At 43.3% G+C, this 120,450-nt stretch overlaps 1 protein-coding gene across 2 annotated transcripts; it reads right to left on the reverse strand.

Annotated features, from left to right (window-relative positions):
* Positions 1-21,909: 21,909 nt before the first annotated feature.
* MUSK (muscle associated receptor tyrosine kinase) lies at positions 21,910-74,627 on the reverse strand. Of its 2 annotated transcripts, XM_026866613.1 has the most exons (17): positions 74,549-74,627; positions 70,175-70,301; positions 67,645-67,796; positions 66,080-66,207; positions 65,416-65,557; positions 49,579-49,703; positions 45,586-45,745; positions 44,077-44,083; positions 41,027-41,293; positions 36,291-36,466; positions 35,847-35,870; positions 32,649-32,737; positions 32,159-32,318; positions 30,710-30,899; positions 30,176-30,367; positions 24,579-24,727; positions 21,910-22,586 (listed from the first exon to the last, which is right to left on the reverse strand). In XM_026866613.1, exons 1-17 carry the CDS (start codon positions 74,625-74,627, stop codon positions 21,910-21,912), a joined length of 2,844 nt encoding a protein of 947 aa, XP_026722414.1. The 2 variants fall into 2 exon arrangements, with proteins under 2 accessions (XP_026722414.1, XP_026722415.1); XM_026866614.1 differs by lacking the exons at positions 32,159-32,318; positions 32,649-32,737; positions 35,847-35,870; positions 41,027-41,293.
* Between the last annotated feature and the right edge of the window lie 45,823 nt (positions 74,628-120,450).

Genomic DNA, 120,450 nt, shown 5'->3' on the forward strand with positions numbered 1-120,450 from the left:
CAGTTGGCAGGGGCCACTGATCTACCCACACAGGGTCAGTTGTTAACCAGGTTAATTCCAGTGTAGGCCGTTTAATGCCCTGCAGAACAGTGACCCCTGTTAAAAATCTGTAGTAATCTTTACCCCCCATTGTGACAAGCAATTCCTCCCCCATAAATTGAGGGGGGCAGCTGTCACATATGGTTTAACAGTTGCCTGTTGGCCCTCAGGATTGGTAACAAGAATTGGTGTAGTTGCCGTTCTCGCTCGTGTGGGCCCTCCCAGCCCTAGTACCCCCGCTCCCGCATCTTCCATTGGCCAGGTCGGTGGCCATAGGTAATCGGCAATGATAGTCACATCAGCTCCAGTATCCAGGAGCCCAGTAAGCCTTACTGTGGTTGGCGATCAGTCACAATTTGATAATGTACACACCATGTGCGGTCGGGATGATGACAAAGTCTGTAACCAGCAGATCTGCGGAGGTCCTGTAGATCCAAAGCTGCTGTCTCCACGAAGGCACTGTTCTGCTTTTGAAACACAACTCAAAAATGGAACAAGTTGAGCAATGCGAGTACCTTTTGGTACTGTTATTGGTGGAAAAGGAGTCGAAACCATTGCACAAATCTGTCCTGTAAAATCTGCATCAATAACTCCAACATGTACTATGAGCCCATTTAACGTGCTACTGGATCTTCCAATTAACAATGCACTTAGTCCTTGCCCTATGGGCCCCCGACAGCCTCAAGTGGCACTTTAACAACCTCTTTAGTAGTTATTGTTACTGTGTCGGTGGTGGATACATCCAGCCCTGCGGAGCCTGCTGTGGCTGCTGACAGGCATTCACAGAGAGGGGCTGCGGTGTCTCCTGGTTCAGCCAGGATAGAGTGAAGTTTTCCCCAGCAGAGAGAGAGGGGGAAGGGATCTCCAGCCGGGTTATTCATACCATGCTGATGTCAGGTCCAGTGGCGGAACCCTCTTCCTTGCTCCTTGGCGGGTTTGGGAGGGAATTTTGCTTTCTGTAGACCAGCTAGTGGTATTTCTCTGTATATCGTTTGTCTTGCTCACTGTTATTGCTGTTTATTGTTGTTACCATTGATACTGTTGTTATTCAGATTGTTCTATCACTCTGCTGTATTAAATTTCTTGTTATTTTAGCCCGGGTCTGTGTCTAACTTCCGACCTGACCGGTGTGGGTAGGGGAGGGGCAACGGCCACGTGGTCCCTGATCCCGGCAACGATTAAAACTTGCACATTATTAATTGGCGCCCAACGTGGGGCATTGGAATAAGAATAAAAGGGACAGACCCTGACCAGAGTGTGATAGAGCAATCTGTTGGGTGTAATTTTTTTTTTGTATTTGTTTGATAAGAAAATGTTTGCGATGCTGGTCCACATGTTTGCATGGTGTGGCTGGAGTACTCCTTATATCCAGTTTATGATCCATGTGGTGGTGTTTGTTATGGGTGGAAAATGTGTAAAGGTTCTTATGTTGTTATACGGGCTATTGAACGCGTATGCTGCCTTTGTATCGCTGTGCATGGGGGCGGGCCGGTACCTGTTTGCTGTTTGTTTGCTGTTAGGGGTCTCACCCCCTCTGTGGGTGAGCCAGGGGAAGGGATCCTCTCGGCTTTGGGGAGTTTCAGTTATCCTTGGAGCCTGCAGGCCAGTGTGTTTGTGGCACAATGCCTTCTGAATGCCTGCCTGATTTCGGTTTTGGCCATGGGGCACTTCTCTAACAATAGCAGTGCCCGGAAACCTGCCCCGAGGTGAAATAATAGTGAATGGCAAGGGGTGTGGGAAAAGATGGGCAAAGGCCTGAGTCGGTGGGCACCTCCAATGCTTTGGAACTTCACTCCCAAACAAATGCAGAGCCCCTGAAAAGCTGATGGAGTGCTTAGAAAGGGTGTGTTACCAAGCTGGCAAAACCCAGGAGAACAACTCGCTGCAGTGTGTTGGGGACTTGCCCATGCCTACCGTGTCCTCTTTAATAACACCCACTGCCCTCAAAGGGGAGAAAAGGCTACAGAATCTGGAGTGAATTTACTGGTACAGCAGCTGGGCCGGGGGCACAGGCAGAGCCAGTCTCAGTCGCCTCCACCAGCACAGCAACTGAGCCAGAGAGCCAGGCAGTGCCGGTGTCAGTCGCCCCGATACAGAAAACAAAATATACCAGAAAGTCAGTTCGTGAAGTGGGGGATGGGGATGAGCCAGGCCCAGCATGGGAACAGGAGGAAGGGCCAGTGGTGATCATCTGATCTCTATCCCTGACTGAGCTGTGAGATATGTGGAGAGATTTCGGCCACCTGGAAGGCGAGCAGATTTGCACCTGGCTGCTCCGATGCTGGGACAATGGAGCCAGTGCTGTTGAGATGGAGGGGAGAGAGGCCAGGCAGCTGGGATCTTTGGCCAAGGATGCTGGCATTGATAGGGAAATAGGGAAACAGACTCAAACCCTCAGCCTTTGGAAGCGACTCCTGCTCAGTGTAAGGGAGAGGCACCCCTACAAGGATGATATCCTGTCAGCTGAGCAAATGGACCAGCATTGAGAAAGGCATCCAGAACCTCAGGGAACTGGCTGTGTTTGAGATGATCTATGGTGATCTGAATGATGAGCAGTCACCCATGGACCCAGATCAGGCCCCTTGCACACACCTGATGTGGCGAAAGTTCCTGCAGAGCGCACCAGAAGCACACTCGAAAGCATTGGCAATAGTGTCCTGGTGGACAGACACCCACACTCTAACAGTGGATGGAGTGGTTGGCAAGCTCCGGCAATATGAGGGAAATCTCCCTTCATCTCAGCATTCCTGGGTCTCAGCTGTGGAGGAACTGTCTCAGAGGGTCCAGAAAGTGGAAGAGGACATGTCCCACGTTCCACCTGCACGGGCTGATGTCTCAGCCATTAGAAGTAAAAGTTTCCCCACCCAAGAGAAAGGCAGCAGAAGTTACACACCACGAGGCACCCTGTGGTTTTTCCTCCGTGACCATGGAGAAAACATGAGGAGGTGGGATGGACAGCCCACTGCTGCCCTGGCTGCACGAGTAGAGCAGCTGAAAGGGAAGACCACCACAAAAGGGGAATCCTCCAAGAAGAGGCAGCTCCAGTGTCCAGTCAGAAATCCCCCAGGCAGAATAGAATGGCCAACGTTATGTCTGACCCTCTTGAGGGGAGCAGTAAATCGTTCTTGCAAGAAGTGAGTGATGCTGAGCAGGATTAGAGGGGCCCTGCCTCCAGCCAGGTGGAGGAAAGGGACAATCAGATTTCCTGGACAGTGTGGATCCAATGGCCTGGCACGTCAGACCCACAAGAGTATAAGGCTTTGGTGGACACTGGCGCACAGTGCACCCTGATGCCATCGAGCTCCAGTGGGGTTGAATCCATCTGCATCTCTGGAGTGACAGGAGGATCCCAGCAGCTGACCCTACTGGAAGCTGAAGTGAGCCTGACTGGGAAGGACTGGCATAAGCACCCCATTGTGACTGGCCCAGATGCCCCGTGCATCCTGGGCACAGACTATCTCAGGAGAGGGCACTTCAAAGACCCAAAAGGGGACCAGTGGGCTTTTGGTGTAGCTGCCCTGGAGGGGGTTGAACAGTTGTCCACCTTACCCGGCCTCTCAGAGGATCCCTCAGGGGTGAGGCGGCTTAAGGTTGAGGAGCAGCGAGTGCCGATTGCTACCAGGACGGTGCAGCAGCGGCAGTACCACACCAACCGAGATTCCCTGGTCCTCATCCATCAGCTGATCCATCAACTAGAAAGCCAGAAGGTGATCAGCAAAACTCACTCACCCTTCAACAGCCCTATATGGCCAGTGAGAAATGGCGAATAGAGGCTAACTGTGGACTTACCATGTCCTGAATGAAGTTTTGCCAGCAATGAGTGCTGCAGTGCCGGACATGCTGGAGCTCCAGTATGAACTGGAGTCAAAGGCAGCCAAGTGGTACGCCACGATTGACATTGCTAATGCGTTCTTCTCCATCCCGATAGCACCAGGGTGCAGGCCACAGTTTGCGTTCACTTAGAGAGGCATCCAGTACACCTGGAATCGATTGCCCCAGGGGTGGAACCACAGCTCCACCATTTGCCGTGGACTGGTCCATACTGCACTGGAGAAAGGTGGGGCTCCAGAACACCTGCAGTACATTGATGACATCATTGTATGGGGCAACACAGCCGAGGAAGTCTTTGAGAAAGGGAAGAAGATAATTGAAATCCTCCTGAAGGCCAGCTTTGCCATTAAGCAAAGGAAAGTCAAGGGGCCTGCAAGGGAAATTCAATTCCTAGGGATAAAAAGGCAAGATGGGCATTGCCACATCCCAATGGAGGTGATAAACAAGATCACAGCCATGGCCCCACCAACCTCTAGAAAGGAGACTCAGTCTTTCCTGGGCGATGTGGGGTTCTGGAGGATGCACATCCCCAACTACAGCCTGATTGTGAGCCCTCTCTACCACGTAACCCGTAAGAAGAACGATTTTGAATGGGGCCCTGAGCAACAACAATCCTTTGAACAGATTAAACGAGAGATTGCCCAAGCAGTAGCCCTCGGGCCAGTCCGGGAAGGGCAGGAGGTTAAGAACATGCTCTACACCGCAGCCGGGTGGAACGGCCCTACCTGGAGCTTCTGGCAGAGAGCACCTGGGGAAACCCGAGGCCAACCTCTGGGCTTTTGGAGCCGGGGATACAAAGGCTCTGAAGCTAATTGCACACCAACTGAGAAGGAGATACTGGCAGCATACGAAGGAGTTCGGGCTGCCTCAGAAGTGGTCGGCACTGCAACACAGCTCCTCTTGGCACCCTGACTGCCGGTGCTGGGGTGGATGTTCAAAGGAAAGGCATCCTCCATGCATCATGCAACCGATGCCACGTGGAGTAAATGGGTTGCATTGATAACACAACGGGCTCGAATAGGGAACCCCAGCAGCCCAGGGATACTAGAGGTGATCACAACCTGGCCAGAGAGCAAAGATTCCGGGATGTCACCAGAACAGGAGGTGACACGTGCTAAGGAGGCCCCACCATATAACGAGCTGCCGGATGAGGAGAAGCGATATGCCCTGTTCACTGATGGGTCTTGTCACATTGTGGGAAAACATGGATGGTGGAAGGCTGCTGTATGGAGTCCCACACGACGGGTCACTGAAGCTGCTGAGGGACAGGGTGAATCGAGCCAGTTTGCAGAGGTGAAAGCTATCCAGCTTGCTTTGGATATTGCTGAGCAGGGAAAAGTGGCCGAGGCTCTACCTCTACACCAACTCGTGGGCAGTGGAGAATACCCTGTGGAAATGGTTGCAGCAATGGAAGCAGAACAACTGGCAACATAAGGGTAAAACCGTCTGGGCTGCTGAAGTATGGCAGGACATTCAGCCCATGTGGAAAACCTCGTTGTGGGGTTTTGCGCCATGTGGATGCCCATGTACCCAAGAGTCGGGCCAGGGATGAACATCGACACAACCAGCAGGCAGACCAAGCTGCTAAGATCAGAGTGGCTCAGGTGGACTTGGACTGGCAGCGCAATGTGAACTGTTCATAGCCCAGTGGGCCCATGAGACCTCAGGCCACAGAGATAGAGATGCAACATACAGGTGGGCTTGAGATTGAGGGGTGGACCTCACCATTGACACCACTGCAGAGATCATCCACGGATGTGAGACGTGTGCTGCAATCAAACATGCCAAGCGGGTGAAGCCCCAGCGAAATGGAGAGCGATGGCTGAAATATAGATATGGAGAGGCCTGGCAGATCGACGACATTACACTGCCACAGATCCACCACAGGAAGCGCCACGTGCTCACAATCGTGGAAGTAACCACTGGGTGGCTGGAAGCTTACCCAGCGCCCCACACCACCGCCTGGAACACCATCCTTGGCCTTGAGACCCAAGTCCTCTGGCGACACGGCACCCCAGAGAGAATTGAGTCAGACAATGGGACCCACTTCCGAAACAACCTCATAAATGCCTGGGCAGAAGAACACGGCATCGAGTGGGTCTACCATATCCCCTACCACGCACCAGCCTCTGGGAAGATCGAGCGCTACAATGGACTGTTAAAAACCACATTGAAAGCACTGGGAGGTGGGACCTTCAAAGACTGGGACACGCATCTAGCAAAGGCCACCTGGCTAGTCAACACAAGAGGATCTGCCCGTCGAGCTGGCCCGGCTCAGTCGAGACCTCCACGTGCTGTAGATGGGGATAAAGTCCCTGTGGTGCGCATGAGGAATATGTTGGGAAAAATGGTCTGGTTTAGTCCTGCACCAGGCAAAGGTAAAGGCAAACCCATCCACGGGATTGCTTCTGCCCAAGGACCTGGGCGCACCTGGTGGGTGATGCAGGACAATGGAGAGGTCCGATGCGTACCACGGGGGACTTGATTCTGGGTGAGAACATGCCGTGAATTATGCTGTGCCTTTGTAAATTGTTATTTTGTTATTGTTAACTGCTAAATGGCAGCTGGACATGACGCAGATGGCATAGAATAAAGGGGTGGATTATGTCCTGGTTCAGCTGGGATAGGGTTAAGTTTCCCCAGGAGAGAGGGGGAAGGGATCTCCAGGAGGGTTATTCATACCATGCTGACCTCAGGTCCGGCACGGCAGCATGGGAAGCTTCTTCCTTTGTGGCTTTGGTCGTGGGGAGCACGGGGCTGTCTGTAACCATTCCGGTATTTCTCTGTCTATCTTTTGTCTTGTTTACTGTTATTGCTGTTTATTGGTGTTATCATTGCTACTGTTGTTGTTCAGATTGTTTATCACACTGTTGTATTAAATTTCTTCTTATTTTAACCCGGGGTTTGTGCCCTACTTGTGTCCGAGGGTGGGGGAGGGACAACAGCAATGTGGTCTCCAGTCCCGGCAGGGCTTAAACCATCACACTCACCTAAACACTGTGCCTCATATTTTCCTTTCTAGCTTTTGTATTACTGATGTGCTCAAAACACTGTGCCAAGCCTTGAGATCTTGTACCACATGGTCATTAAAAAAAAAACAAAACCAAAAAAACCCAAAAAAACCAACTTCCTAATATTTTCAACTAAACTTCTAAAAACCCCATGACCTCTTAAAAGAAAAAAATCCATTTATATTTTGAGGCAGGCATTACTTATTTCAAGGTCCTGTCCTCCAAGTGTGCAAGCTGGCTCCTTCAGACAAGGACAGCATACAGCTTGCAGCAGCAAATTTCTGGTTCTGTGAAGGCCAGCGTAGTCTTTAGAGGCTTAATTTAGTGCCTGCAGATATCACCCAGCTGCAGAGAACTCCAAAGGAGATTAGGAGCAAGTCCTCACCGAGAGACATAAATACCTTGCTGTTAATTCCTGGACTGCCCCACCAAGAAGAAGGCGAGAGCATCATTTGCCCCTGCAGAAGATGCTTGGCATGGCCACGTCTCCTTGTTTGGAAGCAGTACAGTGAGCCAGGACACCAGGGTGACCTTTGGGCCTCTCCCACTGGCACTGGTCTGAGTGGAGCTGGGGCTGTGTGGCCTAGGGCTCCGGGTGAAGATTAAGTTGATGTATTCAGGCTTGATTTCCTACAACACATGAGGGTGTGGGGAGAAGTTATTTGGCCTCTCTAAAATAGAGTCGTGCTTAAATATGGGTTGAAAAATGCAGTCTCAAGGGTCATGTTTTGAGCAGTGCTGGATTTTGCAGCCCTCCTCCAATGTACGCTATTGCTTTATTTGTGAAGCACAAGGAGGGAAACTGCTTTCCTTGTGCTCATAAATGATTTTGCTGGGCAATTACCAGACCAGATCAGTCAGGCATGCTGAAGCTCCATCTCCCATATTTTGATCAGAACTGTCTTGCTAAGAGCTCTGTGTCCCAGTAACTGACAGTCTTGTAAATATTTATGAGCTAATTCCCTGCCCCAAAAAGCAACGGCTGTTATTTCTAAGAGCCTACAGATGCTGCATGTGGCCTGAGCCTGCTCAAGTTGGCAGACTCAAGTTGCTTCAAGCTTGCAAGCACACACAGAGATACACAAAATGTGCTGGCAACAAAAACTGTGGTCCAGAAACAAAGCATGAAATGAAAGCTGTAAACCTTTACATTTCCCCTCCTGGAAGCAGTATCAGTTAGCCCAGAGTCAGTTTTGTCTCCCTCACAGGGTGTGCAAGGAGAACTAAACTGAAAGAACTGGTAAATGACCTTCAGTCAGCTCCTATCTCATGACTTTTGCTTTCTGGCTCTTCTGATTTCATTATCCTCCCAGAAAAATACACTGTGCTGTCTTTTCCCTTGTGGCAGCACAGTCTGTGGCTGCAATTTGAGTATGCATCATATTTTGGCAGACCAGCATCCTCTAAAGAATAAACACATGCCCCTGCCAAGACATCTAACCTCCACAAACCTGTTGTCACTTTCCCAGCCCTTTACTCTTTACACCTGCGTAGCACTCCACTGTGTGACCCCCTTGCTCACTCCACTGCACAAGCCATGGAGCTCAGTAGTTATAGCTCCTCTTGTTTGGATTTTTTTTCTCTTTTTTTTTGCAGGAAGAAACTTATTTCTTCCTGGAATTTCTTAATCCCATGTGGAGGGCCACAGGGGATTTCTGTTTCAATTTTTTTCCCCCCTCTCTGAGTTTCTAACTTTCTGTGCTTCTAGATGATAAAAAAAGCAACCCGTAGTTTTATATGCATCCAAGAGCTGGTGACTACTCATGTCTCAGCCTCCACAAATCTCAGTGCTATGAAGTGCAATTCTTAGCTTATCTTGTCCTCAATCTGCTGTTGCAGTGAGAGGAGGGAGGAGAGCAAAGCAGCCTGAGTCATGTGAGTTATTGCCTTGTTTTCTCAGGATCTGAAGGGAGGAGAGGGGAGGTCTCCGTTAGTCAGGACTGTGAACATTTTGGGCAATCAGTGTGAGAGTTGATGAGTTGATTCCCCCCACCCCTGTTCTCTTGCTTTTGAACAAATAACACTGAATCAGAGATAGCACGAAGGTACCCAGCCAGGAGCGCTGTCTGTTAGTGATGATGCAATCTGTGTGGTCCAAACTGCTTCCAAGTCTGCATCAGTATTAATTTTGTCTACTATTAATCAAACAGTAATTCTATGTGCCCTAGGACACCTGCAGTAATTTGTCACTGCTTTGTCAGAGGAAGCCAAATGATAGCCAGTTCCAACAGTCAGTAAAGTAATATACATAGGAATGAAAGAAAGCAACAGAGATCTTCACCCTCTGCCTCCAAGACAGTTTCCCAAATACTCTTGTAGCACACATTAGTCTAAATGATTTAGATCAGTACCTCTGTGGAAGAAGTTGATTAATTTCTGGGAAAAGGAGCCCATGAACGGGCCTGTTTCTTTGTGAAATAACTTCTCCCAGAAAGGTTCAGATGTGTTTATTGTCTTGCATCCCCAAGGATGCCAACACCAGGGGAAAACAGCCATCATGGCACTCCTCATTGCTTTCTGAATGCTCGTGTTTGTGTTTAACTTAACTACAGTTTGCTGTGGATTGTAGCCATCTCCCAAGTGAGGTCAGTCAGAATTGTTCAGCTGATTTGAATGAAAGATGAATCAGAGCCCATTACGCTAGATATAATAGATACTTTTAATGACACGTACTGTATTTTTGTTTGTATTCTACACAAGATTGTTGGGGGACACACGCACACAGACAAAAAACAGGAGCAGGGTGAAGAACATGGCTGAGCATGTTTCAGAGAGCTATCCTGTTTGTGTTTGGTAATAGGGTTTTGGTTCCTAGTCAGATAGTTATGGACAAGTCTCTGTGTCAAACACTGAACTTTTGTGCTCAGAAAGGGATAAATTGCACAACACCCCTATGGCAAGCTCTGTTAAGTATTCTCACCTATTGTCTCCACAGGAGTAGCTCTCAGCAGCTCATACAAAGTACACAACAGGGATTAATTACTAGCTTTATTCCGACCCATTCACAATAGCAGGAGAGAGTTTCTCTTTGCTCACCAGCAGACAGACTAGCCCATTTTGTATGAGCCACAATTAATGAGTTGGCTGTGGTGGGTCTCGCAAAATTTCCATTATGCTACTGTGGGTGTATGTTTGATGCCTCTGTTTGGATAGAATTAGGAAAATGTTTTTTAGACAAATTCATGCTTCACTGAACTTTTCTAGGAAACTCACCATGGCCTTAAGGCCACCCATTTGCTTGTTCAGACTGGAGCTGTGCTAGGTAAAACGAAGGGTAAAGTATCTCAATGGCCCCAGCACCCTTTGTCTGCTGGGTCTCCCATGGGGCCAGCAACCCAGTTGTCCTAGCTAGTTGTCCTAGCACTGGCATTCAGTTAAGTCCTACAGCTCATGGTTGGCCTGGTTATAGCCAAGGACTACAGCTTCCTATTCCCACCACTGCAAGTTTAGGTGACAACTACCTGACACTGCAAGATGTTTCATATCTCCTTGTTTTTCCCACTTGCTCTCCTTCTGCTGCAAGGATGAATACTGTGTCACAAGAATTAGGGATGAAGGGGACACCCAATGCCCTTCTGTCATTTTGACTTGGGAGCTTCAGAGCATGAACTTGCTCTGGTGTAGGTGGCAGATGGCAGTGGTTTGACCACATCAAAACATACATTTGATTTTAGAAGAAGACAAACCTCATAGGAAGGGCACTTCCCTAGATCCCACTGTAACCTATTAACAGCCAGGCAGTGGATGCCAGGAGGCTATTCCTTATGAAAGTATCTCTGAGGCAAGGGGAAAGAGGAAATTTTCCTTGTCCATCTGCCACCAAAAGTGTGCATCCCGTGAGAAAAAGGGGCAGCATCAGGCTATTTGGATTCCTAGCTTGCCAGAAATTACTATTATCTGGAACTTGCCAAACTGTTTGGATCCGAGCATAAATTTGTCACCAGGAGATCTCTAATTACATGTGGGAAGCTGCAAGAAGAGGTCAGGTACAGGTCACTCTTACATAAATCCAGCATGAATATGCAGCAACTCAAAAATCTGTGTTATGTGATCAAAACTGTCCAGCTTCACATCAGCATAGATGTTATAAATCTTTGCCTTGCATAACTACTGACATTACAAAAAACTTGCTGTCAACAGTGAAGGTGGCATTTTCAAACACTGCTCTGAGCCAGCCAAATTCTCCTGCTGGCGCTAAAATCAAGGGAAGTTCAGCTTCAAGGGCAAGCAAGCAGCACCAGTCTTATACTTATGCCCCACTTTTCCTTCCCCAGGAAACGGAGCAGATCAGGAAGTGATCCCTGCGATATCCCACTATGCCTGTCACTTGGTAGCAGCATTAACAAGTGTCGTGGTTTGACTTTGGCTAAATGTCAGGTACCCACCAAGTTGCTCTATCACTTCCCCCCCGGCCTTTCCCCTTGTTTTCTCAACAGTGCAAAGAGAGGGGGAAAAAAAAAAAGAGAGAGGGGAAAAAAAAAACCCTTGTGGGTCAAACAAAAGCAGTTTTAATATAAGCAAAGCAAAGCAAAGGTCCACGTGCAGAAACAAAAAAAGCAAACAGATTTAGTCTCTCCTTCCCATGAAGAGGCGCTGTGGGGCCTTCTCAGGATCAGGGCTCCCATAGGCGGAGTGGTTGCCTGGGAGGACCGAGGGTGACCCCAGCCCCTTCCTCCTTTCTCCCAGATTTATCCTGAGCAGACGTCACATGGTCTGGAATGTCCCCTGGGTCAGTTGGAGTCAGCTGCCCTGGCTGTGTCCCCTCCCAGGATCTTGCCCACCCCGTCCCACCGTGGGGGGGGAGTTGGAAAGATCCTTGGTGCTGTGTAAGCCCTGCTCAGCAGCAGCCCAGCACCAGGGTGCTGCCAACACCCTGACAGCTCCCAGCACAAAACACAGCACCGTCAGGGCTGATATACGGGAAATCCAATTCCAGTTCAGCCAGACCCAGTACAACAAGGTAACTGCTCTTCAGCCAGGCCAAACTGCATTCGTTGGGAAGACAGAAAAGCCATCCCAAAAGTAGTCACACCTGTCCTGAGGTGCCTCTTGGATGTTGTCCTCCAGTATCACCGTGTCTCTGTAAGGCAGATTTGCAGCAGAATGATTTCACCACAAAAATACTGTGCCCACAATCCATTCTCCTTTCTATTGCTCCCAAGCATTGAGCACAGAATGAATGGGAAGAAGCTTCTGGAAATGCGGGGACATCTGTGTTGGCATTGGGGTTCATGTCCTTGCCGAGACAGTGAGCACTGGGATTGCCGCTTTCCTTGTCTGTGGGTGGGGCTGCCTACTGATCCAGAGAGCCATCTGCAGATGAATCATGGATTTCCTTGGAAAAAGGTTGGCCCAGGGGAGACGAGGCAGCCAGCTGCTTAGGTTGACAGTTTCAGAGTTTGGAACTGAAAGAACCATATCTGACCACAGTCATTTGAAGCCAAGGGACTGATAGCTGGTAGCAACGAAATGGAAAGAGCACTTCCTAAGAAATGCCACTGCTGATGCCGTGTTGGTGTTTTACAAGTAACAGCATTGCCAGATCTGTGGGAAGAACATTATTTGATCCTGAAATGTTAGCTCACCTAATCAGTTTAGCGCACGGGTAGCTTTAGGGACATGACCAGACTCCAGAAACAAGTGGGGTGTGTGTTCACCTTTCAGCATGTTTCCCTATGGCTGGGTAGGAGGTGAGGGCTCCAAACGCATGTTTTCTTTATTTTAACTTGGAAAATGTCTGTGAGCAGTCCCAGCCATCACAGTGGGATCACACCATTGGAGTGTCCTGTTTCAGTGCAAGTACTACGTGGGCAGCTGTAGGGCTTCAGACGTGCCCTCTAGCAGTTGCCTCTGCAGATGAGCTTGACTCCTTGCTCTGTATCCTCTAGTTTATTTTTCACTATGCCTCCCAGTTATTTCCCTTCAAATTTTAGTAGTGTTGCATCTTTGTCAGCTGGAAACAGGGTGAAGGCTTCAAAAGTCAGTGGGTAGCAACACTTGGCATTACACCAGGAAGAGTTTGTCTGATCCTGTTGGCCTTGCAGATGCACACAAAGTGTTTGCCCATTGAAGGGTGCTCAGATGTTGTTTGGTTCCAGGTATTATAGCATTACCCAAGAGACACTAAAACACTACACAGGAAAACAGAAAGTTAACATGTTTTTGTCCTATTATGTGCCTTATGTCAAGCTCAGACCAACTAAATATCCTTCAGTTAGGAGACATCTGTGATCTGAGCCCAGATTTTACAACCTGGGCCCTTTTGCAAATGAATCTTACAATAGAAGTAGTAAACCAGGCATCAGAAAGTCAGACATTAGTATCCTGCCTCCAACTTTTGCCAGCAGATATTTTAAGAAAAGCACCAGATCAGATCACACCTACATTTATAAAGTAAGGTTTTTTGCCCTGTGTTCTGGTAACAGCTTCTAGAAACTGTGCTATAAGTTACTGAAGCCATCAATTTTAATGAAAATTCAAATGCGTCCTCTGTGTGAATTTGTACAATTCTTATCTGTAGCCTCCTGTGCATGTAATTGAGTTCTGCATAAGATTTTTTGTTTCCATTTTGTTAAGTTCACTGGAAACCCCTTCATTCCTGTGTTGGGAAAAGCAATGAAAAATTATCAGCCCCACTAAACTCTGAGTAAAGTTAGATGGATTGCCAGTGAAGTCAAAGAGGATCTCAGAGTCCCAAAAGGATGAACAGTGCATATTTTTTATTGTAGACAGAGATACTTTATCTCATGTGTAAGATTTTAATCTAAAATTTTATCTCAAGTTATTTTTAAAATCTTCTTGCTAACAGATAATCCTTTGTCTGGAGTGGCATAAAAGGGCAAATGTGTAGTAGCAGCTACTTGACTGTGTGGTAACTGTCCAAGAAAAATATTTGTGCAAGTCTTGCTGAGTCAGAGTATGTTTCCAAACAGGCAGCGTGTCCCTTTCATTGACAGAATTTACCTCATGCGAGCCAAATCCAATACTCAGCTGTCCTGCACACTCAGGGAAATAGTGCACCTTGTTTGCAAAAGAGACAGCAACCCTGTTCAACACAGTATGTAAATATCATAGTGTCATGTCTGCATGTTGTGAGTTACACAGTAAAACAGATTGGCCAAAAACTTCATTGTTTTGTCTAGATAAATGCCACCTGGTGCCCAGACAGTATTTCACAACTTTTCACATCCTAGATTAATGAGAAGACAGATCATTAACATGCTTTGCTATTGACTTGAAGATCTCGCATGCAAGACATACCAGTACCAGTTCATCTTGTCCATTCCCCTGCCAGTCCACGACTGTTGGACTGTGATGTGCTACCAATGCCAAGCTATAAATCAGGCCAGTTTCTCTTGAAATGGAGCCGAGCAGCAGCCTAGCGGCTCGCAGATCCTCTTAGCAAACCTCATCAGGGCAAAAAATGACACCTAAACGCAAGTGGCTTCACATTGCTGGAGGTTTTGATATGAACATTTTGTACAATCCTCGCCAGGAGTTCTTTCTAAACAAGGCACAGCCTTCCAGCTCCACGGAGACTTGCAGCCATATCACATGTTGGGTACCCACCTGGGGTGGGGACAGCACTAATCTAAACCAGGGCCATGCAGCCAACATCCCTTCACCGCCAGGGAAGTCGTGGAAGCACACGCCCTGTTTGGTGGAGCTGCTCCGCTCCGCAGACATGCACCTCCCCGGACCCTGCAGTCAGATGAAAACGGTGCAGTGTTGGGAGGAAGGGAAGGGGAGATGGGAGCAGTGCTGTCCTGCTGCTTTCCTTGAGAAAAGCACAAGGCTCAGGGTCTTGGAGCACCAAGACAGCTCACTGTGTTCCAGAACAGGAGGAATAATAGCAAAGTTACTGGGAGTAAATCTTAGTCAAATCCAAGTGAATCCAGCATGGGAGCGAGCACACTGGGTATTGCATCCCTGGTGAAAATGGCGTGCTCCTTCGGTGAGGAACACTCTGTTCCCTGCTGCCCTTTCCACGCAGAGATCCTGTGTCATCCCGCCTGCTCCTACTCAGCCACGGGAAGTTCCCTGTCTTCACTGTAACCAAAGCCCGCCTGTTCTCCAGCATCGCTGCCGTGAAGTTAGCACCACTTTAAATAAGAAGTTAAATTTAGCACAGCATGAGCTCACCATCCAGGAGACTGAATAACCCCCATTCATTCATCCGGCACTCCTCATTTCTGCACAAGATCCCCTCTTCCATGAAGCTGTTTGTTTACATAAAAAGTTTGCTAGCCTATATAAACTCCTGAGCTGTAACATCTCTTTTACGTAAGAGCCATGGGGGAGAGCAGATAAACATACAAGTGCCTTGACATGTTCACTCATGCCCAGTAGAAGTGTAGTGTGGTTATCTCAGAGTGAAAGTAAACACACCAGCCTATAAATGGCATGAGATTTAAAGCATCCCAGCAGACAGAAAATATATTTATTTAATAACCATAATTAATTAATTAATTAATTAGTCAAAATCTGTCATAAAACATCCTATCAGTTGTTGATGTAACACTTACTTAATCCTATATTCGTGGGACACTAGACAATGCTGTGTTAGCTCAGAAATACATCAGTGGTATAAGGTACAACCTTCACTTTAGACTACCACCTCCTGCACTGAAGAAAACTGTACGTACTGGCTTTAAGGGCAGCTCTGATCTCCACAGATCCCTTTACACAGTTACAGCTGGCCGCTGTACCACCAGCATGGGGAACTACCTCTAGGGAATGCTTTTGGCTACACACAGTAAGACTGTATTAAAAAGTGAGCTTCTAAAGATTTTCCAAGGAATGAGTGTATATTTTCTCTCCTAAGGTTGAAAAAACTGAAAAACATCCATGACATTACTACAGCAGGTTCTATGTCTTTGGTGGACTTGGTAAATTGACCGGATTTTTCTTTTTTCTCCCATTTTTTTCCTTCTTGCTAATAAGAAAAAGGTCCTAGTCCTGCATTTGAGAACCACTGGCAGCCTCTTAATTTCTTTATGAAGCATGAAAAGCAGTTTCACATTTAGTTCAGAGCTCCACACCAGCAGTAGAGAGGGGCAGTAGCTCCCACATCACTGTGATGTCAGAGACTTTGCAAAGACCCCTTAGGACCTCGTTGCCTTTGAGGAAGCGAGATGTCATTACATCCAGCTGAAGATGAGAAGTCTTAAACAGAATGGAAATGGGTGAAGGTTTTGAAAGAAGTTTGCGGAGAGGACTGACTGAAACCTCTTTCTTCCCCCGCACAAAGCATGCTTCCTCACCCTGCCTGTTCCCATACACATTCACACAAACACAGGCATATGCATTCATGAGAACACAAAAAAAGCGCCAAGGAATATTAAATTATCTGTTACATGCTTCTTCTCTCCCCAGCCACGTGTTACTCTCATTGCTTCAGGCAGGATGGCCAACAATACTGCTGTAGTACCCAAACTACTCATGGTGACTAATGACACTGGGGACATCTGCTTGTGCCGGCCAGTTCCAGTGATCTCAGAAGGGATCTGGAGGGAGGGGAGCCTGGCAGTGATCACACTGCTGAAGATGATGGGTTCTGTCATAGGGTCAACCTTTCAGCCCAAGCTAAAAAAAATGTGTCTTTAAAGATTCAAAACCCACTTGGTTTTGTGATGGGAGATTAGGGTCCTGTTTCTCCTTGTGCCTTGAAAATACTTGGCATGTAAGAGCCAACCCCTTTAATATGATTCACCCTGACTGAAAGGACAAAAGAGTAACTCTTTTCCTAGTTCATCACTGACTTTCTCAGTGAGGACTATATTTTAAAACACTTTTATTTTTTTCTAAGATTTCAAGCAAGACTATTTGCAGAGAATATTTTACATCATATTTTGAAAAGGGAGGGGCAAAAAAAAAGAATGTACATCATGGTTTGCCTGGATAATTGTAGTTAGGCAGTCTGGCTTTACTCCCCAGTTCTGATTGTCAAATATTTTCAATTAATTTTAAAATAGTTAAAATTCCTATAGCATTACTGAATGAGTTCATGTTTAAGAATTATGTGCAGAAAAAAAGGTGTTATGACTCTTTAGATAAATCCATCAGTGACAAACTTTTCTCGGCTGTGTTCTACAGACAGCAAATTCAATTCCCTTTTGATTTTATACTGCACTTTAATTCCCAGCATATCTAGATGTGATATCAAAATCCAGGCACAAATACAAGCAGAAATCAGGAGGGAGACAGATGTCATTCCCACCTACATGAGACATCTTTCACATTGGGAAAATGGTCAATGGACTCCAACTCATGCCACTGTAAAAACATACTCCTTTCTCTCCTCATTGCATCTTTAGTGTCAGGACAAGCCCAGCCCTCTCCCGCTCTGACCTAGATGCCATCCTGCAAAACAGCCTCCTCCAGAGCAACCTCACCATCTTCTTTGTTTGAAGCAACTCGTTCAATCTACAGTCTCTTAATGTGTCACTATAGCACTCAGTTTAACCCATCAAAATAAGAAGCCTGTGAGCATACATAATAAGCTAACTTGTATCTGCAACTGCCCATGGTAAACCACAGTGATATCAAAGCTGTAATAAAGCTGGTTTAGTAAAATTAAATGCATCCATTTTCAGAAACAAATCTAGGGCTGGAGGAGGAAGAGAACAGAGATCAGAATTAGTATTATCATTTTCTGATATCTCTTTATTTTATAAAATATTGCACACATGAGTTGTGATATAATGAGAAATGTACATCTCTACTTGGGATGTCTTTCAGGGCTGTCATTCGTGAAATGCATAACAATCACAGAATAATAATTATTATACACCCTTGAAGAAATTAGACCAGAGAGTAGAGTCTAGTCCACAATGTGCTTGAGAGGCAGTTCCTATAAATCAAATTTGATCATGTTGCAGGCAGTGTCCAATCAATTATGGAATTTATGCTATTAACATGCATTTTAAATGCAGCTGCTGAATAGAGTCGCAAGAAGATGACAGGATTTCCATTTGGTTGATCAGATTGTAGCAATATTGACGTCATCCAGGATAAAGTTGTCTATGTGTGCAAGTGCTCTAGGCAGGGCACTTGCAGAGGGAATGGATATATCAAATGTGCTGAAAATCCCCTTATTCTCCTCAGAGTTCTCATCCAGTGCCACTGACTGCAATGGTCCCTCTGCCATCAGTGGTAATGGGAACAGAATCACCAAAAATGTTCATTTTTGATTAATCCTTTTTCTCTGCATGAATTATAAATCCAAACTAGAGACTGCAAAATATTTTTGCTTCCAAACAAATTTTTGACTATGAATTTTTCTTTTTCTTTTACTCTCTCACAATCCCTCTCTTTACTCCCATTCAAAATAATCTGAGTTATCTGCTAGTTATACAGAAAAGTCTGGAAGTCTCTGGAGTAGCACACTATATAACATACATTAAAGAAAGCAGAAGTCTAAAACAAAGGAGGAGAAATGAAAGCTGTGAAAGAAGGCAGATCATGAAAGCAATTCAGCCTCCAGCTTTTAGCAAGCTGAGAAGTATACAACAGGAGGAAACAACCAGGGTAAAATCCAGCTACACGCCAAGGCAGCAGAAGGTCTGTCTACCATTTAATCCTCAAAGGACATCACCATTTAGGTGCTAAGCCCTCCTGCTGGATCATGATGCAGAAGTGATTATCATCCTTGGAGAGCATGTTACAGGGAGCTTCTCTGTGAGTCGATCTTGAAATTATCTCTTTTCTCTTACAGTGCAGGAAGCATTTTTCATTCTGACCTGTAGTCACTCACTACCAAACATTTCAGTGCAAGCTTACAATGCAAAGGTTGGAATGCTGGACAAGGAAAACCAAATTTTCCACTTCTACAACTGCAGGCCCACTCTGACCTGAACACGCCATCAGTGAGAGAAGGATTTGGGCTAGAAAAGTGCAAGGAAAAGGGCTAATCTTCCAAATTTGCATGAATCTCTCACAAAAAGAGTGAGGGAAACTTCATAGCACACAACATTACAGGCATCTAATTTCATCCCACATGAAAACAAGAAGGTAACTGTGATGGTGGTTTCAAAGCAGTCTAGCTGAGGGAAATGGAGAGAGAGCGTCTGAAGCCAGCGCTGTGATCCTAGAAGGCAGAAAGGCAAAACTTTCCTTTGGACTGTAAATGGGTGTGTTTGTTCACATTAGCACATGGTGCAGGTTTTACAGCCTGTTCTTGAACCCTCTGCTTGGCATAAGATACCTTCCAGGTTCTGTGGAAGTTCTGGGTACCTGGACCTACACAACTACCCACATATAAGGGCTGACCCTCCTTCTCTAAAGAGAGTGACAAAGTCCCTGCTGCCACAAGCACTGCAAGACTCTGTACAGAGGTGGACCAGCTGCTGGGCTGTGCACTGGGGCTCATCTCAGCAGAGGCTGCAGACGCCACTGCTTAGCTGGAGTTGCAGCTCACCACCCATCCCTCTAGACTCGTCTCCTCAACCCTGCCACTTCAGAGCAGGGAGGACAGAAAACCTAACAGAATTTAATGCAGAGGACTGTGAGGTGGTCATAATGTGGTAACAGGAGCTATGTATGGATCTCCAATAATTATTTTATTTAAATTGAGGGGTTTAGGGTTCTTGAGGGGGGTTTTAGCATCCAAACCTCAGTAAACTGTTGTATCATAGTAGCAGATGGCAGGACTGCTGAATGAGTAAGACAGCACTGGGGGTTTTGTGCTCATTGTGCAGATATCCAAGCACTTTTAGTGTTACAATGTTTTGCAGCCCAAGTAGAGCTTCCTCTTTCTTCCTGCTGTCTTGGGTAGTTGCAAGCTCTTTAATTCAAGTTAAACTGACACCAGTGGTCTGAAAACAGTAAACTATGCTCTTGTAGCCACAACCAGAATAAACTATAGGGTTTTTTTTAAAAAAACAAAAACAAAAACAAAAACAACCCAGAAAGATAAGGAAATGATGGAGAAGAGATTAGTTCACATTACAGGAAAACAGCAGAGGAAGGTATGTGCTTTCCAGTTTTGTTTTCGTAATGGTTGGCAGAGCTTTTCAAGCTTACCTTTCAGAAAGCAAGGCTACTCCTGGCAGCCCTACAGACAGCTGCTCTCCACTGCTGTTTCTTGGATAGACTCAACCAGTGTGTCCCAGTTATGGAAGCCACATAACGCTGACTCACTGGTTCTCCTGATCTGTGAGAATAATGCACATCCCTGCCTCCAGCTATACTTCATATCAGTGACGATGGTCTGGATCAGCAATGAGGGTCTGGGACAACTGCTTCTCACTGCCCAAGGAACTAAAAGGTAAAATCTACCCTCAGAGGAACACAAGTTTCTCTAGCTCTGAAGTTTCTGGTACAGCTTGGAGAACTTCTAGCAGAGAAACAACATTTGGTGTTTGGAGGTGGGCTGTGGACCATGTGTAACTGAGGAAGTCTCAGCTTTGCCCTGCAGATGGACAGTCTGCAACACTTTTCTGTGGAGTGAGAACTCCCCTTTTTTCCACCTTCTCCTAACTGGCAGGTTGTCTCTGAAGGCCACTGATGGAGTGTCCTGGTTCAGCTAGGATAAGACTAAGTTTCCCGTGTTGGGGGAAGGGATCTCCAGCCCGGTTATTCATACCGTGCTGAGGTCAGGTCCGGTGGCAGCGCAGGAAGCTTTCCTTTGTGGCTTTGGTCGTGGGGAGCACGCGCGGCGGGCTGGCTGTGTTCACCGTGGGATTTCTCTGTATATCTTTTGTCTTGTTTACTGTTATTACTGTTTATTGCTGCTATTATTGCTATTGTTGTTGTTCAGATAGTTTATTACACTGTTCTACTAAATCTTTCCTTATTTCAACCCCGGGGTTTGTGCCTCACTTCCAATTCTGACCAGCTGAGGGTGGGGGAGGGACAACGGCCACATGGTCTCCAGTCCCGGCAGGGCCTAAACCACTACAGGCAGGCATCCACCTTCCTTATTTCTGTGCCTGTAAACTACAGCACAAAGGAAGGTGGCCAGCAAATGTTGCAGAGGAGCTTACAGGGGTTAGGAGCTGCTGTCAGGAAAGGAAAACCAGAAACAGAAGGCAAAGACTGGAAGGGAAAAGGAGAGAAATAAGCAACATAACCTGCCACATTTGCATGAGAGGGGCTTAATCTCTCCCTTATTTCAGCACAGTGAGGACATACTGCAGGCAGAGGCAAATAAATATACCTCAGAGACCTCAGGTGTAGGACCTGGCTTTTAGGCTGAATTTCTCCCTTACCACCAAATGGCTTTGTTGCAGGGGAAGGCAGGAAAGATGGTCTGCAATGCTTGAGTCAAGCTTTTGGATGAGGTCTTAACAAACATCAGATGAACCCTACTGTGGATTTCCCACTTTTGAAAATGAAAGGCTCCGTGCTTGACAGAAGTTTGCCCGTCCATGTAACACGAGATGTGGGCAGCTACTGGTGGTCCTGCAGGCTCCTGTTTTGACTATGTCAGTGTTAACATTCATGAGTGTGAAAGAGGATGTGGAAGTTAAAAGGAAAAAGAAAGTGGCCTATGGCTTCAAAAACATCCTTTTTCTACAAAAGGAAATGAGTATGCAAAAATAAAATAGTAAAGAGTATCCCCAAAAAAGATTGAATTTTGCAATCTTTTTTTTTTTTTTTTAAATAATACTTAAAAATATATGAGGAAGGGAAGAAAAAGGCAAAAGCCAAGAGCTAAGTACAGAGGGACATGAAGAGACCTGTTAGGAAGGGAAGTGCCTCCAGCAAAACACTGGTTTTCTTTCCCTGGGAAACTCTGTGCTCCTGGAAATGCATAGTATAGGTACTGAGTTAGCATGGCCAGCACCCTCACCAGTCCAGGGAGTCCAGTCTTGGTGGCCAGGGGTCAGCCCTATTTGGGAGGTATAGTCCCACTTCGGGAAGTGTACCCGCCATACAGAGATGCAGTCCACACTTCTTGCTTGGCAGAACAGGCTGTTTCTCCTTCTCCTAAAGTGGGGCTTTGCAGGGTGCTGCCACTCGGGAGCCATGGGCCAGTCCAAGTCAGTATGGATGGTTGGACATGGGGGACCCCCACGCTCATACCTCAGACTGATGGGGTGACCACAGCCCTCTCATACATGCGCTCCAAGATGCGGTGGATGCTGGCAAAGCCCGGCCGGTCAGCAGGCAGCTTGCTCCAGCAGAGGCGCATCAGGTTGTAGAGCTCCAGGGGGCAATTGTCCGGGCAGGAGAGGACATTCCCATCCCTCACATAGTAGATGACCTCCTCGTGAGCCATCCCGTAGTAAGGCTGCATGCCATAAGAGAAGATCTCCCACAGCACCACCCCGTAGGCCCACACGTCAGACTCTGTGGTGTAGCGGTTGTAGAAAATGGACTCAGGGGGCATCCAGCGGATGGGGATGGCATCATTCTCATTCGCTTTGTAATAGTCAGCTGAATACATGTTCCTTGAGAGACCAAAGTCAGCAATTTTGACCACCATGTTCTCCCCCACCAGGCAGTTCCTGGTAGCCAAATCCCGGTGGACAAACTTGCGCTCAGAGAGGTATGCCATGCCTGCAGCCACCTGCTTGGCAATGCAGAGCTGGCTGGTGCAGCACAGTGCCAGGGGATTGGGGAGGTGGATCCGGGTGTCCAGGCTACTGTGCACCAGTCTGCAGAGGTTGCGGGGTGAGCGGTCACGCAGGTACTCATTGAGATCCCCATAGGCCATGTACTCGAACAGCAGGCACATTGGTTTCCCAACAGCACACACACCTGGAAGAATATAGAGGCACCACACAGGTCATTTGGGGAGCAAAGAGGGTTATGTTTTGTAAAACAAGGAAAATCCAGAAATAGTTACACAAAAGGGAGACTTTCAACAATGCATAAAGGGACGAGAGAGAGGTGAAGCATGCAAATACCATCAAGTTTTCATGCATCCCTTTTTGTCTTTGAAGCTCCTTCACCAGGGATCTAATCTTGAGCTCTGTGGGAGGTGCTAACAAGTCATACAGTTGTCTAACTTGTCCAGACACCCCAGGAAAAAGATACACTTTTTGAGCCATTTTTAATTAAGAGCACAATCCTGCTTAAGTTGATATTAACAGAAGCATTGCCTCTTCCCAGTTGCAACTGGAAGGACATACTTTCAGAAAGTAACCTTTACAATTCTGATCATGGTATTCTTAAATATTTGTTTGTTGTAATTAGTTGCCTATACTGATATGGGTGTAGGGGCTACACATATGAAGGAAGACTTCAGGAGTTATCACATGAGTCTTGTTCAATGGTTCAGTGGGATACTTGAAATGTAAAGACTACCCCTTCTTCTGTTTTTTTTCAACAGCTCATGAAAAAAATGTTGGTTGCAGACATTACTTTTGGCATGACAGACAATCAAAAATGAAAGAAGGAGAGATTTGCCACATATGATAGATACAGAACCTAGTCCTGCTGAAGGGCACATGCTTGGCCCTACACCAGTTTTACTGGAGGCCAGCATCTGTACAGGACCCCACTCACACCAGTTTTACTGAGTATACAGTGATATGGTTGAAATATTTGCATGCCTATTATTAAATTGTCAACCAGCAAAAGCCAGCATTTAAAATGTATGTGTTTTGCTTTCCTAGGACCATCATTTAGCAATTGGTGATCCAACTTATTGTGAAATCTGAAATTCTTGTTGATGACCTAACACTTGAATCTTTGAGGAAAAACAGATAGCTGTTCCCAGTGTGATAAAATCAGGATCTGACAAGCATGAGGAGTGTATGTGAGAGCTTTATCATCTAAGCTGTCTTCAGCAACGTGGCTGTTTTCTCCACACCCCCACAATGTGAAACTAGTCTGTTCCTGTACCTTTGCCCTTTCCTGACCTAAAATGTGTTTACACTAAACACAATGTTTATTTGAATTTGGGGCATTTCCTGCTTTTCTTTTCTGTAGCCAAAGTACTCATACCAAGACAGCTTTCCCAAAACTGGGATTGATCTATTTCCAAATTTTGTGGAGCTTCCCGTTGAAATAAATGAAGATCTCAGTTGCCTGTTCACAAGAATCTTACAGCAGGACTGCAAGGTCAATGTGGCTAGCAATATCTACTTTAGTCAAAACCTGAGAATTTATTGAAGTAAAATTTGGTCAGCAGCTTTCTTCACAGCAGAATGCCTTATTAACCAAGCTGTGGCACTAAGACTTTCTAAAAAACCCAATAAACCATGTTTCCTTTCAGTTCAAAAAGGAAGGAAGAGACCATTTTTGTGGTTGTCTTTTTTTTTGTTTTTTTAATGCTGGTGAGTGTTGAGACATCTCAATAGTAAGTGGGACCCATAAAACTAACAACACTTGTGCCTGGGTTTTTTTAAGTACCCGCAAAATAAATCACAGCTCCAAGAAGTTCATGCCTTCCCCATAAGACATCTGTGCCAGTGTTACTAAACTGGAAGCAGAGCTAGGCAGCATGATGGTCAACAGTATATTCAACTCAGGGTGGGAAGGTTTATTACAATGCACCATCCTGTTAAGGCAAGAGCATCAAACCTACATTTTGCAGTTGTTCTGGTGGACGATTTAACAGAGCATGCAGTGGCACATAAAAGAGCTCACATCTTTGCAAGAGGCATTTTCTCTTGCAAGAGAGACCATCACTTCCATTTGCATTAAGTTCTAGTCATGGATGTGTATTCACTCCTGCACCCTCAACAACCCCACAGCAGATTTTCAGAAGGTGGTACCCTGTATGTGTGTGCCTGATTCACCTACCTAAAAGCTTGACAATATTCGGATTGTCAAACTCCGCCATGAGGGCTGCCTCCCTCTGAAAGTCAGCCTGCATGTCTGCAGATGCTTCTTCCTTCAGCATTTTCACTGCCACCATTGTGAATGGCTCATACGGCAGCAGTCCTGGGGCCCTGAAGGGAGAGGGGAGAAAGGAAAGCATCAGTGCATCAGTGATGGATGCGTTCACAGTAAATGTAGGCTTTGTTTCTGGTGCAAAAGGATAGGCTGACAGAAAATTAAAAAAAAAAAAAGAAAAAAAAAAAGCAAGGCCCCAGCATCAGCCAAGGAACATCAGAACATCAAAGAACATCTTCACCCCTTGGGCATGTCTGTGTTGCAGAGTACAGTGATATTTAATTTAGTTCAGGGCGGACAGAATCCAGTATAGGCTTTTTTTGATCAATGCTCTTTCTGCTTACAGACTCTTTACCATGACTGGTAAAGACAGAAATAAATAACAGGTTGGTAACCTCTCCCTGGGTTGGAGGTCACATCAGAAACTTCATGGAGAGCAGGATGGGACTCTTCAATCAAAACAATTTGCTTTTGGGGTATAATGACTGAGCTCACCAGAGTTAAACATAAACCTACCTTATATGGAAATATTGAAAGAGTCTCTTTTCACTCTGTCTTGTCCCATACCTGGCACAATGGTGGCATTGGTACATCTGGCTATTATTAGAGTGAAAGTAATAATTACAGTATGTTCCTCTGGTTTTGTAAGGAAAATATCCTTCTACCACTATTCTGTGTGTGTGCCTGTAATTCAACAAGTCATAAACCAGTTAGCTAATTTCAGCTGAAATTTATGTGGTAGAGCTGAGGTCTAGGAAATAGTTATGCTCCTGCAAGTTTTGTGGAAACAGATGACAGGACAGAAGGGACAAACTGTACATGTGCCCTTTCTGAAGAACAACTTAATGCATGAATACACCCATGTTAAGACAGTGGTGAATATTCAGTTAGAGCTTAGAGACACAAATCCATAGGAAACAGAGCTTCCTGATCTAGAGCAATCACAGACTCATTTTGTTTTCTTATGCCCAGGTAACTTAGCCCCCAACAAGTTTAATTAGATGGGCTTGCCAAAGATTTACGGGTAGCTGTTGCCAAAGAAGTGTAACTTTCCACTCTTAAAACCTGCATCAAACAAAGATGTGCATTTTGCTCCCACAAACGTTCTTCCCAGGGGTCCTGCAGCTGAAGCACGCTCCTTACAGGTAGCAGCCAGAGCCCATGGAGAAGTGGCATCCATTTATGTGTCGTGTTACTATGTCGGCCCGACTGCCCTCCCATTGCTCAAATGCCAGGTTATTTTACTGTTCAGTAACCCCAAGAGGAGGTTCCAATTTCCAAAGCAAACTTCCAATTTCCTTGTCATCTACTCCAGACATATGGCTGTTGCAACAGTTGCACTTGGATGCTGTAAATGTCAAATGCCAGAAGATGGCAGGGTGCCCATTGAGAAAGGAATCTCACAGGTGGCCAGATCACTGAGACACTTGGACAAGTAGATCTGGCACCCCAGAGCAAAGGAGCGGAGTCCACACTTGTCTGCTACTGCCTCCATTACAGCAAAATGTCTTTTTTGTTTCCCCTGTGCTGGCAGCGAGTCTAGTCTAGTAGGAGCAGAGAAGTACCAGCACCTACCAGCTGCTGTCTAATCTCAGTGCTGAAGAAAGTCAGCAACAGCCTGAAGAAATGAGCAGAGCATTTAAAAGTAAAAAGAAGAGAGCCTTTATCTCTCCCAAACAGCCTCAATGTAGATTACGACTCATCACTGGCTAGCAGACCTAGTGCAGTGCCAAAGCAGGAGCAGGCACAGCTCCATCTTGCATGCTTCAGAGAAACTCACCCCTGGATAAAGCCTGAAGTACGCCCATCTTCACTGAAATCCTGTAATGTAAACTAACCTGAATGTATCTTAAGTGAGATTAAGCTGCACAAAGCCTTTTAATGGGCCTTCAGGCAACAGCGAGAAATTTCACCCTTGGTAACCCATGAGATAATTCAGTCCGGTTCAGCAGACCTGGGAAAATCATACTGATCTGGAACAGAGACAGACTGTTTGCAGTCTTGGCAGAGAGCTGTTGAAGTTGACCCCTTTTGTGCCCAAAAACCAGTGTTTGAACAAAGGGATAGGAGCGTATCTGCAGGTGAGCAATGGGAAGCTGCTGCTTCTGAAATTAATCAGGAGAATTTATGCAGCAGACCAGAACATAGACTGTTTTCTAGAAAACAGGTAAATTTATTCTAAACCTGGGAAGGATCAACAGAAATTACCTCGGGTTAGGAGAAATATCCACGTTCACACATGGGATAGACAGCAGCTGTCCTTGTCTTCTTCACTATCAATGGATTTGTGCAACACTGGCAGCATCTGACTTTTAGTTACCTGCCATTCAAAGAACTGACCAGGGATGCAAGTAGGGATTTTGCCCTGAGCCCACCTACAGAGAGTGCCTGACTTCAAGTTTCCAGTCAGGTTTTCTTTCCAGAGCAGTAACAGGAAAAACTGAGGAGCACCTTTAACCTGTATTTGAGATTGTGTCTTGTCCCCCATCTTCCCTAACATGACAGCTTCTGCTAGATTATTAAATGATGCAATTAACATCTACTGAGGATGGTGGAGACTTACCTTTACCCCATCCTTTGGAGAAATTTGTATGTGGGCAGGAGAGTGCTCAGAATTGGCAGGGGCTTGTTTCGTTGTTTGGTTTGGGTTTTTTAATTAACATCCACACTCTTTTTCAGCTATATTTGCGACAGTAAGTCAGAGAAACACCCTTTTCACTTGGAAAGAACATGAGAAGAATTCAGTCAGAGAAACTCCAACTTTAGGGACAGTCTTGTATGTTGTACAGATGGCAAGCTGTGCCTTTGCTGTGGGGGTCTACTGGTCTGCTACCAAAGACCCCACATCCAGACTTTTAGGCAATTCTGAATTCTAGGCTTAGAATGGACCATAAAGCCCCAGCTCTGTGAGAAAACTTACATGCTGGTCTGCGCTGAACTGCATGGGACTGCTGGCATGTGGGTCCAGCAGTGTCCTCCCAGGGGCGGAGGATCCTAGTTGGCCATTACAACACGGTCAGGACAAGCCTGAGCCAGGTCCTGAATCTTGTTTTAAGGACATCTATTAGGGTAACTGGTTACTTCCTCATCCTTTTCAGTGTGAAGCTGCCCCCAGTGAAGATGGCAGCCTTTCAGGAGAAGCTAGTAAATGATAGCCAGACGCTTCCTGTCCTAACATGTTGCTTGACCCAGGAGTGAGTAAACACTGAATCAGGATTCGCAGCAAGCCAACTGGCAAAGGCATTGCTGGCACGGTGCACAGAGCTGTGTTTACAGGAGAGGGAGAAACATGAGACCAGGAAAAGTAAGGGGGCTGCTAAACTTAGCTCAAGATGTCCATTTAACACACGTAGACAAGTACATTTTATCCATCTGAGATGCAAAGGCAATGATTTGAGCTGTAATAGCTTCAGTAACCTGGAGGGATGCTCAGTGGGCACTACTGGATCAGCAGTCTGCGCTGCTCTGCCCGTGGTGCACAGATATACCAGTAACTTAAATGTTCCCTGGAAATATGAGGCCTTCGAGGGACTTTTGATAGAGATACTAACAAAAATATGGCTCAGAAGCAATATTTCTGTGGCTCCTTCTCTGAGCCACAGAGAGCAAGGTGTTTCTGAGGGTATGGTACTCTCCACTTTGCAAAAGCTAGCTAAGATGTGTTGCACTGTTTTTTCTTCTCTTTTTCTCCCAGTTTCCACTGACAATAGCAAAAAGTTTTACTTAAGAGAAATTGCATCACTGGGGTGGACGAAATCCACATAAAAGGCCTCTACACCACTTTAGTGCTTGCTTAACCCAGTGCTTTAGTGACATTTGAATGCCCTTTGAGAGGTCCTGCTGAATGTGGGTGAGAGTCACTTCCCACTCAGACAGGTCTGTGCAGCACTTACTGTATTGAAGCTTCCAGCGCAGGGCAGAAGCAGCACTCTGCAGGAAGATCGCCTGCCCTGCCTGCGCACCCACAGCATGGTGAAGACCCCTGCCACATGAGCGAGAAGGCAACTCTCTGCAGGGCATCCCGAGCACTGCACTGAGGCTGGGACGTGGGCTGCCCTGTGCCCCTGTGCCGGCTGCCGTGCAGTGCCCTGAGCACAGCTGTGGCACAGTTCCTACAGCTTTGTTCTTGTTTCAAGCTCACATGCGTTTGGCTTTGCCGTCCAGGCTAACAATCAATCATAGGCTAAGCATCTGTGATTTTCCCACTGCGTGCCCTTCGAACTTTGTTATATTTAGCTCTCTCTGTATTAAAGAAAAGTATGACTGCAGTTCTTCCATCAGAAACTATTGATACTGACTCCCCACTCCAACACATCTAACCTGCGTGCAACTATTTTCCTAGCTGATACATCAACAGCACAGCTATAAACATTAAAAGTTTCTGCAATTATGAATACTTTTTGCAAGGAGATTCCTTTGTCTTTGAAATCAATGGAATGGGAGCAGCTCCACCAGGCAGGTCTTGGCCCACAGTGGGACTCTGATACTCCCCTAGTTTTTTTGAGGTCATGACACACTACTCCAGATACAGCTACAAAATCTGCCACATGCCAGACTTATTAACTGTAAAGGACAAAAAATACCATCCTGAGTAAACATGGAACTGGACAGTCTGTCCACTTTCTTTCAGGAATTTGGAGATGGGATTTTCCAAGACCAGTACTGGCCAAAGACTGTGCTGCAAAAATTATGGACTCTGTCAAGACAAACAAGACACCCTCCGTCCACCTCAGTCTAGGCAGAACTAGGTCCGTCTCTGCGTTTTTCAATTGAACATCTTTCACATTTGAAGTACGTGATCTCACCTCCCATGAGATTTAACAGAATTGGAATCTGATCTGATACCTTAAATTTTAAACAAGCAACAGTGGCTGCAAATTCCAAGTATAAAAAATGAGTAACCAAATGGCACACACACACAAAAAAAAAAAAAAAAAAAACCAAAAACCAAACCACCCACAAAAAAACAAGTTGGCCTAAGTGGCTTGGGTTTTTAGGGGATTTTTGGTTTGGTTTGGTTTGTTTTTGCCACTGAATGAAATGGACAATGGGTCAGGACCTAACTAGCATTAGACATTGCCCTCTGTGGCAATTACTGGCCAATGTTGGTGTTATAATGGAGGATACCACGCACCAACAATTTGCAAATACTGGGAAATGCAAGAATTTCACAATAGGTCACATCACAGGCAATACTCTTGGCAAAAACAGTGATGATAAATTTAGCTAAGCTTTTATACCAGACTTTAGGTATGTCAGTAAGACATCTACTGGAAAGAAGAACAAAAGAGTCATTTGTGACAAAAGTTTAACAAATATCAACAGCATGCAGTGGACAACAGAAACAATTATTCAGGCGTGAGTGTAGCACATGGTACACATGCATTTGATTTTGGCTTGAGTGAACAAATGACTCATTTCCAGTGCCCAGCTAAGCAGTTGCCTGACTGCCAAATTTTCCCAGGTATCTCCAGATAAAGAAGACTCACACACAGGCCACTTACCTTGCTTGAAAGACTCTCCCAAATGCGCCTTCCCCAATGTCTCTCACATATTCAATATTGTTCCTGGGATACTCCAGGCTGAGCAGTTTTGGATTAAGGAGCAGGGGTATCCGCTGGTACATCGGGTTGGGGTGCAGCCGGTCCAGGAGGAGTTCAGAGGGCAGAGTGGTGAGTGTCGGTGTCTCTGACTCTCTGAAACAGTGGAACAGTTTTCAGTCAGTGCGTGCAAAGCCCTCAACCAGAAGATAACTATTTGTATCTGCTCTGGGGGTGCTTTCTTTCAGGATGGAAGAGACAGATTCAGCAGGGCTGTTGAAAGACCCTTGATGCAAGATGTCATGCCATGTCCCCAGAACAGTCACTTGGCCACCTTCTGCTCTGGCACAAGGACTCACCAGAGCTTACACTGGGCTGCCACAAGCAAAGGGAGGGCTGCTCCCCCCAACCAGGCGTTTGCAGGATTATGCTCTCAGACAAAGGCAAGCCTTCTTTCAAAGCAACATTTGTTGCCTTGAATTAAGTCACAAGCTTTACCTTTTTTTGTTTTTCCACTGTTTTCGCCGACGGCAGCAAACCAGGATGACAATGCCAAGGATGACGACCAGAGCAAAGCTGGAGATGATCGAGACGATAACAGTCATGGAGTATGTAGGGGAAAAGGGAGGAGGAGGGGGGAGATTTGGAGTCTCTCCATTTGGTTTTCTGGTTCCTAGTGATAACGATACTGTAATGCAAACAAAATCAGAAGGTTACAGCTCTATTAGTTTATAGGACTTTCTCTAAGAGGTATTTACAGCGTCAGCCTGATGTCCTGGGAATTACTGATATTACAGATAGAAGCATATGACTGCATGAGAGGAACACACTTGGAAAGCTTGGTTTGCAGGAAGTAAAATCCATTTGTGCTTGCCAAATGTGAAAACCCAGGATCTGGTAAAGACCAAGACAATGTTCCCATTAAGCTGGGAACACAGTTTTGGTAAGGAATGGTTGCAGGACTAACAGATGGGAGATCACATCTGATGGTCTCAACAGTATTCAAATATAGTCATGTCTGTGGTGGGAAAGTTCAATGGTCTACAATGTGGACCACAATGTATCATGTGTCCTAAAAGGAATTTGCAGAGAGGACTGTAAGACCAAGTAAGTATACAGTGATACTTTCCTGAAATAACCTCTACCATCCAACAATTTGCATCTCAGTATCTTTATGGGGCAAATATGGTAAATTAGTATAAAATACATTTGACTGTACTGCTAGAAAAAAAAAAATCATATTCAGGTAGCTACCTAATGAGTGCTTTCTGAGACATTCTAGAAAATGCTGATCTGTACTGGCAATGATTGAGAACAGAAAGAAATTTAAACCATTCTTTTTAAGGCCAAATAAACTGATACTGTCTTGTGTTCCTTTAAGTCGACAGCACCCCTGTTCTCTGTGCAAGCAGGCTTGTCTTATTTCCGAACACTGAGATCCAGAAACTGTGCATCTTGGATGAGACACATTTCAAAAATCATTGTGTTCTTTGAACAAGAAATAACAGAAATACTTAGTTTCAACATCACAGAGCAAAGATACTTCCGTCTTTTTAAGGTTTGTTTTAATTAGAACTGGGTTTTATTATTGAGAAGCTTGCCAGAAGCAAAACATCTTTGGAAAATAGCCCAAGAACCCTAGCTTCTCCTCAAAACATGGTGTGGCAAATCCATTTTTCATACTACCACAGGCAATTTGATTTCATCCTTTGCCCTTAATATAATCTGGGGCAAGGTGCTCAATTTGTATATCTCGAAATTCCCATCTTTAAGGTGCATGTTACACCTTCTGGTTAAATATGCTGAGTGAGTCAATGAGAAGAACCAGGAGTGGCTGAATCCAGAAGATGGAACAGATCAGTGTGGCTGTGAGTGCTCAGGATGCAAACACCTTGCATGGCCCCAAAACAACCACTGTAGCAGAAATCGTAAACTGCAGTTGCCTACCATCTCCACAGGGAGACACGCTGCAGTATTCCCAGGTCACAGATGGGTCTTTCGTGTAGCACCAGGGACGTTCATTCTCACCTCCTGGATTGCGGCAGTAATTCTCGGCATCAGACAGCTCAGGGAAAACCTGAGGAGTCCTCCTGTGCAAGTGAGGAGCCTTGGGGAAGAAAATAAATTGCATTAGTGTTTCAGTATAATTTTCCCTGCTTGTATTAGCAAAACAAAACCAAACAAAACAAAGGAGCAAAGAAAGGCAGAGGTAAACCAGCCTTTCAGTAGCCTGCCAGAATGACAGAGAATGCACCTTGCCACAGGACTTGCTGCTTGAAATACAAAGAGGGTGTGACACACCAATGAACTCAAGAATGAAGGCAACCTGTCCCCTGCTCAGCCCTCCCACTGGGACTAGACTGCCTGGCTCCAGGAAACTGGAAAAGCAGACCTCGACCATGGCTCTCCATTCAATGGGTCTCACACTGATGCACACCTGGTCGCTCCACTTCTGGCAGGGAATGCCGGAGGCTGTCACGTTGGCCCAGCCCTGGTAAAACTGGCCATTGCCACTGTAGCAAGTCCCTGGGGATAAAAAAACCACATGGGGTCAATGCATCTCAGACCATGTCATGCAACCAGCACTCAAAATAGTAAATTTAAGGTTGCTACACAAGAGCATATGGCGATTCACAACAGATTTGAAGCATATAAAAAGACCAAACAACAGCACGTGGGGAACTGCTTCATCTCCTGTTCATACTTAAATGGAATTTTGAGCTCAATACATAAGATCAGGTCTGGTAAAACTCCAAAGAGGGACCTGGAGATCTTTCAGATTGAGAAAATGGGTCATGTGCCTGCGATGGTTGCACTGCATCTACACAGTTCACATCTTTTCCACACAGAAAGTGTAGAGTACAGCCACAGTAAAGCCACCTATGCTAAACCAAGGCAGAAAGCAAACTGCAGCACTGGTCGCATGATTCCCATCCCGCACTCTTACAGTGACTCTAACAGCCTGGGGCAGATAGTAGAGGGCTGGAATTCATTAAGTCCCACAGTGGTATCCCTCCACCCTGCCTCTGTACAATGCTTGTCCTTTTCAACTGAATGTCTGCAAATAGACCATGGTTTTCAGCATGTGTGGAAGTCACAGACTGAAGGCCAACTAGAAATCTGAAAGAATAGTATCAGTATAAAATAATGTTCTTTATAATGAGGAATGTGTAGTTCACTTTCCATACACAAGGCTTACTCTGGTTGCAGAAAAATTAAGCAGAAAATCTTGAGAGGATTTTACTGCAAGAGTATGTTCCCAAAACATAAATGTAGTAACCACCTGTCCTCATAAGAGACTTTAATGCATGTTGGCATAATCTACGAAGCAGGAAAACAGAGGAGATGTAGCCTTACATGCTTTAACACATGCTAGTTAATCTTGTGTAAACTCTGCTGACCAGGGACTAACGCTATGGTTGGTAGCATGCATTAAGGTCCACTGGAATATTAACCGTGTTAGATAAATTAACATGCCAGCAAACACTGTTGTCATCATTTTATTTTCTATTGTATTTTTAAACTTGCAGCTCAGAAAAAGAAAACCAGGAGAAAACCTGACCGTTCTAAAATAAATACTTTTTTAAGCAGATCTTTTTGAGATTCATGAAAGCTTTGTAGAAGTTTTGATCCAAGTTTGAGACAAAGGCTATGTGTTTTAATTTATCCTCACAGATTGCCCCATTTCTCCTGTAGGAGGAACAGAGTAAATGCATCATGATGACTACCTGCTCTTTTCTTCTTACATCACCCACTGCACTCAGCATTGCAGTTATGGTCTTTTACAGACCCTTAGCTTTCTGAACTTTCACCAGGCACCAGGCAGTACATGCAGGTAGGTAGCAACACCACCACGACAATGTTTGCTCCGGGTGACTGAGCTCAAACACAGGATCAAGTTATTGTAGCTGAAGGCATGCAACTACCTCAGTATAGGAATGGCTGTGGACTTCATGAGTACAATTAATCCATCACAAATGCAAAATAAAATGCTCTAGCTTGCACTTCTTTGACTGATATGTAAGCTACCATGTTATGATTCACATCTGTGACAAGCTAGCAGCCTCCACATGGCCAGCACCTGTAGCTCTGCAGTGGTGTAAAATCTAGTTAAGCTGCCCTAGAACATAGCTGTGTGTCTGAGTCCAGCATTTTAAATTCAAAGGCAAGGAAAACAATGCCTTAAACCTGCCTCATGACTGAACTAGTAACCAACATGAAAAAAACTTTTGCAAAGATCTGAAATAAACATCAGTGTGACACCTTAGAGGAGCAATGTGGAGAGCTCTAGGGGCAACAGAAACACTAAGGAAGAACCCCTGAGCCCTTGGTGGCCTGGAAAATGCAGATGCTCTCATATATGGTCTTGCTACAATGAAGACAGAGGGAATAATAAAGGTGGTCCAACTGGATTTTAATTAGTAAGTTTGATGGGCAAGCTAGAAAATTTTTCAGTTCATGCTCCCCAATCCTTTGTGCACATATCAATGCCTATAAAGTAAAAAAAAGAGAGGGAAATACCACTAAAATGTTATTGTTATGTGTCCCAGATTCATGACCAAATAATGCATATCTGTGCAATGCCATCCTGGGAAAATACTGTGAAAGCTGAACAAAAAGGTTACACATTTACAGAGGCCATGTCCTGAACTTTCAGATACCCAAGGGGAGGCTAGAACCATCCCATGAATATCCCACTCATTTGCTGGCATCCCGCCCTCATACTTCTTTTCCCAGAGAGGGTATGGCTGCATCTGGGGGCTGTAAGCATTGGGCACTGATGCTGGAGTGCCCACAGAATGCTAAAGCACTTGTCTTCCAGGTATGCAGCACTGGACACCTGGGGCTGGGCCGGCCAGTTGGAGCCAAGGCATTCCAATGAAAGAAAATTCCCCCAAAATTATCGATTTCACTTTTTTTCACTTTCTCCCTCTATGCACACCGTGGTGCCTGCCACTGCAAAATCTGCAGACCTCACCTGGTCAGAACCATGGCAGGAGGGAGGTTCTTCCTTTTCCCAACAGGACAAGTTCAGTGACTGAGCTTCAAACTGCAGCTAGATGTCAGTTGGAAGAGCTGAATGTGCATGTTTCAGCCATGACCAGCAGCAGGGCAGAAGGCTGACAGAAGTCACAGTAGCGTTGCAGGAGATGGCTGGGTCCCTCCATTGGTCATGGAAGGTCATGCACAAAAGAGCCAGACTCCAGACATGATTGAAGGAAATTGCTGGTGCCTTTTGGGTAATAAGGGCCAGGGTGACATAGGTAACCATGTCAGTAACAGCATATAAGGCTGTGATGTCCTTGGTAGCAGTATCAGAAATACCAAATACGGGTAGAGAAAAACTAGAAGTAATGAATATTAAGAAGAAGAAACAGCTGGCAGGGAGGGTATCAGCTAGAAGTGTCATGCCCCTCTAATCGCAGTTACCAGCCCACATTCATCCCAACCTCTGACGAGCTGGAAATGTGTTTCCCCATGCCTTAGATGTGGAAGCTCAGGCACTCCCTGGCAATAACCTGAATCCAGCCAGTCAAGACCAGAGCAAAACACAAAAGTTCTGTACAAGCTGCATCTTCAACAAAGAATATCATGCCCATCACTAGAAACATAGAGCCTGGAGCAGTCTACTTACTGGTTATATTCTCCTTCTTAAAATCTGTAAAAATACAAGACAAGACATAAGGGGAGGTTGTCCAGAAAGTGACATAACTGGGTGCTTGCTGAGGAGCATGCTATGGGAAAAAAATTCTCTCCCAACAGTGCCTAAGCAGTTTGTTTCTTTGCAATGGCATCTTGAATGGTAATTTTGCCATCATTAAGATTGATTTGAGCAATGAGATTTTTATGACATTCTCAATAAAAAGCAGCTTTATTTACTTAAGGGATTTTTCCGGAACCCCAGTTGGAAAAGACAGGCAAATAGCCAATGCAGCTATCACAGTCCTGTGCACAAGCGCTGACAGGATGGTACCCACCATCAGCCTTTACTTTAGTTGTAAATTATGGATCACATCTTTCCACCCTCCCTCACCAGCAGCACAGGTCTACAGACAATGGGCAGCATGTGCCACCTTACCAAAGAAAGGGATGTGGGTGCAGGTGCTGGGGTCCTGGTGCAGGCTGGGCAGCCTGTTGCATTCAGGAAGAGTGAGCAGCATCAACCCTGGCTTGTAAATCCCCTTCTGAGAGTTATCCTCCATTGAGAGCCATTCCTTAAAGCAGTAGAGATCCTTTACAGCAAGGCAATTCTCTCTACATTATTTCGTAAAAAACAGTGAAATACAGCAGTCAATGGCTTGACAACAATGGCTGCTCTTAGCAGTGGTGTGCAGGGGTTATGCAGGCTGATGGAAATCTGTTTACTGAGCTATGCTTCCTTAAACCAGTCTGTCTGGCTCATAAACCATAAAGGAAACTGTATGAAATATAACAGCTTCCTTTAGGAAACCCACAAAGCTACATTTTTAATGAATCAGGGTTATGGTCAAAACACAGCACACATCACAGTCTGTAAGGAGTTCATTCCCATCTTTTTCTACAGACTTATTTCCATCTTCTACTAATAAACATCATGTCCATAAGTTATCTTAGCATTTATCAGTACATTCTAAAAATCTCACCTGTCTTCTGTAAATTGGACATTAAAGTGTCATCTATCAAAGACAGAACATGAGCTGCAATTCTTCATCATCTTGAACTAAATATTTGTCTGTATTTTTAACCTCACAGAATTGCCCACACAATTTTCTTCTTTTCTCCACAGACAACTTCATGTCCCTTTTTCATCTGTCAGCTGTCAGCAGCAAAACCTTTACAGGCCTGGTAAAACAAGAGACCTAACTGTGTCCTACCTAATGTATTACCTTCATAACATTAGCTGATAAGTGCTTTGGATGTTTGAATGTTCCTTAGATCAGAAACTGTGAAGAAGGCCAAGGCAGCAATATCTGCTTTACCAAAAAAAAAAAAAAAAAAAAAAAAAAAAACTGGAAAGTTTGAAGATTTGTTGCATTAATTTATCTGTGATTTATTTATGTACTGATTCTTGAGAATCTGACTTGCAAAACCAGCTTTGAGGGCATGTTCAGAGATTACTTCGCTGAGCTCAGCTGAAGTCCTTTGTGGATCCACATCCTTCCCAACCATCACACAGCGATGCAGAAAGGGTCTGCATGGAGTCTGTGGTAAAGGTTTTAGCCAGATTCATCCCCTGCTGGGCTGATGCGGTCTTAGAGCATTTTTGGCAAGAGCAGGTGGCCATGAGTTTTGGTGATGACTGCCAACACTGCAAACCCTCTAAAGCACTGGAAGGATGGAGGACATTGGGAATTTTACCAGGACAGCAGCATTTCTGCAACAGCAAAAGGATGCCCTTCAGGTCTGTAGGCTGAAGCCATCAAAGCCAAGCTGCCCCATACTTGTTTTTAGCCAGTGCTGGTTTATTCCTTCCTCACTTCCATTAAAATCAGAATGAAGCCAGATGGCACAATTTATCTTTTATATGTTAAACAATGAATGGAGCAGGAAATGACCTTCGGAAGTAAAGAAATGTTTAGCTAGAGAAATGAGAAAATCTTGCATTTGAAGCATTGTCTGACATCTGGGAGATGTGGGTTGCATTAGCTGCCTTCACTCCTGAAGCCTCAGCATCCTTAAAACAAGCCCTATTTGATGTGCAACTGAAAAATGTAAGACTTTTCCGCTGCAATCCTCTTCACTCCAGCGTTAAAGGCAAGTTATCTTCATCCACCAAGTCACTCCAGGAGCATGGTGAGGCAGCCAGAGAGAGGATGGTCAGTCTCCTCTAGCTAGGTTCATAACATTGTTATAACACTTAATCCTGAGCAGTGAGAGTTTGATGAGATCATATGCAAAGATTACTTCAGATTATTATTAGAAATTTTATGTCATGTAAATGACAGATGTACAAAGAACAGTAGCAGCAGAAGAGGACAAGTGGGCCAGTAACATTTTAGGGACCACAAAGGACTGTTTAAGGACTGTTTAAGGGAGGTAGGGAGACACAGACCCGACCAAAGTGAGACATTTCCCAACATGAGACTGATCCCTGCAGCCTGGTCACTTTATATCAGCAGTGGTTGAAATAGAAACTGAGGGGTTTTTCTTTTGCTATCACTGAAGCAGTCAGTGGTAAAAGGCAGATGTAATCAATAATTATGAGATATCACTTTCCCTTAAAAACAGAAAAACTTTAATTTTAATCGAATTGCATGATAATTTATGTGAAGTGAATTTTTTCACGTTATTTTCTTGTTTCACTTCATCATGTTTTACCCCCTGATTATTTTTATAACAGCTTTACTTAGTCTGTTTGCAAGTTGTTATTCTTGCTAGCTAGCTTCTAAACTAAAATGAACATAAAAGATTACATGGGGAGAGAAAAAATGACGCAGAGAATATATAGCAAGATAAACACACATGGAAATATGTCAAAGGAAATATGTTCCTCAAAACCTAGGAGAATTCTCCAGCCTCTGAAATAGCTAAATTCTTACTCATGAAGTATATCAGCTGAAAACTGGTGTATAGACAGTTTCTGCAGAGGTATAAAGTTGTCAGTAAAAAGCAGGTAAGACAATTGGAAAGTAACCAAGACCATGTGAAATGTGTTAGAGAGCCCCCAGTTGTCTCAACTGTTCAGAAGTTCATATTACATGTCTGAGTTATCAAAAGGAGCATTGGGTTAGGGCTTTGGAGAACTGTTGTCCAGCTGATGTGCACTGGGAACAGGAAACAGGAAGGATGCCCTTCCAGGGCTCTTGTCATGAAAAAAAGCTGTATTTAATTCTGCATTAAAATCACCAGGAAAAATCATTAAAGGGAAGAAAACATAACTGACTCATGGATTTGAAGAAAGATGATGTCAAGTATGCCATTAAGATTTAGACATGTTTTCAAATGCTGTGCCTGTTAGCTCATGATTCAGTGCAGATTTATGTGGATTTCTATCAGTCTGAATTCAGAAATGCCCCAGAAGTGTAGGTCTTCATGTGAATCACCATGAATTCTGGTCCTGCAGGGCCACTCATGAGCAGGAGTAAATGATGTGAGATCCAGATCTCACTGAAAGGCCTCACGGAGTGCTGTGCAAAATCCTTAGCTGACAAATGTGCTGTGCACGTGTGGCTCAGATATAAATACTGTCACATATCTTGAAAAAAAGCAGAGAGATCATATACTAAATGGCACAATGACAAAAAGCAGAACAACAAGGCAGCAGGGAGGAGTCTGCCATCAAAAATAAAGTTTCAGCACTTTGGCTGTATGATTATCTGTGGATACTTGCACATAACACTTCTTTCACAGGATATATGCCACTACTGTGCTGGTAGAGGAATACTGAACAGCATAGGCACCAAACAGAGAACACAATGTGTTGTCAGGCTTTGTACTGGGATTTTCCTCTGTGCCTTTCTTTTAGAGATATTAAAGGAGAAGCAATCAGAAGTGTCCAGATTACAAAGACATCATGCTGCTGATTGTCCTAAAAGGCCCCTACAACTGGAAAAATAATTGTCAGTAGACTACATCTGGCCCAAGTCCAGCTGGCAGTGTGCTTGGTATGTCTGCAGAAAAGACTTGTATTTTATTTGAGACACTAGAGTTGGGGTTGCTCTCCCAATAAACACAAATCTGAAAAATCTGTTTTAAAATGCAGTTCAAGGAGGACAACAGCAAAGTACTGCACTTAGGCAGGGATGTCAGCTGCCCGAACATGAAATGGATAATAACCAGACAACAGTCCTCTGGGGGCTGAAAATGGATATGAATCAGTTGTGGCCAGCAGTTGTGTTAGGGAAAAAAGAAAGATTCACCCTGAGATACCTTCATGGAGCTGTACGATGCAGGGCACACCAAGTAATCATTTCATTATCGTTAACACTAACAAAACCTAGGCTAGAGGCTATATATATTTAGCGCTTAAGGAAAAATGAGGAGTAGAAGCTTCAGAGGCCAGAAAAGAAAGAACTATGAGCAGAGCTTGGGAAAAGATGCTTTAGTCTAGTCTGAGGGAAAACATAAAATCTTGCTGCAAAGAGGATGGGAAGAAACTTGTCTCCACAGCCATGGTGGGGACAAGAGGGATCAGTAAGGGAAGGTGTCTGCTCAGGAGGTTTCACAGGGAGGGAGCAGTGTCTCTGTTACTCGTACATATTGCACAAACACCTGTCAGCAGTGGATTAGCTGTAGTGGGAGATGCTTTGACTCCTTGGGGTCCCTGCCAGCCCCATTTCAATGCACATTTCTGTGCATATGGGAGGATACAAGAGCCAGATGGGAGGTTTGGTTTAGCAAGTACAATTACACTGCCAGTGGAGACACTGGTCATCTTCATTGTGGTGGGAAATGCTGAATGATTAGTGTATCGCCTCGGCCACATTTGTTGAATGTACTGTGACCATATTTAGTCAAAATTCAAATTACTTTTGTAGTAATAATAAGTACATACTGGCCTGGTAAGATTTAGCAGATAGCAATATGTTAATTATTTAAATCAATTATGTCATTCAAAAGGATATTTCTTGTCAACACTGTCCTCTAAAAGGCTGATATAACACAGACATCTGGGCCTGAAAGTCAGTCTGTACCCTAGCAAAAAGCACAGAGAGAGCTGGATCACGTCATCTTTGTGCATACAGAGAAGAGAGCAAAGGGAAAACCCATGCAAACCTAGAGGGCCCATTTTCATTCAGCAATACTGCAGGTCTGGGCAGACCCTCACCACTCCCTCGCTGCCTACACATTCCCATGAAATGAAAGTGAAAGATGAGCATTTTCTTTTTCATTTACCTGCACACTGGCTTTGGAGCTGGCCCAGCTCCTGAGGGATTGCACTCCTGGAAGATGTAGTTACACAGCAGAGACTCAGCGGCCGGTTGGCAGAATGAACTCACCATTTTCAGTTCAGTCCAGGCAGTGTGCACAAGCAGCTCTTGGGTCTCCTCTGGGTCAGCATAGGAGGAGTTGAAGAAAACAAGAGCATTCTTCGCCAAGATAGCACTACACACCTCACCTCTGTATGTGCTGCAGTAGCCTGCATCGCCCTTGTACAGCTTGCTGTCGAGGACAAGAGCACACACAGTAAGCTCACAGCCCTAAACACCTGTAGGAACAGGATGCCTAGGCTCTGTTTCTGAATAAAGTGGCATCTGTAAGGCTAACAGAGGGTGGAGGAGAGGGTAGACACTTATAACCACTAAAAACAGTTAATACCATCCAAACTTCTGCAAGGAACTTCGGTGTAAACACAGGGCCCTACTGGCAAGCTCCAAGGCTGAGTTCTGGCTGAGAGTTACTAGCATTGTAAGTGCGCAAAAAGACTGAGCAATCACATACAACCATGAACTACCATGGCCTCTCACCCTGCCCCCCAGCCCTAAAGAGAAAAGGTGGTGTTTTCCTGTTTCCCTGCAGTAGAGATCAGCCATGCTCTTTGCTGCACACCTGTGATAACTCAGGATTTTTTGCTCTGCTGACTATCAGGATGAGCAGGATCCAGGTGAGTCCTACCGAACACATGCCAGGAATTTCTTCATGAGATCAGACCAGCAAAACTACTGCCTGCCCCTCCTCAGCTCCTGTACCCATCCTGACCCTGCCTCGCTTCAACACAGGTTTAGATGGGATACACAGGGAAAAGGAGTGTACAAGCCTCTGCAGTTGTCCTTCTGGTGCTTCCAGGCAAGGTCCATCCTCTCCACTGTATCTCTCAGTTTGCAAACTCCTGCTGCAAAGCATGGGGCCATAGCTATGCCGGAGCAATAAAAAGCACAGCAGGGTTGGCTCCTTTGTGGGATGTTTATTTATCTTTCCTGTGTTTTTTCGCATCTAGCAGGAGACAGCTGTCATCCCTCCCTCCTTTGTCCCCATGGCCATCAAAAGGGAGCAGCAAGGCGAGGGCACGCACAGGTCATCCATGCTCCCAGCAGCTCCCATGGCCACCCTACAGCAGCAAGGTCTGAAGGTGAGGATGTGCCCTCTTCTCAAGCAGCCTGTGCTGCAGGATGCCACTGGGGTGGGGGGAATTTGGGGAAACAGCCTCCTCTGTGTGGGGGGGAACAGCTGAATCAGGGAGGGAAGAAGGGCTGGGTGCAGCTGTCCCCACTGCTCATTCGGTCAGTGTAACTGGGGTCAGAGCGTTCAATTCACAACACACCAACCATTTGCAGTAGCCAGCAGAGCTATTTGTATCTTTGCCTTTTATTTCTTTACCCTGTCCAAATAATCACCCATTGTCAACCCTGGGGGTTCTTGCTGGTCTTCTTCGAAAAGCTGCAAGTACATGGACAAGATATTACACAGGATGCCCAAATTTCTGCTTTTCAAATGCTGCTCTCTGCAGATGACACTCTCTAACCTTGGTTTAGCTGCAGTACTTTGGGGTCCATAGCAAATTTTTTAAAATCTTTTTTTCCCTATATGTCACCTTGGCTATAAAATACAAGAAAGCACCAATTCCTTGAGATAGTACTAAAACAGCTGTGATGCTGTGACATCCTGCATCACACCAGGTGCCACAGACACCCCTTCATGTGACACAGCCCCCCCCCCCAGCATCCTGTTCCAGTCCCACAGCCTGTGACATCAGCCAGGCACAGAGCAAGTTTCCCCACAGCACCGCACTGCACCCAGAACTCTTCTAGAGCTGTCCTTGACTTGGCAGGGGTCACATTATTCATGTTTTCCTGATGATGCCCACTGTGTTTGATTTGAAAGGTATGTCCTTCCTGCGCCCCAAGGGGCAAAAGAGGGCACAGGAGTGCATGGGGCAGCTGTGCTGCTGACTTCAGTGGACTGTGGAAGCACCCTTACAAGAGCCACCATTGCTAATATTGTGTTTCCTCACTTTTTTAGAACCTGCAGGCAGACACAGACCAGACTGCAACAGAGAAACAGCAACAAGATGCTTCTCACAGTGCCTTGTCACAGAAAGGGAATTTTGTGCAGCAAATGTTGAGAACAACTGCAGAACAGAAGGGCTGAGCATATGATCACTGTTCACATGACTGTCACACCTACATGGGTGCAGGTGTAAGGCATAAGTCTGCCATCATCATCGTTGGATGGTCACTAAATCACTTACAAACTTCCTGAATCAATCTTGCAGGCGCCTGTGAGGGAGGCAAGGGCCTTCACAGGGAGGCTGTGTCAGCAGAGTGGCAAAGCCATTTGTTCAGACTTTCTCAGGCTCTTGTCTTTTCTCTGAGGGACAGTAGCTCCCAGTACTCTTCCCAGGCTAACCCTCTCATTTGCAGACTGATCTGTCAGTGCAACATTCAGAAATATGCTAGGATTCTAAAAAGAAAAAGCCAGCAGAACTGTTCAGTACTCCCAAAAATACTAAGCAGAAGTGCATGTCTGATCACATACAAGTGGCTTTACCTATCCATAATTCTTCTTGGAACAAATATCTAAACATCTCTTGCCCTTATCTGGTGATGACCAAACAAGAATACGTTTATTGGCTGTGTGCAGACAAGAGTTTAACTTGCAGTTAAGCTTTTGCCTGTAGATTTATAAGGCCAGTGAAGTTGCAGATGTGTCACTGTGAGCAGAATTTGGTCCAGAATGTTCTGGTCACCTCTATATTTTAAACACACTTACTGATGTGCGATCCACTGCTTGCTTGATACAAAAGCATCCTTATCTACCTGGGCCCAGACTCTAATTATACCTGTATGAAGGAGATCAGTGTTCTCTTTAGGTGAACTTCATCTGCATGCTTGGTATCCAAAACCCCACTCCATTAATTAAAGCCAAATTAACCAAAGCCTCTTGGTTCATCATTCTTCTCCCTGGCCAAGAGAAAACCCCAGGCAGCCACAAAAAGTCATTCTTACCTCCATTCTGCCGAGAGGCACCAGATCCAAGGTTTGTTATGAGCAGGAGAAAGAAGAAATGGAAAAGACATCAGTGACGTTTCACTGCTCACTCTGAGATGTGAGAGTTAAGATTTCCATGCTAAGAAATCTGTCTGAGAGCTGTAAGCTATCTGAAAAGGATGCAGCTAAATTCTATATTTATTTTGCATCTTTCTGTGGGGAAGAAGAGTTGGGCAACACTGGATGCTGTATGGGGAGAGGGAATGAGAAGGAGGAAGTGTATTGTTTACTACAGTTCTTGCTGAGCTGGACTGTTGCACCCTAAACCCACACCTTTACCCTTACCCTTTGGGTCCTACATAACTGGCAGGTAGCACCCTCTGTTTAAACCACCTCTGCACCCATTCCTGAAGGCAGCAGCTATAACAGGTGGGAGAAACCAGGGCTGGAGAAGCAGCACAGGCATGGCCATGACCCTATTTGCAGCGTTGTGAGAGCTAGGCTGCACTGTCACAGGGAGAAGGTGCTAGGCATCAGCCAAGGACTGGGACACCTCTGTCCTGGGACCCTTGGGAGCTAGGATAAGGCCAAGGAGGGCTCCTGCTCAGATCTGCACATTCAGACTAGTGAGAGAAGCTGCACTGCTTCTCCCTGCTGTAGGTGCAAGTAGCTGCACCAACCCTCCTGATGCATTTGCAGCTCTGCTTCATAGGGCAGAGCTTTGCCTGGTGTAAAAGCAGGAGTGGGAATGTGAAATACAGTACGAAGTGCTGAGTCTATTACAGGGCAGAGCTTGCTGCTAGTCTTAATGTCCATTGTAAGAAAAGGTTATTTTCTCAAAAGAACAGAAGCTGAGGCACAGAGAAAGTGCCAGGTACATGCCTGGCTAACAGCAGGACCAGGGCTACCACCCCATGTCTGGAGTCCTGGGTGATTCATCTTTTCTCTAACTAAATGCCCCTGCCTGTCACAGCAGGGAAGGCACAAGCTACTACCTTACTCTTGGCATGTCAAATGCTGTCAGGTAGCTCAGACCATGGGTATTTCTCCTCCTTGGATCATCCTGTCCCCACTTGGGAAATGTCCCTGGGAGCAGAGGTGACCCCACGCATGGTGGATTAATTCTCTGACAGCAACCTCCCTGCTTTCTGGATGCAACTCCCTGAGAAGACAAACTTCTCATGAAAGCTATTTTCACCTTGCTGTTAGGTGATACCAATGCTGGGTCACGGCCATGACTTCCTCTGCATGGATGAACTTACCAAGTTCTGGGACACAAAGTACAAGACAGAATCAAACATTCAGGAAATGACAGCTATGCCAGTCTCCAAAGTGTAAGAATATATGAGGAAATAGCCTGGTGAGGATGCATTTGCACTCAAATTTAGCTGTCTGCACACTATCGATCTCCAAAGGCTTTTCCTCCTCCTCCAGAGTACTTAACACCCCTTTCTTCTTCCCCAGGAGGGAAGATAGGACTGCAACTGCAAGGATAAAAAATAATTACCCCTTTTTTTCCCAGGATACCTGAAATGCTGATGGTTGCTGCGGCTTTTGCAGCTCCAAAAGTTTTGCTGTGTTTATTCGTGGCGAGGCAAGTGAACAAGCCAGGTCGGGTGACATATACCTGCAGTCTGGAGTCAACCACTCTGTCCTTGACGCTTTCCGTTATAGACCCTGCAGAAACCTGAGAGTGAAAAGCTCAGTGCAGTGATATTACCAACAAAGACAAACAAACAAACAAAGCAAGGAAAAACCTAAAAGACCCATCCCCAGATGTCTAGATTGGCAGAGAAATATGTAGCAAGCAGACAGAAGTGGCAGAACTAAAACTGCTGGTGCTATTTTGGCACTTTCATAGCGGCTGACTTCACAGACAAAAGCAAATGTCCAAGACCTCTCCTATTTCACACTTCAGCAATACTTTTGCAATTAATTTTCAGTTCCAGAGTGCTGTAGTCTCAGTTTTGCTCATGTAATTGACCTGGCTAATAACTCCAGGACCTTTTCTAGTAGATTGTCTATTCATGCCTTAACAAGGAAGGGCATGAGGTGTCTTTGTGGACCCTGACTACATTAAGGGAGAAAAGAAAATGGGTTGGAAGTCATTGATTCTGGATTAATATAAGCACTGCCAGACTTCAAAAGCAGTCGTGAGCAAAGCAAGCACTCAGACTCTGACACTTTGGCAGATAATCTGATAGATTTTCTTATCTCACACCTGGAAATATGGAAGGGGCTGCAAATGTGGTGATTATGGCCAGCCTTTTCCCAGGTCAGAAATTCCCAGGTAAATGAGCTTGGAGCCTGCTGATTCTGGCCAGCTGGACTTGATTTTATCCTCAAGTCTTTCCTGCTTATATGACATTAATTTCTACTTTGCAAAGGCAGTACGAAGGAGCAGCATTGCTCACTTTACCCTTCATACTGATGGGAAGCATCAAGTGCAATTCAAGTAAGATGTGGTTCCCCATGGTTCCCATTGGTGCTACCTGGCCCTAAGGGCAGTAAGAGTTGTCTCCCTGGATCCATCCAAGGAAAGCATTCTTTCTATGAATCTAATAGGGAGGTTAGAGAGATCAATCTGACCTCCCTGGAGGTTAGCAAAAACATGATTTCAATGGGATCTGTGTCTGTTCCCAAAGGTATTAACAGTGATAAATGAAAAAGCAAGCAGGGATGCATCAGTGTTGTATCACATCTTTAGTAAAGATCGGTTTCTCTCTGCAAAGAAAAAGCTGAGAGTAATATATTTGTTTTGTCTTGATGAAGCTCAACTTGGAGTTGTGGTGAGGGAACATGCATGGGAAGAAATCACTAAATAACCAGATCAACATAGTTATTCTAACTATTGCAATAGGGATGGGTAGTATGCGGTCACTGTGTAAATGCAGAGACCAGAAATCTTTTTTGGCCTTATGCTGTGAAGTCAGTTTTTAGGTGGATGGGAGATGAAGGGATGTTTTTCACAACTTCCTCTTTTGTTACAGTGCTGGTCAGATTTGCTTTTAGGTTTTTTTTCTTCCCAGAAACCACTCAGCACTAAGACACTGCTGGGACCTTCCTGGTAGAAAGAAGGAATTTCTTTACAGGCTGCCCTTCCCTCCCAGCATCCAACAGGGAAAGGCAGTTGCTCAGCCTGAGCAGCTTGTGTTGATCAGGTCCTGTCTCCCTGCTTACCCCTCAGGCATACCCCATCCTGTTATCTCCCCTCTCAGCAGTGTTGGACCACACCTGGTGAGCATGGAGAGCCAGGATTGACCCTCCAGGCTTGGGCCATGGGAGGGAAGGGGTGCTCAGGTAGCTGTGAGCAGTATGCACAGTCACATGCATGGTGGAAAATCACAGGTGAAAGTATCAGGTATCTGTGCCTAGACTTTCACACCAGCCAGCTGTTGTTTCCTCTACTGGAAACCTCAAGCCATTCCCTTGTGTTAATTGATTCCCTTCCCTTTTCAAATATGTTTCCTGAGATTTTGTTTCCAGCAGGTTCTTTTTCAGCCTTTAAAATGGCACCTCAGCTACCACCAAAGCAGAGACGTCTTCACATCTTATTACGGGGCTTACTTTGCGTTGCAGACAGTTTGAGGCCCATGATGCCTCATGGTGCATAGCAGGAGGAAGAGGAATTGTGTTTCTGTTTGGATATGCAAGCCAGCTGATGCTCAGAGGAGTTTCCATTCTCCTCTTCAAAGGCAGCTCAGTAACCTCAGCAGATTCCCACTCTTTAAACCTCAGGGCAATTACAGGTTGGTGTTCAGAGACCATAATGCCATAAGCATCTTGCATCTTCAAGTGACTCACTGTTGCTTACTCATGAGTCAGCCCTCAAATGCTCATGCTGCTGTCCACTTGCTTCCTGGCCCAACTTTCCCAAAGATGGTCTCTTGTTAAGGTCTCCTTGCCATATGTAAAATGAGGCACTCTGGAGCACCACCCTCCTGGTACTGGGCTTGGCATTGCAGACTGGAATTGGGCAGAACAGATCTGACCAGCCAGGCAGCTGCATTGTCACACAATGTCTTGCACACAGCTCTCTGTGGGACCAACACACTGGTGGGAGCTTGGCAGAGCAGGAGTCTGCACTCTGGAAATACTCTGCCCTTGCCAGAGACTTCAGACCCCCTGAAAGATTTCTTCCTCAATGGGGAAGAAACCTTGAATGGACACCCACAGTTGTCTCAAAATAATTATCACCAGAAACTACAGAGGACCCATGGGGCTCTTTAGAGGCTGATCTGATCCCTCTGCTGTTCTCCCTAGCAACCTGGGTGGAATACAGAATGTTAGCCCTAATCAAACTGGAGGACACAATAAGGTTTAGAGAAGATAAGGAAAGCAAGACAGCTTTCAGAGTAGCCTGGGCTCCTTAATAATGTTTCTTAATACATGGAAAGAAGGGATACAGACCAGGATGGGGATAGCTTCCTGAAGTAAGGCACCTGAACAAGAGGATTTATTGGCCCTGTTGGACAAGCAAGTCCACAGGAATGGCCATGGCCAGACAGTGGCCAGAAGGACTTGGGGCAGACAGGCAGAAAGAGTGGAAGCAAATTGCTAGCTTGTGTGCAACAGCTGCCCCAACAGCCTCCACAGCATCACACCCTGGGGCTCACATCCTTAATAAAGCTGTTTAAAGACCACAGAGAGTATAAAACATGTCCACCATAACCATATGAAGACTGGAGGAACCCATGGCAGACTCAGGCTGCAGAGGTGCTGTGACAGTAGTGCACTGCTCACTCCCAAGGAGGCAATATTGGGTGTCAAGCAGGTCTTCAGTTCAGCTGAAGGGAAGGCATTTCAATACCCTACACATGGACAAGAAAGTCAGATGAATTCAAAGCAGGCACCTATTTTAAATGGTCAGGATATTTAGACTACAGAACAATTTCCTGCAAGAAGATGTGGATTTGCATCTCTTGGTGCTGGCCACTGAAGAGAGTGTGACTTTCTTGAGGACATGCTTTTAGCCAGGAATAAATTAATTACATATGTCAGCATGTCACTTAGGTCAGTCTAGAAAATTTCAGATCTATTCATCTGCAAATATGCTGTGCATATTCTGTCCCACAGGTATTTTACCTCAAGACGGTTTGTTCTACCTAACTACCTCAGTTTGTATTATTTTGTCAAATAAGCAATTTTGCCATGTTATTGTTACCACATTAGGAGAAAGGAGAGGAAAGATGGCTGCAGAAATAAAACTCATTATAAAGTCCTAGAAACCCTGACTCAGGGGGAGGTTGAGAGCATCTAAAGCATCCTTCATGTTGGGCTTTCCAGACCCTTACAAATTAGCGCACGCAACACCCTGGAAAGGGGGAGAGTGTTTTGCAGAGGAGAAAACTGCAGCCGGGAGCCAAGTCAGGTTCAAGTTGATAGCACAGTGAGGCACTAAGCAAGGCAAGAATAGAAACCATGGGCACTGGCTCCCAGCCCCCCATTTTAATCCCTGGGCTGCACTTCCAGATGCAAACAGCCCACCGGGGCCAAAAGCATGAAAAAAGAAGCACTTACAGCTTTCCCATTTTCCAGCCAGGTGACAGTGGGGACTGGAAGGCCGGTCGCTGCACATCGTAATGTCACCACAGACCCGAAGGTAATATTTTGGGATTCAGGAGCCTTCAGGATTCTGGCAAAAACTGCAGGAGAAGAGAAAAGTGCTAGTTGAACAGCAATGAAAAACTGAGGCTGTACTGGCATGGGGATACTTCCTTTCCAGTAGGTCTTGAAAAAAGCCACAGACCCATGAATAAAAATGGAGTGTAGCATGGGCTTCCTGGTGAGTGATGGTCTTGGGGTAGGCATGAGGAAGTGAAAGAAAGTGTCCTGCTAAGGGTGACTTCATGCAAAACTTGTTCAAAACCATCAAGGAGACCACCAGCACTGTCACATACCATGAAGGTTAAGGGTCAGATAAACTCCTCAGTGTGATCATAGTGATTAGGACTTAACATGGAGAGCTGCAGACCCCAGCATTTTTCATGCCCAAACAACCTGCCCTAAGGGGAGAGACTCTAACCTCAGATTATGGGGGAATGGCTGGCAAAGACTTTAAGAGGATGAGATTCCAGGCAGAAAGTAGTTTTTGTAAAGTGACTTCTCTACTGCTCTTGCTTCTTTTGTGGTAATGTGGTTACTGGGTAGTTTGAAAGTAAGCAAGATAAGAGCCTCCCTGCCCCAAGTTTTTTTGGGTTTTTTTGGTTTGTTTTGGGGTTTTTTTTGGGTGAAAGAAGAACAGAGGAATTTGTGTTGAAAACTTATTTCAATCCAGGAACACAACTCTGATGGCCTTCACAAGCTGTATTTCAGCTGCTGTACTTGGATCACATAGAGGAAAGCAGAGAAGAGAGACATTTCCCTTGTGGAATATTTGAGTTTCGACCCAAAATTTTTAATGGAGATGCCTGAATGTCTGTGAAAAAGCAGGCTGAATAGCTTTGTGACATTTCTTACTCAAACTGCTCATACTACACTCACTATGTAGCTTCTGGGCTGCACAGCAATGACTAAAAGTCTCCATCAGAAATTTTAGTAAGCAGGAGAGTTTCTCTCGGAGTTCTCAGACAAGTCTGATATTTTCTTTGCCACTTTTGCTATCTTCATGGTTCTTCTTATTAACATGTCTAATCATGTCATGGTTGTCTGTGTCTCTGTTTGCCCAGTACACCCCTTAGCACTGGCAATGGTTGCTCCCAGATGGAGAGCTCCAATGCAAAGCAATTAGGAGACCAATGAAGATCCTTTAAGAAACTGACTCTCTGTCCCCACCATTTGGGATTGGAAGACTTCATCAGCAAAATTTCAGCTGGAATTTTAAAAGTGTATGCTTTCCATATAGCTTCTCCACCCAATCCTGGACTTGGAAGGGGCTGAGATTTTTGTTAAGAAAGAGCCTAAAACCAGCTTTTGCTCATGAATAGACAACACTAGGAGTACATTTCAGTATAGAAACTTTTTTGTCTTAGGATCACAGACATCCAATAGGCTCCTGGGCAGGGGGTTTTAAGAAGACTAAATTTAATGTCAGTGAAGTGAAAAGGGTGTGAGAATATGTATTATATTCAGCTTCTTAATTCCTCTATGATCTCCAAGCAGACGCTCACTACCGATGCTTTATGCCACTTTCTTAAAGTCAAAGCAGAGCAGCATCAGGGCTGCTGCAACACACTGTCCCTCAGCAAGGCTGCAGGTATGAAGCTCCACCACTAACAAGGAAAGCTTCAGTCAGTGGCCAGGGACTTTCCTGACAAATAATAAGCAAAATTAAACCTTTGCCTGAAGTTTCACTTCAGGCCATTAACACCAGATGGTTACAAATTCAGTCCCAAGTGCCCCAGGCCAAGCTCATAATTACTTTTATACTTCATTCGGAGAAATGCTAAACTTTTGGGTCTGTCCCCAGGCAGCAGTTACATGCACATGGCTCCTGCTGAAGCCAGCAGTTAGCTCCCAGAGCCGGAATATGGCCCCTGGTGCTTTTCTCATGCTGCTGTTGGTTTCTCAGTATGCTGCTGGGACTCTGCCTGCCTGACCACTCTGCTGTTCGGATCCTGCCCAGCTTAATTAATACTGAAGTGGTGAATTAACAGCACTATGTTAACTGGTGCCAGACACAGGTGCATATGCCCTCCTCTGTACCTGCTGCTCTCCCAAAATCTATGAGGCTCTTTCAGCCAGGAGAAAAAAAGGCATGCTTTGAAAGTGATCAAGTTGTACAGGAAGGGAGCAAAGCCACAGTGAACATGGCAGGGAGGCCAGAAAACTGCATCCCACTCCTTGTGGTTCTCCCACCAGCTCTGATCACAGCACTTGCTTTAGTAGCCCAGCATTCTGCTGATGCGAGCACTCATCTGCCAGCATAGGGAAGGCAAAGGGTCAGGCCATTCAAGCTTAAAACACCAAATATAGGGATAAAAATTCAGAAATAGCTGCTAAGCATTCACATGTTTCTTGTGGAAAGTGCCACAGGTGTATTATCTAGCACAGGGAGGGATGGCTAAATAAAAGTGGGTCTATATGGAAATAAGCTGATTTCCAAAGTGTTGAAGAATGGAAGCTCCTGCTACCTCAGTGCCACCATGTGTGTTTCCAGGACTTTGAAAATTGAAGTTACAGATTTAATACTTTAACATTTCAAGTACTTACTTTTGCATGTTTTTTAAAAGTATTTTAATTAAAGTTTATGTATTTAACTTAAGTATTTAGCTCTAGATACTGTGAACTAGATAACCTTGGAATTTTTTTTACTTTATTTAATTTTTAAGTGCAAAATTCCCTGGGATAAGGGCTGGACTCCTCAGGTCCTGACAGGCTTTGAAGCGCCACTGATTGGCACACCCAGGGACACATTTTCCAAAGGGATCTTCATTGTTTTGGGAAGCAGCATTAAAAAAAAAAACAGCATCAACAATTTCTTAGCCCCATCATCTACAGGTGGATGATCGACACACCGCTGTTGCCATTAGACTCAGGTGCTGTGAGAAAGCCAGGACAGGTTGTATGAGAGCAACCAGTGTCACCTTCCACCAGTGCAAAGTGGGGCAAGACTACCAGGATGAGCTTGAGGTCCATTCTGGCAACCACATCAGCAAGAAAATCTGTCCTGTAGTCAAACGGAGGAACCCAGCCCCCAAAACTATGACTTTTTTTTCCTTCACCACGTTACACAAAGAAAGAAAAGAGGCAAAGGTGAGGAAGAAATGGTGACTGATGGTGCCAACATAAGCTACTGTGGGGTAAAGGTGGGTGAAAGGCAGGAAGAGGAAAGGAAATGATAATAAAAGTTTGTAAAATCCACATTATTTGGTGGGCTTAGGACATTGTTTTGTTTTCATTTTGCCTCAGAGTAAAAATTCCCAACCATCGGGTGATATTTAACACCTCCATTACTTGCCTTTCTTTTCCAGATCCTCCCAAAAGTGGGTTTTGCCAGGACCTCTGTCTGTTTAGCTACATCACCAAAAGGTTAACAACTTTCACTTTGAGACCCCCAGGCTTTCAGCACAGGACATACCCAAAGGCATGCCAAAAAGCAGTTAGGGAAGGTGGGAGAAGAGGGCATTAATTATTTATTTATTTAAGTGGAAAATAAAACAGAGAAGCTGGAAATTAAATCCGGCCAGCTAAAAGCCAAGCCAGCACATTAAGTTTCACTCCCAAGCCCCCTAATAAATGTCCTTTCGTTTACAGCCCTGCTAAATGATGTGCTGTACACTGCAAGGCTTTCTAGGAGGTATCTGCACTGCAGCCAGCTGCTCTCATTTCTGAGAATTAGGTAACATCATCCAGTCCAAACAGTAGGGCTTTAATTCAGTCACAAAACTTTTATATTATAAAAAGATTAAATCAAGGTCCCAGTCAGCCCCCGGTTTGAACAACTAACTCTTTCCAGGTGACTTTGTTTTCCTGTCGCCTTTGACTGAGTTGTGTTTCATTTCCATGGTTTGGGGCCCAATCCTGCAGTCCTGGCAGATGCCTGCCCCCTGACCGGGTAAGGCCTGTTTTTTCGTTAAAGCAGGCTGGACTGGGCCAGCCATATCCAGGCAGCAGCCTGGGTGGCCTGGGGCCATGCTGCTGCTTTCGGGAAAGCACAAAGTGATGCCCAGAGTTCACGGGAAACCCTCGTGCACACAGCCCTGCTGCAGGAAGAGACCCCTTTTAGCCAGGGTTTCATAAGACTTAATGCTGGCTCTGACACACCAGGCTCAATCGAGCACTGGTTTTGAGGTGTGGGGTGTTTGGGGTTTTTTTTCCAGACCCTCTACTGGCTTTGGTGAACCTCAGCTTTCAGAGAACATGAGCAACATTTCTCAATGTACATGAATTAACCCAGACTGTCAACATCTGCACATATTCATGTCCAAGAGTTTGTTGCTGGTCCTGGCTTACTGTAAAGCATTCCTGATAGTCCAAACTGAGATAAGGCTATCAAGGTGTCAGCAACCACCTGGTGACAGTGGGTGCACATTTCCTTCTCACCACAGTCTGAGCCTGGACTAACATGTGAGCCAGACCTGGTGTATCCATACTGCCAGATCTGGTATCTCAACCTGCTCTAGTTTCCCTGATTGTTTTGCTTTTGTCATGAGAAATGGCCTTTTGGGTGACTACAGCCAGGTCTTACACTGAAAATTTTTTCTAGCTAAGCTGCAAAACACTGTGGTAAAGGCATCTCCTACATGTAAAAGGTGTTTTCCTCTGGCACAGCTGGCGCCATGTTGAGAATCAATGTGTCTACATTGCTGGGAGAATTGGTAAGGTATACATCACCTCGGAAACTTTCCTGATATTAATACCCTGCACTGCATACTATTCATATGTAAGCATTTAGGAGCTAAACTGCAAGCATTTTTTTGTTTGCATTTGCTGATGTTCCCATAGCACTTTTATACCTGAAGCATGACAGATTGAAATGACTCCTTCTCTACAGAAGAGTTCTCTGGGCTTGAACTTTGCTTACTAATCCGTAAAAAATCATTTATGCTTGCCACCTATATGCTCTGAAGAACCATAAACTTGTGCTAGTGTGTTTGCAGTCTTTTGCCAGTGAGAAGTCTGGTCATCTAAATTCTCATTCAGATTCATTCATCTCACATCCATTCATTCTTCCTGACAAGTCTAAACCAGGCAGTCAAGGAGAGGTAACAAACAGAGGGGCTACAATTTCCTTCCCACTGGTAAGAGATGAGGGGAGGTCTGATAAATACATTTATAAACATAAAAAGCCACAGCATTTGTGTTTTCTGACATTTCAAATTAATCCGTGTAAAATCCCAACAATTCTTGAAATACCAGGGCTGAGAAAAGGCCGCACATCGTGCTCATGGATCAGCGGTCACAGAGACAGCCGTGCCAAGCTGTGCGCAGCAGCTAATTGCATGCCAAGAGCCAGGGCTGAACAAGTGAGGCACAGTCTCTGCAGCTGACATGATGGGACTGAATCCCAGCTCGGAGAACAAACAAATTCTTCAGTAAGCATGGTCAGCAACTCCTCTCGCAGCAGCAGCGATGGGCTCTGCGCATGGCTCGCCACAGGCCTCTGTATGGGAACAACTCATGTTGTACCTTTCCACTGCTCAACGTGTGCTGCCACCTTCCCACCCACTTCTAAAACTGCTGGGTTAATATTTAAATCCTGAAATAACTGCAAGGTCAGTTTCGCTTTGATCTCTAAACTGCAATATATATCTTTTTACAAGCCTACCAAGTAATCACAAAGAGGAGCAAAATGCCACAGGCAAAGCTGATATGAGACACATTTATCTCTATCAAATTGCTTACCTATTTTTATTTAATCCTTGTCCAAATATGCTTATTGCTGGAGAATCACGTGTATACAGATTATCAAAAAAAAAAAAAAAAAAAAAAAAAGTACTAATGCAGTAGCAAACGCACATGACCACTGTATTATTTCTCAAGGAACAGCACTATTAGGTGTGGGCCCCAGAAGATCAAGCTGCAGAAGTGCTGTAATCAAGCAGTACTTCATGACTCACCTGTCCCTCACCAGTTGTCGTGGTAATCTGGGAGAACCCTCCAATGCTTTGAAATATCAGGGGTTTATAACTCAAAAATCTCAAAACTTCCAAGTACTTCTGGCTCCTGATACATGATTTGGGAGGTTTGGGGCTTGCAGTAGTTCTAACATGTCATGCAGCACAGGCCAGACAGCACAGCACTACGCAGGCACTCAACCTGGCTCCTGAGGCTGTGAGATGGACAGGAGGGACAATTCAAGATCTGTGTGGAAAGGTGATGGAGGAAACCACAACGTCTCCATCCTAAAGCATATGCCTTCATATTCTAAGCTCTGGTGTCTAATATCAAAGCAAGTTTTTCTTAGCAAGGCAATAACTTTTCAAGGTAACCTTATTCTAGGGTGAGCTCCAAGATTTATGGGTGGTAGGACAATTTGCATCAGCAGAAGGAGTCGTTAAATGCAACAGCCAGCACAGCAACTTCTCGGCTGTGAAAGACTTTGCATCGCATGTAGATGTCTCTGGAATCCTAAAAGCAGGCCCTGCAAATATGCAAAGCTATAATAACCAGGAGTAAAATGTAAATAGATAGCTTATATCCTGTGTAACTATATAAAACCTGTTCTGTACAAGTGTTCATTTCTATATACAGAGCAAACACCAGATTCAAGGACAAGCGAGGATAACGTGTTCGAATTACTTCCCAAGGAAATGAATAAGGGGATTCTTTTCATGTCAGTACCAGTCTTACATATGTGTTTGGTTTCTTTGAAGAAAAGACCCTTCTAAACCTCCCCAGGCTTTCCTACAGTACAGAGACACACCGTGCACCATTCAACTCTGCCATTACCCATCACTGCATGTGAAACTGGAAAAGAAGTTCCTAGTCTCTTGAGGCAAAGAGCAATACTTGTTCATTCCAGTTGTGTTCGACAACCAGAGGGAAAGAGATCAGTACACATGGACAGACTGGCAGCCTTGGTGGTGGTTGTGAGGGGCCATGGACAGTCCATCACAACCACTGGCAAGGCTGCCAGTCTGCCTGTGCGTACTGAAACATTCACAGCTGCACACAAGTCTCCCCCTCTTCTACTCTCAGGAATGGAGCAAGCAATTATGGGAATCGATGGGATATCCAAAACTGATATAAGCCCTGCAGCATCCTGACATCTGGTCTCCACCAATGGGTAACAACATGCCATAAATTTAATTACATGCCATGTGAAAAGTACTTCCTTTCATCTATTTTAAAGTGCTGCCAGCAGTAGCTGCTAGGATGTTTCTTGTTTTGGGGTGACAGCAAGTTCCTCGCTCACCTTATCCACCATGCATGCTTGATTTTCAATGCTGAAAACTGCTAGTCTCTCCAACACAGTGATCCAGCTTTGTTCCCTATTCTTAACTCCTAGTTTGAGATGCCCTTTTTGTGAAGGGCTGTCTGAGGCTGCATTCAGAGATGTGAGATTCCTATGCAGAAGCAGCACAAAAGCAGACACCTTCTGTTCCATAATATAGGCGCACACCCCCTAGAAATACTGTGTGATACTAGAGCTGGCATTAGTGCTAGAAGTAAAATCTAGAGTTGTACAGTTTGGAAGAGCCAGTTACAGTGGAAAATAAGAGCAGGGCTTTCACCTCCTGAGTCTACCTGAATGAGCAATATGAAAGAGGTCCTTGGAAGACAGAAGGCATTAGCCTCAGGAAAATGGTACTGGTTGACCAACAACTTACCAAAACTGGATTTTTAAATAGATTCTATAAAATTTCCAGGTTGCCTTCAAAACCTTCCTTTCTGTACCTTCAGGTGCAGCTCTATCTTGGTTTCTCAGTATGAAAAGGCAATCACTTCAGGATAGCTGTCTCAGTTTGCTCTGGCTCCCTTTATCTGATAGCTATGGATATTCTCTACCCTCAACAATTTGTTATTGTGCAGGAAGCACATGCTTCCTAGCTACCCAACACAGTTTACAAGCCAGAGGGATTTTGTCCGCAATATCTTTTTTCTTAAAACTGCAATTCATGCAATGATGTGAGAAATTAATATATTTTTTTAAGTGCCTAAGGTTTTTGAGAAAGGAAATAGCAGGCTCCAATACCCAAGAAGAATTGTTCATATATGTCCTGTCAAAAATCCCATGCCAGCTCCTTGGTGCAGAAGGCCACTGCGAAACAATTACTTGAAGGTAGCGTTTACCTCATGTCTGTGTCACAGCAGAGCAAGCCTCATGAATAAATTGAAGAGATCACACTTGTTTGTTCATTTGCTGAAGGTCTGGGACTGTTTTCTTTCTCCTGTGGCTTGCCCTGCTACCCTGTAATTAGGGCTATGGTCATATCTGAGGCATCTGAGAATCTTGGGATAGCTATGGTGAATGCAGAAGGTAGGAGGAGATTTAATGAGATATTCTGGGCTTTCAGTTACACCCATGCCACCCCGCTGAGGCCAGTCAATTACTTTGGTGTAATTACAGGCAAGCTCTGTACTATTTTCCTTCCCTGTAATGCTTCTTCCCCCCAAACCAATTGCAATTTTTAACAGCAAACTGCAGTATTCACCATTTACTGCCACAGGACAGTGCCTGCAAGTACATACAATATCACTGTGGACAGAGACGGTAATCCTTTCCCAGGGTTTCTGCCTCTGCTCATGGGAGAGCCACTCTTCCTCAGTGTCAGTATCAGGATTTCCCCGAGGAAATGTTGCCCAGCACTTAAATGCAAAGCTGCACACTTCCTTGTCAGTCTACTATTTTGCAATCCATCTCACCCAAAACATCCTACCTCAGAAGACGGCACAGATAAAAATTCAGATTTCATGTTGATAGCTGATCTATGGGCAAGGCAGCAAGAATCAGGCTAACAGTGCTGACTGGCTGCCTTGGTGGTCTCTTGGTATCTCCCTTTTCTATTCTGTCTACACCAAGTACAGACATGTTTATGTGAAACTGTAGAAAACTTTCTGGATGGTACAACTGAAGTCAGTTTTCATTTGAAATAGGGTGCATCTCTGGAATATGGTCCATGCAAACGGATAGATTAACTGGACTAAATAAATAATTTAATTCTTGTTAATTGAATTATAGTGTAACTTTATTGTCTTTTGATTTATCTGTAATGCAGATTTGTCCCAAAACTACATAAGAGGTCCACAAAACAGCTGAAGGAAGCAAGTGCTTTACACTTTGTGGGCAGTCTGTTAACTAAATAGCCAAGGCACTGCTTTCTAGATTTCTATTGTCATCTGGTCTGCTGTCTTCTCACTGCCTCCAAGAATTTGACAAAACAATTAAAAAAAAAAAAAAAAGAAAAAAAAATCAAAAATTTAGACTGAGTCTACCCATGTCTTGGCAGATCCTTCCTCTGATGGGATGATTCTCCAAGGAAAACCTTCCTATTTTAAGGCTAAGGCAGTTCTCACTAGTGTCTTATAGGAGAACATTTTTGTGGCCTGTGGCAGGGTATTATTGTAGTAGCTAGTAATAAGCAATAAACTGTGGGCAGGAAAGGACTTCTATCTACCAGGGTTGGAACGCAAAAATAAACATCATCTATGTCAGCAGAGCGTGAGGAGCATTGCTTCTACCCTTGTTTCTATTTGTCTGCTTTGTGTGCTGTCACATAGTAGCACAGGAGGAAGTGGAGCAGCCACACTTGGACAGAGACATGAATAAAACTGCCTGGGTAAAGAAAGGATCATTAGCTCTCAACCAATGCCCCATTCAGCCAGTTTGAAACTGTAGAGAGGATTAATCCAAAAATTTAATTAAATCCATGGAGAATCCAGTTAGTTTCTTGATGAGCACACTGGATCTTCTGGCACTTGTCCTAGATAATTCGTTTGTTTGTTTCCTGAAAGATTTATGATTATTAATTTCCAGCCATGCCTTTGTACAGTGATGACATCAAAACTAAACCTTATCGCACAGTATAATCCAAAAGTCCCAAATTCCACAACTCTCTGATGCCACAGGCCGGAGGTCAAGCTCAACTTCATATAAATCACAAGATGGAGGCTCATCTAACTCATTACACAACCAACAGGACCGTCTGTGTACTCTTTTCCTTTCACATTACAGTCCATGTATTTATGGCTTTTTTTCCTTCTTGTTCAATATTAAAAATGCATCACTGGGCAAAGTGGGAACATCAGAGGTTCCACTGGCTGGGTGCAACACCTAGAAATGCAAAACAGGAAGATTGTTCTTCATCCTCAGGGAAAGAAAAACCTTTTTTTTCAAGATTTCTGCACACAGAGTCCCATTATGCAAAGATAAAAAGCACAGTAGACAGTTCAGACTGTCTTCTTACAGCAGAGAACTTCCATGCACATGTTTCTGTTGGAATGGAAAGACACCTCTCAAAAGAACATTCTTCCTTCAGTTGTGTTAGCACCTAATTCACCACAACCCTTTGTACATTTAAATGGCAGTAACTCCATTCATTTCCAGAAAAATGCTCTTGCCATAGCTGGAGCTAAAATTTAGGCTGATAAAAAGCAGATGGTTTATAGCTTTATGCCTTATCTATAAACAGCTGCTACTTTTAAACTGTAAGTAATTCATGGACAATTTTCCAGTCTCTTGTAACTTTTTTGTTTTGAAAAATGAAGAACATATAGGACATGAACCCATTCTACCAATTCATAAAGTGGCACTTTTGTTCCCCCAAGGAGAGAAGGAAACATTCTCCAAAAGCAAAAAAGCTCTGCCAGAACAGAGAGCCCAGGTCAGGCAATTAAGCCTGTAAATCATTGCAAAACATGTTGGTTTACTGCTGGTTTGCAATAGATGCTTCTTATTTGATGCAGAAATTACATATACTTTGAATATTGGTTATAAGCACCACATCTGGAAAAGATAGCAAGAGATTAAAGCAAAGCCATCCAGTAGAATTTATTTCATGCATTTAAAAAAAAACACCTACCAGGCAGTTTCTCTCTGTGTCTGAGTGACAAGCATGCTCATAACAAGAATATTCCCATACCTCTTACCAGACAAGAGCCTGTGGCTTTTAAATTTATTCTTTCAACGTCATACAATTTATACATAATAGGTATAGAGTATATAATTGTTATACATGTCAAGCCATAGGGACCACAGAGGGTGTACAGTTTTAGGCAGCAGGCCCAGAAACTGAACTGGATGAGCTCTTGCATAGCTTTTGCTGAACTGGTCCTATTAATGGACTGGATCAATGTCACTGTAAATAGCAATGAAAACTGAAATTCCTCCTGTTCTACAGTCCATGTTGCATAAACAGCTGTCTAATGCATGAAGGAAAAAACATATCAGTGTCTCGCTGATGCTGCCTATCATGCAAACCCTACAGATTTCAAATGCTCAGACAAGGGTCAAGAAATGCATTCTTGGCACAGCCTAAAAGTCTATGCCCTGTCCTCAGTTTTCAATTACATCAGTGGGAATTTCTGCATTTGAGGGCAACTCTCAACATTACTGTAGGCAATAGCTGCTCTCCTGTTTATTTCCAAAGAAGTGATCTTCAGGCAAAACTGAATGGGACATCTTAGCCATCCCAAGCAACACCTCGTCAATAAACTTCAGCCTTCAGACATCTGTGTGAACAGGTACGCAAAAGAAATTCTTCTATTCTACCATAGTCTTGGATCCTGGATTCATCCAGGAATCTTTCAGCCACAGATTCACTTTCAACATCTGTACAGCAATCAACAGCAAATTTGTATAAATCCTTTGGCAACGTACGGCTTCTGAGTGCTCTTCTCACCTAGGGTTAGCAGAAGTGTTCATTATCAAAACTGATAATGTATTGACTAAATAGCTACTTAGCAAAATGCTTAAGATGATAGAAAATTAATACAAAACTGCAGATCAGAAATGTTCCCTCCAGGAAATTAAAAACACATTTCTTGCATAATACTGTTCCTTTATATCAGTGCAGATGTTACCTCCTGTAGCTATCTCTGGATACACGTGTAACAAGAAGTCATCTTCACACCATAATTTTAACAGAACCAGCAAACGTCGTTGCAGGTTTGTTTTGCTTTGCAGAGCTGTGTGGAGAAGGCTTGTTTCTGTCTGTTGTACTTATGCCTCATGCCAGTACTTCTGCTAGTCCTTTTTTTTTGCGTAAGATGCACAGGCTGTAACTAATTGGACAAAGGAACTGAACAGGGAGAAAGATGAGTCAATAAACCCATGCAGCTTCTGCACATCTGGAAACCACTGCTTTGGTGCAGGATCACTTCATAGTGACTCCAGCACGTGTTGGGAAAAACCAACACTGCTCCTCCAAGGTGTCCCCTCAGACCTAAACAAGAAGTGTGTGTCATTTTATTGCTAAGGGACACACCAAGATCATAAAAATTGTGTGCAATCCTCCTTCAGTAGGAGGACTGCCTACCATGCATAGTGGCTCACTTGGGTCTCTCCTTGGCCAATAGTTGCCTCTTCTGTCCCTTCCCTGTTCCCCAGCTCTGTGCCTGCTCCCTGGTGTCAAATCAAGGGGATGCCCCATGCTTTGTTTCTCCTCCTAACACTCTCCAGGCAACCCAGGCAGCCTTTCAGTGAAGGGTGCTGTCCGTGGGCTCAGCATCATTCCTGAAGAAGATCCTGGCTCTTCCCATGGACCCAGTAGCCAGGGCCATTATGATTGTGTTTCAACCCCTAATGGATTATGTCTTTTAAGAAGAGAATCGGTTTCACCATCATGTGTCCAAATTCATGTGGGTTTCCCCAAACTTGGGGAGAAACACAGTCCAAAAAGACAGGCTTTTACAACCCCTTTAATTAAAATTCTAACCCTATTCTGGACACTAAAGCTCATTAACTGATTAGAGTTCACTCGTTCATCACCTGAATTCTGGTGCCTGAAACATGCCCCCAGGAAAGGAAGCAATCTGCCCTAGCTAGGGATCAGTCTGTGCATGGGGCAGCACCCTTGTCTCCTTTCCACCATTCACTGATGAAAATCAGGAACAACTGGAAAATCAGTTCCACTAAGTAAGGCCTCCATTGCTGTCTTTTTCTTGACAAGAACTGCACCTGAATATTAATTTTAAATTGTTGCTCAAATTATTTCAATTTTGCTTTAAAAATAATAAAGCTTTATAAATATTAAAGCTATGATTTAAAAGTAATAAAAGGAGTTTGATATTATAAATGTTGAGGGAAGCCAACAATGAACAGAGAAAAAATATTTGGAAAATCAAAATAGCAGCTTTTTTCAAACTGTTTTACCCTGAAACCAGACTAGAAGTAGGTCTGTAAGGCAACTCAGTGATGTAAATGCTTGGGCCAACATTCTCATCAGTTTAAATTAGTGGATCCAGCATATATAATTTTATATATTCGAGAGTTGCTGTAGTTTCTGGGCCCAGCTTCAGCAAGTCATTTAAGTATGTGCCTGATCTTACATGCATTAAGGAGCCTGACCACATGCAGGAGGGAGAGGGTCAATCTGTCAAGTTAGACAATGCTGCACTTTGAACAATGCCTGAAACTAATTACAAGACTAATGCTGAACCCATTAAAATGGAAGCTCACAACAGAAAATTAGAAATCTCTTTCAGAAATCAGGACCTGCCTGATCTAGATTTGGCTAGATTTTTGAATGGGAATTTGCTTTGGGATTAAATATTCATAGTTAACCAGCTATGCTTAGATATTTTATTTTAATATTAAGCCACACTATGCAGTGCTGTAACTCCAGTCAATAGTTACACCAAGATTTAAGAAAAAATATTGTGGTGTTATTACAGAGAAGCAATAAACAACATATTGTCATAAGTTTTCTGAACAAAGCAAATGCTCTGAGAAAAACTGGCAAGAGTATGATTTGACTGCATTGAGTAATTTTAGATTATTATTTGCTTGGAGTTATTTTAAAATGCTGATACTAAGGGGGTAGAAGAGGTAGGAGGGATGGGTTACTAAAAATAATGATCAAAGAAGTGTGTGAGGGGGATGTATGTGTGTGCACATACCTGCGTGCATACACAGGTATGTGCATATGTATGTATGCTAAATATCTGATCTGTGAGAATTAATATCACATACTGAGAGGGGAAGGGATCTATATACAGCATAAGTTGCAGTCAGGATTATTACCAAAAAAATAAACCAAACATGCATCAGTCTAGTTTGGGTGGCAGCCTGAAATGAGATATGTTATATGGGTGCTCTACCAGAGAAACCAAGGCAAGCCTGGAGAACAGCATTGCTTTGTTTCACCCTACACATGAATGGAACATGAGTGGATAGTTTGTGTGGGAGGACTGAGCTCCCATTGATTAATTAAGAACTAATTTTTCTCGTTTTAAAAAAAAGAGTGCACACAGGCTCTCCTTTGCAAGTAGAGTATTTGTGGATTAATTTGCCATTCCCTGAATTAACAGGCAGCTGCATAATTCTGGAGACAGGGACTAAACAAGATACCAACCTTAACAGCCTGGATTTTGGTGCAATTCCAGTCCACTTTTAGATTCCCTAATTGGCTCTGGTAGATTCAGAGTAATAAAATCCCAGTGCCTGAGGCCCTTCAGCATGGAAGGGGGGATTGTATGCATGGCACCGAGTATTTGCCATTCATAATTAATTCTTGACAAGCCTCTGGCCACTGTCTCAATGATAGGGCCAAACCAAAACCCAGGACCCAAGATGTTCACAGCCAGATCCAAGTGTCTTCAGTTTGCCCCATCTCTTTCAGTTTGGGAAAAGTACAGCTTTGAATCTAGATTAGAAATAGCTGCCTTCCTGTTTTAAAACTATTTAAGGAATTCCTGTCATATTTGAAGTCTGTACATGTAAATAAAAAAATAAATTGAAAAAAAAGGAGGAAAATTAGTGCAGTTTTTAGGGAAACAGTAGATCTACAGTATCTTGTAGTTGGATCTAATATACCTGATCCTGCTCCCGGAAGAAAGTCAATGGCACTCTTAGAAACATGATTGCACCCTAAGTAGCCTCTGTTCATCCCAGGCCAAATGTAACCTACGACAATTTTTTGAAACTTACTAGGCAAATGGAGATCCTTCTCCACTTTCTACAGTACACTTATTCTGAATAAAAAATAAAAAGTTGTTCATCTACTGAGTTAGTCATTCCTCCTCCCACTTCACAAAACCTAGCATAACCCAACTTGTCTTACACGATCCAGGAACATTGAATGCCTCATTGCCTACATTTGGGTTCCCTTGCAGTCCACTGGTCTCAGCACTCTGAAAAAGTTTATCATCTATACCATAAAGCAAACACCTTCTGTAAATAACAGACAGACACTGAGCACCTAAAGACCAGAAACTGAAAAATCAATCTGATGTTCTGAACAGAAATTTTTCAAATCCTCAGAGAGAAAAGCTCTGTTTACCTGAAGAATCAACCAATTCAGATGGAAAATCAGAGGAAAGGAAGAGGGACATACACTTAATGCTGCAAAATGCTTGACTGTTTGCAGATGCAGCTCTCTCATCAGGCTCTTTGCAGCGAGTTTCCAGGGCTATCAGCTTTCTACTTGTCCGTCTCCAGAAGCCATAGTGTATAATCCACAGGTCTGGTGTGACTTTTCAAGTAAGAAACAAGTTGGCATCTTGGAAACCATCAGTCAGAAAGAAAAACATATTTAGGAATGGTTACTCAGACAAATTTCCACCAAATCTGCAGCAACTCTGGACAAGGACAGATAGCTCCTTTCACCATCAACCAGCAATGAGAGCAGGTGTGGACAAACTTCCTCTGTTTCTCACTTTGCTTTCTTTTTCCTTCCTTTTCTTCTGCCTTTTGGATCCCCTCCTAGGATGTTTTTGTCAACATCAGTCTGACACTGCAGGTTAGTTCAAGTTAACTGGATATGTGTGAGGAGCTAGCACACAGAGCTTGAGCCCGGTGCAAGGGTTACTCACCTTCCACTACCACCATTGCAGGTTTCGAATAGGCTGTGCCCAGGCTGTTCTTGGCCACGCATCGATACTGTCCTGCATCTTCTCTCTGAACATTGTGGATCCTTAAATTCCCTGAATCGAGAACAGCAATGCGAGCATTCTCCTGCCGGAGGAAGGAGCAACCAAGGTGAGGGCTCTACATGCAGGCTGCACACCAGGAGCACCAAACAGCTGCTAGCAAAGACTGGGCTTACACACATGAAAATTATTTGTGTTGTACTACACTGAAGGATTTAAGGCCAGCTCTTCCTGCTCAGCGTTGCCATGACACACTCACCTATCCCTCTTTTTGCAGATCACTGAATTATAGTTTTTAAAGAGCCCTGAATCTTATGTAAGCATCTCAGAAGCTCTCATTTATAAGAACACTCACAAGTGCATTCAGCAGCATTTGGCCATTCTTAGTAGTAATAAATATATATAATATAATATATAGATCCACAGAGAATGTTTGGTTTATAAAAAGAATTATTGCAGATGCAGATATTTACAAGATGAGCCCTGTATTTTCCAAATGCTTATTTCCGAGTAACTAGAATTTAAAACTGCTGTAATTGATGCTAATATTTTAATACAGTACCTTTAGCAAATAGCTAGCATTACTTACATTTCATTCTCTACTCACCTTTACAACTGTTTCTCCTTTGATCCATGAAACAGAAGGTTTTGGATTCCCCAATGTAGTGCATGGAAGAACAGCCTTTAACCCTTCTATTATTTCCACATTTATAGGCGGTCGGGTTATTTTGGGTCCTAAAATTTGAAAAGTCAGAAATTAAAGCTGAACTGAAGCTATGAGATACTGGAATAGGACAAGTTCAGAAATGACAGCAAAATCTCTAATGTTTTTTCTATACATTGCTGAAAGATAGAGAGGTCTTAGTAGGTCATGAGCTGCCTCTGAAAGAAAAAAACTTTCTTAAGCACAGCATTCAGAGTTTCAGTTTAGGGGTGCAAAAGCAGCTAACTTGCATGGGTTATTTGTTTTCAGGAGTGGAGTTTGACAGCCATTTGAAATAGGGCCTGGGCTAGAATCCAAATCCAGATAAGAATATTTCCAATATTGAAGAATGTTTGCATTCCAGGTTTTGACATTCTTCACTGCATAAACAGTGTCTTGTGTGAAAGCTCAGATCTGGAGTGAATTGGTTTTGAAATAGTTTTAACCCAGTCTTGTCTCTAGCTCAAAAATAAGGGCATGTAAACTCAATTAATGTGCCTAATTGAAGGATTTATAACGTGTTAGTAAAAAGGACGAAAACATTCTTAAAGAAACAAACATTCAAACTCCCTTGAAGTTAATACGGGACAAATTTAAATTCATTTTACCCAAAGTAAAACATGGCTTAGCTTACTCTGAGCTGGGAGTAAAAAAAAAGATCATCTCTGTCTTGGGAGACCTGAAGTTTTGCCTCCCCTGTGTGATACTGAACCAGCAGGAAAATGACCTTCAGAGACCATCACTTCATGGCCCCGACTTGCAGGTGACTGGGCTGCTGGAGATCCCCAGAATTACCAGACATGGAGGGTCATGCTCATTAGACCAAATAAATCCTTTCCTACAAACAGATGCTTTAGTCAGAACGTATCTCAGAGGTCCTTTTAAGTGTTTGTGTAAATAACTGCAGCCAGGATTCAAAGAGTTCAGCTTCACCAAGCTCAGGACAGGTATAGCCCTTTGCAAGGACCAGTCCTCTGCCTTCCACATGAGATGATGAGATTTAGGCTGCGGTGCTCCAGACCTTTCAAGACTGCTATTAAGAACATCTGAACAGCATTTACTTGCTTTTGCCATCCTCAGGCATAAATCTGATTAGTGAAATCTTATGTTTAAAATTCACAAGGGATTTATGCATTATTGCTATGGCAGTCTAATCTATCAAATTTTGTTGCTTTTACAAAGTTTTGTAAAAAGGGCATTCTTCAAAGCATCATTTTTTATCCTCGGCTATGCAAACAGTTCCTCTGATCCTAGCACAAGTGCATGTTATTCAAAGTGAGTAAGTACAACTGGGTTTAGTTAAGATATGATACAATATGCCATGTCTCTGCCTCAAGGGACTGCACCCAGCCCCATAGGAACATGGGTCTGCGCTTAACATGGACACCCAGGGGCCATACCTGGGTGTCTGCTCAGTCTCTCGAATACATGCTCACATAGTGTCAGGAATAAATTACATTTCCACTTACGCATTTTCACTTGGAGAGCCCCACAACTCTGTGCAGCTGCTCCAATCCCATTATCCGCAGTGCAGCAGTACACTCCATCATCACTGTCCTCCACGCTCAAAATGGTCAGGAGTTGCCCGTTCCTCTGTATGCTGTACCGGGTGTCAAACAGCCTGCAGGGCACAGCACAGATTGTCAGAGGTCGGGGAACAGCCAGGGACAGAGAGAGAGAATTGCATTTGTATCTGCAGACTGCTGACAGCACTACAAATGGCAATATATTTTACTTTTTATTTTCAACCTGAAAACAGAAAAAAAGGCTCTGGAAGCATTGAGTTAGGCCTTAAGATTCGATTTATTCCTCACTAGACCATGCAGTTCTTGACTGCCACCAGCATAGTGGCAATTCTTCCTCCAATAAGGTATTGGTATAGTAGCTAGATACCCTGGCTGGGTTTCTGTCTGGCCAAGGACAGGCAAGAGCACAAGTAATCTTACCCAGCTGGTTTAGGTATAATCACTCAGTGCAAGGGAAGGACGGCCTATATGGTACCTGGAATTGGCTGAATTTTTTAAAATAAACTTTCTTTAGGTTAAAAAAAAATATTTTTTTTTCACTAACCAAATAATGTTATGGAAAGATTTTAACTGGTGTGAACAAAAAATGCAAACTAAAACCCGAGTATTGTTGTGTCTGCATCAAGGAATGATTTTGTCTCTATTTTTGGAAAAAGTAAAAAACCCCACACAAACAAGCAAATAAATGTGCTGAAGAAAAGAAGCCATCTAAAGATTAGAGGATGAATGGAGAGCTGTAGTTTAATGACAGCAGGTTTTAACCTGGAGACTCCAGAGAAGTCAAGAAAAGCCCTAAAGTTGGAGCAACAAAGGTACAGGATATTGTAATAAGTTTGTGGAGCAAAGACGAATTTATATGTCAGCATGGGGTGTGCACATGTACATGTGTGCACATGTGTGAGAGCAAGGAAGAGATAGAAAGAAAGGTAGTGAGAAAGTAGAGGACTGATCTCTTATTTTCATTGAAAAACTGTAAAAGTATAGTATCATTTCAGTGGAACAAGATTTGCATAACATTTCATAAACTACTCCATGTTTGATTTTCACACCTTCGTTTATGCTTTTTGGAAACACTTTCATGAAATTGGCCTTTGATTCTGAAGAACAGTAGCAAAAGGGATCTGACCTGAGGATTGTCTCCCAAGCTACCACAAATACCTGATGCCTAAGTATGTACTGTTTTGTCCTTTAATGTTAAAAATCATACAGCAGTCACCAAGTAATCTCAGTGTGGCACATGGTATTACAGGCACATATTTCCTTTCAACAGCCTTTCACTTTTAAGTCTTGCACTTGCCTCCTCTTTTCACCCTGGGAAGTACAATGAACTCATCCATCGTGTAAAAGACATACAAGTCCATTCCCTTCTTTCCCTGAGGAAGGCTTACCCCAGGCAGCCTTGTCCTCAGAGATGGGACAGGTAACCATTTCATTAGGCACAGGGCACCTGCCAGTCTACTTGCACGAGTTTTGACACCAAAAGGAAAGATGCTTCCAGAAGACTAATGCTGACCAGAGCATCTGTCCTGGGGCTATTCCCATAGACACTGAATGTTTACATACTGTTTTGTTTTGAAGGTTAGTTTAGCTGTCTATTCAGAGTCCTGAGACCTTGTAAAGAGCAGAAAGATTTGTAAATAAAATACTTGATATTTATTACTTCTGATAACTAGACCCTTTGAAGTTTGATACATACACCCACAAGTACATAAATATATTTATATGTTTTTCTCAGAAAAAAAAAAAAAAAAGTCCATTGAACTGATCCTTTTTAATTGTGCAAATACTTTCAGATATGTTCTTGGAAAGTAACAGAAATCTTTTTCAGCTTATATATTTCCCTGTCTTTGGTCTGAGTATTTGTATCCAGCAAGCACTGACTATTAATGCCAACACAGCTTTGGGAAAGTGAAATAGTTGCTGGTATTAATGTTGCTCCAGAAGCTTCAGTAAAGGAACAAAGCACCTAAGCTCTTCAGCCTCACCAGCAGAGCATATTTGATTGGTATTTTCCTTTTTGGTCCATGCTGTGAAAAAGACACTGTGTCTCAGAGAGGTTGGCTTTTAGGAAAGTCTGGAAAAGTGGATTGGGGTGAGAAACAATCTGGTTTTCATATGATCTTATAACACAAAGAGTAAATTTTTAGAACTATGGGAGAGAAAGGCATGTAATCTCCATGGTTCTGCATGAATGGCTTCCTCTTCCATCTCTGATTTTCAGACATGGTGTCACTGATGTGGAAGGAATTAGGAGAAAGGTGACCTGATTTGGAAATAACATCTGTGGATATTCAGACTTCCATCCAACCTGGGGGTTGTTCCTAAGGAACACAGATTCCTATATAATTACAGCCACTTACCTTTTTCCTTGCCACAGACCCATTTTGATATTTCCAGGTATCTCCTTTATAATGAAGGAAGGCACTGATGGTTTTGGCAGGGGATACTGGAGAGGGCTGGGGCTGCTCCTTACCTGATGGGAATGCTGTTGCGCGTCCACGTGATCTCCGCCTCAGGGTATGACTCCACCACACAGACAAACTTGGCGACATCCTCTACCAGCGCGTCCACAGTTTCCAGAGGAGTGCTGATCAAGGGAGCTGTGTGAAGGAAGAGATGAGAAAATCTCCCGGTACCTCCTGGAGAGTGGCATGAAGCCTGCCAGACCCCTTTGGCAGAGACAGCTCTGTGTCTTCAGAGTCCCTCCGTGACTTTTTCCCCAGCATAAAGGTGCTTTTCACACCCTCCACTTGCTCTTGTAATACAGGTTCCTCTGTATTTGTAGCTGCAGCCTTCTGTTATCTGATGCAGGTTTTGCATTTTCTCTTGTGCACTCTCTATAGGGTGCAAAACATAGTGACCCAGGCATGGGGCAGCTCCAACACGCTCACTGCATCTCGTGTTTCTAAGCCTCCTCTCCTCCCAGGGTGCACAGCAATGGGTGCCATACAGTGAGGACACAGGTGAGGCTGTCCCTCTGCTATGGGGGTGACATTTCATGGGCTGGAAGGGCAAGGAACAGCACACAAATTGAAGCCAAGCTGACCTGACCCTGGAGTGGGCACAGGCCTCCTTATAATGCATGAGATTTGGGCTTCTTCATCATTAATACAGGATTTGTTCCACTCAACCATTTGTCTTTTTTTAAACTTGTTATATAGCACTGTATTTTTCAAAGCCAGGCTCATAAAGGCCCTTCAGGTGATTTGTGGCAAGACTAGTATACATGTTGTTTTTTCCTCACCTTTTCTAACCAAATGGCACCAGAGTTAGAAGTCTAATATCTGTGTATGATGCTTATTATCACAGACCTGTCATCATACATTATCTGAGTGTATCATCTTTAGAAACATTTTCCATCACCCTGGTAAAAGACTTGAAGCATGGTTAGAGGGATCAAAGGATACGCCTAGTGAATCACTTCCCCTCCGCATGGTATGCATTGCAGCCATTGCCTCCAAAGGCGCTTGAATGACTTTTAATCTATAACTGCAAGGGACACATATCCAATATTTGTTGGACTGGATTTCATTGACAGCTGTGTTGAGACAAACTGTTTTCATACCATGTTCCTGAAACACCACCTAGAAAATACAGCGGATGCAGGAATCTTCCTGTTCCTCCCTGACTGTAGCAGTATCTGGCACACTGTGTGTCTTTTCACAGGAAAATCCTGCCTGCACTGTATCTACTGGCCTTCCCAATAAGATTTAAATTCATGCAACAAATAAGCAACAAATTTACCTCTCTTTCCTTAAAAAAAAAAAAAAAAAAAAAAAAGGTAAAATACAAGATGTTCCCATTTAAGTGACTGAGAATAATAGAAAGCCTTTACCTTAATTTTTTTCAATTTCCATGGGAGTAAAAATTAAAATGCCGTTGGAGTTCAGCTGGAATGAAGCTAGAGGAAGAAATGATCGGCTTCCACTATCAGGTTTATATAAAAGTCCTAACGCTTTTGAAATGTCATTAGAACAAATCTGCCTCGATAATATTTCTAGATTATATGACTTCAGATTGCATAATTGGTAATGACTATACTTCTATAAAAAGGTCTTAAAGCTACAGCTAAGGTAGCACTGAAGATTATATTAGCTAAACTTTAGTTAAAACACATGTGTCTCAGACTTGTTGTTTAAGATCACTGCTTCAGACTGTGTCAGGCTTCAATTTCTTGGGTCATTTTGGGTCACACCAAGTAAAGTAATCATCCATATTGCACCCCAGATAAATCCCACGCCAGTGAAACCAAATGGAAGATTTTCATAAACATTTCCCTGCTACTGAAGGTTGTCTTAGGAGAATAACCTCTACCAAAGGCTATCCTATCTGCTTCAAAGGGGATGTTGCTATTTCATGACAGAGTTTATTGGTCTTTGATGGCATTAAGCCTGGCTGAAATGGAGTTTTACAATCTAATTTTATATAGTACGTTTTTATTGCTGTTGTCTGCATGCCTTGATCTCTGGAAGGATGCTTCTTTAACCTTGAGAAATGTAAATTTTTTACAGTGACCAAAATTCAAAGCAAATAGTTTTGTACCTGTGTTGTCACAATAAGCATGGCTATTCTCACAAAGAATAAAGTTAGATTTGTACCAAGAGCCAGTATGCATAACAACAGTGTTTTATTCTTTGGGCAAACAAGCCCTGCCAGTTTAATATATTAAATAAATTCTCCAGAAAAAGTTAAGTACTTCTGTGGTATCTCTTTAATTCAACAGATGTCAGAATTATCCCTAGCAATATTACCTACACTGCGTCTAATCTAGCATCTCCTTAAAGCCAGTACCAGTGTCTGATCTGGCACCTCCTGAAAGCCATCATGCAGCTCTTAGGGCAGAATCAAGCCCCATAGAAAATGTCCAAACTGGCAGCACTTTACTATGGCCAAAGCTGAAAGAGAACTTTTTTTTATAGCTGCCTCCCCAAATTTTACATCCTTGAAGAGCAACTGTGACAAAAACAGCTATGTGTAATTTTCTCATATGTTCTTTTTTACCTTTCTAACATTAAAACCAAGTGCTGGGCTAGTGAGGAGGTGAAGTCAGGGCTCCTGCAGCCAGGATGAGGGGCAGGGCCGGAGGACACCCTGTGTGTCCGCAGGTGACCGCAAGAGGTGGAGCACACCGCCATTTTGTCATGAGGCGGCAAGAGAGACCCAAAATGGCTGCAATGGTGCCTGTTTCTAAAAGCTGTCCAAAAAGATCAGATGTTGGTGTCAGTCCATGTTTCCTCACGAAACCAATCAAAACTTACCGTGCCTTCATTACCAGATTTTAACATGGGGAATTAAAATCCAAACAACATAAGACGTATTTATCATAGATCCCGGAGCTTTCCATGCGCATCCATTGGGGCTGTCTGACATTTTTTTAGGTAGCCCCATGGATTTATATAACATTGAAAATGAATTAATTTACATATCCGTAAAGCCACACGGGTGCCATTTTTCTGGATGTCAGCTGTAGTTTCCCGAGATAGCAAAATGACCCCTGGTCAGTCACGGGGCCCATGAGAAAGCCAAATCCCCTCCTATCCCCAGGCCATCAGAAGCTCCCAAATTGCTTGGGTTTGGTTTGAGATTCACACTTTTGAAACAAAACAATCCAGGCAGACGAAACAAAGCAGAAAAGAGAGCCAGTCCCCTCTTCAGCATTGCAGATGCCTAGAGATACTGCAGTTCTTCTGGTCAATAACTGCCCAGTCGTGTTTCCAGCTAATGCTGCAAAACCTTTACAGGGCACTGCTGGGCTGTAGTCGTATTTCAGTCTCTCCCAGAAAACAAAGCAATGCAGCCACCTATGACATTTTAGGAAACGATGTGTATCTCTTCACTGCACTATGCCACCAGAAGGAATCAATCCCCTTCCTCCTTGTTTTTCTTGTCTCTCTAATCACATTTTACCACATCTTTCAAAAAGATCAGGGTTTTCCAACTTACTTTAGTGCCTTAGGAAAAAATTAATTTTTTTGTTTAAAAAGTTTTTTGTAAAGATACCATTTCTTTTCCATTTTGAGGTCAGCCTGACTAACAACTCTAAGAGCGCAGCCCTGCAAGAGCAGCCGTGTTGGCCTAACAGGTTAATACTGGCATCTTCCTTGAGGTTTTTTTTTTGTTTTCCTGAAGCTGCAAAGTTTCTGTTGTGCTTTGGATGTCTCCTGACAATCACCATGCAGCAAAACCTTTTTATCCACAGGATTACCAGAAGGTACATCCAGAAGACCACTGTTGCATTTTGTACCTCAAAGGCTTTTCTAAACAGATTTTTTTCAGTTCTTGTTTTGGATAAAAGTCTGTGTGCATGTGTCCATGTGCATGTGTGCACACAAGAGAGGAAGAAGGTATAATAATTTTTGTGTTATATGCAATACAAACCATGAATATTTGTATTTATATACATACACTGTGTGAAGACATTATAGCCATTTATATTTTCTTTGAGTTTTTTTTATATTTATAAACATACACAGGCATGCAAAACACCACAATTCTTGGGCTCTACAGCAAGGGGTGCTACTAGCCATCACAATCTGTAAGCTTCCTTTGACAAGAGAAATGTCCATCCCACCCAGGCTGAATCCAAACGTCTCCCCTGCCCGTTACAACAGGATTACATGCTCTTCCTAGACAAAGAACCTTCAATCCCAGACACAAATATGAGATTATTTTCACTGCTGTCCTTCTAGAAGCAGTGTACTGATCACCAAAAGAAGCACATTTTTGTCCTTTTCTAGAATACTACCTCACCACCCGCCCCACTGTTACCAGAGATGTCTTCTCCTTTGCAAAACCTCCTTCAGTAAGAGACAGAAGTAGATCAGGGCAAAAGCCCCTCCAAGCAAACCTTTTGGGAGAGTCTCAGCCAAGCTGAGGGCTGCCAGGGTGAGGACGTGCACCAGGGGCACCTTCAGCAGGTCATTCATGTTTGATCCAGAAGGCATCCGTCTCCTTCAGGCGAGGCGTGTGGAGCTCCCAGATGGCTGCATTTCGGATGGCAGTGCACAAGCAGAGCTTCTCAGCTAATGACGGAGTGGGATAAGTGGGATCTAAGTATAATCAGGAATTCTCCCACCCGGCAGTGGTGATGGACATGGCCAGCTGGTGTGTATCCACTTCGGTCAGTGTGAAAGCGTGGAGCTTGTGAAACAAGAGAAAGCAAATCCCTTCTGAATTCCTTCTAAGCAAACAGAGAGGAGTACAATAGGCAAATGCATTTCCAGGGCAGTACCCTACCCCAGTGCTTCAAAGTCACTAGGCCTTTACTTCAGCACTGTGTAAGTGCGGTAGCGGAAAAAAAGCTTGTCACTGGATTTTCCTTCAGTTTAGTCCCCCTCTTTTCATTTTTTCTCCTCTCTGTCTCGCAAGCGCTCCCTCTGTCTTATTATAAACTTTCATGATTGGCTGCAATATGGCACCTGTTGCCCTGCTGATAGCATTTCTTTTCTTAACAGATGTATTTGCTGGAGCAGGAGAGGTTGGCTCTAGGGGCTGAAAGTTTCCTTCTTTGCCAGGGAGGTTGTCACTGTTTGAGAACCATTGCAGCACACTGGAAAATCAGAGCTTTGTCCTGGAAACAGCCCCCAAGAAAAGTGAATATCCATAGCAGAAGTGGTATTTATACCCTGGGAGAAAAGGAGCATTTCATTGCAACATCAGCAGCTGTCCAGGGGGTTTGGGCACAGGTAGAGTCACTATTGTAGGGAAATGTGACTGTTGGGTACTGTTACTATTAATCCCTCAATAATATCTTATTATCCACCAAGTCTCTGCCTAAAATGAAAGACTGGAAATCAGAGCTCCTTTTCTAGGAAGCTTTAGAGGAGCCTCAGACCTGAGGCTATCTCCTGACTAACTCCATCTTACCCCATTCTAGCACAGGGTCCACATGACATCATCTTTTTCAAAACTGTTAAGTCATTTGTACTCCTTGTTTTTCCAGCATATATGAAGAGTGCAATCAGTCTTACCACTGTGGAAAGGCTGATGTGGGGGCAACTTCTGGGTGAGCAGAAGAGAAAAAGATCAATGAATTACCAGGCTGGGGATAATCTAATTGATGATGATGCCCTGGGAACATGACTCCAGATACTTTTCATCATGTTATCAGCAGAGTGGATGTGAACTTTGCACTAAAAGACAGGGTTGGAGGAAAGGAAATGCACAGTCATAACATATCACAGTAAAAGGTATTTGAGATCTCTGGAATTTCCTTTATTTGCTGAATCTCTCAGTTTCAAACACTTCTTAACAGTCATTTCTGCAATGAAATTACATAGTTCAGCAGGACTTCCTCTGAAAGCCAGATGGAGTAAAGCTGGCCAGAGCTGTGTGTGTGTGAATCCCCATGGTTTGGTATGGCATGATAACAGCAGTGTTACTCTGGGGACATGCAATTGCTGATTAGGAGCAAAGATCCCTGGACAAGTGCTCCTCTGAAGATGAATAAAGGCAGAAACACTCACTGAACATGCATTAAAGACCTTCCAAGGATTCTGGAGCTAGCAACAACAACAAAACAAAACAACAAGAAAACAATGAAACAACAATAATCCTACCAGGGAACAGAGAAATCCTGACTTATGGCTGAACTTACAAATATTTCTTTTGTTTTGTTTAAGTCCAATCACATCCAATTAACTGCTCCATAGAAAAGCAACTTGTCTTTTAGGATAAAATTATCTTCATGGAGGGACTTTACCAGAGACCTCTACATCACTGGATTCCTATCTGGACAGTGTTACAAGGCATTTGAAACAGCACCATCCTGCATGAGTCCAAAAATTAATCTTTCCCCTTTACTTGCAGTTACAGCATTTGTATAAGACACTGAGAGTGATGGTTGCTAACCGTTAATAATGCCTTTGCAACTTCAGGATTACCAAACTGCTCCTAACCTCTCATTTCCTCTGCTTTATGAATTTTTATTAAGGACCACAGTGAGCTTCACTGCTCTAAACTGAAAGGATGTACATTTACATTATAAATGGGAGAGGATTCACATGTACAAGCTGGAGTTATTTTGTTCTCCAGCTAGACATGCCATACAGCTAACAAAAAATACACATGGGAAGCTGGTGATCATCTGTGTCCATCATGGAAAGGGGTTTCTGTATAGAGTGAAATCTGTGGAAATACTGGTGACACCAAATTTTCTTTGATTCCAAGCATTTTCAAGGCTTACCTTATAAAAGTAAAATGTTCCTTTAATTTTCACTCACAGTAGTTATGAGTTTGCTGTTTGTTGGTTGTTGTTTTTTGGTTTTTTTTCTAACAAAGCTGAGACACATACAGTTTACAGATAATTTTTATTTACATCTGTTGTTATTTGTAGTCATGCCCCAAGGCCTCTGTTGAGATGAGGTCCCAGCAGCCTACACAACTAATAACAAGATGCAGTCCCTTGCTTTCAGGCATTGCAGGCAACACTTTGTTCCCACAAATATTTGTGCACCAGTTTAGCTCTCTGCACTGCAAACACCTCCACAGAAGTCAGTTCATGAAGTTCAGTGCACAAAGACAAGGTGTGCTGGAGCATTCATGCATCTATCTACCATTTTTTCCCATTTCAAATTGTTTGCAGAGTGACTTTAAAGAAATACAATATTTTTTAGTAAATGCATAATTACAAAGGAAGTTTTGAGAGTTTGCTGAATAGTTCAGATAACTGTATTCCTGTTAATTAATTGCTTAGCATCTTCCCACCAAGATGAGGGGAAATTTGTTCTTCAATGTTTACAGGACAGGATAATTTTGGAAATTTTTTCTGCACATCTCTTCTCTCCCTCCTTTTTCCAAGTGCTCTGCTGGACGCTGACATTTTTACATGCTAATGCAACATGATTTGATCACTGAATACTTTGAAAGCTGCCTTTTGCCCCGTATCATCATCAGAGATATCTTCTCCCTAGGTAGTCTCAGATGTTCACCCAAGTAGACTGACTATGGTAGGTGTTTCCAGCAGAAAGTGTCCCGCCAGGTAACAAACTCCTTCTATGGAGAGACGCAATGGAGTTGCTTTGACTATAGCCCCAGTCACCCAGCATCTGGTGATTCACATGGAAATACACAAGTCAACACTAAAGCAGCCTGACCAGTGTCCATTTTAATGCAATGTCATGAATGTTGGTGCTGGCAACATACCTGAGTAAATACAAGCCCCTGGTCTTCAGCTTTGGCGCTGTTGGTCCTGCAGTCACCCTTCTGAATGCAACACAGATGTAGCCTCTGAAGCATGATGACAGATCTGAGGTCTTATACAAAGGCCAGGCTGTTTTACTTGCTTTTCAGCAGCAACAAGGATCCCTAAAAATGACTATGTCACTAGTATTCAGCTCTGTTCATACACATAACATTCAAGCAAGAAGAAGAAGAAGCCCTAACATGCCAATGTAACAGATGAGTACAGACACAAAAGTCAAGAGGTCTTCAATCCCCAAGCTCCTGTGTCATGGCTTCAAACCTCTTCCAGTCAGCACAGAGCCTAGAAGGACATATGCTATGTGGTCTTTCCCTGAGATGCATGCACATATCCCTGCATGCACTTATCCTGTGCCTGGTGTGCCCATGCTGCTTCCCTTCTCAAAGCTGCTGGCCTCCTGCATGTGGGTGTCCTCACAAAACATTTGACAGTGAAACCCATCTGACACCTGGGCCTGCACATGTACCTTCCTACACAGAAATGAATCAAGGTCACATTGACATAAGGTTATGGGCACACCAGTCCTCCCAGTCCACCCTGCCCACATTGCCAGCAATAGCTAAATGCAACACATGCTCCTGCATGTGTGGCACGGAAAGGGCATCTCTGACAATGCATGCCAGCATTTGGGGAGGAGTAAACATCAGCCACAGACTCCAAGGGATTTAACCCAACCTGCAACACACATATGGCCAGTAAGGTGTCATTTCTTGTGTCAGTAATAGCAAATGCTGTATTCAGTGTAACATGTGAGGGAATAAGCTATGCTACTGATGTTCTTCGCCCTGCATTTGTGGGGTTTTTTTCTTTGGTGTCTGGGTTTTTTAAATTGTCAGAATTAAGGAAATATTTTTCTCTAAAGTCATTTAAGAAACACAGACCCATCCCAAAACCCCACTTACTGTGTTTAAGTTGCAGGGTTTCAGGTGCACTTGCCTTGGCCTCTGTCCTCAGCCATCTAGACCAATCTCTGATCCTCTACTAATATTTCAACATTTATTGAGCTCTGATGCCTGAATCTAAAACGGTCCTCTTTCCTTCTTGATATTTTGTGGGTATTGGAAACCTAAGATTTGCATTAGTTTCTTGCTATCACATTGTTAGAAACTTTCCTGTAATTTTTCAGCTCATACAATCTGCCAGTATTGATTAAGGCCAATCTAATCTGCTGTCCTGCCTATATTTTGTGGTGGGGCAAAATTATGTAGTGTTATGAGATGTAATCACTGTAGTGAAATAGTGTAAATATTGTAATGAAAGAGGAAGATCCCTTGTCATGCAGCTAGCTAACTGTGCACCAGTGTATATAGGACAGACAATGAGATGAATGCAGGTTTTTAATAATATATGAAATTAATTTCTCTGCTGGGAGAACCACTCCATATTTCACCTTGCTACCCACAGCAGCCAGCCCCACACTGTAACAGGGGGAAAGTTCCCCCCCTCGACAAGCCTCTCCCTCCTCTCTGCGAAGATAATGCTGTCACTGTGCTGAGCTGGGGGGAGATGAAGATGCCCGTGTTTCCCCAAACAGGAATGCCACAGGCTGTTCCCTAGCCTTTGATTTCAGTCCTTCATGCTCTGGATACTATCAGATGAGCACGGTCTGTGGGGCCAGGGTGGCTGATGATGCACAAAACCTGCTCACACAGGTACCACATGGTACCACAACCCAACAAGACCTGCATTTATAAATTGTTATAGCAGAGCCCTAAGAGAAATAACCAAGGAAGCAGGGGAAGGAGGGACTCAGTGTGGATTTTCATGCCATGGGGACAATGCAAATGAGAACATGTCCCTACAGAATCCCTTTCTACAGAAATGAGGTCATGCTTCAGGACAGGAATGCAGCAGGGATATAACATCCCCTTAACTTCAATCCTAGAATACTGCACCTTGTAAAATCTCACTCTCACCAAGAATTTAATTCAACCACAGCTGCTTCAGCTGTATACATTAAAAACGAGGAACTAAATTCTGCTCTGAGTTAACCCCAGGCAACCCCACTGACGTCAATGGAGTGTAACTGAGAGCAGAAGATTGCCTGTGATCTTTATTTCTTCAGAGTTCACCTGCTGCTCATTTGAAGCCATAATCCTTGGTGACATCCCAGTCATTTCTATGAGAGAGAGGCTTGCACGGCAGAGATCAGGTCCCACTGTGAACTTCACTCAATGTGGAGTTCTTGGCTATAGTGTTTTAGACCACCACAACATCTACCTGCTACAGCAGTCTCATGGCTACTATTTAAACTCTGCTGCCAGTTATTTGGAAGCACCACGGTTATCATCGCAGTATGTGTGGATATGTCTCCTTAGTCAAATGGTGGGTCCTTAGTTGAAAGGTGCATACAGCACATTCAGCACATTTAACAGCAATTGCTGCAATATGCACCTGGATGACTGATGTTAGACAAGAAATGAGAGCAGGCTCAAAACCACAAGCCTCAGGAAAATGTCTTTAGCAATGCACAGTTCCCACTGGACTATGGGCCCCTGTACCAACTGCAGGGGGACTGCAGCTGTGGCACTGCTTTCTGCATAAACACAGGGCAGTTCTGTGCCCCAGCAGCACAACCATGCTCACACACCCCTCCATAGGTTTTGCAGCCCTGCAAAAAAGCCTGTGGGGCACACAGGGTGTTGAGAGGTGTGAGTCCAGGAGCCCCTAGGATGCTACAAAAGAGGCATAGGTATGAGATTTTGTACATGCCTGATGAGCCTAGGGAAGAAGACTAGACAGTGAGGAAAAACTTCTGCAGGGTCTGCATAACATGTGGCATTTATGACCATCCATGAGATGTTATGTTCTCCTGCCCCATATTTATAAGCACTGTCCAGTATTTTTCCTTAGGAGCTGGTTAGTCCTGAAAAAGAGCTAAAGCTTAAAAGATCTGATCCAGTACACTGGCATATCCATCCCAATGTTGATGTAGCATCATTAAACCAGTTTGAAGCGAGAGTGATGTGCACGGTTTGTGGACCTAGCCCTACAGCCCAAGTGTTTGGCCAGCACAGTGTGCTTCTGTCACTTAAGATACTGTAAATATTTAAGGAATGGTGGGTCAGCAATACAGCTAGTCAGCAGATAATACAAATGGGAGTCAAGGGGTTGCACCAAAAACTAGATTGAAACAGCCTTGTGGCTAACTGCTTCACCATTTCATATCCATCTGTTGAGGAGGGAGTGCCAAAGGACAGAATTGACCTTATGATCTGAAAAGATGGTCATAAAGCAGAACACTTTGTCTCAAAAACTGTACAAGGCAGAAGCCACCCTGCGTAAGTCTGCAAGAGGCTCAGACTCAGAAGATGGGCTTAGAGCTCTTCCCAAGAGCCACAGCTGCTGCTTCCAAGAGGAGATATTTGCTGGGTGAGGGTCCTTTCTCCTCTCCACCTCCTCCATCCCACCCGAGATAGAGAGGAGGTTTCTGGTCATGACTTCAATGCATTTCTACCTTGGACCTTCTTCCCCCACCAGTGGCAGATTTGCTGCAGGTGAGTGGTTTCTGGGAGAGGAGGCCACGTTAAGGAAACCTGCATGGGTTTAGCAATGCAGACATTCCCCAGGAGTGGTAAGATACCTCAGCATCTTTGTGGCTGTGGCCAAGGCTTCACCCTGTCCCAGACATCACACTTGGCAAGCAGCACCAGGCTCCAGTCCCCAAAACAGCTTGCCAGTCAGTTGTGCCAGTGCTTCCATGGAAAAGCTTTTGTCTGGGACATTTTCATAGTATTTGCCTTCTTTCCATATCACTGGCAGCTCTGGAGCATCTGGATGAATAAAAAATGCACTGGGCCAAATTCATCTCCAATGTGTCTCCCCTGACCACAGCAGGCATGCAGCAGGGCTGGATTTCCCCCTTCCCAACACCACACTTAATGTGCCACAGCTGCCAAGAATCGCCTGCCGGCATGTCTGGAGCAGGAAGGGGCTTTCCCACATCAGGCTCCTTGTCTCAGTGCAGACCAGGTCCACCAAACTGCAATCCCATTCATGCATGCTCAGACAGGCCACGCAGCTTCATGGGGTGCCATCAGTTGTGCCCCAGGGCCCTCCCTACCCTACATCAAGGGATGGATAATCACATCCCAAATACATGACTCTTCCCCACCCATTTGGGAACACATGAGATGATCCATGAGGGATGCACAAAGACTTACTCCTCCCTCAGCAGGTGCTGGAAATCCCACCTTTACTGACACCAGGGCCCCAATTCCTACTGGTGTCAATAAGAGAGCTGAAGATAGAAGACAGAAAAAGAAGGATGGACTTGAATTTCCACAAAATATCTGCAGACATCCAGCTGGTGTAAATTGTAATTATTACCTTGGAAATAGTGGAGCTAGGTCAGTTTGCCCTTGCTGGAGAACTTCATACAGGTCTGTACTTCATATTTGATTAGCACCACTGAGACTTCAGCCTTCTGTCTTATCTGCACATCAGAGGTTCCCTGTGCAGTTGCTATGCTCTGGAAACCGCTCTGCTCTCCCATGCCTTATCTCCAGATGAAAAAGAAGTTTTGGAAACATTTTAAATTAAGCCTCTGTGAAGACTTGTGCCACAGAGGCTGTAGAGCATCTAAATTATGACCTTAGTGGATGCATCTTCCTACTACAACCAAATCATACCAGGAGCCAGATTTTGCATTTTGAATGTGAATTTTCTGTCAAAAGTGTGAGTCTTTAAAACATTATAATCTCACATGTGAGACAAAATGCGGTTTCTTTCCACCAGGCCTAGAAGAAGTGAGAAGGCTGTGTCTACAACAGCAACCACCACCCACCAGCCTACATCCATGCTGTTGAACCATACAAGATGGACAGCCTCCCCACCGCCTGCTGCCAAGGGCCCACCCTAAAATCTGAGCCACCCCTCAGAATTGTTTTAACATGGCCCAAAACCATGCCAAAGAGTCAAGAAACCACCAAATAATATGGACCTTGGGTTTCCAGCACTGGGAGCATTTCCTGCTGCTGTGCAATCTACAGGTATGCAAAGGGCTACAGCATCCAACTGAAGTCAGGGACCCCTTTTTAGTGCAGCAAGGACAGCCTAACATTTTAGTCCAGGCAAAAAATATGTCTTTGGCTGGATCTGGGTGTTTAGCTCTTCCTAGCATACGTGGACTCCAGAGCTGCTCTCCCCACTCATGACAGTGTGCTTTTCACTCCAGCAGTAGCAATCTGGACAGCCTTCCACAAACATCACTTTCCTTTCTATGCCCAGCTGAGTTGGGCAGTTATTAGGCAACTGTCTATAGCTCTCTGTAGAGAGCCTAGCTCTAGCTCTGGGGGCTGTTGTCAACAGTGTCATCTGGTGATACTTGTCCAATGCCATACGTTCGTCCCAGTAAACCCCTCTCAAACACTGCTGCCTATCCCCTTTAGCCCAGAGCTATAGCACAATAATTCATGGTGTCACATTTTGATAAAGGCATTGTCTTCTTCCTACCCAGTTTTCTCCTTTGCCTTCAATGAGCAGGGAAAAGCATTGCACAGTCCATCAGTGATTGCAAGTGGAAACACCACCCAACAGCATTGTCAGGGGTCAGACAACAGGGCATGCTTTTTCTTCCAGGAGCCACTGCAGGGTGAGGAGAACACTTTCTTGGTGCAACAGACAAATTCATCTCTCCAGATACTGGACCAGCAAAAGAAGGAATCAATTGCACCTGTAAAGTCACAAAAGCGCATGGAATGGCTGCACAGAGTCAAGGTGCCCTTGTGGGTACTTCACAGCAGTTGTGTCTATGCTTTCAGACAATGGAAAAGGAAAGATCCCTGCTATCCTTGATGGAATTTGCATCCTGAAGTTTCATCATAGAAATGGTGCCAAAAGTGATATATCTAGAAACCACTTTTTTTTTTTTTTTTCTTGGACAAGCAGGACAAGCATGATTTTGAAACTGTAAACATGCTGTAGGACATTTGTTAAGGCACCTCCAATGATAGATGCATGACAGAGGCTCCTGGGGGCTTGCTTCTGGAATGTCAGAAATGCATTACAGAGCTGATGTTCAAAACATTCAGAGAAACAAAAAGTCCTGAATTAGGCCATGCTATCAGACTGAGGAAATAAGAAATCAAGCTGAAAAGCTGAACAATAGTTGTATTTTTGAAAATACACTAGTGTCCCTCAGGCATTCAAAAATCATGAGTCAGGTCTTGAAAAAATCATAGCTGGCTTAAACATAATAATTGGCAGGGTTAGTAACCTTGCATTGTCTGCACTATTAAGGGTCGCATTTCTAAATTCTTCTGGAAAAAAATAGAAAATGAACTTTATTTTGAATTAAAAACACAGTTTCTTACATAGTCTTACAGCTCTAGGGACTGAGGCATTTAGCAGAACCTCAGATAGTACGATAAAATCCCAACGGCTGGAAATGCTAGAGCAAAACTAACTTGTGTAGCTCTGGCAGTAGGTTTGGGACCTAGTTCAAGAACCCACATCCACAGGAGTAGTGTGCTCTGGTAGAGTGATTCACAGACATAATTTTTCCATGCTGCAGTTTTCCAGTGGTGGCTGAGAGAAATTACATGATAGCCCTGTTCCAATGGAAAAAGTCTCTCTGAATAGGAGAAAAGAAAAGCCCCTGAGGGCTTCTTCACTGACTTCTGCAGTGACAAATTAACTAGCACAACAAAGTGTAGAGTTTCAAAGGACCTTCTGAGGTTTTAGGGGCTTTACTTGGGAATAATGAGTCCCATTGTATTTCATTACATGCGCTGAGTTCCTCTAAAACTTGTCCCCTGTGTATCACACTGTAGTAACATTAATGTGTAGCATGAGGTTTGGCTAAAATACATTTATTTATTTTCTGAAAAAATGGCTTTTAAGGTCACCTAATTTTGGTTCAAAAGCAAGAAAAAGTCTCAGCTTCTGACACTTCCACAAGCCCTTGCAGTTGCCTAGCTTCTCCTAGCACAGAATAGAGCTCTTACCATCAATCAGCCCCTCATCCTGGGCGATGCCCTGGGAGCCCTGGGTCTCCACCATCACACTGAAGATGGACCTGAGATGAGCTCCCGGTCTTTAAGGATGTCACCATGCACTTTACACAGAGAGAAACAACTCCCATATTTGACTGGGGGCAATTCTGCATTTAGAAACAATTCCAGAAGCACAGACTCACCCTGACCACCACCTCCTCCCATGTCTTTTTTTTCTGGAACAGGTAAAAACAATCCTCTACCAGACCTTTCATTCACCCCCTCAGATCCACCCACCCTCAGTTTGTTACCATATGTCACACAGTGACAAAACATACAGTATGTTTTTCAGAAAGTGTGTATCAACACTTCCAGCAAGTGCACTTCATTACAATTTCTTTGCCAAGTGATGGTGCATCTGGCCATGGCTGTGTTACAAAAGACAGAGTACCACATCCATTTGCTAAGAAAAGGGATGCAGTTCTTCCCCATCTGACTTTGCCCTTAAAAGCAAAGGGGCTGCCAGTATAAGTGCCAGCAAAGGTGCTGAAACCATCCACATCTGCTGCTTCCTGCCTGTCAGAAACACAAAATTACACAGTCCTTTCTGTGCAGCTGGTATTTGAGCAACTGTGGTAATGTCTAGACTCTCCTCTCTCTTACATGATCTCAGAAGCATCACTGACACAGGCTTTGCCCCAGCCCAAGCTCCTACAAGGCTAGATAAAAGATCTGTGGCTCTTCTTGTGTGCCAGCCCAGAACTTACATCCATCAATCCTGATGAAAGCTCTTTATGAGCTGGAAGTAGGTCTCACAGACCACGGAGGACTGTGTTAGTGGAGAAGATCAACACTCGGTGATGTCTGGCTGAATGAGACTTGGTGTGGTTTCCTTCACCTCACCAATGCATGCAACCTGCCTGCTCTGTTCAGAAATGACACCCCTGCAATGCAAGCAGGCTCACCTAGACTTTCTCACTGTGTAGCTGCACACTGCCTACACTAGGAGAGGTCAGAAACCCATGCTGAACACCAACACAAAAAGAGCAGCTTCTTAGCAAAAGTCCAGACAGAGGTGGAGACACTTCCCTTGTTTTGCTGCACATAGTCAAAAAAGCATAACCTGGAGATCTCAAAATGAGAAACTAAGGACCAAACAAAGGTGCTTGAAGTCAGTAGAAAGTCTGTTAGAGCAGAAACTACAACCCACCTTGTGCCTTTCTTGCCATCCTTGTGCTGGCAGTCTGAATCTGCTGCCAACAATGCCCTTTAAACCCTTGTGCCAGTACGGAGGCCTTGATCTGTAAGTGTCCACACCAACTGCTGAGCACCAGCAGCAGCCAAGTGACTGTGCAAACAGCCAAAGAGGCAGTGATTAAATCCTGCCAGAATAACAGTTTCTCCATTTATTAGCTGCTGTCCTGTGAGTTACCTTTTGAGAAACCATTTCAGAGATAGAAAGTGTGAAATAAGAAATCTAGGCAGAAAATCCCTGACTGCTGAAGCCTAAGGCATGAGAGCATTTCCTTAGTGGTAGCCAGCACTGTGAGACAGAAGAAGCAGAGGGCATGAAGACTACCCATCACACAAGGCTCATGCCATGCTGGGTGGGAGGATAGAGCAGCAGTGAACAGGTCCAGGTGATTTTAACCCTGCTAACTGGTGACCTGGGAGACAGTGTGAGTGGCTTATGCCTTTTCCAGAATTTTCCAGGGGACACCCTTCTCCCCAGCAGTATGGCCACAGGGACATGAAGCTCTGCAGTACTACCTAGCATGGGAGGAGCTAGATATATCCCATACAAAGCACTTGTAGCAAGCAAACCCTGTCACCTGGACAAAGAGATAGTCCTAAAGTGGCTGTCAAGGTGACCAAATTTTTGTTCTAGTGATGCACCTCAACTTTGATATCTTTATTCATTACAAGCATGTTGAAAAAGTTAAGCAATGACTGTAATTAAAAAGAGAAGTTGTTCAAAAGTGGATTGCAGAGATATGCTCCACTTACTTTGCAGAGATATGCATTGATTTCAAAAGGCTTTTAATTACAACTGTAAATCACCTAGAGAAGGTTGTCCTACATAAGTTTTTCTGTGCATTGAATATTGGTCCTATAGATCGTCATAAAAAGGTAATGAATGAAAATGTAAGGAAAGACTCCCGATTTTTAGATGGATTCCTACCCAATCTTCAGATAACTGTTCTTTAATACTGTGTGAAGTGTCTGATTTTATGTAAAAGCTGTTACTTTTTTCAAGTCAGTTAATAGGGATCATTGAACATTGCCAAGTTAAACTCTCAGAAAAATAAGTGAGGCCTTAAAAAGAAAAATGCAGTCTGGGACTAATTCCCAGGAGATTTTTGGCATACAAAGTCTCTATGAAATTCAAAGTACTGATAATTCATAGGAATAGGCCACAGATAATCTTCCTTTGACTGAATTATTGTCTGATTCATAGTAGTTCAAATGTAACAGTTTGGACCACTAAAACATCTGCAGGGGGTTTTCAGGTTTGAGGAAAGGCAACATAAATGGGATTCTATGGTGCAGTGTTCATTTGCTGATACAAATAATACCCTCACTTGGTACAAAATGGAACATCCCTTGTGGTTTGGTTTTAAAACTTAGTCCCTGGCAATGGAAAGTGCAAAGGCTGAAGTGACTCACTTTGTGCATCACAATGAGGCAGCACTTCAGGCACATATCTTAAATTGTGCACCTTATTTACCTCCAGCAAGCTTGCTCTTTCAGCCAAAAAAACTTCTGTGGTTCACAGTATTTGAATTTCCAGAGACAGAGGGTCATAAGGGAGGATATGCAAGTTGCTGAACTAAAGACAATATTAAGAAACTTTGAGTATGAGCTTGAGACGTTACTACCAAGTCAAAAGCAGTTGAGGGGTTCAATTGTGCAACAAGGTAATTTTGGAAGGAGAATTCTGTCTATATTCAAAAAGAACCATTGCTGTGTTAGTTCTCTCCTCTCCCCCGGTGCTGAGTAAAGACACAGATACAGAATAATGTGCTTCCTTTTCACAAACCCTCCACTAAAAGGACAGGAATAGGCCTTGGATATTATTTAATATTCCTTAAGCTTCCAGAGAACAAGACATCCATTTCCAAAAGAGTCAAGCCTGAGCTGGCTGAAGACTTTTCACGGGGAAAGCTCATACTTGGTCACATTTTTGCCCTGTGTTGTGGATCACAGTTCTTTAGAAATATTGTTCTGTGATGTGGATTTACATACAGTCTGGTGGGTGCTATAAATCTCTGTTTTGAACATGCAGTCTTAAGATCCTTCAGTAGTCCTCAAAACCAGCAACTGGACATCCACAATACAAGGATTAAATCAAAACTATTCAGATAATTGGTCTGGGGCCCTTTTGTCTTGGTTATTATTATGAAATTTCATGAACAAAGTCTGTTTTCCTATGACAGTTTCTTTGTCAGGGCATGTTCTGTTTAATTTCTTGCTGGATGATGTCGAATACTCTGGTATGAAACCACATGGAAATCCATCCACAGGCTGTGGCAGATAATGCTGTTCCTCATGACTGAAGAGCCAAGGCACCGATAGCACATAAAACTGTGAGGAATTAACACAATTCAACATGTCTAAAGGAGAAAGAAAATCTTGACTGTTGGGGCACCAGTTCCTCCCCATCTGCCATTATAAAAACACACAGAAAAAAACGCAGAGTTTACTTGGAGTGGATGGGACTTTGACTCCTACTTCTACAGTCTCCATCTGCGGTGTGCCTTGCAAAACAAGATCATGGCCTTTCTGACACTGTATATAATGCTGCTGAAAACCTTGTGCAAGTCTTCATGGGGATTTTTCATGAGCTTCTTTCATGTCTACGTCTCTTATTTCCTTCACAAGGCATGATTCTGCTACAGGCACAAATGGGAAAAAGTCCATTCTTTCAAAAGCAGAGAATCTGTTTTGTTTCTATATTGCTGTTTATTTTATGACAGTGTAACGAAGCCTGTAAATGTTGTTAAGCCAGAGTCAGTATTAGCAATGGAAATAATTACTACCGCTTTAACTGACGTTTTGTTAATGTTACTGTAGCTCTGTCTCATGAGTCATGACAGGATGGAAATTAATTTGTCACTGCTGTAGGTCTCTTTACTATAAAGCCAGTTTCTCCCCTTACATTCATCTGCTTGAGTGTCTGTAATAGAACTAATAAACCAAAAACATGCTTGAACTTCCTTGTACGTGCTGCCTCCTCTGTGTCCAAGGCCTTTTAAATGTCATTTTGCTTAGGTAATGGAACAGTCGTGTGAAAACTGAGGCCCTGGAGAAGGCACCTCTGAAATTCACGGCAACGGTCTGGACTACTTCAGCCTTTGAAAAGGTATATTTTTACAGTCTTCACAAAGAAATTTGCTTCTGAGGACTTTGTGGTCTAAAGGTTGTGCCTACACAAAAGTGGAACTCATTTTCTATAAATTCACAGCAACACCAGCTGTCTTCTGCTCAAACTCACCTGCCATCATGGAGCCCATGTAGTATCCCTTGGCAGCTGGCAGCAGTTTTTCATTTCTTTGCATCCTTTCCAGGATGACACCTTCTTGTGATACAAAAGCTTCTTGACAATAAACTAAAATACAGTGAGGCTATGTAAGGAATAAGCAATATACAAGAAGATGCATATTCTACCTGGTGACCACAGTAGGTCCTTGCAACAGTTGGAGCTGGAGCACAGGACATATGAGGGAAGTTAGAGGGTGCTGGGCTGGTTCAGCCTGGAGAAGAGGAGAGTAAGGGCAGACCTGCTGTCCAGCCATTCTGTAGTGCACAAGAGGAAAGGGGACATGATTTGGAAGAAAGGTCATTCTGGTTTACCTATTAAGGTAATGAGAGTGGTCAGTCACTAGAAGACGGTCTCAGACATGTTGTGGTATCTCCAGCCTTGGAAATACTCAAATTTTGAATGCACAAGGCACACAGCAACCTGCTATAACAGGTCCTGCTTCATGCAGTGGCTTGGACATCCAGACATCCTTCCCACCTCAGTTATTCAATGAGTTAATGAAGTCTTTGAAAGGTTTGTTGGTTTGTTTTTGCATCTGAAGAACAGGCTTTTGATCCCTGTTTAGTTTCTCTGCCTTGGACTCAGCAAACTAACAGTGTTTCAAAGTAAGTCTTTGACCAGCTTTCCATATAAGGAGGTTTTATTCTAAAAAATCCAACAGGAATTAATAGACAAATTCCCAAACAAAAATATTTAAAGAGGAAATTCTTCTTCACTTTTCCTCTGCCTGGTGAAACAGGAATTTGTTCTATCTGTGCATCCATTTTGCTATTATCTGTGAATATGTTCAGCCCTTTCTGCAGTACACCCAGACTTCAGCAGCCTGTCAGCCTTTAGCTGGTGGCATAACCTGTATTTCCTAGTGTAGATTATGACCAAACCAGCTGCAAACTTAGCTGACTTCATCCGGCACTCTCCAGATCTGTTTCCAAACTCTCTTTCTGAAGAGTTAATGAGTGCTAAGACTAAACTGTTTCTATAGAGGAGTTTTTCTTATTTTCAGAGTTCAGAGAAGCCTTTCTCTGTTTTTAAGTTATTTTATATTATATATTAAACTTAGCCTTTATTGAAACTTGAATTTGTTGTAAATTGGAGAAGCATACTTTGGGGGGTTTGTGATGTTTTAATGTCTGAAAGTGACGCAGTCAGAAAAGCTGGAAGAAATTAGAGTTATGATGAAAAACAACTTTTTTTGAAAACAGACTCCAGCAGTGAGGTCTGAGGAAGCCTGAGGCTCTCATCCACATGTGCAGGAATTCAGCTTTGTCCTTGGGAAAGTATGTCTACTTTCTGTAACTGATGATGAACCATAGCCAATAGATTTCCTTACACTTCAGGAGTAAGACCTGAGTGCACAGCACACCTCCCTCTGTCCCCTTCACCCAAGCTGGTGCACTGCTCCACAGCCCAAGCATCTGTGGGAAGATGATAGTTCACTTTCAGCGCTATGCTATACTCTCCCAGCAGCTCGCATGTAGGGCATATGCATCCAGCCATGAAAGGACCTGTGGACATAGGAAATGTCAGACTTATTTTCATTGCTTCAAACTTGTAGTTTAATACATTTAAGTTTCATTATCCCAGGATGTGCTTTGACAGTACACAGGAAATAACTGGGTTTTCCTTCTGCAAACTCCATTTTTCAGGTGAAATTTCAGCTCTTGAAACCAGATCCTATTGTGCCCTTCCAAAGGGCTTTCTGTGAGCATGATGCATATTCCATAAGTTCTGAAACAATACAATACCCCCCTAATGACACGGGTATAACTACACCATTTTCCTCATTTCACCATGGGTGTCTGGTTTTTAGCACCACAGCAATACAGATGTGTATTTGAGACTTGAGAAAAAACAGAACATTGACAGTCAGCACGATATATTGGTCAACAACAAGTCTCTCTCTTGCATCAGGCAGAGCAGTCTTATTGGAGAAGGACCTGAGGAGAGGAACACAGACTAGAACACAACAAACATGCTGCTCATCTGGGTGTTTAGAAGAGTTTGAGGTAATTTCTTTCTATCTCACTAGCAGTTTTATTTGATTCATTTCTACTGGAAGATGCTTGGATCTGGGAGTTTGTTCCCAAAACTGCACAAAGGTTCTCTAATCATTGCCTGAAAAGAGTGAGAGCACAATGTCAGTGTGCTATCCACAGCTTTCACAGCACCCACCTGAGGGGCATTTTCTCAGATTGACTGAACAAGATGCCGAACAGTTGGCAGCAAACTTGAAAAGGTGTCATATCTTGGCTGCTTCCTATCTCTTCCTCCATCTCTCAGACCTTCAGTCTCTCAACCCATGACTTTCCCAGTATACACCCACATATTTTTCCTAAATGAACAATCTCATTTTTTGGCAAAACAGCACATAGAAGTGGAGGCAACCTACGAATTTGTTTTAGCAGATGTTGTGTTTTAGTATCTTGACTTGCCACATCTCAAATGCTATGCTGCAGTGCCAATGGAAGCCAACAGTATGTCTCCATGAACACATGAATATTTGCTTAACTAACTAAAATGAGAAAACCTGGATTCTTCTTGTAGATCACAGATTATTTCTGTTGACTTGGCACAGACCAACAAATAGCTTTAAAACTAACAGGATTTGGCTCCTAATAGATTATTCAGTGATACATCATCTTGCCTCCTTCAAATATAGAGTGTACAGACCTAAGCAGTATTGTTGAGCACATTCAGCCCAAGATAGTTCCTAAAGATAGTTCCTAAAGCTCTTGAGACAGTTGTTTTTCAGACGTGCTTTACTTTTTTTGTGGGTGCTTAGATGCTATCATGAATGACATATGGAAAGCTGTCCAGTCAAGGAGAGCTCTCTTGCAAGTTTGAATAGGCAAATAACAAATCCCATTTGTCACCTTTGATCTTATCATCTTCAGAAATGTTCTCCTGGGCAAGAGAGGATGGGAGGATGGCCTAAGACATGAATAAGGTCTGTGATTGTCCCTATTGCTTCCTCAAACTGTCTGTAAGAGAGCAGCTTGTTCTTTGTGATCAGCACTTCTTGGTTTCTTTGATGCACTCGTTTTGGGTGTTGTTAGCAGCACTGATTTATGACATAGCTATTCAAGAGCAATTACATGGAGATCATTAAATCAAGGGCACAAAACGCTTGTCAAATGTTAACTATCCAACCAATAAAATCTGAAACAGGTGTGAGCCATCAACTTTGAGTTCATGAGCATTTTCAGTAAAGACCGGCTCTGATTTTCAGCTCTTCTCCTGGTTTCTCTTTATTTGCAGCCCTTTCATGGAGTATGAGCTATGGGAGGGGGAGCAAATTGTTGTATTTTATAAATAAGATGTCTGCTGGCCTGACCTTTTCCATGAGTAAAACACAGGTGCAGGCATGCTAGTACCTTTTCCATGCGAATACTGAACAATATTCATTCTTCGGGAAGAATCTTTCTCGTAAGCCATACCATGTATAAAAGATACCATCCAAATATTAGCTTCTCAAGGGAAACTAAGCATCTGTTCCTTAATATGTCTGCCCTGCTTAATACCACCTCCAGCGGTTTGTTCTTTGTGAGCATACTGACATCTCCTGGTTGCAGCTGAAACTGTGACCAGGTCATGTACAAAAGATTCATTCCTACAAGGGACACTTCAATTATTTACATAAATTGCGTGGTTTTGGCCGGTTCCAGTAAGGTAGACCACAGAGAGGGGAAAAAATTAGATTTGAAACTTGAAAAGTAGAAGGGTGAGGCTTTTTGAAGCCAGGTGTTTCGAAATTGCCAGAACAGGCTCAGAAGCATGGAGCAAGTGCAGTTCCTGGCAGAGCCACTAGTGACAAGTCTCAGATCTGTTTCCACCACTCATTTCACTGTCTTCAGATGAAAACAAGTAAAAAGATTGATTGGGGGATGCTGACTCAGTGTAACCGACTCTTGTCCTTCAGAGACCCCTGCAGGGTCACTCACGTGTGCACTGACCCAGACTACTGGTGTGATCATGCATGCCTAGAAGATCAGATCTGTTCATGACAGAGAGCATTTCCAAAAACCTTGATATATCAAGAGAAAGGACAGCTGAATGACGTGTGAAATTCAGGCCACAAACTATCCCTTTTGGCACTCAAAATCTCAACTTCTCCATGCATGGAGCTTTAGCAAAGTCTGTGTTTGGTATGTAAATGCAAATTTATTGTGGTTTCAGGAGGTTCCAAGCAGAAACAAAACTCCTGAGTGTGGAGACCTGAAATATTTTATTCAAAAATACTGAAAGGAGATGGTCTGACTTCGTGTCCTTTCTTTTCTCACTGCAATCCTCACAGCAGAGCTCTTACTGATCTTTAAACACTTTTCTAACAAAAAAAAATGTCCAGACTTTTAAGGTGCTTTGTTATATTGATTTTATTTCATCAGTAAATATACTCAGCTTCTTAGTAAAGCATTGCTTAGAGCTAAACCTTCTAACTATGCCTGACTCGGTTGAATTTTCTGCACTTTTAGTCAATGAAATTATGTTATGCAACAATTATACTGGCAGTGAGAAGAAAGTGAGAACTGTCATTTAAAAAACAACAAAAAAAACCCTCTCTGCATACAGGGGTAAGTCACATTCATATACCTAGTTCCCAGACATTCTGCATAAGATATAAAAAGCCTATAGTGGGGGCTGAGTCTGAGCTCATCAAGGCATATTCACCACCTGCTTGGTGGTGGGCACTGTGGAAAATCTTCTGGCATCTAACTTCAGTTAATTAATCTGTTTTAAGCAAATTTAACCCTGGGAGCTGGTCCCATCTTTTGTCCCATATGTCTGAGTGGGGAGTGTTGTCCCCCTTAGGGTCCCAGAGGTGCTGGTGCCTTGTGGAGAATGATAAAAAACTGAGATGTCCCTATCTGCTTCCTTCACAAGACCAGAAATAAGCAGAACTGGGACACTGTGGATGACTGAGGAGGGCAGTGGAAGCAATTTTGAGGCTGTACTATAGGCAGCAAAGTGGAGGACTTTTCACCAAAGACCTGAAGAGGAAGACCTGGCTAAAAGGCTCTGCAAGAAGCAAGCCTGGGAGCTGACACACTCTGTGTTATTGCTGACCCCTTCTAGACCTAGTGCTGAGAGGGGCACTCCCACTGAGCAGTGATCCTGAGGCAGAGTCTCATGGGACAGCCAGGATTCCCTTTCCTCACCCCTTGGCAGGAGATAGACTCCCATGGCAATCAGAATTGGACTCCCTTGCCAACACAGCACCAACATCAGTGGAAGCTGTCATGACAGGGCTGCAAAAAAGGAAAGGCCCCAGATATGATGCTTGGCTGCAGAAGTTGTACACACACAAGTGAATTGGAGCTACTCCAACTCAGCCATGGAAAGTTGTCTTTTGCAGGCTTCATGAAAAAAGACCTTTTTCCCCATGAGAGTGGTACTCCTAGGGAGAGGGGAAACAAGAAACAGGGATGCTCCTAACACAAATGAAGATTATGTAACCAATTTCCAGCTCTGTCAAGCAGCAAAAAGTGGATCAGGTGTTAAAAAAATAGCCATACATTATGCATGCAAACATCGTATAACAACAGCTGCTGTGTCCACGCATGGAGCTGGTGGCTGAACAACAGCACTTGGCAGAGGCCAAGTCCCGGGAGCCTACAGCTGCTCACCATGGGGCACAGTGCCTCCCTCGTGGGTTGGGGTGCCCCATGCACACTGGCAGACTGCTGCACCAGCAGCTGCCCTGCCCTTTCTCCGGCTGGCCTCCATCACTGGTCCCAGGGAAGTAGCATCCAAAACATGTAAGGCCAAAAATTGATCATCTAGGGATGGAGTGATGTTGCTAAACCGTCTCTCTGCTTGAGACAGGACGAAAGTAACCTGGAGACACTGGGATCAGCCAGTATGCTGAGAAGCTGGCTCAATATTCATCCCTGTTCATCAAAAAGCATGGGAATGTCTTGCCTAAAGCCAAGTTCACCTTTGTGGATAGCTAGGGGTGACGATAAGTCTGGGGCTCAGGCTATAATTGTTATCCAGGTCTCTGTAGTGATGGCTGTTACTGCAACAAATTCCCCCAACGAGACCCTTGTTACTGTAGGGCACATGGTGCAGGATGCCGACTGCATGAACCAGAGTGGTTGTACAGTGTGGCACAACAGATGAAGAACTGTTGTTTGCTCACTTCAGTGCCTCCTGAAAATAAATTTTTAAAATTTGAAAAAAAATAAAAATAAAGCAGAGATATTGTGAGGGAGACTATTCCTGTTTTCACATGAGCTCACAGACGATACTGCATTGAATGATTAGTTATATCTTTCATTAGCCAGAGGACACTGCCTGCCTCCCCAGAAAAGTGTATTCCAGATAGACAGATTTAGAATTAACTATTCATGGCTAGAAAACTCAAAGTATTTATCCCAGAGGAAAATGGTGGATATTGTACCTCTGGTCATTCCAATTAATGCTTAGGTGTATTGCTCTCAACTCCAGACTTTCAGAAGCTGTGAAGTGCTTTTGTCCAAGGAAGACCCCATGCTGCAGTCCTCATCAAGATCTGCATAGTGCCTCAGCTCACACCAGGTCTGCTGCATTTTAGTTATTTTGTGACGGGTTTTCCTAAGAGCCCAAGAACTTGCAGGCTTGGAGAGATGTGAGCAGCCTTTAGAGGATGGGAAGGTTTCCCTCAAAAACATGTGAGATTTCACTGTTTACAATCTGCATTTATAACGTGCCATAAAATCCACACCAGCCCCTCCTCCTGGCTTTCCTTCCCAGCTTGGCTGAACCTTAATGATGCCCACACAGAAGAGGCTCTGGCAGGGTGCACGGCCACCCACAGCAAAGGTTGCCATGTGTGGGCTCCTTTGATCTGGGTGGCAGGCAGACTTTGTGACAGAGGGAGAAACAAGCAAATGTCAAGCTGTCAGCTCTGGCCAGTAATAAGCCTTGCGGCAAGTAAAGCACGTAGCCGGGTGGAAAGGCTACCCTGCAGGTTTGGCCTCTCTCAGATCTCTGAGGTGCTCTCCCCAGCTCTGTAATGTAGTTTCTCATCATTCCCTAGATGATCTCAGAGGCCTGTCAGGGAAGAGATCAAAGTACAACTACTACAAAATGTTGTTTCAAGTCATAAAGTCCCTGACAAGGTGAAAAGAAGAGCAGCAAATAAAAAAAAATCACATAAAATTGGGACTGGGCAAAGATCTCACCTGCTTCAATGGATTTTGGATCAGCCCTTCAAAACCCTTCATAACTACATTTTGTCCTCATCACTTTCAACATCATTCTCTGTCCCTTTACCTAAAATGTTGTGACACCACCATTTCTGATCGATATCTCTGCTCACACATCTATCAGGGCCTCAACTTCAGGGCCACCTCCTGTGGCTTAGTTGTGATGCAAGTGATCACAGATGCTGCAACAGGGCAGACAGAAGAGTGATGAGAAAAGAGAAGACAAAATATTACTTTCCTGCTTCTTCAGATGACGAGACTGTTTTTCTTCTACCAGCCTGAAATGGGGAGGAAAAGATCTCAAACTTATGAAAAACAGCAGTACTGGGATGAAACAGAAGCAAAATCTTACTGATCTTTAAATGAAATTGAGTATTTAAGGAGTCAGACTACCTTTCCATAATTTTGGAAATGTTGAAATGACACAGTTTGGCATTTCAGACAACACACATTTCTAAGGAAGCTGCTTTAAACCATCTATTTTCTTGCAGTCTCAAAACAGACAAATCTTTCTGCAAAATACTTCATTGGGTAACTGCCACTTATTGTTGCCTACTCTGCAGTGAAGGGCTTTTCCCTGCCTCTCAAATGATGAGGAGACAGGAGATTATGCCTGCAGGCGAAGTTATGGCTGCATGGTATATTGACTTCCTTTTCCTCATTTGTGCTGCTTATTTCAAATCACTTGTGGGTGGAATAAAAATGTTCAAAAATCTCAGTAACTGGTGGGTGCTCAGATTCCCCGCACAGCCCTTGGGCACTAGAGCAGTTTCAAATATCATTTCATATATAGTATGTAAATATTTGTAGCCTGCATAATTTTAAGCTTTTCTTGTATCCATCTTCACACCTTGAGTCCTGGACATGCAAAAATATCATACAGCATGCAGCATTATCTTCAAAGTGTTTTGGGGTGGGGTTTTTAGGTATATTGTGAAGCACAGCTCAATTTACCTCTTTGCTTTAATAAGTCTTTACCAGTAGCTTCAAGCACACTGTGTTCAACAGCAACAGACGGGCAGTCACAGAAATTGGTCTTTTTCAGGTTTGGATCATGTTTTAAGAGAGCAAGTTTGTTTCCAACCATCCAAGAAAATGCTGTTGCTTATGAGATGTCTGCAGTTTCTCCGGAGCATCACCAGAGGGTAGCAGGACGCTTTATTGCGACCACTGTTCCTGGGGTTTGACGAAGCTTTTGAGGCGCTGAGCTTGTATAGAACCCCCTCGACCTGCATTTGCACAAGAGATGTTAATTTCCTGAAACAGCACACGTTATTTACTGCCTATATTTTTTTGAAAGACAGCACGGAACATTGGGACTGGAATTCTCACCAGAAGAGCCTTAGTTGTCCCTATTGCGTGGCAGTTGTGCAACGCTGCTCAGATTTAGTGGGAAAACTAGACTCATTCATCTCAAGCAATAGCAATAGCAGTTACTGCCCTCCGACCTTATACCTTCAAGAGCAAATCACTGAAATAGGGCTATGTCTTAAACATTTCAGAGTTGCCTCTCTGGAAAGCAGTTGCTAAAATGCTAGTTTCTAGGAAGCAGTTTGCTAGAGCTTTGTACAGTTGCTGCTTAGCCATGAGTTCTTGCAGGAACCAAGGTGCATGCTTCTACACAAGAATGCAGACTTGTTTTCTTCTTAGCATTGATGGTCTTGGGTGCTTCCCAGATAGAACTAAACTAGTTCTTTTCAAGAAAGTAAGAAAGTGAGAAAAAGAGAAAATCACGTATACCCCCCAAGAACCACAATGCATTTAAAACACTTTCATTGGCACAGATATGACCATGGCTTTCTTCACTGATGCTTTTGCAGGCTTAATTTGGGAATGTCTCAGAACAGCTCTGCCAAAGGAGACGACCAACCTGGGCAGAGATCCTCAGCTGATCTATCAGCTACTACACCAGGCTGTGTCTGGCTTGGCTGGACAAAGTTCTTTGTCCTGCTGTTCTTCCTAAGTAACCTTCTGTCGCTAGAGGAAATGGGATATTTTCTAGCCCATATGAAAAATGGTATTGGGCATGAGTTGATGTTTGACAGTTGGACCATACAACCATGACCTGAATTTTTGTCAATTTCCACTAGATGATGCTGTAGCCACTCCAGGGAACAGAGGCTGTTGCTGTTAGCAGGGGAAATAAAAAGAAAAAAAAAAAGATCCATTTTAACTGCAAATTTAGCTGAAGCCCTGTTTCTGCTCATCATTTCACACCCAAACCTTGCTCTCTGATCTTATCCTCAGGGTACTCTAAGCAAGGTGTTTTGCATATATGACAGCAGAGGTTCCAGCCCAGATGACCACCCAGCTACTTAACACTGAGGATAATCAAGCCTGGGTGGCAGCAGACTTCCAGAGCTAGCCTGCAGTTCTAGCTCTCTTCTATCTCTCTCCTCCTTTCTTTTACATGGGACATTATCTAGGGTATCCTAACATCAGCCCTTGGTGGTCTATTTCCAGCATATGTCTGCAGCAGCTAAGCAGGGCCGATGTCCAAAAATCCTGCCTCATTTAGCTGGAAGCTGAAACAACTCTTCTGGTAAATCTGTGATGTGGTAACAACGGGAATCATAATTTTAGGATAACAAACCCGAGTTTTCATCTTTCATGTTGTAGTGTTTGGGAGAAAAATGAGAGGGAGGGAAGTTGTGCGCACATCATCTGTGGAGTGACTTTCTCAATGACATTCTCATTAAAAGTGACTTCTGCCAAATGCTGTTTACTTTTTGCTGTCAGATCTGTCTGAATTAACCGCAAGCAACTTGACTTAAAAGTGAGACTTGTTCTCCTCTGCTTGCTGAGTGACACACAGACCAAGTGCGAGAAACAGCCTGCCAATGGCTCCATCAGGCAGCCTGCTTCAGTACAACATCTGAAAAATAAAAGATACCTTGCCAAGTCTCCATCTTAGCCCATGATCTCTCCTACTGCCCTCACATGGATGCAGTTACATGGCCATGGCATGGAGGAGGCTTTGCTCTGTAGAATTCTCATCTGTGGAGCTGGTCCTGCACTACCATTCAGGTTCAAAAGAGAAATAAGGCAAGAATATTACTTCAGTCCAAACTGGCCACACACTGCTAAGGACTGAGAGAAATCAAGTCTGGACTGCAATAGATATGAATTTGGGATGGTACGTGAAGACAGACTGGTGGACAAGAAAGCTATGAGTGAATGGTATACCAGATTAAATTAATTATGCTCATTTCCAGCATCAAAAAAACTGTTATAGGCTTTAATGCAGTGTGTTCATGGAGTAGCTGGATTCTTGAAGAAAGGTCACCAGTCTCTCATCCTGTGATCACCTTCTTTTTCTACAATGATCAGTTCAGTATGTATTGGTGGCATTTATTCTGCCTTTACAAATTAATTTTTATCACACTTACTCTTACATCACAAAATATAACTGCCCTCTGGAACACAGGCTGTGGCTTTTGTTTTCTCAAGACATCTGAGACTAAGTCAAATGTGTTTACACAGAAGTTAAGATGTCTTATTTATCCTTGGCCTTACAGGTACTTCACAGGAAGTAGTTAGACACATATTTGACCAAGTCACATGGTCAGTATGTAATTTCAGGTCCTGGTTATAGCTGTGAGGATCTTGCCTGATAATCTTTGATGATGTACAAACTCTTTCTGATCTTGACTAAAATACATGACTTCTTGGCGCTCCAATTCACTCAGCTGCAAAAAGAAAAGAACTCAAGTGAAAGTGAACAACCTTCTTTGAGCTACCTGGATATACTCTTGACAAATGGGAAGGAGAAAGAATATTTTAAAACTGTGAGCATAACATGAGAAACTTAGCAAGTTCAGGTGATCTCAGATGCTTCCTCCACATGAACAGCCAAAGCAGTGCTCAAGAAACCCTTGGTCTCCCCTGTAGGTTACATATGTCCTAGTCAACCATCATCACTCTTTATCCCTCTATCTGCTTTCTACAGGACAGAGGTCTGTGGCTGGATGAATTATAGGAGACAAAAGCTTTGTGCCAGCCTCTCTCCACTTGACCCCTACAGGGAGGATGTTACCATCTGTTCTGTCCATTCCCTACTTGCCCAACTCCTTTCTTTAACAGAAAGGAACAAGGAAACTTCATAAATCAGCATGCTGAGCCATAAACATTGCCTCTCCATCAGGTTTGTATTTACAGTCAGCAAGACCATGCACACCTGTAAAAGAGTCTCCTGAGTATCTGGTCAAAAAGGAGTTCCTGTAATAAGAGCAAACAGAAGGGAAATATCAGCATGTATCTGCCTTCAATTAAATCACACCCTTTATGCTATTGCTTTTATGTAGCAATGATGTGATGGTAGTAGTATTGCAACAGTTCATATAACAAGTTGCTCCATGAGCTGAAGAACTGTCCTCATGCTCCATGTCCTCTGCAGCACCTAAGAAATGCCTGCTGCAAACTGTGCTTAGTGCTGCTGGGGGTTCCTTCTGCGCAGTTTGGTGTCCTCATGTCTAGTACAGGTTAAGCTCGTACAGCTGTCTTCCCTTCTTCTGGTGTCTCTATTCCTAATGTCTTGTTGTTCCCATGAAGCTGAGAGTAACTCAGTATCTGTTAGTGTCTTTGAGACTCTGTAATACTCTGTCAGAAAAGGTTGTCCTCAGGTTCAAAGACTATGTGGGATGCACACATTGAGTATTCACCTGCACTTAGTTTCCTTTTGCTGAAAAGGCAATAAACAATATATTAGTATTAGTTACTGACTTGTTTATAACCAGAGTGCCTGCAGTTCCATTCCCAAAGCTGTAAGATGCATCTATGTGAAAACAAAAGCCTGATTTTCAAAGATGCTCATGATATAAGAAGTTAGTCAGGAGAGTTGAGTATTGCTGTTGTAGCCCAGGGTGGAACACACAATCTGCACACATGCAAGCAGGGAAGGCAGATCAACTGACTGGTGAGTTCTTTTAACGTAAGACCCTGATTTTAGGTTTGCAAGCGCACTATATCTGAAGTTTTTCTGTCTGAAGTTGATGAAAATGGTCACGATTCAAGGAGAGATTTGCAATAGATGCTAGATCATTTTTACAGCCAAATCGAGCAACTGGCCCACCAGCTCCCTCGTTTGGGTTGCAAATGAAGGGGGATGAATAGACTGCATATGGTAGCCCTTGGTTCTCATCATGAGGATTAACTATATCACAGTCTTAAAAATCTAGAGGATTTTGCACAGCCATCCTCTGCCTTAGCACTGCTAATGCTTTGTCTAGAAAATCCTTGTCAGTTTGACAGAAAGAGCTAATTCTATGCAAAGATACTTTATGATTTAACTGACACTAGTATGGTGAAAATCTGTTTGTTCTCTGGCACCTCAAAATCTCTAAGCCAAGTATCATGGCTTTGATCCAGCTAAGCCTTTAGTGTGAATGTGCACTCTAAGCACGTGCATTGTCTTATCAGATGCAAGTACTAGCATAACTAAGAGCCATCATAACAGAAATGTTCTCTGGATTGCATATATAAGAATTCATCTCTTCAAAATGGATGTTAAATATCCTCTTTGCATGTACTTTTCATTGTTCCTCATCTTGAACAGAAAGCTTCTTTAAGACATTTTTTGCAATCAAGGAAATGGGAGCAAAGGATACAGATTAAGAAATGCCCCTGCAAACATGAACAATGACAGTTTTGAGTTACCATGAACTTGAACACAGTCTGTACAAGCCTTTCATAAGTTTGCATAGTGAGGCTTGTTCTGCATTATTTTTGGAAGCTGGGTGGGGTTCCTCCTCTGTCAGACATTTCCAAATCTCTTCTGCTCTCTGCACAGGGCTCTCAGGCTATCCCATCTCTTGGGTGGTATCTCTAGGTCTGTCTGCTGTTCCAAGATTCTGACCTAACAATTGTTATGTTTAAACAACGCCTCTGGCAGTGAGTTTTCCCTCTCTGTCTCAAGATGGGTGGGAAGCAGACTTTCAGCTCTCAGATATGCACTGTGCTCTGTTCTTGCTGACTCTATCCAGGTTAGCAGGATGCACAAACACACTCAGGAACACAACCCCTGCAGTGACAAGCTAGATATGACTTACAACAGAATGTATCCTGCTACATTAGTAAATGGTATGTTCTCTGAGAAACTGTGAAGCTGCTCTATCACCTTTGTTGTACTTTGAGGTACCTGAAGGAAACAAGATTTTCCATCTTGGCACTGTTGAACAGCCATGATAAACGTATTGACCTGCTTACAAGTAGGGAAATATTCCAGTTATGTAAACAGCAGAGAAATTTTTTTTTCCCTCTGCATTCCTAGAGTAAGCTGGCTTTAGCTTAGTCCATAACTTAACTTCTGTGTGTGGTGTTCCCTCTGCTGACTCCACACACATAAATTGATTTCTTAAGAAGCACAGGCTGTCACCCACTGAAACAAGGGGTTTCAATGCATTCTTGTAAAAGCCAGCAAAAGATTTTGAAAATACTTCAAATGACCAGCTTTAAAACACATTTCCAAAACATGTAAGAACTGACATGCCAGATGAGGCCAAATGTGCTTTGAGTAGCATTAATTTCCAACAGTGGCCACTAATGACAGCTTAAGATAACTGCAAAACAGGATGGTTAAAACCTCTTTCTTTTCTTCTTTTTCTTCTTTTTCTTCTTCTTCTTGTAAGAACTTTCTGGCGTGGTAGCTACTGAGTATAGACTTGAAGTACCGAGTTCTATAGAGTTTGATAGCCATATACATTTCTCTTCCTTGAATCTATTGATGCTATTTTAATCCATTTATACCACTGTTCTCTACAATATTCCATCCTAGGTGAGTTTCAGAGTCTAACTTCTGTAGCGTGTATAGTAGAGAAGTTGAAAAAAGGTCTCAATCCTCTGCACTTATGCTTTGTATAGTTTCATTCTCAATCATCAAGTTCCCAGGAGCAAGAGCTATTTCACATATTAGATTATTTTTCTGTACTTTTGTTTAGTTTGACTTTGAGAAGAGGCAAGAGAACAGGCATATAATAATACTGATGTGGCTACATGACAGGTATATAGGGATGCAACCGTTTTTATTCTGTTCTCTCTTTGTATCTGTAAGAGGAAGCTGAAAGGATTCCTGGTTTATTTTGGGTGGTTTCTGTGAGGTTTTTTTTCCTCAACATGTACAGGGACTTGAAAATCATTAAGTGCAAGAATACTGTCACAATATAATGCATAGTGGGCTCTGTTTTTATGTTTTTCCTTCATTTTGGTTGGACCTCCATCTGGACTACAACAGCAGAAGGCATGGGGAAATTACAGTTGAAGTAAAAATACAAATCTGGAAGCTGTCTGGATTTTAATTTCTTCTGCAGCTCAGGCTTATTTCTTCACTCACCCATTCAGGAATGCTCTCTGTAATATACATTGCAGCCAGTGCAATTCTACATCCATCCTACTAAACTGACTGCACTCTGTTAACAAAGGTGTCACAAATTTGCTGGTTCGTTAATTTTTGAAACTCAGTTTTAATGAATAACTGCTGGACTTCCAACCTGGAGTGCAACTGCTTCACCTTGTCTCGATTCTTTCAGAATCTGCCAGTATTTCAGGCAAAAGAGAACAAGCAGAACAGACAGCTTAATTCACCTATTTGCTAAGTAGCGTCAGCACAGTCCTCAAAGTAAAGCTGCTCTGGAATGCCAGAGATAGTGAAAGCCCCACATAACTAAACAAACAGCTCAGAATAATAAACTGATCCACGCAATTTCCTGCATTGCCTCTTTGGAGTCAGTGGGCTCACGAGGCTCTTAAGTGAGCAGGAAAAAGACAATCAGCTCAGGGGGAAAAAAAAAAAAAAAAAAAAAAAGGTACTGTCAGAAACACCCTGCAAGACTTGTGTCAGTTGCAGTGTGTGTTTTTTCACCTTTTCAACCTACAACGAAAATTGAGATTACCAGGAAAAAGCAGCACTCCTGGAATTTTGATGGCTGTGAGTGTCAGATCATGCCCAGAAGTAGCAGTTCTGCTTTGTCCCCAGCATTTGCATTTCTTCTATAAATAAATTCTAGACAATATATTAAGAAAACCTACTTTACAGGTGCACACCAGAGTTTTATTTGGCATAAACATATGGAAGTGGAGGTCATGTTCTCATGTTCTCAAATGAGACTGCTGTCTTCCTACTGAAGGCAGGGTGAGTGCATTACTTTGTGTGATGGAGCTTAGCTGAGTAGCATGTAGCATTATATACACACCTGTCTGCACTAATTACTGCAAAATTCATGGATCTGTGGAATAGCAATGAGATGCTTCCTCCCTAAGTGTCTTCTATTCCTGTTGGATATTCTTTTCAAAATAATTACATGACAAATAAAGCTCACCCCTTTTCTCATTTGGAGCTGAAGTCTGATGCTTTTTTTAATTGGTATAAGACAGTAAAGCTGATGTTCAGCTTAAACTAACTTTAAAGGACTCTCGACATCCATGTAATTCTGTGTCTTCACTAAGAATAATTTTATAAACAAAGGCAGAAGAACAGCATGAAGCCAATAGACCCGCAAGCCCCTTGATCCTGCTTCTATCAACAGATAATGCTTGTTAAAGTGTTTGGTAAGCTACTAAGAACAGGTTTTGGTCTATTCAAAGAATCCAGCAATATCTGTATGGAGAAGCTGGCCATGTGAGAGTCACAGCCTTCATTCAGACTCATCTGGGTGTGCATGTATGGAGCAAGAGTAGTTATGTCAGCACTCCTTATTCATGACACTGCTGCCTTGCTCAGTGCAAGGAGTTGTATCTGAAGGGTCAAAAAGACAACCTAGTTGTGTTGTTTTCCAGCCTCAGAGTAACCACTTTTGCAACCTGAATGTATCCCTCAAACTTTTCAAGTGGTTTTAAACATAGGATTAAGGCAGCAGACAGAGATTGCATGTTTCCCATGGCTCTCTGGAAAAATGGTGTGCTAGACACAATATAAATTTTAAAATATTTGGAAGGCAAAAGTAGCAGAGCTTGCCAGAGGATGACTGTTTCACAACAGCTCTCAAGGTTTCAAAACTTGTTTTCAATGTGTGCTAGAGGAAAAACATAGCTCTTCCAGTGCTTTCAGGAAGTGGAATTGTGACAAAATGGCTCTCCCCAGACACAGAAGTCCAAGGCACACAGTTTCCACCTCCCAGAAGCAAATCTGTCATGTTTTGTTCCAGAATCCTCTCGAATTGTATGTAAGACTTTATCAAAAACTGTATTTTGTTAAATGAGGACAGTATTTTTATTATTTTTAAAGCCTTTGGTAAATCTAGAGGGCCTACCAGCTCTAAACTGTCACCTTGTAGATCTGACAGAAGATGAATGCTGTACCACATAAGCCCTGACCCAAAGGCCAAGGTGGCAGTTGAAACACTCTTAATAATTTTTCTAGGCTATGAAATTTTTTGTTATATTACTTTCTTAGTCCTACATTTATTGCCTGAATACAATTCCTCCTGTTTCTCTTGCCAAAAAACTCCAAACAAATAAATCCTGCAGTGAGGAGAACATGTAGAAATGTCAGAAGAGCTGAGCCATAAGCTTTCCAGAAAGACATATGTTCTTCATGCTGCTTTTATTTGTTCTTGAAGGTAGGAGTGCAGTGAATAACACATGCATTTTGTATGTTCTTTATGTTCATCCATGCCAGAACCTTTAGTTGTGAACTAAGCATCTTGCCATTTAACCTTTTGCCACAACTATGCAGACTATTTAACAACCCAAGCCAAAGAAGTGAAAGTTTCTACTCATTCTTGTGAAGTGTTCTTAGCATTTTAATGTATAAGTGGTCAAATCATTCTATTTTCAAAGCCCAGAAAAATAAATGAGCTTTCCCATTTTGCTTCATGTGACAGTTCAAGATTGTTTTATGAAACAATAACCAATGTGACTTTCCAAGGTCATGTGCATGTTAGTGACAGAATTCAAATATAAAATGTCAATGCACTTTTAATTAGGTCAAGATGTCTGAGCAAAATTCCTTCTGTCCAAAGCATCCTTTTTTTTCCATGTGTAGGATAATTAAAATAAATGATGCCCATGAGAAAAGCTATGTTCTATCATCAAAATTCCATCTATCTTGATAAGCTTCAAATACCTCCTTGTTTTGTTCAGATAAAGTTCATCTGTCTTTATTTGCAATTGATCTGACTTTGCTTAAGCTTAGGGTAGTGGGTTGGGGTTTTTTGACTCGGTAGCCTCCATGAGTAGGTTTACATCATTGAAAAAAAGGAATCCTCAGTCCCTTCTGTTTTCTAACTGCTCTCATGCTCTTAACCTTTATTAGTGACCTTACATAGGCATCCATATTTGACCATCCTTAAGAAGCAACAGTCCAAAGAGCAATCAACAGGTCCTTCTTCACCTGGAGGTTACAAGGTGAAGCACTAGTTAGATGGCAGGGAAAAGGTATAGCAGTGGACAGTTCACTTCACTCCAGCTGTGCACTGGGGAGATTCCGTGAGGCAGGCAGCCATGCCAAAGACACAGGAAGAGAATTAAATGCTCCAGTATTTATTTTTGTAATAGATACTTCAGTTCATGTTCTTCCTTTCCAATGTTTACATTAGAAAGTACCTCCAGCCTTACTGTTTTCTGTGGGACAGTTCATGAGTAGTAATCATATCCACACATAATGGTACATTCAGCGCCAAAAAGGATGGTTGGCTCTAGACTTTAAAACTGGAAAAGCACCCTCCCTTCTTCCCTATCATCCAGAGTAAGAAAACTAGCCTCCATATCTAAGGGCAACTGTTTCCCTTCCCCCTCACAGATTTCCAAGAGTTCATCACCCTTCTACTCTGAATCTTTCTGAGCTGTTCTCTTTTGCTTTTTTCCCCCCTAGGTTTTAACACTCCAGAAAAATGTTCCCATACTGTAAACTTTTAAATGTGCTTGCAGAAGTAAGACACAGAAGTAAATATTGAAGGGGAAGGAATTAAACAAAGAAGAAAATAAACTTACTTCTTTCTATTTAATGCAGGGGAAAAAAAACCTCAACTAGGTCTTACCTACATTTTGTTATTTTAAAAGTTTCTTGCTTGCTGGTCTGCAATGTATGCAGCTGGTAATAAATTAAGAAAAATTTGTAGATGAAATTAGCAAGTTTTAAAACTCATGCTACTATTTTGTGGAAAGGAACTTTTTAATTATTATTATTCATTTACCCTTTCATTAAGGACAAAAAGCATTTTCTATTATTACCTCCCTTTCATGTCTGCAGACTTTACTTTGATAGTTGAAACTTTCCACTCTTTTTCTAAACCCAACTATTGAATGACTTCAGTGTGAACTTGAGCTGTCACTGAACTTGGCTTTGATTTTGAGCTTTTTATCATGCATGTCTTTCCTGACCAGGGTTACATACCTGAACTGGAACACTAAATGTGTGTACATGTATCAATTTCTTCATGACTTCCTGTAGGCATGATGGCAGCTCCTGCAGCTGCGAACTCAAGATTGCATAGGACAGAACAAAGGAAAGAAGAAAAATTTCTAATTCTGGTGTTCATAAATCTATGGGAGTGTAAGAAACATATGCAGTACCATAAGTATTTTCTAAGGACACCACAGTAGAAAAACTGACTTTTAGAATGAGTTCCTTTCCTCTCATCTATATTGCCTTTTATTTCAGTGTTTGACAAACTGAGGGATCTTAAAAAAAAAAAAACAAAAAACATGCGAATGTACTTTACACTTCATTCTTTAACCTTAAAACTTTCCCAAGCTGTAATACATAATGTAGATTTGTAATATAGTGTGTTTTTTTTCCTTTTATTTATTTAAATACAATAATGGTACACTGCCAAGCAGATTATTTCTTAAAGTGGAATACGAAAACCTGCAAGAGTTTCTGGTCATGGAAACTGGAAAATTCTTAGAGGGAACAAAATACTTTGACTCTTTATAGTTCTTGAAGGGATTATCACCTAACAAGAGGAAATCTCCAGGGAAAAAAATATTTTTTTCTCAGGACTTGTGGTAAGAGGTCTGGAAATATGTTTGGCACCCAACTGCCATTTCTTTGTTCCTTTAATTTTAAGTAAGTGGGATTTGCTCTGATTTTTTTTTATCAGAATCACCATGTCTCCTTGGAAGTTAAAATTCTCAGCAGTGATGAGAAAAGGAAAGGGAGAGAAAGTAAACTTCTGCTAGTGTGGCTCTAACACATGGAAACTGAGGAAAAAAAAGTGATCTTACCCTCAGCGAAAAGCACTATTTTATGGTTGGGCCCTTGTGAAGCTGGTATGCCTTAATGTGATTAGTTGACATAAATAGCTAGCTGCTATGAGTACCAACTCTGTCAATTATCCTTAAAGAGTTCACAAATACTGTGTTAGTTTGGAGGGTAGGGGATGGTCACTGCTGGAAATCTATCCATTCTTGAAGATAATGATGTTGAAGACTGTGTGTCCGAGTTATTTTTATTAAGTAAAAAAATGTTTCTAAAAGTCTCACTCTTCCTTTTGAAATGCCGTGATGTGATAAAACCCGTAAACACTTTGACCAGCTGTATCAAACAAGAGTGACCCATGGGCAGGCACTTGCACATGCACAAAATAAAAAAACATAGCAATGAAAAGGGAAGCAATTCTACTTCTAGAGGAAAAAAAAAAAGTGCTTCTTTGGAATAATTTTGCAAGTATGTGCAATTAATTGTAAATAAATAGGCAAAGAGTGTTTATAAGCAAGAAGCTTTGAGTGTAGAAGTTGGAGTGAAATAAGCCATTGCTTTCATTCACAAAGAGGTTTTGAACCAGTTATGTTCTCTTGTGACTCTTCTGCTGATATCAAGGAAGATACTTTAGGGATTGTATCTCAAATTCTGGAATTCTGTTGTTTTGTTGGCTCCTTCTGTGAATAATGGTGTCTTAAAGATATGAATGGAAATTATCCCCATTTGTTTGGTATATATACAAGGGTAGTCTGGGTCTGCTCTGAGTAGAAGCTTGTACAGGTGCCATCTGGCATCTGCAGACCTGAAGGAGCTCTTCAAAAGCTCAGAATGCAATCTGGTTTTTGAATACTGATATCAGGGTGTTGCACTGATATGTTTAAAAGAAGGAGCAAAATCAAGAGCATATGTTTTGTGTGTACATACAAATGAGGAGGAGGGGAAATGTAAACATAAGTTTGTAAAGAGAACTGAAACCACTAATGAGCAGGAAAGAAAATTTTAAAAAAGAGACTAAGTCTTTTCTTTTTTCTACGCACAGTGCATGATCCAGGACTTTCGGTTTTGACCTAATGGCTACTAACAAGCCCCGGTGTTTCCCTCCCAACATGTGAGTAGGTATTTATAAAGGCTATTTATATCCTGTTGAATATAAACAACTTCTCCACACTGACCCAAGTGATTCCATCCCATGTTTCTCGCAAAAACATGTGATTAAAAGTTTCACTATGATTTTAAGAGGCTTAATCCAAGCCATCTTGAAGTTGATTGATTCTCTTACAAGTCCATAAGCCATGAGATATTTGCCAGGATCCACCAGGCTATTATAATTCATCTAGAAAATGAGGCTGTAACATCCCTGATGATGAAAGTTGCAAACAGCAGTAGATTCTAGTTGAAGCCAAGCTTGATCATGCAGTGGTACTTAGCACATGGCCCTGGTAACAATTCTGTAACCTGAAATGCCTGAGGATAAAGCACTGCTGAAGGTTCACTCTGCTGGCTACTCTCAGGCAAGGCTCTTCCCTCCTTAAGTGTCTCTTTCCTTCCCCACAGCACCTGGTACAGAGAAGGCCTTTGTCTTCACTGTCGTCAAAGTCTACACTGTCGTCAAAGTCTACATCACAGCAAGAGAATGGAAATCCTTAGATCAAATCTATCCAAAACTTTGGTATCTAATAAAAAGTAAATTAGTGGTTGCAGTCACATAAACTTCAGTGAACACAGGACTGAAGGTCAAAATTAAATCCTAATTTCTTTAAAACAGTTTCAGTTGTGTGCCTAGAACAAGAACAGAGCAACAAGGTATATATAAGTAGAACAGGTTTATAAAATGGAAGAGTACTAGCGCTGGTCAACTAGAGATGACTCTCCAACATGACTTAATTCTTGCACACCTCTAGTAATTTCAGGGGGGGAAAAAAAATAACTTATTCCCCTTTATGACAAAAATAGTCTTAGTAAAAGATACAGAATAATATATCCAACAAATTTATTCTGTGTCTTGTTCCAAAGATCTGCCTATAAATAGTGATAGCACTGAAGTATACAACAATTTTTTCAAAATAGTTTCTGAGCTTTTAGCATGAGTTGTCCATTGACAAAACCTGCACAACTCATTTTTTACTATACACTCTGTAAAGAGGTAGTAATGAACTTCATTGTTCTCTGGTCATAATTATCCTTGATTCATTCCCTATTATAATGAGAAAGGATGAAGTCTAGTTCTTGGATTAAGAAAAGTTGACATCATGAAGGAAAATAAAGACCTGAATGTCCTTTAATAGAAATTACGAGAAGAAGAAGTAGGCAGGTTTATTAATCACAGTATTCATTAACATATTTCTCTGAAGATTGTGAATACAGATAATGTGTGAGAAACTCACTGTACAACCTTTTAAAGACATTTTCCACTTATGTTTTTATTAAACTGTAAAACCAATAAAATCTTAAAAGTTAATTTCCAAGTTATACAAGAGCTCATGAAAAAGGAATAGATCATAAAATCTAAAAAACCCCACAGATATTTGTAATAGCATATAAAAACATGGAACCCAAATTTAAAAAAATGATCGGTTTCTTCTTTTATTTCAGTTGAGGATAATGCTTTACTTCTTAGAGAAGTTCATCTAAAGGCAAACATCAAAAGCAATAGAAGTGAAAGCATATGTTGACTGAACTAGGTTCATCTAACTCCCTCTTCCTTTGTGGTCATGCAATACCGATCTGCTGACACATGCCCAAGCAAATCTTTGTGACAATTAGGTAAAATACAAGACTGTGGTATAGGTAAATAGCAAGATATTTTGGGGCTACTCCTGTTTTAACATCTTTATTGATGATCTAGACGAGGGGATCGAGTGCACCCTCAGTCAGTTTGCAGGTGACACCCAGTTGGGTGGGAGTGTTGATCTGCTCGAGGGTAGGGAGGCTCTGCAGAGAGACCTGGACAGGCTGGAGCCATGGGCTGAGCCCAACTGGGGGAGTTTCAATAAGGGCAAATGCCGGGGGCTGCCCTTGGGCCACAACAACCCCCAGCAGCGCTACAGGCTTGGGGAGGAGTGGCTGGAGAGCTGCCAGTCAGAGAGGGACCTGGAGGTGTTGATTGACAGCCGGCTGGACAGGAGCCAGCAGTGTGCCCAGGGGGCCAAGAAGGCCAATGGCATCCTGGCTTGTGTCAGCACTAGCGTGGCCAGCAGGGACAGGGAAGGGATCTGACCCCTGTACTCAGCACTGGTAAGGCCGCACCTCGATGACTGGGTTCAGTTTTGGGCCCCTCACTCCAAAAAGGACATTGAGTGACTCGAGCGTGTCCAGAGAAGGGCAACGGAGCTGGTGCAGGGTCTGGAGCACAGGTCGTATGGGGAGCGGCTGAGGGAACTGGGGGTGTTTACTCTGGAGAAGAGGAGGCTGAGGGGAGACCTCATCGCCCTCTACAGCTCCCTGAAAGGAGGGTGCAGAGAGCTGGGGATGAGTCTCTTTAACCAAGTAACAAGTGACAGGACAAGAGGGAATGGCCTCAAATTGTGCCAGGGAGGATTTAGACTGGATATTAGGAAGCATTTCTTTCCAGAAGGGGTTGTTAGGTGTTGGAATGGGCTGCCCAGGGCAGTGGTGGAGTTCCCATGCCTGGAGGTGTTTAACAGTTGGGTTGACATAGCGCTGAAGGATCTGGTGTAGTTGGGAACTGTCAGTGTTAGGTTAATGGTTGGACTGGATGATCTTCAGGGTCTTTTCCAACCTTGATGATTCTGTGATATAGGGCCAGACATGATAACTGTACAGAGTCCAGATAACATGAGAGGGGAGTACACAGATCATCATGGTGCAGATGTGTCTTCATGCACCTGGTGGACAACATGAGGGCCATCACTTACATGGATACATGTATGTAAAGACAGAAAGACAGTTCTTTATACAACAGAACAGAGGTATAACATTTAGATTTTTTGCTTCAGACTCAAATCTGGAATTCTAAAATGGTGTGAACTGTTATGGCTCCACTGGTTTCACTGATTTCCAGAGTTCATCGAAATTTTGGGGTCTTTCTTAGACCTTACTCTGGCAAAATTTCCATCAGTAATAAATGGGAATTATGCCTGAATACGCATGGAAGGATTAGGCCCAGAAAATTCAGTCTCATTTTGAGTTCCCTGATGTTTAATTTTAGTCTTATCTAACTTTTGTTAACCAGACAGAAAAATAGACAGTTTTGACTGTTAACAATAAGAGGGTATAACACGAATGTTACTTTAACCAGAAACAAAGTCACAACCAAATGGGTCAGACTGCTAAAAGGAGTACCAATTTACTCCAAACACTTTTTTGGTTTAACTACTGCAAACACATATACCTTTAGTGTGATTTGAAGTGGGCGAAGGAGCCATACCCAAAACACAGTACGTCCTCCTTTCTGTTTGCCTTACCTTCTGATAGGCTACTGAAATAGACATGGCAGAGTTGTGTGCATGATTTCAAACAAGGGTTTGCAATCTCTTGAGGTGCTGAGTGTACCTGCTGTTAGGACAGAAAAGATGCAGCAGATGTCTGGAAAAGGAGAGGATGGAGGCTGTCACTCTTCCAGCAGTCCCTGTATTGTGACATGACTGTTGTCTGGGATGCCCCAATGCTGTCCTCATTAATGTGTAAAGGAAGAAGTAACTGGACCTTCCTACTGCGCTAGTTCTCATTTCAGTTTTTTCCTGCTCCCATTTTAACATATTGAGGTCAGTGTTAATTATTCCTGCTGTCTCTGAAGTTACTGACAGAATTCATGTTTTTTTCTGTAGGAGAAAAGAGAGCACGTTCTCTTCCAGCCTTGTATATTTTCCATCTCTTGGCACTGTGTTTTTAAAAGCTCTTTGTCCTAGATATGTATCACAGTAATTCCGAAAGCATTTCTATTTCTCATGTCTTCAGTCCTGGGCTGGCTTAATTTCAAAATAACATTTTGAGTAATGTGAATAAGAACTCTCATACAGAGGGAGGGTGAGGTTATATGAATAGAGTATAAGCCATACCAGACTAGACTAAAGGATCTGTCTATGTTTGAATCTTCTTTTTAACTCCCACATTTTAGGGAACAGTTTAAAGCTAGGCAAGTGTAGTCAATACTCTCTTAAAATCTGGGATATGCAACTTCAGGTGTTTAGTGATGGAAGATATACCTTTGTACTGTCTTAAAGTATTGCATGGATTTTCATTGCACAGATTTTCTGCACACAAACTTTTAGTATCCACTGCATTATTATATGGCTTGGAATTCAATTGCTTAGGCACAAAGCGGTGTGACCATCACCTTTTGAAAGAGGTCCCTGCCATTTTCACTTAATGCCATGTAATCTTTGCATTGGAATAAACAGTGAAGTCATTCCCTATTCATCACCTCTGGTTTTCCTCATGACTTACTATCTGTAATATTCTTTTGCCTATCACATCTCTTTCAGTTATCTCTTTTTGAGGCTGAAGAGAATTTCTTGTCTGATAGCAGTATTTTCATCATAGCATCCTAACTGCACTTCTAACATATTTGATATTCATGGGTGATATTAAAAGTGTGAATTTTAATGAGGAACCTTGGGGACTGGAGTCTTTTCTTGCCCACAGAGAAAAGTCACACTTCTTCTGCTTGTAAGTTTTAGTTGCAATAGGGAAGAAATTCTCCACAGGGCCCAAACCTTGACTCTCCTTGACTCCTTAAATTTTGGTACCTCTGGAAATGACAGAACTAAAATCCTCCTTCAGAAAAGCATTTTCAAAACATTATTTTCAATACCATTTCTTAGGTTCTTCATCATCCTTTTGATATTGGGAAGAGAGGTTAGAAATTTACTCTCATTCTTCCAGAGTACTGTCCTACTTTGCTGTGTTAGTGCAGAACACCCTGTAAAGCAGACATTCATGAGCAGTACCCATGCACCACAAGCAAGCAAAGTCAAAGACTTCAGCCATTTTGTGTTTCGAGGCTGCAATACATATCAAGTTTGAAAAAGCAACCTGGAATAGTCTGTCTACCAAAACCATTTTTTTGGTTGTGTCAGCATATTCAGGAGCAAAAAATGCCCTAAACTTCACCCTACAGACCTTGCTTGTATCTTCTCTCCTGACACACCAGAGCTTTCAGTCTCATTTCCGTGTATTTGAACCTGCCTTTTATGATCAACAAAGCCTTCCATGGCTTTCTCATACTCAGTGTCTGCCTAGAACTTTACAAAAATCATACAAGACATGCTCTGGGGTGTAGATATATGGCAAAAGGTATTTGCTTTAGCATGAATGTACTAGGCTAACAACACTGACTTTGTGCTTAAGTTAAGCTCTCATGAGCTTAACTTCAACATCTGTTGTGCAGACGGGGACCATCAGATGTTTTGATTTTGCCTACCTCTTTTTATCTTGGAAGTTAGCCATATGGTATTCTTAGTGTGCACTGGGCTTGTCCACAAGTGAAGATGAAGTTCCTATGACTAACCTTTGTCATTGTCTGAATACTGCGAAGCAGTATGAATCTTGTTTTTCTTTTTTATAGCTTGAACTAATAACCCATAGCTTGGATCATTCAAATGCTTGTTTGCTCTGCTGAAGACTAAAACACTCAGACCTCTGCCTGAAAGGAGACACTTTTGGCAGACTGACTCTTCTCCTCCTACGTAATAATCTTTTGCCGAAGTCATGTGGATAGACATTTTGCCCTCATTTAAGGGCTATGTACTCTCTTCAGTCTGTGTCAGAACTCCCAGAGGTGTCAACAGGATTTTCATGTATAAATCAAAACTGACTTCCCTCAATTTGTGTGTGTTTAAACAATTTATGTGGGAAGCCTGAACTTCAAGTTCCTAGCCCTGCACAGTTTCTCTTAAAATAATTAAAGTCAGTGAATTACTGCTGTTTGAAAGAATTGTGAAGTACCTATCCTGGCTTTTTAATGATAAAACAAGTGATAATTTAAGAGATGGATCTCTTATTTTTCTCCTTTTTGAGAGCACTCTTATTTTTACAGAAAATTCTTCATTTCCTCCATTCATGTTGCTTCATGTTCTGTTTAAGCCAAGGACTGAGGCCTAAAATGTCCAAAAAATCCCACTCAGTTTTTATGCCTAAGATCTTGATTGCTTTGGTATCCGAGCAGTGAATGTAAAATACAGCCTGATCCTCCATGTTCCTTTCACTGCTGCCACTAAGGAATTAAGTCAGAAACTGCTGAGGCAGCATATTCCAGCAATACATCCTGCAGTAGGGAGCTCTCAAGGGCAGACTGCTCTGCAGCAAAACTGCCCTCCTGCCTGGTTTTCGTCATGGTTTAGTGGTAGTGAATGAAAAACGTAGCTAGAAATGTAGGCAAGTAAGGCACTGGCAGGCTCTCAGGAGTGAGAACTTGTGTTCCAGGATTTGTGAGCTAGACCTGTTCTCCCTTCCTCCCAAAATGTACAGGAGGAAAGAGGAAGAAGCAACTTCCCTTCCTCCCTCTTCCTCCCACTCTCCTAGAATAGCTCTGTTGCCTTCATTTAAACCATGAAGACTTTGGATGTCACCTACCAGGTACCAGCACTTCTTCCCTGATACCATATTAATAGCTCCCTAGTAGCAGATTTGAGAGGTCATTTTCTGAAAATGGAAGTGTGTCTCCTCCAGCTCTATAAATACTATTCCTGCAAGCTTTGCTCCTCATACAGAGTCTTAAACACCCCCGGCTGAAATACTGCCTGACATCTGCAAAGAGAAATGGACAGCACAGGGCAATCCTGTACCTTGCCAATGGCTTAAATGGAAGAAAGAAGTCTGGCTCTGCTAGCTCCATATTATGTGAGGTTTCCCCAGATGCATGCTGGGTGCTTGAGCACAAAGATGGGCTTAGAACAAGCTTAAGTAACATCAGGTTCTGATTTCTGTTCTTAAGATGTCATTTTATGTCTAGTTCAGATAAAATTTAGAATGCTTCAGGATTCCTGCAGAAGACTTAACATTTCAGTTGCAGCTATGTTTCCACTGTGGCACGAAGTTGCTAACAGAACATCTTTACTGTAAAAACAAAAATGACCTGCATTCCTCCAAAAATTGTAGGGTATGTGATACTGCGGCATTGTCTCTGCAGGCGCAAATACTGTGTGGGTTAAGAACAAGGATGTATTTTGTCCAGCTGTATTTGGGGGAACACAAAGGGGGAGGAATATAATGCTTTTCTTCTCCATATTTGGAAAGATGCTTGGCCATGTTTCATTGAGTAATTCAACCAAAAAGCTATTTGGCTAAAGGACAGCAATCCTCAGACTGTTTGTTTGCAGTAGGGTTTTTAACCAGGGGTAAAGATTTCCCTTTTGGTTAGTAAGCAGGGTGGTGTTAAATGACCATATGATCTTGCGGGGAGACAGTAAAGAATTACTGGAATTCATGAAGTCTGTGGATTTTAATAAGACAATTAAAGAGATACAGGAATGAGATTGTAAAAGCAGTTGAAGTGCTGCTCTTAAGCTTTCCTTTTCAGGACCAGCCAGCCCTCTCCAGTCACATGACAAAGGCAGTTAGTTTATTTACAAGATCTAGTGTTTTTTGTTACCTGCTGTTTTGTAATGCAATAGGCTCACAGTCCAGCACCACCTTCTTGTGCACACTGTCATCAGAAGCCACATGAAACCCACACTGCCTTTTCAAGTTGTGAAGCCCAGGGCAGATATTTTGACCTTCGGGGACGCTTAAACTGGGAAAAACTCCTTCTGCTCTCCACTTCCCCATCTGCTACAGATCAGTATGAACCAAAGCACAAATAATATGCATGAATACAACAGGGAAAAGACCATCAAAAGCAGAGGGCTTAAGCACATCAACATGGAAAGGATTTGTAAAGAGCTGGCAGGCAGGCTTGGAGAAGGCAATTTCATACAACAGAGATTTCCCCTGGAAATGGTGCTTTCAGAAAAGCTTAGTGAACATAGTCAACGGAATGCTTGCTGCTTTTACACACACACACACACACACACACACACTCTCTCACAACCTCCTCCACCATCTGCAAGATGACTTTTGGATAAAATACCTTTCTGAGGATTACACAGGCTGAATCCAAGCTTTTTAAGTTAGTTTATTCCAGGAATTATTCTATAGTATTCTCAAATCATGTCAGGAGCAGACTGAAATACTCTGGATGCCCTCACTCTTTCCCTCAGACCATTAGATCATGTTTATTACAGATACTGATGCTAACTGGTCATAGTATCTTATAATGCTTTACTGTCTCCCTTCTGCATGACTATGTTGAATGCCAATGATTTTAAAGAGTTACCTGTGTTATACCCAAGGGAGAATATACAAGGAGAGTTATTCACTACAGGTCACTGATTCTTTCTGAAGTCTTCTGCTAGCTTCATGGGTTGAAAGGAAATTTCCCCTCACCAGTTCAATTTTCCTGGATTTTGCTTCACATCAGTTACTATGCTATGGTCTAGTCTTGCATCCACAGTCAGATCTTAGCTGTTCACTTGTTTACTCCTCTTCTACTGTGACAAATATATTTATGCCTTAAATCGATTAATTCATTCTGCTGCCCTTACGCATACAAATACAGCTTTCATTGAACTAGTGATGGCTTCTGTGCAGCATGACTGCAGGACCCGAATGACCCGCATGACCTAGCGGAATACTTATTTTCACAAATTGTGCATGTATTAAGGGCTAATTTATAATTTCCCTGTTATTTTTGCATTCGCAATTCTGATGAGATTGCTAAAACCGAAATTAACTGCTATGTTCTCATAGTTAGTCATACCTGATTGCAGTCTCCCACGCTGGCAGTACAGGAGGTACATATGAAAAGTGGCCATTAACATAAATTGTTCTTCCTTTGCTAAAAATGTTTCCAAATCATCCTCCATTCCTTTGTTTCTGAGTCCTAAAATGTGTAGCATTTATAAATCTGAATCTGATGTTATAAAACATGGGGAAAACAGGAAATGACAGCTTTCCACACACTGAACTGGGTTAAAATTATCCATTATGACCTGAACACTCAGGAGTAACAGCAGCATGTCATAACTGCAACGATCTACTTCAGTTAGGAGCACCTTACAGAAACCAAGTATTTCTTCCATTTCCACCTCCTCTTCTTGGCTATACTCTTCTGTTCTTTCATTCTGGTCTGTGCAAAGACTGACACAATCTCTAGCCCAATTCATCATCATGAAGAGCACTGTAAGGTGTACCAGTGGTGTGATTCAGACCACAGTGAATGCAACTGCAGCATCATTTCTTTAATCATCCAAAGACCAATGGTGCAAATCAACTTGATGAGGATTTTGGTAATTGCAGCAACTTTCAGCTACCCCTTTCAAGTCAAAAAGGTTGTCTGTTACTACAAAGGAAAAGCAGAGTAGCCCAAGCATGATGTTGCAGCCATTATTTCTCTGTCACATGAGCAGAAAGTTTAACTGATCCAGTCCATCAGCTGCACATCCTTCAAAACGAAAACTACTCTTCACATATGCCTCTGTAAGAGAGTCTGCTATCTTCTTTTCAAGCACTGAGTGGCAAACGTATACCTAAGAAACAGATTTCTGTGAAGCACTTAGACTACCACATAAATGTAAAAACATGTAGGAACCGTATATCAAATGCATCATTTCCCTAATTAAATAGTATCTTCTGTCACTTAGTCTCTTGTTATTTGCAGTGGAATTTGAGTATTGCTGGAAAGTCAACGGGACAGTATTGGATCAGTTTTCCATCAGCTGACACTCCAAGGAAGAAAGAGTAAATAATTCAATTAAATGTAAATATGGGGTTTGACTTGCAAATGCACCAAAGCACCTGTGTATGCCATGGCACTGTGAAATGTCAACAACAGTAAGCTAAAGCAGAGGAGGACTAGAAAATTAATAAAGGAAAAATACAAATGAGGGGCTGCTATCAACAAGTTTACATTGCTGATCTGTCCCAAGGGAATTTTTCTGAGGCTCAATTACTTCTGGAAATGGAGTTGATTAGCTAGAGAACTGATTAATGCCAAAGTAGTGGCTAAAAGGAACCCCAGTTACTGCCTCATACCAGCCTAGAGTATTAAATATGTACAGAGGTTGGTTGGAGGGGGAGTGGGTTCTAAATTTGGGCAGGACACCTCTCTAGGAGTGTTTCTCTCTCCCAGTGTGATTCACAGCAAGACAGCATGGGAACGCTCCCAAGCAATAGCTTGTAATCTCACACTTGGCTACCAGCAATTTTTCATAACAAGCGTGAAAGATTATTATCACTGTTGGTACATCCATGCACATACATATATTTACACACACATGTAGATGTACGTATGTAGGTGCTGTCCCTGCCTTTCACACACCCCCGCCCTGTGCACCGTCACCCCAGATTTCCGGACACCTCGCCACCCCTCCAGTGGGACGCACGTCTTAGGCATTGCTACACCTTCAAAGTTGGAAAACAGAGTCCATGGCCGGATGAAGCGTCCCCTTGAACAAAAGAAAGAGACTGACAGAGCCAAGAGCAGGACCGGAGGGTACCCCCGTCCAATCTCCCAGCCGCAAACGCATCCTTTCCGCAAAACAAAGGGCTAAATTAACCACGATTAATCCGGCACGTGTCACTGCAAACCATCGCTCCGTCCTTGCGAGAAGCGGCTCCAGCTCTCGCGGCGGAAGAGAGGAAAGGGCGCTTCTCGTTTTTTGGGGGTTTTCCGCCGCTCTCCCTTCTCCGGAGCCCGGCACCGCGCCGCTTCGCCTGGGCGCATCTCCAGTGACCGCCTCCCCCCCCCC

This window comes from Athene cunicularia (assembly GCF_003259725.1).
Source record: "Athene cunicularia isolate RWA chromosome Z unlocalized genomic scaffold, athCun1 chrZ_part3, whole genome shotgun sequence".
Lineage (NCBI taxonomy): Eukaryota > Metazoa > Chordata > Aves > Strigiformes > Strigidae > Athene > Athene cunicularia.

What these genes read in the sequence shown, in the direction of transcription:
- MUSK (XM_026866613.1), bottom strand. Translation starts at nt 74,627, where the DNA reads ATGAATGACCTGCTGAAGGTGCCCCTGGTGCACGTCCTCACCCTGGCA. An exon ending in TGCAATGGTGGTAGTGGAAG is followed by an intron (nt 49,704 to 65,415) that starts GTGAGTAACCCT and finishes CTTCTCCTGCAG; the next exon opens with TTTTTGCCAGAATCCTGAAG. An exon ending in GGCTGGAAAATGGGAAAGCT is followed by an intron (nt 45,746 to 49,578) that starts GTAAGTGCTTCT and finishes TTTCACTCTCAG; the next exon opens with GTTTCTGCAGGGTCTATAAC.